We start from the raw sequence: 144,179 nt of genomic DNA, 5'->3' as shown, positions 1-144,179 counted from the left end.
CATAGACTCCATGATTAGAAGGGCTTCACTTTAGGTTTAATGCTCTGCTGTCTCTGTCTTGAAAAAAACAGGGGTTTTGATTTTGCTCTGGGCCTCTGTCTTAGTCTGTTTGGGCTGGTGTAACAAAATACCATAGACTGGGTGGCTTAGAAACAACAGAAACTTATTTTTCACAGTTCTGGAGGCTGGAAAGTCTGAGACTAGGGAGCCGGCACAGTCAAGTGAGAGACCTCTTATGGTTTGCAGACTTTTTGTTGTGTCCTCACAAGGAGGGGAAACGAATTTCTCTGAGACCTCTTTTATAAGGGTACCAATCCCAGTCATGAGGGCTCTGCCCTTATGACCCAATCATTTCCCAAAGCTTCCACCTTCCGGTGCCATCACATTGGGCATTAGGGTTTCCATGTATGAATATGGAGTGGGAGAGCACATTCAGAGAATAGCAGTCCTACAAATTATGTAGCCAGTCCTGCCCATGTGTAACATGTACAGGAGGATCAGACTTATTGGGGTTCAGAGTTGGGCTTAGCTCCCTGCTAGCTGTGAGTTCATGAGCAAATCTTAACTCACATCTTTGAGTTTTGGTGTCCTAATCAGTTAAACGGACATACTTCTCCATTAAGAGAAACATTTAAATGAGAAAACAGAGTTTGAAGAATGAGCTTGGTGCCAGGCACGCAGGAGAAATCTTGTTCTCCATGCATGAAGCCATCTACCCAATCACCCACCTATCCATCCATCTATTCAGATATCCAACAAACAGGTACCATTTTCCTATTTGTACAAGGCAGTATGCTAGGGTGCTGCTTTGGGGTGTAGAACTGAAGAAAATGTGTTCTCAAATATCTTACAGTGTAACAGTAGAGCTAAGATCCTTCCTTCCACAATGGTCTCTTCCAACAAAATTTGAATATAATATCTCTTTGGGGACTGGTTATTATTTGCCTGGAGAGAGGGAAGAGTAAGAGGGAAGTAAACTGTAAAACTTCAGGATGAGAAGCTGAAGTTTGTAACCCGGGATATCTGAGTCATTGAGAAAAGTTAGCAGAGAGCGTTGACAAGTATAATCTCATTTTAACAAGTAGCCCAGGGAGGGAGAGGGTGATAACATGGATGACAGAGACAGGGAAAGAAGGCTCAGGGTGGGGTGGGGGTGTGTGTGGAAGAGTTACAGTGCCAGGAGTAAGATAAGAACAGAACTGGAGCCAATAATTGGAGAGAATACAAAATGTAACACTTCCATTGTCAAACCAAGCAGTGGGTTTTAAACAATAACAGATTTCTGGTTTTAACCACAACAGTTTTTATCAGGTTAAGCATGAAAGCGGAATAGCAATGCACATACATGGAAAGATTTACCATCTTGGTTTAATAAACGAGTTTATGTGCTGTGTTGAAACAGTGCAACTTCCTTAATCCAATATCTGATGAAAGAGCAAGGATAGAAGAATTAATTTACCACACACTAATTAAAGAGGGGTATGCACTGTATATACGGTGAAAGTCTCCGAAATGAATATTTGATAAACAATATCTGGTAAATTAAAAACCTGAAATGTTAAATTAAATGCAAATTAAAAATCTGGAATGTTAAATTAATTAAATACAGAAAACTGCATCAAATAACATTACAGGGTCTCAGTGAAATCGGGAAGAAAAAAAAGCCAAGTTACTCAGCATTACATCTTGCCGGCATGCACTCTTGACTCACCTGTTGGGAATAAATGAGGGTGACAGGAGCTTCAGCTTCATCCATGAATTTAAATGTCACAGGCACAGACGCTTCTGGAGACTTTTTACTTGTGATGCTAAGTGGGGAATAGAATGGACTTTTTTCTTTATCAGGGAAGCGATGCTAGGAGATTTATTCAAATCACTGGATCTTCTTCTAGCTTGAGGTAAGGACAGCCACTCTGTTACATAAAGGGACCCTCTAAGGCTAGCGGTTCACACTGTGTGGTGGCTGAGTTTATGTTTGATGTGCAGCAGAAGAGTGAGCTTGGAGAATCAGGCTCAGAATGTTCCTGGAAACCTGCCTCTTTCTGTGGCTTTGCTGTGGATGAAAGACCAAAATGCCCTGGTTACCTTATAGGCATGAACTCCATTGCCCTGTAAAGAAATCTAATGGGTGGGGCAAGCCATATTTCCTTGTGTTTCCTGAAGATGGGAGAGGCTTCTAAACCAGCATCTGTTGTCATCTTACTCTTGATTTGAACACAGGATCAATCCCAGTGGGTCCTTTGGTTTGAAATTTCTGCTCCTGCCACCGACTATTGAGTTATTATGGACAAGACACTAATTGTTCCTTTTCCTGTTCCCTCACCTATTGGATGAGGCTCACAACGCTGACACCATAGAAGGCTCCTGGCAGGAATTGCCAATCAATCTGAGCGCTTCATAATTTGGTTTCTAATGTCTGCAACTTAACCAGCATTCCAAAGGTGTCATAAATTGCCAAAGTAGTTTTTTAGTCTATGTCTCTGGGTATCTATGTTATGAACACTTGAGATATAGTGTCCCATTTCTGGAAAAAAAAGGTATGGTGGATGGGAAACTTTACAGAAGAGATCATTTTTGCCTTTCTTTGGGTCATATAGTATCTTGCTCATATGTCTATTTTAGTGCTTACACTGTATTGTAATTTTTTAAAAAACTTATTAATGGTAAAAATCCATTGACAACAATACCAGTAATACAGGAAAGAATTCTCTTTAAAATATCCAAACAATGCAGATAATGATACAGGTTCCTGGACCACAACTTACTTACTTACTTTTTTTTTTTAATTTTTTTTAAAATGTTTATTTGTTTTTCCAGAGAGAGAGACTGTGAGTGGGGAAGGGGCAGAGAGAGAGGGAGACACAGAATCTGAAGCAGGCTCCAGGCTCTGAGCTGCCAGCACAGAGCCCAATGCAGGGCTGGAACTCACAGGCCATCACATCATGACCTGAGCCAAAGTGGGACGCTTAACCGACTGAGCCACCCGGGCGCCCCTGGACCACAACTTTCAAACCAGGTGTTCCCCTCTGTCATTGGTTTGGTATATGTCCTTTTAGACCTTCCCTATCATGTGCTTATAAATATATAAACCTATAGAAACATGTACTTTTTTATGGTTTTTAAAATTTTAATTTCAGTATAGTTAACATACAGTGTTATATTAGTTTCAGGTGTACAATACAGTGATTCAACAATTCCATACATGGCCCAGTGCTCATCATGACAAGTGCACTCCTTAATCCCATCACCTATTCAACCCATTCCCTCCCCTTTCCTCTGGTAGCCATTAGTTGGTTTTCAGTAGTTAAGAGTCTGTTTCTTGGCTTTTCTCTCTCTCTCTCTCTCTCTCTCTCTCTCTCTCTCTCTTTCTTTGCCATTTTGTTTTGTTTCCTAAATCCCACATGCAAGTGAAATCATATGGTATTTGTCTTTCTCTGACTGACTTATTTCACGTAGCATAATACTCTCTAGCTTCATCCATGTTGTTGCAAATGGCAAGATTTCATTCTTATGGATAAAAACATAAAATTTTTTAAAGTTTGTTTTTATTTATTTTGAGAGGGATAGAGAGCAAGCAGGGGAGGGACAGAGAGAGAGGGAGATAGAATCCCAAGCAGGCTCCACGCCATCAGCTCAAAGCCCAATGTGGAACTTGAACTCACAAACCGTGAGATCATGACCTACGTTGAAATCAAGAATTGGACAATTAGCTGACTGAGCTACCCAGGCAACCCAGAGAAACATAAGGATTTTTTTTTAATATATTTGAGAGAGAGAGACAGAGCATGAGCATGAGCATGAGCATGAGCAGGGGAGGAACAGAGTGACAGGGAGACACAGAATCTGAAGCAGGCTCCGGGCTCCAAGCTGTCAGCACAGAGCAGGACACGGGGCTCCAACTCATGAGCAGTGAGATCATGACCTGAGCTGAAGTCAGACACTTAACGTACTGAGCCACCCAGGTGCCCCAGAAACATAAGATTTTTAAGAAAAAAATTATTTATGTAGTTTTGTGCCATGTCTATTGGCAACTTGCTTTTTTTTTTTTAACCATATAATGTCTTGGAGAATCTTGTCTCATTGAATCATAAATGTAGTTCATTTTTTCTTTTTGCTGCACGGCAGTAATAACTTAATTGTAATAAGTAATATAATATAGAAATAATATATGTAATATAATTAATTATAATTAGTAATAAGTTAATTATAACTTATTTAATTATTTCTGTATTGGTGGCATTTACATTTTTTTCAATTTTTTGGCTAACAGAAACAAAGCTGCACTTCTTGGCCAAGTCCTTTTATCCAATGTTTCTTCAATACTCAGTTCTATTTATTTCTCTGTTTCTAGCACTTAATATAGTGCCTGGCATATATAAGTGTCTAACAAATATTTATGAATGAATGAGTTAATTAATAAGTAAATAAATTGATTCAGGAACAATTTCAATTTTTAAACATGTCTACCATAATATGATTTTGATTGATAGGAATAAAATTGAGCCAAATAATGGTATTGTGGGTATATTAAAAGATACTGAAATCAAAGAACGTTGTATTTCTGTTTCTATTTCTATTTCTAGTCTCTATTTCTGACCTTATTCTATTTGGGACTTATAAAAATAAATGACTTCTGTGAAATCATAGCAGGCGTGCTCGGGAAATTGGCAGAATATAAAATATAAACAGTTAGTGTAACTATGATTGATTCAAGATTCAAAATAGTTTTATTGGTTAAAATATTGGACAGGGGTGAAAAGTCTCCCAAGATAAAGATCTCTGGAGGGCCTACAATATCAGGTAGCTATCATGCCCCTTCAGTACACACTAAAAAGGGATCGAAAGATGTGTCCCTGCTGTCAAAAAGCTTGGAGGGAAGTTTCTGAATTTAGATACAAGTCTGAGGTAGAAGTCCATGTTAGGAAAAAAATACGTTGGGGTTTAAGTTGGTTGCTGCCTCAGTATACGCCAATAATGGAAGCAACTAAAGCCACCGTGGCCACAATAGCATTTGTAAAAACAATATGCACATAATGCAGAGTAGTAATCCCCCTGACTTCGGAGTGTGTCAAATGTGCTTTGTCCCTGGGCATCGTCTGCAACCAAGAGCTGGTACGAATGGGTGATATTCCAGGTGAAGGGCTCAGAGGAATCTCTTTGGAAAGGGAGGTCTTTTGAATTGAACCTTTTGGGAGAGAAAAGGTAGCCTATGGAAGAAAAAGCATACATAAGGCAATGGTTGGAGAAGGAAGAAGAGGGGGACCCAAGTGGGCTCCTGCTGACCCTCTCCTCAGTAGCACGAGGATGGATGAGGAAGGAATAGGGAAAAGATTGGACTGTCCTCACCATGGACTCCAGCTTCTTTCCAATCTCTTTACCAATAATACCCTGTGAGCAGCGAAGGCTGTAGTGGCAGCCAGAAATCGATAAATCCAGAAAGGGGGTGACTTGATGGCAGGGTGCAAGAATCAATTGCTGGAAGCTCATTCACTCACTCATCTAGTGGTTGATGCTGGCTGTCATCTGGGAACTCAGCTGGGTCACATCACCATGGGGCCACTCTGGATGCCTGGACTTCCATACAGCATGGTAGTGAGGTCGCAGGGGCAACTATTCTACAAGAAACAGAGGGAAGCTATATCACCACTTAAGATTAGTGTCAGAAGTTACATAGCATCACTTCCACAATAGATAAAAACCCAGATTTAAGGGAATGGAACATAAACCCCACCTCTTACTGGGAAGAGCATTAATACATGGTGATGAGCATGTGGGATGGGAGATAGTATTGCAGCCATCTTTGGAAAGCACAGTCTGCCAGAATATATCTCGCATAAGGAGACGCTGAAATTTCTATGAGAAACCTGTTTCTAAAAAGTAGAGTGACACTCTAGATCACTTTCCACAGAAAGCTCGATGTGTGAAATAGTTCATCAGAGAAGATAGTGTGGGCAATGGTTTGAGATTCAAGAGACTTGAGTTGTGTCCTGATTCTACCATTATGTTACCTTTTTGAAATTGGGCACATTCTGTGACATCTTCAGACCTCGGTTTTCTGACTTGTAAATAAGGAGATTGAATAAGATGCTTTCTAGCTATAAATCTGGAAAAAGACAAATCAAATTTAGCCCATAAGTTCCAGATTGCCATCTCTTTGCATTAACCTGAGACAGTTTGTGATGTCTGGTATCAACAACATAGAGATCAAATAATGTTTGATGACAAGAGATTGGGGGCGAGTTCAGCGTCACCATGTTGCATTTGTAGCTGAGACAAATTTACTCTGAATTCACTCTGAAATTTACTCTGAAAAAGTTCCCCAAGCTTAAGGCTCAGGTTTACTGAACTTTTTAAAAAAGTTGATGAAAAGTTCCTCTAATGATGCCGTGGAGATAATCTGGATATGAAAATATACTGTATTTAAATCGGTAATTTAATTTAGCTTCGGTATACAAATAACATCAGATCAGTTCTTAAACTAACTCAGTTTATGAAGTTAAATTTTAGGGATCAATCCTATATGATAAAAATTGGACCATTTGTGAGAAAAGAGGGGCAGCTGAGTTAGTATTAATTATATTTATAGGTTTTTGTTGTTGTTGTTTGTTTGTTTTTAGTACTAACTTATCCCAGGCAGTAAGCAGCATGTGCCTATGTTTTAACACAAATGCATCAGGGGTTCCTGGCTGCCTCAGTTGGAGGAGCATGTGACTCTTTGAGAGTTTGGCCCACAAGTTGCGTATAGAGATTGCTTAAACAAATAAATAAACTTAAAAAATTAACAGTCACATGAGATTAATATTTAAATTGAGATGAACCAGTTAATAACTACAGTTGGTTCACTCCTTCAGTTGAAGGTAAACTTAGTCACGCCTTTGGCTAAATACAAATATTTTATATGTGTATATAAGCATGTATTCATGGGTACACATCCACATCTTTGTGTACACATATATGTGTGTGATACACACAGAATTAATGACATTCTAGGGCACCTAGAATAGAAAAGTAAAGATGATGCAAAGAAGCAAAACCTCAAATGGATGCTGATATTCACTGAGGGTGCAAATTAAATGTGATTTAAACAGCAACTGCAAGAGAACCACCTGTTTGGTAAGCAATCTTGTTTAAGAAAGTAAAACATACAGGGTTGCCTGGGTGGCTCAGTCGCTTAAGCATCTGACTTCCGCTCAGGTTGTGATCTCTCAGTTTGTGAGTTTGAGCCCCGCATCAGGCTCTGTGCTGACAGCTCAGAGCCTGGAGCCTGCTTCGGATTCTGTGTCTCCCTCTCTCTCTGCTCCTCCCTGGCTTGTACTCTGTCTCTCTCTCTCTCTCAAAAATAAATAATAAAATTATAAAATAAAAAAGAAAAGAAAACATATAGAAAGATTTGTGGGATTAAAGACACAGTACCCTGCCAGAGTAAGTGCATACACATGCACATGCTCATATTCACAATTAAATGATTACCCACATTAATACTGATCCTTTGGTTTCGTTTCCTTTTCTCTTTAGTACTAACCCAACTCTATCTTGAGGTTTTTATTCATAAAGATAAAAGATCTCTGTGTTTATGGGCCACACTCCCCCCTCCGAAGCACAGCGTCAGAGTGGTCCAGAAATAAAGTCGCAGGTCTGTATTCTATAGTAATTAAAAAAGAAACTTCCTACGTACTAGTAGCATTTCCCTGTAGGTATAGTCAATTTCCCAGAGCAATAGAAGATATAATTATACTGATGTAAATCACAGTAAGATGCCTGGGAGGGATTGGCCTTTCACCTTCTTTAATTCATTGAAAGATCTTATCTTTTTGACAGGTACTGTCAGGCAGAGCAAGGGGCTGGGAGGCAGGATATTTTTCTGGTAACTAATTTGCTTGAAGGAAAAAAAAAAAGTATTTATTGAAAACACTCAAAAGCAGAGAGATAATCCAGGTTTAGAGGAGAATTCTCGAAGTCTTTTCCTACCCCCACCAAAGAATAATTGTCCTTTTGTGACCTGCCCTCTCGATCTCTCCGTCTCTAGGTCTTTCTTATTCTCTTTCTTCCCCATAAGACTCTAGCTATTCCTTTGGGCCTCATGTTTCCAAAATATTTGTAAAGAAATGAGTGTATATTCACACACACACACACACACACACACACATATTTTTCCCTCATCCTTAGAATGAATCCTTGCTGCCAGCTTTTGTGCTTTTACATTGTTTGTACAGAAAAATCAACACTGGCAGAAGCCAGCATTCTGGGAATGACTTTCTACCCGCACCGGGTCTGACTTCCTTTCACAGTTGCTTCCTGGTTTGCTGCTTTTGTTCAAGAGGCATTTCCTTCTGGACAAAACCATCTAGGGCATGACACTGGATGTCTAGGATTGCGTGAGAGTCAGAGCAGCTCCAGTGGCTGGTGGGAAATGGTGCTGAGAACCCCAGGAGCAAAAGGAGGTGTAGCACCAGCCACCCAATGGAAAATGAAAAGATGCCTGAGGTTTGGTGGTTTCTCTTACCCTCCCTTATGTCCCTTTTATTTTTGTGGCAAAACTTGAAACAAAGCTAGAGTAAAAGTGCTTTTCAGTCAGTGGGTGGGGGAGGTTCTGACTCAGGCTTTGCAAACAAGACATTGCTTGAACCCCTAGATCAACGCTGCCACAGGATTCTGGAGAAACAAAGCTTCCTGCTCCATTGCATGGCACCATTAACCTTGGGAATTCCGGTCGAGCTGGGGAGGTGGCGGCACAGGTGCAGTTCTCCTGAGGCACATGAATGGAATCGCCAGAGTTCAAAGAGGTTTTGAACTTTAGGTCTAGGCCTTTTAGCTGCATTTAGTCTATTTGGTAACAGGTTTAGGTCTGGAATTACTAAAACAGATTCCCCAAACTCTCACTAATTTTTTTTTTATTGTTAATTTTAAGGAATCAGATTATGTTAGTGAACAATTGGAAGCCTCCTAGTATCCGATATAGGGGATTGCCAAATAAATTATAATACTGCCATTGATGGAATAGTACGTAGCTAGTAAAAATGATGCAGAAGGTAATGGAAAAGTTTGAAGATATATTATACAAAAAAAACCTCCACAGATTATAAAACTGTGGTACAATAGTATCCCATTTGCGGGGGGCGGGAAAGGAAAAGTGTAGAAGAGAAAAAGATAGCTCCACAGAGAAAAATTGGAAGGTATATTTCAAGATGTTAAAATGCTAGCATTAGTTATCTGTGGGTGGCAAGATGGCAGGGAATTTAATTTTCTTCTTTCTGTGTACCTGAATTTTGAGATACAGAGAATGTGTGTTACTTTGGTAAAAATTATCACGATAATAATATAATTTAAGAAAAGAAACAAATTACATGGTGTTCTTTGAGCTTCCCACTTGTGCCTGTTGCCTGGCACCAATTTAACAAGAGCAAAATGTGTGGCCTAGTTGTGGAAGGATCAAATGATAGGAAACATGCAGAAATTCCCCTACAAAGCCATAGCCTCTAGGCCTGAGTATGTTGGAACTTGGCACACATGTTCATTTGCCACATTATGGTAAATGGGTATATTGGCAGGGTATTAGCATAAGCGTGCTGGTTTGAGATTTCATAAGTCAAGGGGAAACTGACTTCATCACAGAAAGGAAATGTTTTAGTCAAATATTTTTTGCCAATAAAATCTGAGGGTGCAAAACTTCGAGCCTAGATGTTTGAGGCTGTGCTGGTCCAATTTGGTGTGTACAGATGTTTTGGGTTTGCTCATGAGCTTTGCCAACTCTTTGCCCTATGGACGTGAGGAAGGTAAATGGACAATTGGGCTTCAGATCTCATGAATGAACAGCAATGTTTTAGATAAGCCACAGAACACAAATGCAGGACTCCTTAGTGTCCCTCAGCCAAGTGATCTCGAATCTGACATCTTCTGTCTTTCCATTATTTGCTTGAGTCAGCAGGGCTTTTGGCCTCCCTCCATGAAGAGGCAGGCTGTCATCTACTCATGGCCCACGTGGACCAGGCATTTCACATAGCTTGTCTCATCTCCACACAGACTAGGGTTATCCTTCCTTTAACAGAGGAGGAAACTGAAGCTCAGAGAACTTAAGTCATTAGGCTTGAAACTTGCTTGAGAGCCCACATCTGTCTGGTTGAAAACCTGATGCTTATATAATCAATACAGTAGACTCATTATAAACCCAATCCTATGGCTTTACTTGATTACTTTCAAGTGACCTATTCAGATCCAGCTGTTAGTCTATATTATTTTCTCCTTACCTGAGCCTTATACTCTCGTCCTTGTCTCCTCCTTCCGTTCATCTATGCCATTCTCTTTTTCGTATCTTTTAAGCAAAGAGACAGGACATGTAAATTTAAGAAGAAGCAAAGGTGATTTCATTCATTGATCTCTACTCTGCAGCCTACTAAAGCTCTCTTTTAAAATTATGCGTCTATAGCTTTTCCCTTAAAATCCAGGCTATCATATTAGACTTTTACTTTACTAATTAAAGAAGAGCGAACATTTATTGATACTATTTATTTAAAAGAACCCTCTTTAAGGAAGATTTTAGAACATATACAAACGAATAGTATCATGAACCCTCACATACCCATCACCACTCAGCTTCAACTCAGACCACTCTTACTTCATCTCAAACCCCCACTTCCCATATTATTTTGAAGCAAATTCCAGGCCTCATATCATTTACTCCACAAATGGTTAAGGATGTGTCTCTAAAAAATAAAGGCTCTTAACAAAAACACACAATACTATTATCAGATCTTACAAATTAACAATAATTCTTTATCATCATCAAATACCTCGTCAGTATTTTAATTTGCAATTGTCTCATCATCTCATTAATTTCTTATTGTTTTTATGGTTTATTTAAATCAGTGTCCAAATGAGGCCACACATTATGATTTGTTGATATGTTTTTTAAGTATCTTTTAATCTGTAGGTCTCTCTCTTTCTCTCTCTCTCCACGTGATGTGATTTATTTGTTGAAGAAAGGAGACCAGACCAAAACAGTCTGGATTTTGTGGATTGTATCTCTGTAGCATACTTCATATATTCCTGCATCTTCTGTCTATAGTTCTTATAAAGTAGTGTTTGGATTTAGAGGCTTGGTCGGATTCAGATTAGATTTTTTTTTTGACAAGTTTATTTCACAGGTGGTGTTGGTTCTTTCATTAGGAGTACATATTGACTGACTCTTTTGTGAAGTTAGCAGTTGTTGACAATCTTTAATTCATTTAATTCATTAATTCATTAGTGGCTATAAAATGGTGGTACTTGGATTCTATTATTCCTTCTTCATTTATTATACGATAACTGTGGGCAGCATATATATTTATTAGTCAGAATATTTCTATAAAAAGAAACTCACTCTCAGCTCCTATTTATCGAACTGCCACCATATGCTGAGTATTTTACAGATAATGTTTCCTAAGTCGAAGTGCTGATAATTCTCCCATAAAATTATTCCCGTTTTCCCATAAAATTAATTTTTAGGCATATTTCATTTGGTAGCACTGTATTTCTTCATCTTTCCATCCTTCTTTTCTCCCTTTCCCCATTCCCTTCTTCCAGTTCTCTTTGGAGAACTTTTTTCCAGGGGGGAACTCTCCCCCCACCCCCTTTTTAATGCTTATTTATTTCTGATGGAGAGAAAGCATGAGCGGGGGAGGGGCAGAGAGAGCGGGGGAGGGGCAGAGAGAGAGTGGGACAGAGGATCTGAAGTGGGTTCTGCTCTGGCAGCAGGGAGCCCAATGTTCAAGAAGAACCATGAGATCATGACCTGAGCTGAAGTCGAACACTCAACTGACTGAGTCCCACAGGCTCTCCTCTTTTTCCCCCTTGAAATTTGTTTCTGCAAGGACATAGTCACATCAGTGGTCACTACTGGATCATGAGGAGAGTTCAAGATTCTGAATGTGCAGAAATGAAAATTTAATGTTCAAGAAAATGTAACCTTTCCCAACAGCACTTGCCACATGCAGCTGGAGATGTAACTGCTCTGATTAGGTTTTACCAGAATCTCTGATATTTGGAGGGTAAAGCTCATTCTGGAATTTATGTGTTCAATTTTACCTTTTTTGGGGGTGACTCACTATTGCTTTCAGCCCATTTATGATATTTATGAGTAGATATAAGTAAGTTGGTTGTTTTTCAGAGTTTAAATCAATATTTGTAGTTATAGTTGTCTGATACAAGATGGTCTCCAAAACCAAATCAAAGATTGCTGGGATTTCCCACAAAATTGCTCTTGGTCCACAGAGTCTGGGGGACTTAAAAAAAAATCTGTGCAGATTGGGGGCTCAGTCCTTGTTGAATAGGTGGGGCCCAGATGTGAGGAGGAAGGGACCTTTTTAGGAAAACGAACTTTTAAAGAAAGCCAGGGCACCTCAAAGGCTGGGTTGAGTTAAAGCACTTCACCCAGAGTCCTGATCAGTCCAGGCTGGGGGAACCGGTCTCCTTGAGGTGAGCATAAAGCAGAAACTTGAGTGAAAGGACACAGAAGTAAGGGCATCATGCAGACTTGGTTCAAGCGCTGGGACAGATACTTCCTAAGAGGAACTATAGACCGGAAGACTCTCAGCCTCAGCTTCTTCATTTGTCAAGTGGTGATAAATATGCCCTCACCACCTCTCCAGGGTTGTTATGTAAATCAAATAAGATAATGCTACTGTTTTGAAAGTTTTATAGCCTTGTTTAAATGAAAATATTTCAATGAATATTTATTTCTTTTAATAGTGAAAAATAGCAAAATTAGGAAAAGATTAAAATATATATATATATCTGGTTTCCTTAACACCTTTTTATTGTTGTGTATTATTTCTGGTCATTATTCACATGCCAAAGTTTTACAGACTTGACGTCATGCTAGAATACCATTGGATATTTTGCATTTGTAGTTAACATTTTATTGTTAATATGACTCAGTTGCTGCATTATCCTTATAATTATTGTTTCTTTGTTATAACCACAGTTGAACATTTAAATGATTTCACTTTTACACAGGAAACCGCCACGAACATCTTTGTACATGAATTATTTCCTTAGAATAAATTCCCAGGGGTGTGATGACTGGGTGAAAATATATGGGCATTTTTATGGCTCTTAATAGATTTTGCCATATTGCTTTCCAAAGGCTAGTAACAATGAACCTGACACCAGCAATGAATGTGTGTCATTTACAGTGATTATTTCAAATCAATTATTCACCAGCCATATGTGAAGGCATGTCCCAGGATCCCTGTCTGCCAGGACCTTCCATTTCTGACTCATTCATTCATAAGAAATAAGTAGATGAAACAAGGAGACTGTGTATGCTGAATAAATGAAGAGTTCTTTTAGTTAAGATTCTAGAAAAGCCAGAGGGTTGTTCAATGTGATACTTGCTTGCCTGTTTGATTTTACAGATTTGGTGATATTTTCTGCAATTTTCCTGGAACCTACAGAGAACCAATACATGCCACTATCTAGAATCTTTTATACAAGCATATATAGAAGTAGGAGTTCTCATACTAGTTTTCAAGAATTTATCTTTTTTTTTTTTTTTTTTTTTTTTTGATCAGTCAAGATCTTTTTTTGTTTTGCTTTGTTTTGTTTGGGGGCTGTGGTTAGGTAGGTCATGATTCAAAAGCACAACTGAACCCAGAGTAGATATTAATATGCATAGTTTCAAACTATGGAATTATAATAACATCCACCATTTGTGAATACAGATCTTTTAACTTTCAAAGCTTTTTCCTGTGTGTGTGTGTGTTTGTGTGTGTGTGTGTGTGCGCGCGCGCGCGTGTGTATATTTTATTTGATCCTTGCAACCACTGCATGGGGTAGGCCGTGGTGGGGTTATCATCTCAGAGTGACTGAGATGGGGAGACTGAGGTATAGGAGCCTTGTCTAAGATCGCACCACATCTCAGCTGCCACAGCGCCTGACTCCCAGCTCCTGGCCCTTTTCACCCAAATGTACGCTTTACAATAGTCTTTCGTATCAGTACAGTGCTGCTCAATTAGCATTTTAAAAATATATGGTCATATAGAATTAGCTTGTGGCTTGTTCTCTACAGCATTTGTGGGGAGAAGGAAGTTTCTTAGTTAATGTTAGCAATAGTTAATATGATTAACCTACATTCTCAGTTAATGACAGCAATACTTGTCACATGCTGAGTGGCTAGTGTGTGTCAGGCCCTTCTTACCGTTTTAATCCCCGTCACAGCTCTGTGAAAGAGCAGGTGTTATCACTCACGGTGTTACAGGAGAGGACACTGCAGTTTGGAGAAGTAAAGGAATTCTCCACTTTCATAGAGCTAGGAGGTGACAGAGTTGGGACTTGAACCCAAATCCATCTCAATTCGAATCGAATGATTTTTCATCTGTACCGCACAGCTTTGCTCAAGGGCCACTTTTCAAATACTGAACATAATGTAAATTAATTTTTTATTACAAAAGAATTATATGTTCACCAAACAGCACTTGGAAATATAGAACTTATATTTAAACAATGTCAGGCTGTGGTTTTTCATGCAGAGCACCTGATGTAAGATGTTACAAAGACTGGTATTTAATTAGCTGTCATCTCAGAGACAGAAGCATGGAGTTTAAGTGTCCAGTGAGCCATTTTTTGGCCGCCTCAAAGTCTACGTTTCTGTGAAGCTTAAAGGTTTAACTCGTTGAATCCCACCTACCTAGTTTATGTACTCTCTAGTTTCCGGTCTTGCACTTACTTTATTTGCTCACTTGGGAAGAAGGCAAACACAACAAAAAGAAATCAAGCTCTGACTTGGTACAGTAGTTAATAGAGCATCTTAAATCAACACAGCCAGGGGAACTTGTACTGATTCAAGTAATTACTTTTGTCTCTAGCATTTCACATTGTCTCTGCTACCAAAACTTCCTGATACGTAGACATGGGACAATGGGAAGCCCAGCTGTTTATTGGCACGGCACTCATCTTCGGCTTATGAAAAGAAGATGCAATTCCCGGTCTTGTCTCCTAGACCTCCAGTGTCACACCCTTTCCTTTGACTACAGTAAAGTGGTAGCAGAAAGCATTCCTCGAGACACAATAGAGCACCTTAGCAGCCACTCCAGAGTTGGAATTGGTATTAGGTTACCATTCTGCATTTTTTTTTTCATACCATACCCGTTTACAGGAAAGTTGGAAGGAGGTCAGGGAAAGTGCGTAATTGTTATCAGCTTTGCTGAGGCCACACCTGAATGAAAAGTTTGGGGCTGAAACAAGATCGAACTTGAGTGTTATTTGGGACTTAAAACAGCAAACATCACTGTAGAAGTGAAACAGCCTCATGGAATTGTTTTAAAGGGGACCAAAGCCCCATTGGAGCAAATTAACTTCAATTTGGCAGATGTTTCTTGTGGGCCTGTTGCGTGCACCTATTTGTGCTGTACAGCCCAGGGTGTGCCTGTAGAGCCCAGACTGGCCAAGCTGGGCATCCCAGCAGTTAGCAGCTCAGGCCCTGGCTGCACGCACTCTCGCAGAATACTACTTGTTATCACGGTGATTCGGATCTAAAACAGATCTGCTCCTGTTCTCAGAAACAAATTCCATCCAGCAAAAGCTTGATAGAGCATAATTAACCTATATCCTGTTCTGTCCCCTGACCCTGGTGATATACAGATCTTTAACATTTTGCTCATATTCCAGCTGCTGGCATGCTGACTCCTTTAATGAAATTCATATCTGGTCTTTGGAGCTGTCATTAGATGAAAATTATTACTGAGCCTGCAAACAACTCTCAGATGATTTTGAGAACCTCCAGAATTAATTATGTTTAGAGACACTGCAAGCTACATTGGGTCAATCTGTTTCTTCTCATTTCAATTAAATTGAATTTACCAAACATTCATTGCATTCCTACTGTGTGCCAAGCACTGTGGTTACAAAAATGGATGGGATGCGGTTTGTGCCTGAAGGAGTTCTTCGTCATTGAGCAAGTTTTGGAGTCTTTCTCCCTTGCTGCCATTACAGCCGTATTCCATTCTCCCTGCCCCCGGTCTTTGGGTGTGTGTGTGGGTGCTGTTTCTGTTCTTTACACCACATGTGGGTGGTTTCCCCCCTTCTGCTGTGGATAAAACTCTCCCCAGTCCCATTCCTAACTCTGCGGTAGTCTTCCTAGTTCTAGGGAATAGCAGCATTGGGAGGGTGGGCCTGTGCCTCTGGATTTGAAAATGAGGCCAGTTGTCATTATCAGACAAGTGGAGCCAAATGCTTGGCGAAACATGGGTTTGTCAGGGGGGGAAATAGTTATGCTGTGTTTTTTGAGTTATGGGAAAAAAAAGTGGTTGTGATTTGAATTCCCCTAAAGCATTTGCAGGGAAGGAAGAAAATATGCAGAAGACTCCAGTCTTTTCATTTCTGTCTCCATTTAAAAGATTCCCCAAGTCATCACAGACCATTGGCTGGCCTGGCTAAGGATGGCTGTTTAGAAGTTTTAATTGAAAAGTTGGCTTGGATTTTTCAGTTTGTACCTACAGATGAGAATCTACATTTTGAGGCACAATTCAAAATGAGCAATTTGCCTTGAAAACAGGCATATTTTCCAGCTTCCTATGACTAATGGCACATGAAGGGAGTTTAGTAATCACATAATTAGTTTGCCATTACTAAGAAATCATTTTCAGAGACCAGGAGATGTGGTTTGCAATAACTTCAGTGGTTCTGCACCAACGACGTAGACTTTGGAGGCCTGCATTTGAAGAGAAAGGCCCAATTTTCAATGATAGAGCTCTGGGGAATTCTTCTAATTGGGGGATAAAGCTTGGTTTAACTCATTTTCTTTTTATTTTGTTTAGATTCCAACCCTTGCACCAGGTTTGGGGAAAAAACTTCTTAAAGTGTTTGTAAACTTTACAAATGTCAGGCCCTACTCAAGTTCATATATGTACATTGATTCCATGCTGAGTTTGAGAATTCGATGGATCATATATCTTTTGTAAAATTATTGCACCGTGTAATATTATAAACCATGCTTCCAAAAAGATGGAGCTCTTTTTTCAATTTTTATTTTTAAAACCGGCTAAAGGGAAGCAAAGTGTGAGCCGTATTTGTACGTTTGAAAATAATTCCTGGTATTTTTGAAATTTTATTCAGAGAAACTCAAGTGATCCTATATGACAAGTACATTGAAGAGGAATTTATTAAAATTTAGGGTTAACCTTTAGAAGATTAGCTACACATTAATAATTATTGGAGCTCAGTGATGGATATTTGGGGGTTTCTATTTTCTCTAAATTTTGTATGTTTGAAATCTTTTATAATAAAAAATGTAAAATTTCAAAGAAAGAAGAGTGATAAAGATATAAAAGGAAATGAGACAGAAAGAGAGAGGAAGATGAGGAAGAGGAGGAGAAAGGAGGAGGAAAAGAGGTGAGTTAACCTTTTGCAATCACGTGGGAAAAATACCACAACTCTGGAGCCACTGGTTGAATCAGCGAAAAACAATAATAGTTACTAATAACGGTCTCTGACAGCATACTTAACATGTACTGGGACCGAATGAACATTACCTCATTTAGCCTTCACAACACTCTTTGATGTAAGCAGCACATCAAGGTCTGCATTTTTAAACTTGTAAGCCCCGAGGTTCAGAGGGTTTACGTGAATTGCCCAGGGTCACACATCAATAAATGGCAGATTATCTGCAACCAGAGCCCAGGTCCCAAGCAAGGGGCTATTTTACAATGGCCTCCTGCAGGGTGAAGGAGCTTAGGTGAGAAGCACTCCTCATTTAGAGTCATGAAGGTACATTTCCGTAAAGATATCCACCAAAGTGCAGTGGAAACACTGTTGAACTGGACTTTCTTCACCTCGAATCCTACACCTGTAGCTTAAGGCTGCGTGACCTCAGGCAAAATGGAGCACTCCTGGGCCCTAGTTCCTTCATCTGTAAAACAGCACACAGTAGGTACAGAGGCACAGAGTAGGCACTCGGTGTAGAGCACACGTATCATTTTCTTTTCATGCCCTGGCTCCGTTCCAGTGGGTGTCCACAATGTAGCAGCTTTTCATGGTAGAAGAGACCATAATGAGTGAACTTTAGAATAGTTTTTGACCATGAGAAGAGGCTTAAAAATGGACCTTGCCTTATATTAATAGAATATGGAGTCTAGGTCTACGTGAAATGTACTTCATCAACCACACAGCGGTATTTTTAAATTTTTTTTTTTTTTAACGTTTATTTATTTTTGAGACAGAGAGAGACAGAGCATGAACGGGGGAGGGTCAGAGAAAGGGAGACACAGAATCTGAAACAGGCTCCAGGCTCTGAGCTGTCAGCACAGAGCCCGACGCAGGGCTCGAACCCACAAGCTGTGAGATCATGACCTGAGCCGAAGTCGGATGCTTAACCGACTGAGCCACCCAGGCGCCCCACAAAGGTATTTTTATAATTGCTTGTGAGACAATGGTGAATCATCTTATTGCTGCTGAATCATCTCTCCACTACTGGGAGAAAGATGAGCAAGGGCTCATCAGGGCTGACCTGAGCATTCCTCGGAAGTCTGGCAGTTCTTTGGATGGGTTTGATTATTTTCTTATTCTTCCTATGAGCCCCAGATAATTTGGGGGGACATAGTGAGTGGCATGGTCACAGTTACCTACTCAGTGGCTAAATGTGCTTATACTTACTGTTCCAATGAATAAAAACCACCCAAATTGGTTAATTCAGTAAAAAATTAGATTAGCCACAGAAGTTGTTTGAAATAACTAATTTAATCAAAACAATAACTCAATAACCCCTACAGACCAGGCTAAAGAAAGTAAAATTAACTTAGTATTCTTAAATGTGTCATGCCACATGCTGAATTGATAAGAACGTGAAAAAGAAGAACGTGTGAAAGACAGAGGATGAAAGTTTCTTAGTGTACCATGCTTATATCTACAACATCAGGAACCTCTCTTGACTTTTCTTCCTTCACCACGATCCCCAGCCAGGACTGTGTTACTTAGATATGAGCTCTTAACTATCGGCATTTAAAGGGTTTTCTTCGAATCTCCTTTGAGGACTAGAACAAACATTTTCAGACACTTTGTTGGACAGGCTTTCTTCCCATATAAAGAAAGCAATACATAATTATTTCCAAGTGCTGCAGTTCACTTCAACTCCAAAATTTGGCTTGCCATGATGTGGACATGGCTTGTGGTAATAGGTCAAGTACTTAATTAAATTTGGGACATCCTAGGTAAAGAAGCTGGTGAAAGAATTTTTTCCTGTTTAAAACAGACATTTTTTTTTTTTTCTTGTAGGAAGGCCTTTCATATTCTAAGTCCTTTATATTATAAAACAGCTTCTTATTTACAGCTTCACTATTAGACATTGACAGGGTAGGAAAGAAGACAGAATAAAACATTATCAAGTAAAAGCAAATGGTGCCTCTTAAATATTATTTGGTAATTTTGAAAGTTTAATCTCTCTGAGGAGGGAGGCTTTTAGCTACTTTGCAGAAACCACTCTTGTTTATAAATTAACTACCTAACTTACTTCGTCTTTGCAGCATGATTTAGTAGTTCCTTGCTTGATCGAATTCCCCTAAACATCACTGGAAGTTATGTCTCAGTAACTAGTTTAGAACTAGGCCCAAAGCAGATTTTTGAGTGGGAAAATTCTAGATAATGTGTGAAATTTTGGTGTCTGTGTGTCAGGTTGGGGAGGGGGACATGGAACCTCCTAGCTTCAGATAGTAATACACATTTTATTTCGGTCCTACATTTGGTGAGACTGCTACAGAATACAAGGGGGTTCCTTGTGGAGGCCACACGTGGTCATATGGAGAAGTGAGACTTTGACATGTGTGAAATCCCGAGAATTATCCTGAAAATCTGTTTTCAGAAAAAACAACCCTTATTCAACTGCCGTTCCCATACAGGTGGTCTCCCAGACAGCTTTTTCTGTGTGAACAAATGAACAAGTGGAGGAATCTGACTGTTCCATTAGTGAATAAGCTGCTTTTGCAGAAAAATGCAAACTGGATTAAGGCTGGATTTTCTAAGAAAGAGGATAGGATCTAAGATTTGGAGATTGGTATTTGGTTTTGACGTACACAATACCCTTTTAGCGATTGGTTCAGTAGTTGGCTGTAGATCTGGAAAGGAAGTGTAGGCAGCTCTCATCTACTTGAGAGGAAGACCCGAAACTAGCCCCTTGGGAGCCTGGATGCGCTTGAAGGTTAAGGGTTGGGCGGGGCTAGCCCAGGGCAAAATTGTGAAGAAGGGAAATCTTGATTTTTCAGGTGCATTCGCACTCCCAACCCAAGCATCCAGTAACTTCCAAAGCGGGTGCCAACACTGTCATTTCCTCCCTAAGCCTAGATCGCTTGGTTGGGATCCAGATTTCAAAAGAAGCAAGAAAATAATAAAACAAAAACAGAAGCCAACAATTTATGTATTTGCGATTACAAAATAGTGGATACTAATTGCATAAAACCTGGAATATTCAATAAAGAATAAAGACAATGATTACTCTCCACCCATTACTCAGAGATGATCACATTAGCTTTTCTGATTATTCTATTTCTATTATATGTCACGTACATTTTTAGTAGGAGTGAGGGTATCACAGTTGGCCCTTAAGATTATTTTTTACCCTCTTCCCAATAAGATTTATTTATTCTGAATCTCTCTTTTTAAAACAGTGTATTTACTTATTTTGAGAGAAAGAGAGAACACGTGATTGGGGGAGTGGAAGTGAGAGAAAAAGAGAGAGAGAATCCTAAGCAGGTTCTGTGCTGTCAGCACGGATCCTGATGCAGGACTCAGTCCCATGAATGAGATCATGACCTGAGCCGAAATTGAGTCTGAACTTAATTAACTGAGCCACCCAGGCGCCCGTGTATCTCCTTCTTTTAAGATCCTGTTGAGTGCTAGAGGTACAGTCAGTTCTGTTCTAATGTGATATATGCACTTCTGAGAATATACATGTTCAGCACAGCTGTACGATAAAAACCGTAGTCCTTATGAGAAAATGAGATTAAAGGGAAAACACTCAAAAACATTGTCAGTGACACATAAGAAGACAGAAACCCAATAAAGTGGTAGCACAGTTGTACCCATGTCAAACAGTGATGAAATGTATAAACACTACAATACATAGGGCACTATATCTGGAAAAAAGAGCTGATGTTTACTTGGAGAAGTATGCATTGGGAGGGTTGGCTCTTGTGAGTTATTATGAAATGCTACAAGAAAGGTTATCTAAAATATTTTTGGTAACTTAGCTGAGGGAAAACTTCATCCAGTTTAGGTTCATTTGTCAGCACCTGGTTTAAACTGACGTAAGGCTCTTTGTTTTGCACAGTGTGAATATTTATACACTTTGCTGCAAAAATATTTTTGTATTTGACAGTTAGATGGTATCTCAGACCCTCCTGGAGGTTTAAATAATATACGGCATAAGCAATCTTCTAATATCCCCCAAATTCTGAATTCTGAAACACATATAGCCCCAAGAGTTTTGAAGGGGCCAAAAATGTGTAACTCATTTTAGATAACAGCACATTTCCATTGTGACGGGGACCTTCAGGGCTGTAACATTTAGGGTCAGCAATCTTGGGAAGGCTGTTGTAGAGAACGGTGTGACTGACCATTCTTCCCTTGTTGAAGCTGTCTTATTTGTCTCCGGGAGCTATATTCTAGTCCTACTTTTTCTACTCCAGCTGCTCTTTCTTAGATTTTATTGTGTTTCTTTCCCTCCGCCCATCAGTAACATCAGTGTTTTTTTTTTTTTAAAGATTTTATTTTTAAGTAATCTCCACACACAAATGTGGGGCTCAACCTCACAACTTTAAGATCAAGAGTTGCATGTTCTGCCAACTGAGTCAGCCAGGTGCCCCCAAATTAGCATTTCTAAAGGTGTGGTCTGAGGCCTGTCTGCATCAGAGACATCCAGCACAATGCAAACTTTCAGGCCTCAGGGCAGACTTTCTAAATTTGAAACTCATAGAGTGGAGCCCCGTATTTTTAACAATTTGCCCCATGATTCAGAAACGTAAATAATCGTATACCTCAATATCCTTCCCTGTATTCACTTCTTAGTCTTACTTTGGTCTCACTCCATCAATGGCCACGTGTATGCCGACCACTTTATTGTTTATGGCACGTCAGCATACAGTATCTTTATCTTTACTCCTGGGCTTCAGATTCCTATGAGCAGCTGCTAATGTGGATGTCCCAGGGGCATTGCAAAGTTAGCTTATTCAAACTGGACTCCTCTTCTTTTTACATTTCAGTGAATGGAGCCACAACCATCCCATTTTCTCCAGCCAAAACTCTCAGCTCCTCTCAGCTCTCCACTTCCATACCCTTCTTCCACTTTCAAAACGTATCTCCAAGTTTTCCACTTTTCTCCTTCCCCTAACTTAGGCCACCACAATCTCTTGCCTCGACTACTGCAGCAGCACAAGCTTCCCCTTCCAGACTGTTCTTGTCCAATCCATTCTCCATAATGGAGCTGGACTGATCTTGTTAAAATGTAAGTTAGAGCATATTAGTCCCCAGCTTAAAAACATTTAAGAGAATAAAAGGTCCTACCTATTGTTACTTGGAAGAGCCCAAACTCCTTGTCAAGACCAGCAAGGCCCTGGTTAGTCCTCCAGCCTCAGCTCTATGGCCCCTGTCCCCTGTGACACCCTGCCACCACTCTCCTCCCCGGGCCCCCCACTGCATTTAGGTCTCCCTGCCATGTGCTCCTGTGGCACCTCATCCTTCCCTCTCAGAACACTCATTGAACTGTATGCAATTACTTGCTTAATTATCCGTTTCCTCCATCATCAGACTCTAAGCTCCATGATAGCAGGACCCTGTCTTTCTTATTACGGAGTATTCCAATGGAAAGCACTCAATTAATATCTGATGAACAAATGAATAAATGAATTATTTTGGCATGTGTGGATGTGAGGGCAGGGGTGGGGCCTTTTATGCTTCTTAAGCAATATAAGTGAGGATGGATGGCCAATTCAATTTAGTTCAAGACAACTCAATTTAACAAACAGTTATTATTGAGTATTTATTATGCTCTATTGGGCCTGTCACAAAGTTGGGGAAGACAAGGCCTCTGCCCTCAAAGACCACTGCCCTAACCTAACTTGTCACTTGCTGGCATCCTGCTGTTATGGACAGATGGCTCAGAATCACAATGCCACTGATGCCCTGACTTCAGGAACTGCCCACGCCTCTAACCCCCACTCGGTGTCCTGCCTGTTTCCACTTCAGGTGTTTGGCCAAACTAAGCCTGAATTTGCTACATTCATTAGCATGAGCAAAGAATTGTTTAATGACTAAATTTTCTTAAGGACATTCCGACTAACTCCCCACTGCTATGTGCCCTTGACCATTGGGCGACAAGCAATTTCCATACAAGATTACATTTATAGAGGAAGTTACAGCAGAAGCAGGAGTGAGGCAGAACTCTCAATTCCAGCTTTTAGTAGTTTGTTGACCGTGGGCCAGTCTTGATTTTCTCACGTATAAATAAAGAAAACAATAGCCAACTCATAGATTTTTGTGACTTTTAATGCTGTTAACCAAAAATAATAATGGCAAAGATTTCTAGAGTGCTTATTACATGCTGGGCCTTGCCCCCAGGTTAGCACCAGAGTCCATGTCTGCCGTCACTGTGCTATTTCCTTGGGGGTAAGCTTAATCGAAGATGTGGATAACCTTCTACTCTGGTATTGGGGAAAATCAGCAAAACCTTTCTTTCTTTTTTGTTTTTAAGTTTATTTATTTATTTTGAGAGAGACAGAGACAGCACAAGTAGGGGAAGGGCAGAGGGAGAAGGAGAGAGAGAGAGAGAGAGAGAGAGAGAGAGAGAGAGAGAGAGAATCCCAGGCAGGCTCCATGCTGCCAGCGCAGAGCCTGGCACAGTGCTCAAATTCACCAAACCAAGAGATCACGACCTGAGCCGAAACCCAGAGTCAGATGCTCAACCCACTGAGCCACCCAGGCCCCCCAACAAAACATTTCTGAAGGGATTTATTTTATTTTACGTGAATTCTCTTATTTTCCAGGGCCCAGAGAAAATGTGCTGTTAAGTTTTTTACAGAACAAACGGGTGCTATTAAAAATAACATGCCACCGTTCATGTTATCTTCAGGGGCGCCTGGGTGGCTCAGGTCATGATCTCACAGTCGGTGAGTTCGAGCCCCGCGTCAGGCTCTGTGCTGACAGCTTGGAGCCTGGAGTCTGCCTTGGATTCTGTGTCTCCCTCTCTCTCTGCCCCTCCCCTGCTCATGCTGTGTCTCTCTCTGTCTCAAAAATAAATAAAAACATTAAAAAAAAAGTAAATAACATGCCAGTGTTCATGTTATCTTTTACTTGGCTTTTCCTTCTTATGTTACTGATGTATTATCTGTTAGGTGTAGTTGGATTCCACGTGGCCTGGTCTTACATACGTTCAGCCCTTTGGAAGTTACTTTGGAGTAACTGAGCATACTGAGGAGGGGAGGGGGAGAGAAGGTACATCTTTTAGTCACTTGTTGAAGTAAGTTTAGCAGTCAAGTTAATTCTTGAGTCTAACAGCTGTCTTCAAGCCAGATTTTTGCTTTATTTGATATATTATTATCTTGATTATACGGTATAACTGAAGTAATTTTACATCACAGGAAGAGTTTTTGTTTAAGTGCTTGAAGGTATACAGTGACTTTAGAGCAACATTCCAGCTCACAGTACGGTCAAAAGGGAATTATACCAGTGTTTTAAAAAATATTTTATTTTTTGTTTTTAATTTTTTTTTTCCCAGAGGAATTCTATCAAACATTTATTTTTATTTTTTAAATATAATTTGTTGTCAAATTGGCTAACATACAGTGTATATACAGTGTGCTCTTGGTTTTGGGGGTAGATTGCCGTGATTCATCGTTTACATATAAGATACAGTGCTCATCCCAAGTGCCCTCCTCAATGCCCAGCACCATTTTTCCCCTCTCCCTCGCCCCCCCTTCAGCCCTCTGTTTGTTCTCTGTATTTAAGAGTCTCTTATGGTTTGCCACCCTCCCTCTCTGTTTGTAACTATATTTTTCCACTTCTCCTCCCCCATGGTCTTCTGTTCAGTTTCTCTTGGTCCACATACTCACAAGTATCTACTAGACACTAATGATTTCTAGATTATAAGAATTTGGGGACACAGAAGCCATATCAGTGACTGAATGTGGCTAACATCCATTATCCTAAAATATTCCTACAGTCTTACTTCTATAGGTTTTGAGCTTTTTTGGGGCATAATATAGGGCTCTACTGTGATGAGACACATCTAAAGGAGATAAATAGTTGGGTCGAAAGCCCAGTCCATGGCACGTAATTGACTTCACTGGAGTTCATGTAACCAAATTTCCTTGGTCACATGTAGCTCAGAATAACTGAGGGGCGCCTGGGTGGCGCAGTCGGTTAAGCGTCCGACTTCAGCCAGGTCACGATCTCGCGGTCCGTGAGTTCGAGCCCCGCGTCAGGCTCTGGGCTGATGGCTCGGAGCCTGGAGCCTGTTTCCGATTCTGTGTCTCCCTCTCTCTGCCCCTCCCCCGTTCATGCTCTGTCTCTCTCTGTCCAAAAATAAATTAAAAACGTTGAAAAAAAAAATTAAAAAAAAAAAAAAGAATAACTGAGGCCAGCTACCTCCATATTCATATCGTGTTTTCTCTAAGAAAGATTCAGGATAGTGGCAGGAATATAAATAAATATGCTGTAACTTCATAAATCTATGTATGTGTATATATTTGTGTTCATTCAAGTTTGGATTAAAGTAGAAATTATTGCAGTAAATAAGTCCATCAGCAAAGGGTACCTTTCATCAAGTAGCTGCAGCATTAAAAGAAGTTAAATATATTTAGGCTTCTATCCATTTGAAGGCAGATTCTGAAGTACTGACACGAGGCCCTAAAAATAAATGTGAAAAGACATATATACTAAGTAAATAAGGTTGCAAATTTAGTGAGATTTAACATAAGCATTTACAGAAACTGATGTGGAAGGAGCAGAGGCAATCTATAACTCAGAATATGGAGGGAAATGTCTCTTAAGTGGTGTTATGGGCTGAACTGTGTTTCTCCAAAATTCACATGTTGAAGCCCTAATTCCCAGAATGTGATCATATTTGAAGAGGTAAATTTCAAAAAGATAATTAAGTTAAAATGAGGTCATTAGGGGGGCCCTAATCCAACATGACTGATGTTCTTATAAAAACAGGAGATTATGATACATACATGTACAAAGAAAAGACCCAGGGGAAGACAAAGAGAGAAGACCATCTATGAGTCAAGGAGAAACAGTTCACAGGAAATCAACCCAACCAAGAGATGCTTTGGTCTCAGACTTCTAGCGTCTGGAATTGTGAGAAAATTCATTTCTGGTTTTTGGTTTTTGTTTTTAAAGCTACGCATTCTGGGGTACTTTGTTATGGCAGCCCTAGGAAACTATACAAGTGGTTTTTACCACTTCTCACCCCTTGACCCTCTTGCTTTGTTTTTGAAGACACAAGCATTGTTTCACTTCTACTTGATTTGGCTCTGAGTATGATGTGACTCTCAGAATTGCTGATGAGGCACAAGAATTTCATTGCTACACGGAAATGCCGTGTTAGCTAAGTTTGATGCTGAGAGACCCTGTAAATATCTTCAAGTTTATCCTTGAATGGGAACAGAGAAAGATGCTTATTATATTTGTAGCTAACAAGAAACCAGACGGTACGGGCCAACCCGAATCATCTTGGTTGGTTGAACAAGGAGCTGAACGGAAGTAGAGGAAAATTCAAAAAAGATAAGGATAAGCTCTTGAACTTGGATTTAAAAATGTCAATTGCATAAGCACAAGGTAGCAGAGAAATTGTTAAGCAGTAGTATGTATTGAAAGCTCATTATGAGTCATTTGAATCATGAGAATGCCCTCATACCCAGTATTCTTATAAGCTATCATTTATGGATTCCATGTTTTCAGGGGTGCCTAGTAAGAACATGAGCTGCCTTAGGAAGCAGGACTATGAATTTCACATGGCTGGAGGTGTCCAAGCAATAACTGGGCAGCCACAGGGATGTGGCAGAGGATACCTAGTTAACTTGACACACTGGTGGTTGAAGTTAGACTCACACTAATTGCTGCCCGAGGAATTCAAGACCACCTGCCCTCACATAATTCTGAGTTTTTGGCATTGCTACCTTTTAAATATTAGTGCTTAGGAAAGCTGGTGGAGAGAAATGGAGATAGCCCTGAAAGCCAATGACACCGATATTAATTGATTTTTAGCTCCGTTTACTTACATCTTCCTTTGAGATAAACCATTTATTTAAATGGGGATTTGGAAACAGTGGTCTTTGACTGTATCGAGGGTCTGTCCAGCTTGACAACTCCAGATATTGGTTGAATTTGATTTATTTGGAGGTTAGTATCTTAAATGATGGTATGTTGATCTTGGTTTCACCTCTATCCTCTGTTGCTTTTAAGATAAGCAGAAACAGATTGATCCATAAACCATGTGTTTACCTGTATACACTAGTGAAATCTTATGCTGGGAAAAGTCCCCATTTTAATAAGCTTTAAACAAAAAATTCTACCTTAGGTGCTAATTAGAATCTAAATTCAGGTGTTAACCTCTTTGACTGAAAGTGCATGTTGAGTAATTGCAGGAAAGGGGCCAATTTCAGGCACAGCAGTAATTACTGAATTAGTAGAAAAGTTCAAGTAGGGCTTCGGATTTCAGATCATTACTGAGCTTTCTGAGGAACAGCTAATCCTGGAGTGGTTGGGCTTCTCACACCTGTGCGTGCGCACTTGTTTGTGTGTGTGTGAGCATGAGTGAGTGTGAAGGGAGCTCCACTTAGATTTCAAAGAAATAACCTCACAAATGACCACAGAATTGGATATTTCCTATTATTTAAAAATATAATTTTAAAGACCTCTGAGTTGACCTTTACTGCTTTTTTACCCTTTACTTCAAAAGTAGGGGAAAAAACAGAATCTGTTTTATCTGATAAAATGGTTTTATTCTTAAATTTTAATCTGTTGCATTATTTACTTCCTTAATGTCCTGGGAATTATCCTTTAATATGCCAGGGAGTATGAACCTCTGATGTACACTCTTCATTGAATTTACTTGTTGCCAAGGGTTGATTAAGCCCTTAAACCTACTGTAGTGATACTCTCCAATGATGTAGAAGAGGAAAACATGAGAGACTACAGTTGCCTTTTTGGTACTTGGGGTGCTGTTCAATCACAATGTTATCTTCCACCTTCAAACAAAATCTAATGGTCCTAAGTAGAAACAAGATCCATAAAGACAAAATCAACCCAAATCTTCAGGGCACAAAATAGCTTATGCCCTCCTTCACTATGGTGACTGTTTCTTTACCTTGGGTGTAATTTCAAGTGTTAGCTCTGATTGATAAAGTGTTAAATGGTCTGTAGTCTTGTAAAGAGCTTCTCACTTACCCTAGGAACAATGGTGAATTATTAGCATCTATTCACTGACCTCAAAAGTCAAACTGTGGAAATTCGTGGTACCCAACTGTTTACGAGCATTTTTCAAGGAGACTCTGCCCACATTATTTTTTAGTGTTTACAGCGTGTGATGTAGAAAAATATGCCATAGGCTTCATGCCCTGATGAAGAATTCATAATCAAATAAGATATAAATATGGGTAGAGTTAAATAGTAATACCAAATAGAATAAAACTGAAATAAGGGTAGCTATTCATCAATATGGAAATTGATAAATAAATTATGGGACATCCATATACTGAATGGGATACTGTGTACCCATTAGAAAATTTAGGTAGGTCTGCATTAGTATATAAAGAGCCTCAAGATCTATCTTTGAGATTAGAAAAAAAAGCAGAATAAGGATATAGAATTAGCTTACCCATACGGTTTTTGTTTTTTTAAAGAAAAGGATGTCTATAAATAATGTGTATGTTTATTACTTTTTCTTAATTTTCTATAAGAAATATGATAGTAGTTATTTTTAGGTGATTGGGGATAATTATGGGAGGACAGGAATGTGTGAATAAGGAAAGAATTACTTTAATTTGTATCTTTTGGTATGTTTTGATTTTTTTTACCATATATATTGATCTATTTTAAAAATATAAGTAATTTCTAAAAGGCATGCAAAGTCAGACTATATTTAAAATAAAATAAGGTGGTATATTTTTCATTATCAAATGATGTTATACTCAGTGGGCATCACAGAAATTCAAGAGAGAGAGAGATCAGTAAATGAGCTCCTGCGTAATTACTCTAATAATTACTCCATTTATGGAATGGTGCTAACATCATATTTGATGTTTCTATCCATTACAGTTATTTATTTATTTATTTATTATTTTTTAATTGATTAATTAATTTTTTTAACGTTTATTCATTTTTGAGAGACAGAGAGAGACAGAGCATGAACGGGGAAGGAGCAGAGAGAGGGAGACACAGAGTCTGAAGCAGGCTCCAGGCTCTGAGCTGTCAGCACAGAGCCCAAAGCAGGGCTTGAACTCACGAGCCGCGAGAGCATGACCTGAGCCAAAGTTGGACGCTCAACCGACTGAGCCACCCAGGCACCCCCATTGCAGTTATTATGTTTATCGATTCTCAAATTATCTTTTCTTAAGCCAGTGGAAGCCTCTTCAAGTTGGGTCCCACATCCTTTTGATATAACCTTGGTAATCGTTGATAGTTTCTTGCAAGATATTCCAGGATCATCTTGCACATTTTCTACCCTACATCTGGAACTGGACTTCTCTCCAAAGAGCACTGGTCTGTTTTACTGAGAGATGGTGTTTAGAGAGGATGTCTGGACACTAGTGGTACTTACTGCTACAGGGTTGGTCGCTTTTTCCAAGCCTTTTCAGTGAACATACTTAGGAAATTGTGTGTGTGTGTGTGTGTGTGTGTGTGTGTGTATAATACATATTTATTTACATGGTAAAATACACATGAGTTCATACTGATATTTTCTATCAATAATTGCTTTAAACGTAAATGGTTTAAATGCTCTAACCAAAAGACATCGGGTGGCAGAAAAGATAAAAAAGCAAGACCCACTTATATGTTGCCTACAAGAGACTTATTTCTGACCTAAAGACATGGCAGAATGAAAATGAAACTATGGAAAAAGATACTGTATGCAAATGGAAAAAAAAAGTACCGATATTTTCAATTCAGATTCAGAGGTTTTTCTTAACCTCACTGATCTTACATATTTATCTCTTTTTATTCACACTGGAAATTCCAGTTCTCATAACATAATTACATAAGAGTCTCACAATAACAATACCAACACTGCTACTACTAATGTAATTATGGAAAACAGTTAGAATTAGTGAAAACAGTTGTCTTTAGAGTATGTCCTCCCAAGAACATATGGTCAAATAGCTGTTGTAAAAGTCATTTGAACTAGCTCCTCTCTGTGATGTTAGGCTGTCAGCTGGCCACACAGTGAGGTTCATTTGTTTTACCTTACTTTTGATTCTTCAAAGATGGCATTTTAAAATTTAGTTTTGTTTATTTATGCAAAATATTAACTTGGTGCCAAAGTCAAAGCTATAAAACAATATATATCCAAAAATGTTAAGCACTAATGTCCCCTGCCCTATAAGTAACCTTTAAATTTTTTTATTTGCTGATTTGCTTTTCCTTTGTTTTATTTTTTAATTTTTAAAGTTTTGTGCCCTACCACCCGCCTGCCCCCCCCTTGTTTTATTTTTAATATAATCAAATGGGTATTTTAGGGAAATGGAAGCACATAAAATATTATGGAGATCACACCATAGTAGGAGGTAAAGATATCCTTTATTTCTTTTTATAGCATCTTTCGTAGCTTTTTGTTTTCTTTGAAGTTTTTAGTTCTCAATATTCCATTTTACCTATTTATTTTTTTACTTTGCTTACTTTTTCTAGGTATTTAACACCAATTTATATATCACACTCCCTAATTGTCTAAATCTTTCCTCAGTGTATTTAAGCACATCCAGTATTTCATCAAGTTCATCTCTGAGTCTTTCTCCCAGAGGCATCAGACTCTGATGGTTATCTGGTTGGGTAACTCCTCCAGCCTACTGCACAATTGCCAGCCCATCCTTTCCCATCTCGCTTCACTACCATCTTGGGAATTTCCTCCTTTTTATTGAGTAAAATCACCTGCTTATTGATTCCCCTGTCGCCTTCCTTCTCGTTTTCCTCCCTCATTTTGATAAAGTGTTGTTAACTCCTTTGGCTTGATATTGTGATGAGGTTCATGAGTATTGTTCACTCTGTTTCATCTCCCATCACCCAAAACTGGGGCTATCACTGGAGATTATCCCAAGGAATCATCTTGACCCATCCTGTGTTTTCATATGGCACTTAAATCATGTAATGTGTAAATGTTTCACAACCTGATTTAGATTCTACCCTTGCTCCAGAAGGCCATGACTTAAGGCTGTGTCCATGACAATTAACTAGGGAGTCATTTGCTCTAAGTTCAGATAAGCTTCTTTGCCTACTGCTGAGCAGTTTCTGATATAATTGGCTGAAAGCTGTTTTATGTACATGGTAGAAGTATGTGACACAGCCTAAACAAAGCCTTGAATAAGTCCAAGGATCTCAGAGTGTGATTGTTTGCATCAGATTATCAGTGTCTTTGTGGGGATGATGAGAGTCAATGATAGGTGTGATATCTTCATGCCCACAGAGCATGATTCTCTCATACAGGTACAATGAAATTCCCAGGTTGAGTTTGAAATAACGAGAGGGCATAAGCTACTTGCATTTAAAGCAAGTAAGCAAACAAACAAATAACAGTAGCAAGATTATTGTAAAACGAGAGATGCATGCATGCATGGATGCTGCAGAAGAAAAGAGGAAAGACATTCATTGGTAGGCTTTTGGTTATGTATTTCAATAATGTACAGGGTTTGTGGCTTATAACATCATCAGAGTTATACAATAGCATTATATCCCTGAGAGTTGTGCAGTTATCTCTCCCTTTCTCTTTCTTTTCTTTGTATATAATGGGGGATCTAAGCCTGGATCCATGCCCTACCCAGGACATTTCCTCTTTGTGGCATGTGAGCCGTTACCAATGCTAAGATTTACTGCTTTGGGGATCGGTTCAGAACAAATGTTCCAAACAGCCGCCTGCCTCAGGCAAGGTAATTTTGGACAAATTCAACAAGACTTCAAAGGAAGCCACCTACTACAATGCCTAAGGAGGATAAAGACCTGATTTAAATGAATGTATTGCAATTAGTGGGTATTTACTTTATATGTTGCCAAGTTCTGATAGCTTTCTCTAACCCTCAGGGAAATAATATATATGTCTACTTCTGGTGAGCTGAAGAAACGGGATATGTGCTTTCCAGAGAGACAGGTGTTGTGAGCATACACAGATCTAAAGGAGAGAAAAGACAAAAAGTCCATGAAAGCTGGAGACAAAGAATAAATGCGATGTTTGTTTTGAGCAGAAGAGGAAAAAAAAGATGTGTGTAAATGGTGTGCTCCCAGCATCCCCTTCCCTGGAAAAGGGGTAGCCCGTCTTCTGCAAAATTCTGTTTTCTTTGAAAACAGCTTGTATTAACTAAAGAAGTAAGGAGGAGGAAACATTTATTATCGGCAAATGTGGAAAAGCCACGTATCAATTAAAGGAGTCTTGGACCACCACGCTGACTTAGGTCCATCCTGAAGGGCTGGAGTTTAATCCAATCATTCAGCACGAAGCATTCCAGTAGTGGAGGAAATTAAGGATTAAATAGTGGTGGAAGAATGAGAAAGTAAGACGTTGGATGTATAGCCAGAGTGGACTTTAATCAAATCAAGCCAGAAACAGACCGAAATGGAAATCTAATAGCCCCATGTTCTCAGATTCATGTTCCCAGTTTCATTCCAGATCTTATTCTTAAAAGGGAGGTTTAGTGTAAGAATTGTTACAGGAAGAGACTAGCATGTTCTCTCAGCATTTTTCGCAGAAGGAATGTTGAGAAGGTCAGTCCCAAGTTTTGTCAAGAAGTACAAATAATACTGTATGGAGACTTCTATTTGGGGGTGAGGGGAAAGTAGAAGGGGCTCCATGCCAAAGTCTCCCAATCTGACTTCTCTTTGCCCCCAAAAGATCCCAGGAGAAGAGAAGCAAAATATACTCCCTCTCCTCTGTGCTCTTGTGTTTGTGTCTTGTGTTTGTGTCTTGTGTTTGTGTCCTCTTGTGTTTATTTCAGGCAGTACACAACTGAGCAAAGAATCTCTCACTAAGAAATCTACTCCAAGACACAGATTTAAAAGCAGATCTAGAGTTATTAGAAGTCTGTTAACCAGTAAGACTACCTTACTCAGATTTCCAAACCCTATTTATCTAGACAATTGTCAGCCTTCTCTTCCACTGGAGACACAGCCATGTATTTCCATCATGTTTATCACTAAGCTCTTCCTGAATTTTGGACTCAAACTCATACTCCGATGTTTAGAACTTATCTGACAGATGAAGACGCTTTGTAAAACTAGCCTCTAGAAAAGACTGCTCAAATATCGTTTTGATAATGGTGCTGTCTCTTGCTATCCGGAACACATTTCCTGATCTTTATCATTCGATATTCTGTGAACCAGCTGAATGTTTTTCAGTCGGTGGCATATTTCCTCCTTGATGTCCTGCACCATTCCTAGTCTGGGAGCTTTGCTGTTGCGCCTGAACTTTGGAGTTCTCTGAAACTGTTGACTCTGATTACTGGTGTTTCTGAAGAAGTGGAAAAACAGAGGAACCGTTTAGGAATGGAGAGTGGAACTTCAGGCGGCATGAGACTAGGTATTTCAATCAGTCTTAAACCATCTGACATGCGCTAATGGTTGAAACGGAGGTGTCTTAGGTGTGTGGCCTGGCGTTGCTCTCGCCTCCTGTTTACGTTAGCGGCTTGTCTGTCTGAAAGTTATGATACCACAAAGCCTCTTTAGGGTCTCAGAGCATGATGCGGCACGCTGGCTCCGAGAAACAGCCCCCAGGGCCAGCTCTCTAAGCCGCTGCAGGTAAACGGCAGAGGTGTGGGCAGGTAAGCGTTCAAGGGAACAATGAGGAGGAGAGCAGGTGAACGCAGCCTGGCTTCAGCTGGACGTCCTGAAACAATTAGGCAACTTCTATCGGAAAAGGCTCTCCTTTGGAAAGATAAAGGCAAATCTGTTAAGTGACTACTGTCACCTCCTGAAATGCCATGCGATGCTGATTTCTCACTTCCTGGGCCGGCCATTCCACCCAAATCAGATCTTGCTCAGCACACTTGTTAGCAAAGTCAATCCTGTTGATTGGTGCCTTTTAAGTAAGGAAACTTTCTAATTTTTAAAAACACATTAGCAAAGGAATTTATTCTCAGATAAGGCAGCTTGAAGTGGCAGTGTAAACATAATGAGCTAAAGGAAAGCAACCTTTAAACCACGGGGCGGGGGGGGGGGGGGCGGGATAAGAGATTTGAAATGATCAATTTCTTTAATCTGGTGGCCAGACTTTGGCAAATATGTTTTTGACTGCATCATTTCTGAAACAATTACTTCTAACACAATTTAAATTGTTTATCCCCCCACCCCTTTGACAGTCTGTTCATTTTTTTTTAATTATACAGGTAATACACAAATACAGCATTATTGTAAAAGATTCAAGGAATACTTCTATCCTGACCTCTTCCAGCCCTGCCCAGTCAGACATAATCATGCACCCTGTCTTTCCCCTTAGAGGTACGTGACTACTGCTAGAAGTTTGCTCTGTGTCATTTGAATTTCCTTTCACTATTTTTACATATAAATATAAATTCTTCAGAGGTTTAAAAAATAAGCATAAATAGAAATGTATCTACTTTATTTGAAATTCTCTCTCTTTTTTTTTTACTTTAAAACATGTATTGGAGAGTTTTCTAAGTCAGTGCATATTTGATCCTTTGCATTTTTTTTAAATGTTTATTTTTGAGAGAGAGAGAGAGCATGTGAGAGCAGGGTAGGGGCAGAGAGAGAGAGAGAGAGAGAGAGAGACAGAGGATCCGAAGCAGGCTCTATACTGACAGCAGAGAGCCTGATGTAAGGCTCGAACTCACAAACTGTGAGATCTGGACTGAGCTGAAGTCAGACACTTAATCAACTGAGCCACCCAGGTGCCCTGAGCCTCTGCATTTCGTAATGGCTGCATTAGTGTGGAGTTACCATTAACTCATTTACACCTCCCTCTGTTGATGGATGGTGAGGCTGTCTCTCTTTTTTTCTATTATAGTGAAACACTTTCTCTTCTCCCCCCAACCCCTCCCACAGGTGTGAATGTATTTTTCGCTGAAATTTCTACAAGTAGAATCTTTGGGTCAACGATGTCAATTTTGCTTTTTCCAATAAAACTCATCTTTTAATTGATAAATCAATTACTAGCATATATTGTATACCTACTATGTGCATGGGGCTTTAGACAAGACATAAACATATATGTCTTAGTAGGGGATATGAATGACTCCATATGAGGCCAAGGCCTTTTCAGACAAAAACCACCTTTTAATTAATTTTGCTTTCTTTGGTCACAAGACTGTCCTCTAATGTAATTAAAGACTGTGGGCCTTTGTTGTAAAGCTGACGGAGGCTACTTTATTATAACATAACAGTTTTCAATTTAGGACCTTGCATCGCAAGTTTTAATTGATATTTCAGTACAAGATTTCAAAGGACTAGTGGCTGTTTTTGTCTGGGGACTCCCAGTCTCTGAATATCTAACTATCCCTCATATATCTGGGCAGTGCAATCCTTAAAATACCTTGTGACCCAAATCAGGGCTCAGGGACTAGACTGACAGCCCAGCCACGATGTGCAGCAGACTCAGATGGGGGTAGGAGGCGTGAGTCTGATGGTGTCTCTCCAGGACAGCCTGATATGATGGGACGTCAGCTCTGGGTGAAGTGATGTGCCTTTAGCCAGTGAAGAGTACAGCAGAGACTTGAATTCAGGTATTTTGACACCACAGCCTGAACATTTCACTACTAGGTTATCCTGCAACTCCTCCGTTCAAAATGGGATTTTTGTCTCAACAGTGTGGCTGTATCCTTGTGTGCTTGCTTAGGGGGCCTCGTGCTCCAGCAAAAAGAGTCTGAATTTGAAACCAGAAGGACCTGAATTCACATCTTGGCTCTGCCACTTTGTAGCTTGGAGCAAATTCCTGAATGAAGAGTCACTGGTCCCCAGGATCAAGCGGGGAGAGGCTGAGACCTGGTCACACTTGAATGCCTGGCTAATGAGCTTTGTAAGAATTTTTTGATTAACAAGTGAATGGAGTTTTCTGAGCCTTTATCTCTTCATCTGTAAAATGAGGATCATCAAGCTTATTGCATAAAGTCCTGCCTCCCATAAACCAAAAAATTGTGAATACTCTAGGCCCACACTAGAGACAGAGGCCTGTGCCACAGTATCTTGCTTTTCTAGGAGTTTGGTGATTAGGGGGGAATGATAATTCCTGGCTGGTTGTTATTTCAAAAGATCATTTTTTTTTTTTATTGGAGTAATACACATTCATTTTATACAGAATTTGGAAAAACTCAGGGAAGTTAAGAATAGAAGATAGAAAGTAAAAATATGTCATTGTAGGGCACCTTTTGGGATGAGCACTGGGTGTTGTATGGAAACCAATTTGACAATAAATTTCATATATTGAAAAAATAAAAATAAAAATGAATGATTGCAAAAAATAAAAAATAAAAAAATTAAAAATATGTCACTGTTAGATAATAGATATCAGCGTTACTGTTTTGGCCAATCTTCTTCCAAACTTTAATTATTGCTTTTCCTGTCTGAATATATTTTATGTAATGTAAATAAATGAATAAATGAATATAATAAATATAAAACTTTCTAACCTGTTTTTTTCCAAGTACTGTTTTATTATGAGAATTTCCCCAGACCTTAACTAGTCATTGAAAACAGGATTTTGAATGTCTGTCTAAAATTTCATTATGTAAAGTATCCTTACATCATTGAAACATTTTTTTATTATTGAACCATTTCTTGTTTTACAGTTTTTCAGGATTGTCAAGAAATGGCAAGAAACCACCTCACTAGTGGTGCTCTGAGGTTGATTCCGGGCTGACAACATTAGAAAGTTACCTGGGTAACTTTTGAACTGGACCTTTCTGTCTTCCACCCTGGGGATCCTGAGCAGTAGGCTTATGGGGAGGGAGGTGTTTTTTAAGGGGGTTAAATAAAAAGGTTAGTGTAGGGTACCTGAGTGGTTCAGTCGGTTGAGCATCTGACTTCAGCTCAGGTCATGATGTAGCGGTTCGTGAGTTCGAGTGCCACATCAGGCTTGCTGCTGTCAGCCTGTCTGCTCAGAGCCGGCTTTGGAACCTCTGTCCTCTGCCCCTCCCCCACTTGCACTACAAACAAACAAACAAACAAACAAACAAACAAAAAGGGGTTGGTCTCTCTAGGTGTTCCTGTTAGAGATGAAGGACCACTGACCTTGAGTTCCCTGAAGACTGGCTTGTGCACTGCTGGAGTCCCCATGTCCCAGGCAGTACGTGGCACATAGTGGGTACTTACTAAATCCACGTCAAACACATTGTTCAACACGTTTTGATATTGGTTACTATTTCTTTAACACAGAAACTTGAGAGAGAAATTAGCAGGTTAAAATTTTAATTAAAAATATCTTGAGAGTTTATAGTGCCTTCTTAAGAAATCAACACATATTTCTTTTTCTTTTAAAATAAATAATTTTCAAGAGCAATATAGGTTCATCATAGGAAAATTATAAACTGCAGATAGGTAAAAAGGAAAAAAAAACCTTTCTATAATTCTACATCTTGGGATGTAAACATTCTCCATCTAGTTCTTTCCCTCCATGGGTATATATATAGAATATTATATGAAAAATACATATTAGACACATATCTAAACATAGTGTTTTATAATCTGCTTTTTCCCCCCTCTTTATGGGTACCATAATCAGTGTTTTAAATCTTGGTTTCCAGTTTTTGTTACTAGCCTGTTCATAATTAATTCCTAGTCTATTAAATCTGCATTCAATAAGGATCTCCTTTGATGGCTGAATTTAAATATTTCCTAAACAATTAGCAAACACATTAAAAAATAATCAGTGAAACATTTTGTATGGCAAGGTGTAGATTGAAAGTTTTCATAATTTTTGTACTTAAAAAACTGGTAAATACCTTTTTGGGACCAGTGTGGAATTGACATGAGTAAAGGTATTTAAATAGCCTAACTGCCATCTACTACTGTATCACCAAAGGAGTGACATTTCAATGTAAAAAAAAAAAAAAAATTAAATACTGGGGCACATGGGTGTTCAGCAGGTTGAGTGTCCAGCTTGGGCTCAGGTCTAGATCTTATGGTTCTTGGTTTCGAGCCCCACATCAGGTTCTGTGCTGACAGCTCAGAGCCTGGAGCCTGCTTCGGGTTCTGTGTGTCTCTCTCTCTGCCCCTTCCCTGCTTATGCTCTCTCTTTCTCTCAAAAAAATAAATAAACATTAAAAAAATTGTTTTTTAAATATGGGGCACCTGGTTGGCTCAGTCAGTTAAACATCCAACTTTGGCTAAGGTCATGATCTCATATGTTCCTGAGTTCGAGCCCCACATTGGGCTCTGTGCCAACAGCTCAGAGCCTGGAGCCTGCTTTGGATTCTGTGTCTCCCTTCCTCTCTGCATCTCCCGTGCTCATGCTCTTTCTCTGTCTCTCAGGAATGAATAAATGTTAAAAAAAAATTTAAAAATAAAATACATTTACTTTTATGAAAATTAAGACATGCTCTCTGATGAGTGTCACCCTAGAATCACAGGCTTGTGCAGTGAGATGGTGTGTAGCCATTGCAAAAGATGAGTTGAGACTACGAAGGATAATATTGAGAAGTTTGCTCATTTTGCTTCAGACTGGCAAAAACATGGTCATTGAGCAGCTTTGGCCCCTCAGTGTCACCAAAGCAAACACATGTTTTGCTTTTCAGCCATTTTTTTTTTTTTTTTTTTTTTTTTTTTTTTTGCTCACTGATTTGTGGGCTCCTAGAAGGCAGAGACCATATCTACTTCATCTTTCTTTGTTTTAAACATTAAAAAAAAAAAAAAAAATCAGGCTCTGAGCTCTGAGTGGTCAGCACAGAGCCCAATGAGGGGCTCAAACTTGTGAACTGCGAGATCATGACCTGAGCTGAAGTTGGATGCTTAACCAGCTGAGCCACCCAGGCACCCCTCTAACTCATCTTTCTAACCTCAGTGTTTAGGAGCATGCAGTTAGAATAAATGAAACAGTGGCTGAGGGGACGTGCTAAATAGTGGATTCCAATGAGAAAGCATCACTTGTTTCGGGAACTGCTTTCTTTTCACCTTATCTTTCAAGTTTCCCAAAGTTGCTGTTTAAATTGATGTTAACAATTTGAGCAAAAGACGTAGGTGGTAGAGTTGGGTAATAGGAAGTTTTGATACAGTATAAACTTGATTTTCAAGCTCTGGCTGAATCAGGGAAAGGTGTTTAACATGTATTATCTTTGTAGCAACTTGAACCATTAAAGAAAGGGACGTCTTCAAGAAAGCATGAACACATTGCTATTGTGCATATAAGGTTGAAAGTGCTTTGTCAATTTGGTCTCTGTTGCTTACACACTTCAATGTCTCCTTGCTATTTTGTTGTGTTTCCTCTGCCAGAGGGTCCAGGCTTTACCTTCCAAACTTCCTCCTCCTCTTTGAAAGCCCAGCTCAAATGACACTTCCTCCATGGAGCCTTTATCTCCTTCCCCTTCGGTGTCTCCAAACTGGCCAGACGTAGTCATTCTCATCTTTGTTCTCCCATAATGCTTTGTTCATGTCTTTGTTTTAACACATCACTGTGCTTTTTGTGTTAAGTGTATGTTTTAGTCCGTTCATGCTGCTATAACAGAATACCACAGACTGGGTGGCTTATAAACAGCAAACATTTATTTCTCACAGTTCTGGGAGCTGGAATTTCAAGCTCAGGGTGCCAGCATGTCCAGGGAGGGTTACAGACTTCTCATTGCATTGTATCCTCACAAGGTTGAAGGGAACTCTCTGGACCTCTCTCTCTCTCTCACTCTCCCTCTCTCTTTTTTAAGTCTTTCTTTTGATTCTAGTTGGTTAACATACAGTGTTATATTAGTTCCAGTTGTACAATATAGTGATTCAACACTTCCATGCCTCACCGGGTGCTCATCATAAGTGCACTCCTTAATTCTCAGGCTTCTTTTATAAAGGCACGAATCCCATTCATAAGAGCCTGTCCTTATGACCTAATCACCTTCCAAATGCTCTACCTCCTAATACCGTCACACTAGGGACCAGAGTTTAATAGAGGAATTTTGGAGGACCCGAACATTCAGTCTCTAGCAGTGTATATGGGTCTATCTTGGCTGCCAGGTAGAATTCCCTGAGGGCCAGGAGGGTTATTATTTATCTTTGTGTCCTCAATATCTGGCACAACACATGATATAGAATAGGGACTCCTGAACTTTGACCTTTTCAGGGCTCTTCCATTCAGCATCACCAGCTGTAAATATACTCGCTTTTTTTTTTGTCCTCAGTGGTGGCTGAGCTGAACCTGCAATGATACACAGCAAAATCAGGATGTTCTTTGTGAATGGGCTCTGTTGGCTGGGTGGCTTCCCAGGCATCTTCCGCCCATTGTTAATCCCCATGAGAAGGCGCTGTGGGTGGGGTGGGATGGGACTCTTGAAGCAGATGCGGGGCTCAAAGTCTCTCTCCCCCTACACTGTTACCAAGCAGGGAGGCTTGCTTCTCACCCCATTGGTCTTCCAAACCCAAATGTGTTTAATCACCTACAAGTACCACTCATTAGCTGCCCCTAAAAACAATAATTAGGTACCACTTTTTAATGTGAAGTGATCCATGTTACTATTGTTTCCTCCACATAGTGACTCTCCCACTGCTGGTATTGTGACAGCTAAATAAAAAGGCCAGTAATATGTGGGTTTCTGTTGTGTGTGTGTGTGAGTGTGTGTGTGTGTGTGTGTGTGTGTGTTTTACCTTGAGGAAACAAAGACTACCCTGACGTAATGAGATACTAGGAATCTCAAAAGAGTCAAGCAGAACAATACAGATTCTTTTAAAAATGTTTTATAAAGCCACCAAGAAGGAATTATTCAGCAATAATATATTGGAGACTGGTTATTGTTAGAACTTACAGTCCATGGGGAAGGGTGGGGCTTGGGGAGAGAAACCAAGCTGTTCAAGGCAACCTGTGAAGGGCGGGTGACCACACACACATGCACATGTGTTGTTAGAGTTGACACTGTCTTCCAAGGACAGACATGAAACAAAAAGCAAGATTCCTAATAGGAATTGGCCAATGCACCTTTTCAAGAAAGCTCTCTAGTATTAAACCAACATTTTTACAAGAAGCAAACCTCTTTATTAAAAAAAGTGCTCTGGCGGCTCCTGGGTGGCTCAGTCAGTTAAGAGTGGGACTTTGGATTTTGGCACAGGTCATGATCTCACAGTTCGTGAGTTCGAGCCCTGCCTCTGGCTCTGCACTGACAGCGTGGAGCCTGCTTGGGATTCACTGTCTCCCTTTCTCTGCCCCTCCCCTGCTCGTGCTCAGACTTTCTCTCTTTTTCAAAATAAATAAATAAATAAACTTAAACAAAAAGTGTTCTGCCAAATGCCACTCTGTGTAACATGAGTTTCAGAGTCCTCACTGGAAACCTGCTTGCCCTAATCTCCCTGGAATTTCTCCATTTCCTGGTTGGAAAGTTTGGAATATGTCAGCACCAAGATTCTAACTCATTGGTCTGAGGAGTATGCCCCTCTCCCTCAAGGTTCCTGCCTGTGCTCTATGGGGAAGACCCTCCTAACTGTCATAGAATGCTCGGGTGACAAAACTGACATCTCACCATCTGATTGGCTTGGTGCCCAGAAGCACTCTGGGAAAGAATTTGAGTGTTCTAGGTGGTTGAGATTCAGACCCTGACAGTTGTAACTGATGGACTAGGCTGGGCACTGCTGATGAACCTCACATTCCTGAGAGAAAAATCATCCAAAGTAAGGCATTTTGCATGATAGACTAGACTCAGCATCAGAGCTTGTCACTGGAAAGATGTGGTATTTCCAAGGACTTGACCCCACCTAGACACCATACCTGAGAGGGCTCTGTGCCTTGTGAATGAGAGGATTATGAAATAAAACTGGAAAACAAAACAAAACAAATATCATTTGGGTTTCCAGTCATTTGAGAGAGTTGGGCACTAAAAGAGACAATGTTTCCATGTTGGATGGAGAGAGGTGTTAGGACTGGAGATTAGGTGGTGGGTGATGAAGAAATAAAGGCAGGGGGGAACAGATAAAGCAAGGTCACTGGAGGTCAGGAGTGGGTCAGTACTCCCTCATGGGCCTTTCGGTTGGTACCAATCTTCACATTACAAGCCACTGCTCTGAGGCTGTGGAAATTTTCTGGAATTAAGAGGATGTTCTTAATTTTAAAGTGAGAATAACCTATGTGAAAGGGTGGGACATAATGACCAACATAGGGCATTGACATTTTATATTAGTACCAATAGTAAGAGCACTAAGGATCCAAAGGAAGAAGGGATTTCTGGGAAGTCATTTAGAGGAGGATTAGAGAAGCCTTAATAAAAAACCAGAGACAACATTTAGGTAGTTGGAGGGAGAAACAAGGGGGGCAAGAAACTGTCCTAGGAGCTGAGATGTACCTTGATTCTATGAGTGATTTGGGGCACCTTCAATATCCCACCTATCTTAACCATTGTGCTTACTTTTTTTTTTTTTAAGAGTATTCTTCAACTTTCTAGAAGTCATTATGAGGGGCCCTGACTAACTGAGGAGACTCATACAGAAACCCTTGTCCCCATCACAGATACCTGGTTACCGTTTTCCTTCAAGATGGCCATCCCTTGGGAGGATTACCCTTGGGCCTCAGAGGAGAAAGAAAACCAAAAGACATAAACAATAAATTGAAAATTGAAGGTGAAAGTCAAGTCTAAAGATTTAGAGTAAGAGTTGTATGTATTATGAAGTTATATCCTCAAAGGGAATAAACTCTACCTGAGGTAGTAGGACATTAGTTAGTTAATGAATTTTGTCAGTGTGGTTATTTGTATAATTCATGTGAGTGCACATTTACAACCTGAGATGAATTCCTTTACCTTGGTCTGCTTTTGGCTCTATCTTGGTATACAAGGCTGTTATAAAATGGAAGATGCAAACTAATTACAAGATTAAGAGAATTTTCAGATAGGTGCTTATCCTTGACCTGGCCCTACTAGAAAATGAGGATCACTTCAACATGCATTGGAGAATTAATATTCCTGGAAGGCTAATTCTACTTCTTTGCACAATCCAGGAAAAAAGAGAATAAAATGAAAATAACAAAAATAATTTTCTCTCAAGGCCATCATTGCACTTTGTCCAAGTCTAGCAAGCACCATGTGACAAGTAAGGGGTCAGGTATATGGCTTGACACCTGTTCCCAGGCAGCCTGCTTAGGTGCTCACACTGTCCTGCACTGGAAGTTTTTCTCCCTGAATGATCCAGGCCGGCTTTCAGTGCAACATGAACTCACTGATTCTTTGCCAACCTCTCAGTTCCCTTGAAGTGGCAGGTGCTTAAAAGCCTGCCTCCTATTGCAAACCTCTGACTTCCAACAGCACCCTCTTCTTGGCTACACTTCTGAATCTGGAGTTTTAGCAACCAAATATCAGAGGCTGGCAGGTGGGTATTTTTGAGTTTTGACTTCATGTTTGGACCAAGATGTCATATTTGAAAGGAAAGGTGTTTCTTTGGTATTATTTTTTAAAAATAAAAATAGCATTACCAGCATCTCAACTCTGCCATTCCTGACTAAAGGTTAGCCCCAAACAGGCTTCTGGGGTTTCCATCAGGTTTATCAAAGATACTGGCAATATTAAGCTGTAATTTATGCTAATTTATTTCATATTCTGCCTTAAGATAGTTTAATCCATCCTTCCTCTCTCCCTCTCCCCTCCCTTCCTTCCTTCCATACTTTCCTTCAATTCTTTCTCCTTCCCTCCCTCCCTTTCCTCACCCTCTCTTTTTCTTTTTTTACAATCCGCAGAAATCTCAGATGACGTTCTCCTGGAATCACCTAGCCTGAGGAGTGCGTCCTTATGAGGTCAAGGCTTTCAGAGGTATGTGTGGCCTATGACTTGGACCACCAGGTGAATATTGTTGAATGGGCCCTGACTCATTTCAGGTGGCCACCACATGGACAGTAGGTATTAGGAGGATCTTTTCTGTTCCAGCTGCTCCATGGACATAATTCCCCCCAACCCACTTTATACCCATTCAGCCTTTTATACCCATTGCCTGAAGGTCAGATGTAGAACCCCAGGGGCAAAGGGGAATTTTCCCTTCTATGCTCCCTTTCCTCCCCCAAGGAGGTCATTAAGAGCTAAAGGAGAACCGTGTCCTGGGAATAACCTTGGACTCTGAAAATCCTGGGTCAAGTAGTTTAAGAAGGTGACGACTGATTTCTCTGGAAATCCTTTACCCTCAAGACTTAGGAGATGGGCTGAGTGAAATGCGTGTCTGCTAGTGAATGGAGCCTAGAGCTACAAGTTTCAAGCTTGGCCACTGGCGGGGGGATGGGTTGTTGCTAAAATGTTAAGAGAAACAGTTGAACATCAGTAAGGAGTTCACTTCCACACAGAGGAACATGTATAGACAAAAGATCTAAAGTAAACTGAGGCATTTATAGCTGCATGTGAGATTATAGTTGATAGCTTCCTTCTTTGTGTTTTGTACTTCCCAACCCACAAAGAGCATTGTGTAGGGAAACAATGTAGGGGTAGGAATTGTGCTTTTTCATTTTATTCTTGCGGTTAATGTCTTCTGCAGTGGACACCTGGCCTGGCACGTGGGTTGTGACTTACTATGGAGACAATCTGGGGTCTCCTCTAGTGCTCCTTGGGCAACAGAAACAGTGGTGTGTTGGAGACCTGGAAATGGTCCCAAGATAACTCCCCTAAATGAAGTCCTTAGCTAGGGAGTCCTATGGACTTGTCATGATAATGAAGTTATGCTGCCAGCTTGCTAATTGCAATGATAGAATCATAAAGTGTTAGACCTAGAAGGATCTTGAAGAATCATCTACTGTGTGTTCTCATTTTTGTGGCAAAACCAGGATGAGAGTTTGATAGTAATGTTATCTTTTAGTAAGCATCCACTATGTGCCAGGAATGGTACTGGGGACTTTATGCGGATTAATCTTTAATCATACTACTAAGGTAGGTATGTAATACCCCTATCTTGATCTTTATAGAGGAAGTTGAGGCATAGAGATTTAGAAGCTCTCTATGCCTCAACTTCCTCATCTATGAAGTAGCTTGTTTCAAATTATCCAACCAGAGTCCAAGGCGGGCTACCTGTTTGGCTCCAAAATAGGCTCTTGTACATAGTTCTGCCTTATTTTCAGCATGGGTTACCTGATTCCCAGTCTTAGAACTTTATCTCTCCTAGCCACTTAATTATTTTAAATTATAATTATTTTAAATAATACAAGTCTGTTTTTAACCTGTGTTAGCCGAACAGATCAACCCCCAAATTATAGTCCTCTTGTTGGGGTAGTCTGGTGCCATGAAGAAGCCCGCTTCCAAATTTATAGGCAAATGCAATATGAGAACAGGCCTTCAGCCTGAGCTCAGATACACTTTCACTTGCTCACCCACTGCCTTTCGTTTGTGAGTGTTCCCATGTATGGGCTGTGGGAATGCCCAGCCAGAGTGAGGGTGTGGTGACCAGGAGATTTTCACCAGAGCCGGAGCTGTAGGAGGGGAGCTGGGAAGAGAGCCTCAAGGCTGTCGCCCCCTAAGGCCTCTGTTGGCGGTAGTTCAGGCTGTCTCCTCCTGACCCTTCTGCCTTCCCACCGTTGGAAGGTTGGGCTGACATGGTCTTTGGTGAAGAGAGAACTGAGGGTTTTCTGAGGTAAAGTTGAGGGGAGGTAGGGCAGCGAGGTATTTTCTCTGTCAGAGGAAAGTAAAGACTTAAATCATGAAGTGAATCAATGTGGAGTAAGTCCTCCATGTTTCAGCCATGCCAGAGGCATTCTGGTTAATCACATATTCTGAACTAGGGTGATGGTGTGTGCTATGCGTGGCTGAATACTTTTCCAGGGATTATAACACAATAAAGTATGGGTAAAACCCAAACTACACTAAATATAATTAAATCTTTCTTTGATGATTCATAAGTCCTTTAGGATCCTGTAGTGCCTCAGGGTCACCATTATGTATATATCATCATCCTTGATGAGGCAGGCAGCTGAATAAAAATATAAGATTTTACGTTATAGGCCTCATTCTCACTCTGCCTATCTGGGTGGTCTTGGGCAGTTCTTGACCTCTTGAGCTTCAGAATCCTGTGCAAAATAGGGGTGGTAACATCACATCATAGGGCTGTCGTAGTACAAAACTTTGTATGTTGTAATTATTATTATGTAAATGTTGTAATTATTATCATTGCTGGTAAGCTACCAGGATATCAAAATGCTGGCTGATAGACAATTCTATTATATGTTTTTGTTTTTGTTTTCCAACACAATTCACAGTAATTTAGTCTCCTTTTAAGGAAAACATGGTTTTCCCAGAAGCAGGTATTTCTGAGAAATGATTATTTAGTCAAGGGCTAGCAGGTGCATTTAAACTGTGTTTTTAGATGGCAAAAGTGGTACATGTTTTTGTGAAAAAAATTAGAATATTACAGAAGAACATATTAAAAAATAAAAGTCCACTCTGTCTTCATTGTCTCAATCTTCCCTAGAAGGAAACTTAATGTAGTTTAGTATATATGTACTTGTGTGTGTATATTAGATGTAAATTATACTATTCGTTATTGTCCTTATGTCCCTATGACTATGCTTTTTTTCCCCCCACTTAACAGCATATCTTGGGGATCTTTTCATTGTTTTCATTACAGCTACATCTGCATGATCTTTCATAATCTGGATGCTTCATCTTGTTTAACCATTGCTCTGTTGATAAACGTTAGTTGTTTCTAGTTTCTTTTTCTTAAAAAAATTTTTTTAATGTTTATTCATTTTTGAGAGATGGAGAGAGACAGAACATGAGTGGGGGAGGGGCAGAGAGCTAGAGGGAGACACAGAATCCGAAGCAGCCTCCAGGCTCTGAGCTGTCAGCACAGAAGCTGACGTGGGGCTTGACTCAGGAGCCGTGAGATCATGACGTGGGCCGAAGTTGGACACTTAACCGACTGAGTCACCCAGGCGCCCCTATATTTTTTTTCTTAATCCATGGCTTATCTTTTCATTTCATTTCTTAAGTGCTGATTTTTGAAGAACACAAGTATTTAATTTTGATGAGTCTAAGTTTTTAAATTTTTTCTATTATGGATGATGCCTTGGGTATCATATCTAAGAAATCTTTGCTCACCTCAAACTCACAAAGATTTTCTCTTACATTTTCTTCTAGAAGTTTTATAAAAACAAGGTGATTTTATAAGTTATTTCAAAGACTAGATGAAACTAATGTTTTCTATCGGCTCTTTCTTGACTGAAATTAATGGGTCCATGGAGTTTAACCTACAGAGCAGGTCTTTGATACTTTTTCACAGTAGTTTTTACAATTTGGTTGCATTGTGTATCTACAGAATCAACTACTGTGGCCTTTATTACTGACTCCTTAAAATGTTTTCCCAAGAGAAAATATAAGATCATATTCATTTAGCAGGATCAGGATAGGTTTCCTTTGAGGAAATTGTATTTATTTCCTATACCATGAATAGAATATTCTCTCTGTTACATCATTTAACAAATGTAGGGCAATATCTTTCAGTACCAAAGCAGTAAAGTCATTTCCTATTACTAGCTGTTTTGATATGGCATATTTCCACTTGCTTCTCTTTATTCCTTGGAACTCATTTTATTTCTCTGGGTAATGAAGCTATTATCTGTTAGCTCCTAACAAGATTCTGTGTGTGTGTGTGTGTGTGTGTGTGTGCATGTGAGTGTTCAAGCACTATATTGCTCTTGATTATTAGGAAAACTTCAATCTCATTTCTTTCAAAGCTTCATTGATCAGAGCACATATAGTTCTTCATCCCTTATTGGAAACTCTTAATGCCAGATATATTTAAAAAATTTTTTTAAATTTTTTTTAACATTTATTTATTTTTGAGACAGAGAGACAGAGCATGAATGGGGGAGGGTCAGAGAGAGAGGAAGACACAGAATCTGAAACAGGCTCCAGGCTCTGAGTGGTCAGCACAGAGCCCGAAGCAGGGCTTGAACTCACAGACTGTGAGATCGTGACCTGAGCCGAAGTCAGCTGCTTAACCGACTGAGCCACCCAGGCGCCCCTTAAAAATTTTTTTAATGTTTATTTTTGAGAGACAGAGAGACAGAGCATGAGTGGGGGAGGGGCAGAGAGAGAGAGAGAGAGACACAGAATCCAAAGCAGGCTCCAGGCTCTGAGCTGTCAGCACAGAGCCCAACTTGGGGCTCGAACTCCCAAGCCGTGAGATCATGACTTGAGCCCAAGTGGATGCCCAACAGACTGAGCCACCCAGGTGCCCTGAGCCAGATATATTTTTGAGTGAATAGTTAAAAAAGTTTTTTTCTTAGAAGATAGTATACTGAATCTCCAGAATGAATATAATTTCTCTCGAGGGTCAAGATAACTACTATTAAATAACATGGATATATTAATATCCATGGATATTACTGGAGCCATGGATATATTAATATATGGATATACTATTAAATAACATGGATATATTAATATCCATGGATATTACTTGGAGCTACGGTAAGTGGGTTCACATTCCAGGACACACGGACAGACTTTGGCAAGCCTTGGTGAGGCTTTCAGCCTGAGTTTTCTGAATGAACATTTTAAGGAGAAAGAATTTCCACTGTGGACCACACTGTGGTTGAGATTATTTTCTAGGGGGAGGTATTTTGCCATTCAAAATCAATATGTGCTAGAAAAAAAAAAAATACCTTCTCATCTCCCACTAGTTCCAGTGCATTAATTCCATCTGCCTCACGGCACAGCCTCTCAGATCTGTTATCTAGGGGGTCTGGAGTCCTGGCTTGGGGTGAAATTATATCCTATAAAATGGAATTGAGTCAAGCTGTGATATATTTGAATCCTATTGAGAACTAGATTATATGGTCAATGGCAGCTCAGAAGCATGTTTTAATCACCAAGCGCTGTGGTGCTGACCTGACAGCACTTGTGGAAATCTCTGGCCCATGTCCCTGGGGAAAACGAGAGCTTCATTGTGCCCACAATTTCTTTCCTCATGAATAGGACGTGTCATAGTGACTCATCAAATGGCACTTTATGAAATAATTGTAGGAGTAGTACCTACCTGTCATGAAATATTTGTACAAGTAAATGATAGAAGCTTCCATAAGTATACGGAGGTAAAAAATAAAGGAAAAGCCCCTTAATGCCACTGTCCCATTCCATCCCTTCTATCCTCCTCAAGGAGGAGGGGTGATACCAATGATAGCAATTTGGTGTGTGTCACGCGAGACCTCTCCTTTGTCACCACGTGTACGCACACACAAATACACATGGTCGTACCTATAAACAAATGGGTCATACTCTTCAGATTGTTTTTAGTGATTCCTCAGAGACATCTCTTGGACACTACTATCCTTTTGATGTCCACAGAACATTCAGTACCCTAGTGAAAAACCTGTAGGCAATTTGGGGGGTGTTATAAACTATGCTTTAATAACCTTCCTTTATTCATTTATTTTTGGGCATATATGTGTATTTTTATGGACTAGATAGAAAAAGGTTCATGGTTTTTGGTTTATCTCTAAGGTCTTACTCTCAACAATTGCTTTTAGTCAGCCTAAATGTCAGCATTGTCCTCTGTCCTACTGTTTATCTAGAAAGCCATCTGGGGCACTGGTCATCTTTGCTGGACACATGGTGTCTCTTGCCGTGAGGATGGGGGGCATACAAAGAGGAGAGTTGTTTATGTTTACAGCCTTTGATACTTTTGATTTTGTCTGCTAGCTACTAACTGAGTGTTGTGTTCTTTTATTCCCATATATAGGACAGGTCAGATAAAGTAAGAACTTGCCTTCAGTTATGTACATTGTTACAAGCTTTTCGGAGAGCTCTTGACAATATCTACTGAAATTTAAAATGTTCATGCCTTTTGATCCTGCAATTCTGCTGCTACACGGTACTATAGAAATAACCTTATTTTGAGACCTGAAAGATTTTGTTCAGATATGAATCTCAGAAACTTACAGGAAACTTATTATTTAAATAGTTCCTTCAATGGAGTGAATGTTTGTGTCCCCCCCCCTAAATTTGTATGTTGAAATGCTACCCCCTAATGTGATGGTATTAGAAGCTTTAAATATCCTGTGATCTGACCTTATTTTCATAATTTTTACTAATACAAGTCAGTTGGTAGATATGCAGCCAAACTAAGAAACAGGTTGTCCTTCTGAACAGGAAAAAAATGACTATTAACTTTTAAATGTAAATATGCAGCATTTTCCCATAGAATTGATGCTACTAAATATTATTTAAGTCTAAGACAGTGTAGTACTTGTCGAACACAGGCGTTATAGTGGAAACTACGGGTCCGGAGAGAAATGAGATAGAGCGCTTGTCCTCAAGGAAATTACCAGTGAGTAGATCATAGTTTGGCTATTTTTTAAAAACCCAGTAATGCTGGGACAGAAACAGGGTCAAAGGATGAAATTCCATGGAGAAAGCTTTGGACACAATTTATTATATTATATTATATTATATTATATTATATTATTATTACTTTTTAAATATAACTTATTGTCAAGTTGGCTAACATACAGTATGTACAGTGTGCTCTTGGTTTTGGGGGTAGATTCCCGTGATTCATATACTTACCTACAACACCCAGGGCTCATCCCAACAAGTGGGCACCCACTTGGATCACCCAAATGGATCCAAACTCTGTCCACCTTTGAGTATAAATGAGACCTTACTAAGATTATGGACCAAATTGTGATGACCCTTGATGCCCCCTTCGATGACTGTAGAACCATACCTCCTCTTAATGTCTCTTCCAGTTTCCAGAGTAGGAACAAGTTCATGCATGTTTTCCTCGTCTGGTAACCTGTCACGTCACTTGTCTCTGGTCCAGCTGCAGGTACCTGTGATAACATGCTTCATTGGCAAAGGGTTCTTCTGCTGAGATTCTAGGGTTCCACAGAGGCACAGAGTCTGTGGCAGTGTCTGGGGAGGAACTGTGTTCTCCCAAACCCTCTAAGCACTTTGTTCCCTTGACCCCACAGGTGCTCTGCTTGTGCCTCAAGTGTTCCAATGAGTGACTTTCATGAGAAATGTTCTTCAAATTCCCACTCTAAAATCTCCCTCATCATGTGGATCTAAACCAGTGCCTGTGTGTGTGTGTGGGGGGGGGGGGGGGGGGGGGGGTTGGGGGGGGGGTTGGGAGGGAGGTGGGATGGGGTAATGGACTGAAATTGAACTGACTTTTCATGTCCCTGCCAGTATTTCCCCATTTTTCCTCTCCAGTCCCTGGTAGTTACTACTACTCTCTCCTTTAGAGAAACACACATTGTCCACACACATTCCTTAGGCAAACATGCACCCAAGGATGTAACAAGCCCACCAGCTCCCCCAAACTACCTGACCCTGACACGGACCATGTCTTGTTTGACTTTGTATCCCTAGTGTCAGCCTAGTGCTTGCCACAAAAGTGGACCTTTAATCCTTGTGGAATTAATGAATCCATGTTGTTAAAGGGGGTAGATTTAAGTATAATCTATGGATATCGAACAGAGATTTCCCCAACTTCATGGTCACGCCCATGGGAGATGCTAGCATATGTTTGTTAACTTAATGAACAAATTGGTGTCTTTCATGTTCCAGATTTAATGATCTCATGATTTGTGCTGCCCTGTTTTCTATATTCTTACCCTGTCACCTTTGTGACCAAAGAGATATATTTGTAAACCGTTTGGCCAGGATTAAAGGTATATATTTTCTGTATCTGTAAAATGATTTAAAAGGATTAATAGTAAGCATTTATTAAGAAACACATGTGCAGTTCAAATGCAGAACAACTGTTCTAGGCACTGGGGACTTACCCATATTATGGAAAGCAGCAGACACAAAGGAATGAAAGGAAACAGGGAACCTGGGTTGGGGGTGGGGGAGGAAAGGAGGGAAGAAATAGAGAGAGGGTGGGAGGCAAGGCAAATGATGACCACAGATTCATATCAGAACTCCTGGTTATCTAGATTCCAAGTTCTAATACTGGCACCGAGGTGAGCATGTTCACTTTTATTTTTAAAATGGAGTTTTTGAGGAATAAGTAATAGATTCACATGGTTTGACAATTAGGTCTCAAAGTAAGAAAAAAAAAATCCACTCATTTTTTTTCTAGTCACTTGGCTCTTGGATAGACATCTTATCTCTCCCAATGCAAACGTACCTCAGATTGAAGTCAAAGAGGAGATATAGAGAAACTTACAAAATTTTTTAGTCCCTTAGGCAACGTCAGAGCTGACAGACTTGTTTAGGAAGAATTTGTGATCTTGGTCTCATTAGTTTTATGTTCTAACATACGGAGCTTATTAGCCTGGACAGGAGCCCCTGATTGTTCACAAACCAGCAAAACCTCAGAAGTCTTGCCCTTTGTTTTAAAATATTTCAGGGGTGTCTGAGTGGCTCAGTCAGTTGAGTGTATGACTTTGGCTCAGGTCATGATCTCGCTGTTTGTGAGTTTGAGCCCTGCATCTGACTCTGCTGTCAGCTTCAGATCATCTGTCTCCCTCTCTCTCTGCCCCTCCCCATCTCGCTCTCTCTGTCTCCCTCTCTCTCTCTCAAAAAAAAAATTATATATATATATAAAATATATATTTATATAAAATAAATATTTGTATAAAATAAATATCATTTATATAAAATAAAAAATACATATACATCTATATAAACATTAAAAAAACCCAAAATATTTCAGCAACATTTGAATCTGGTGTTGGGTTGGGAGGAGGCTGTGACCATGCTAGGGACTTCCCCATGATAGTCCAGAAGCAGAGCAGAGCCAAAGGCTAAGAGGGAGAGGGGAGGCTCAAATGCCAGAAGACCAAACATAAGCAGTCTGTGCACAGGGCCCCAGGCAGGTAAGTGGACAAGTGTGCAGGGCCAGAATTAGCGTAAAGGGTCAGAGGTCAGTGAGGAAAATACACCTCCAACATTTAACTTAACCAGTGAAAGAGCTAAGAGAGCTTAAGTCACTACTAACCCAGCAGCAGAGCTGGGTGTTTTGGTGTGACCAAAAAAATCTTTCAAGCTTCAATAAACATTTTAGCGAACTTTATGTAGTAATGCAGAAAAATGATCAGTTTAAAGGATTGCCACTAATTAGAAGGATTGACAGAAAAGTGACAGTCATGATTTTCTTCTAGTGAATACTTTGTTTTCCTCTTTCTGTGTGACATAGTTTATTTTATTACTTAAGAAACAATTTTTTTAAGTTTATTTCTTTTGATGGAGAGAGCAAGCAGGGGAGGGGCAGAGAGAGAAGGAGACAGAGACTTCCAAGGAGGCTCCACACTGTCAGTGCAGAGCCGGACGTGGGGCCCAATCTTTTGAACGGGTGAGATCGTGACCTGAGCTGAAATCGAGTCGGATGCTCAACCGACTTGCCACCCAGGCACCCCCATGTGACATAATTTAGTAATTGTTGTTTGCCCTGCCTTATTTTCCGAAATACAAATTTATTTAGATATATAGCAATAGCCTGATTACATTTTAACTTTTCAGTTAAATGTTTAAAATTTTACAGTGCAATTCAATTTTAAAAATCCCTGTTTTTGCCGTCACGCAGCTTACAGGATGATCCTGTACCTTCTCTTCCTGGCACTTACTGCATCTGTGAGTAGCTAATGTTTGGTTTCATTTGTGCTTCCCTCACTTATCTTGTAAGCATCCTCAGGACAGAGCCATATCGGTGTTGCTCATTCAAAAAAAATTTCTAGCACCTTGCACGATGTCTGGCACACAATATGCATGTAGTGTTTGCCAAATGATGAAGAGAAAGAGATCAGCTGCGGTGAAGTGGTTAAACCAATGAGGAACCCCTCATTAGAGGAGGTCCTGGTGTTACTGGCATACAGAACAGAGGCTGTTGACCCTGGTGGGAAGGCGGTCAGGGGAAACTTCTGAGAGGGCTGATGTCTGACTGAACCTTCGCCAGGTGGGGAAAAGCATGCCAGCGTGCAAAGGGAAGAATGGGAATATTGGGAATGCCACTCCTTTGACACTGCTACAGGAGTGAGGCTCTGTGGTGAGAGGGGAGAGAGACAGTGGATGCAGTGAGCCACACTGTGGTGTAAAGGGACCCGTGTGTCAAGGAACGTGGCATTTGCTGAGAGATGGTGGGGAGCCTGGAGGGCGCGGTGGCCACAGGAATGTCAGACTGAGGAGAGGGAGAGACTTTAGGGAGGCTGCTTAGAAGACCAGAGCCATACCAGACACACTTTTTAACTTCTTCTAAGTCTCTTCCTGTCACCTCCTCACCTGTCACCAACGCTTCTCAGAGGAGCGGTCTGTCCCCACAATCTCTTTCCTCCGTCCATTCCCTCCTTCACCTGCTGCAAGGGGCTTCCCCTCCTCCGATTCCAGACCTGTAGCCCCTCTCTCCCCATGCCCCCTCCCCTTACACTGCTGTCACCACACTCACCAGTGACCTCCTTATCCAGCTGTAGTCTCCATCTTTGTTTTGTGGGACTTCTTGACCACCATATTCCCCTTAAAGTATCTTTTCTTTTTTAAAGCTTATTTATTTATTTTGAAAGAGAGAGAGAGACAGAGAGACAGAGAGAGACAGAGACAGAGAGGGCCAGCGGGAGGAGCAGAGAGAGGGAGAGAGAGAGAGAATCCCAGGCAGGCTCCACACTGCGAACACAGAGCTCGATGTGGGGCTTGATCTCACAAACCGTGAGATCATGACCTGGGCCGACATCAAGAGTTACATGCTTAACCGACTGAGCCCCCAGGTGCCCCCAAGTATCTTTTGAACCGTACTTCATTTATAATCCAAACCCAGAAAGCGTAAAAAGGAGTGAGTAGGGTCTTTCCCATCCTTGTCTCTCATTTCTCCACCGGCAGCCACTGCTCTTAGTTTCTTATGTATCTTTCCAGACATTCTTTATGCATATTTCAGCAATTCCAAATTTATTTGTATTTAGTGACAAATAGGAATGTGGGTTCTTATTTTTTCCCCTTCCTTACACAAAGAGTAGAATATTACATATCCTCTTCATCTCTGTGCTTTTTTCATTTAACAAACGAAAACAATACACATGCATAGATGCTGGGCATCTGATGCTTATCTTGTTCCAACTACTCATTACTTCCCAAACTTGCTTCTCCTACAGTCTTTCACACACTTGGTGTTGGTGGCAGTAGGGAGGGGTTAGGGCCATTTGCCGAGTCACTGAAGCCAGAAACCTGAGAGTCCTCTCTGACCACTCCTTCAGTGTCATCCAGAATATCCACAGGCCCATCATTTCCTTTTCTTCATTCCTACCACCACTGCCTGGATTGAAGAACTTTGTCCTTCAGGAACCCTTTGCCAAGATACTCGTTATGATTCACCCAGTTGTTCATTCCCATAGCATTCTGTATATACCCACAACACTGAACATGTCATGATGACTGATTTGTCTGTTCTCTCACTAGACTGTGGGCCCTTGAGGGCAGAGATGTATTTATCTCATGTTTTACCCATAGAGACATAACGGATGCTAAATGAAAATATGAAAGAATAGATGTCCAGAAAAAAGTTCACTTGGTAAACTGTTCAGTGACTCTTTGTATGTTTTGGAGCAGTGAGGGAGACGGATGTATCTCAGAGGATCCCCGGTTTTGGGGCTGGATGCAATGAACAGAGATCCAGGTTCCAGGTAGAAGAACAGGTTTTCATTCTTCAGGGCTGGTAATTTGTGGGTTATACATTCTGTAGTTACATATATGATTTGGTGGGTCATATACTTGTGTATGTATCAGTCACAGCTTAGAATAGTCTAGAGAAGTAAGTTCAGAGAGTTATAAACACAGAGTGGCTGAAGTCAGGGTGTGATGAGATCACCTAAAGGTAATCTATAGTAAGAAGATGGATAAAGAGAGAATTCCGGATGACACGATCATTACTTGGTGAGTGAGAAAGGGGAAAAGAACAAGCGGTAAGTGAAAGATAAAAGGTAGGAGTGTTGTCGTGGAATCCCAAGGAGGAAAGGGTTTCAAGCAGATGGCGTAGGGGCTGACAGTGTCACTTGCTGCCAAAATGTTCAGCCAGATGAAGACAGAGAAGTAACCATTGAATGTGACAACTCTGAGCTCTTTGGTGATGATAGCAAGGCCAATTTTAGTGCAGTGGGGTGACTCTCAGGGTGAGAAAAGGAAGGCCAGGGATTGGGAGGATGCTTCCTTGTAGGGAGAAGAGGTGCATGTATGTAGAGTAAATGTAGGGTTTTATTTTTAAGCTTTTTTTTTTTTAAATTATAGGCAGAATATATATTCATTACTGAATATTAGAGCAGTATGGGAGGGTAATAAAAAGCCAAAAAGATCTATAATCCTACCACTCTAAACACTGCTGCTCTTTAAAACAATTTTTTGGGAGGGCATGTGGGTGGCTCAGTAGGTGAAGCGTCCGACTTCGGCTCAGGTCATGATCTCACAGCTTGTGAGTTCCAGCCTTGTGTCGGGCTCTGTGCTGACAGCTCAGAGCCTGGAGCCTGCTTCGGATTCTGTGCCCTCCTCTCTCTCTGCCCTTCCCCTGCTCACACTCTCTCTTTCTCTCTTTCTCAAAAATAAATAAACATTAAAAAATTTTTTAGAAATATTTTTTAAGTTTATTTATCCATTTTGAGAGAGAGACAGAGGGTGGGGCAGAGAGAGAGAGGGGGAGAGAGAGAATCCCAAGCGGCTGTGCACTATCAGTGTGGACCCCGATGTGGGACTCCTTGGGGGGGCTCCGTGTGGGGTTCGAACCCACCCATGAACCATGGGCTCATGACCTGAGTCAAAATCAAGAGTTGGAGACTCAGCTGAGTGGGCCACCCAGGCACCCCAACACTGATGCTTTTTTTAACCATTTCCTTACAGTCTTTTCCATGCATTTTAACCAAGCTGGGAAGAGGCCAAATTAGTGATTACAGGTTCTGTTTTGCACATACAGAGGACTGGCTTTAGCATCTGTCCTTGCATTAATTACCAGGGTGGATTTGGCAAGTCTAATTGGCTAGACCGTTTTCCTCCCTCACTGCACCCTGGGTATTTCTCCATATGGAGTTATTTAATTAGACAGAGATAAAACTTCTCATTCATTCATTCAACAAATATTTGTTAGCTGTCTACCATGTGCACTGCGTTAGTTGCTGAGGGATGGAGCAGTGAAGCAGACAGACACTTATCTCATGATGCTTGAGTAGTGTCACTTGCAGAGGACCTCTACTTCACCCTGTGGCATACCCCTATTGCACTCACCTGCTAGATCTTACAGACAGGCTTTCGATTTCTTTTGTATAACTTTTCCACTTGATATTTCCTCTAACATTAAAAAGTCTTTAGAAAGTTTCCTCTTAATGTTAAATATTTAGCTTTTCTTTTCATATTTCTCCTTATAATGACACCTTCAGAAGTGTATTTGAAGTTAAGCTTGGTCCATATTTTGTACTATTTTTCAAGAATTAATTTTTGGAAGAGGAATTTGTCGAGTCAGAAGACCTGAACTTTTTATGGTATTTAGATACTTATTGTGAGATTGCTTTCCAGAGAGGTTTCCACTAATTTAAACTTTTTTTTAAATTATTTTTTTTATGTTTATTCATTTTTCAGAGACAAACAGAGAGAGACAGAGTGTGAGTGGGGGAGGCACAGAGAGAGGAGGAGACACAGAATCTGAAGCAGGCTCTAGGCTCTGAGCTCCCAGCACAGATCCTGTCGCCAGGCTCCAACTCATGAACCGCAAGAATCATGACCTGATTTGGGTGGGACGCTCAACCGACTGAATCACCCAGGCGCCCCTCCACTAATTTAAACTCTTAACAGTGGAAGACAAAGTTACCTTTTTCACCTGAGAGAGGGGTCATTTGTTTATATGCTAAGTTGACTCAGCCAGTATAAAGGGAAAGGTTGAAGATAAAGAAGATGGAACAAGTTTCCTGAGAAGTAGTGTTGATGAGATCTGGAGAAGGTGCTAGAAGGTACTCTTGAAGAAGAAAGCTCTCCTGTTGAGACAGGAGTTAAGAAGGTGTTCGTATATGTGTTGTACAAAGAGTGCTACAAAGACTGTTTGTATATGTGTTGAGAAATGGGGAGCTGAGGGAGTTTCTATTTGATGGACTCCGTTTTCTTTGTACGCTAGGAGGCAAGTGCATCTGTACAGAAAGGAGTAGGGATAAGAAGAATTAGGCTGATAGCTGTGGAGAATGAAGATGGCTTGGAAGGGCTATGTAGAAAATGGGACACCCCTAAAAGGTGCAGTTGCCCAGATTATGTTGCATTTTGTTTATAATTGTAAGTGAAGGCTTGATGCTAGGACTCTGTTTACAGGGTATAGTGAAATTGAGAATTGGTGATTATTTGATTAATTTGATGAATGTTCCAAATTAGGAATACCAGGTCAGGGTATGTTTCCGACCTAAATTATACAACGCAGTTGTCTGCGATGATCAAATTAACCAGCTGATTGCCAAATCTCTATTTCTCTCTGTCCCCTGTGGACATAGCCTAAAGGACTAATAAGTGAACTGGACTCTGCCCCAATCTATTTTGGGATAATTGATGTCTTTGTACTTGCATCCCAGCAGCTTGGTATTAAACACTGAAGCTTTGTGGAGATTGTCAGTAGGCGATTTACTACCTCAAAAAGCAGCCTTTCTCTTAAAAAGCTTATCAATCAGAACTTTGGAGGGAATTTTCCAAGCTCCCTAAGGAAAATCATATTTTACTGCTATGGAAAAATATTTGATTCCATGTGTTTTGCTTCATAAGATGAATTTGTTTCAGATTCTGAATGCTTATTTGTGATTTTTATTTCTGCCTTCGTGAATCACTTCAAGCCAATTTCAGTTTTACATTTAAGTGGTTTTTGTTCTTAAAAATATTTATATTCACCGAAAGTTGCATTTGTTTTTTTTCACTCACTGAAAAGTATCAGTGATTTTAACCTCTTGATAAGGAAAATCAATTGCGGTGAAGAAACATTTCATTTCTTACTGTTTAAATATTTCTTTCCTAAATTGGTGGTTGATGTAATGCAGGTTATGAAATGCATGGAGCCGGTTACTAAGCTAATTTGGGCTCTGAAATCCATTTTGTGAAATAGCAATGTAATCTGAATATTTTAGGGATTGACCTCAGTGTCCAAATTTCCTTTGTATGTCCTCAAACGATGCTGCGACGAGTCATTCACTTATGCATGAAAACAAAAGTAACTGTAGTTGCTCCAACTTGGACTCTTCCCTCAGAGGCTCAGCCCACCTCCCCTTCTCCCGTGTATTCATCACCCCACAGGGCTGTTGTGGTGCGAGGTGCTGGACGAATAGGCCTGGTGTAACATTTCCCTCCTCTCAAAGATCTCCCAACCTGTTGAGGTTTGCTAGCAGACCAAACTTGAACAAAGAATAATTCTGTTTCAGTGTGAATATTGGGCTGATTAAAATGTGGCCATTTATGCTGAGAACAGCTTTGGGCATTAGAGATTTGTCATGTGCTCTTACCAATTGTAAAATGGATAAGTAAGCAAAAGTTCAAGATGGTAGAATTGTATCCTTTTGTGTCTGGATTTTTCTCTGTTCCTGGTCTAGGTCTCAGGATTGACAAGAATGACAAGGTGGGCTTGGCCTACTTATTTGTACAGTAGCTTGAAGGAAATGTGTGTAACTGAAGATATGTGGGAACACCTAGGCTTCCTCAGTTTTGACCTCCCACCTAGAGTGGGGGAAGCCTCCAGGTCTGAGGAGCCCAGAACCCACTTTTTCATTTGTTTTGTTTTTTGAGAAACTAGTAGAAGTGTATAGTTTTTATAGAAAATCCATGATTTCCTTTTTTTTTAAAGTTTATTTATTTATTTTGAGAGAAAGAGAGCATGCAGGGGAGGGGCAGAGAGAGACAGAGAGAGTGAGAATTCCAAGCAAGTTCCGCACTGTCAGCACAGAGCCTGATGTGGGGCTCGAACTCATGAGTTGAGAGATCATGACCTGAGCCAAAACCAAGAGCTGGACGCTTAACCGACTGAGCCACCCAGGCTCTCTGGAAATCTATGATTTCTAAATATTGGTATCTCATATATACATGTTGGCCTGTTGTACCTGGGCCAGTTCAGCCTCAGGGTGTTGGTCTGTGACCTCTGAGTAAATGGTTTCCAAGCTCTCATTTTCTAGGTAAAAAGCCAGACTTCACTAGTCTCCTTAGAGGTCAATGCTTATGAAACACAAGGTGGAACATGCTCCTTATCATTACTTAATCTGCTCAGCCTTTTTATGTTTTGAAGAATAAGAAGGGACCCATACTTAAATAAAAAGGAAGGCATGACTAAAATGCATTACACTGTTTTATTTCAATTTTTTGGTTAAATTAAACTGAAAGAAAGCGTTTACTACGTAGTCTATGGCATTATTTTTCAATGAACATATATTGTGATTTTTTTAATTTATTTTTTATTTTTTTAATATAATTTATTGTCAAGTTAGCTAATATACAGTGTATACCGTGTGCTCTTGGTTTTGGGAATAGATTCTTATGATTCATTGCTTAACTGCAACACCCAGTGCTTACCCCAACAAGTGCCCTCCTCAATGTCCATCACCCATTTTCCCCTGCCCCCCATAAACCCTCAGTTTGTTCTCTGTATTTAAGAGTCTCTGATGGGTTTGCCTCCTTCTCTGTTTGAAACTATTTTTTTTCCCCTTCTCTTGCCCCATGGTCTCTTGTTTCTCAAGTTTCTCAAGTTCCACATATGAGTAAAAACATATGATATCTGTCTTTCCCTGACTGACTAATTTCACTTAACATAATACCCTTCAGTTCCATCCACATTGTTGCAAATGGCAGGATTTCATTCTTTCTTACTGCCAAGTAGTATTCCATTGCATATTTAAACCACATCTTCTTTATCCATTCATCAGTTGATGGACATTTGGGCTCTTTCCATGATTTGGCTATTGTTGAAAGCACTGCTATAAACATTGGGGTACAAGTGCCCCTATGAGTCAGCATTCCTGTGTCCTTTGGATAAATTCCTAGTAGTGCTATTGCTGGGTTGTAAGGTAGTTCTATTTTTAATTTTTTGAGGAACTTCCACACTGTTTTCCAGAGCAGCTGCACCAGTTTGCATTCTCACCAACAGTGAAAAAGGGTTCCCATTTCTCTACATCCTCACCAACATCTGTTGTTTCTTAAGTTGTTAATTTTAGCCACTCTGATTGGTGTGAGGTGATATCTCATTGTGGTTTTGATTTGTATTTCCCTGATGATGAGTGATGTGGAGCATCTTTTCATGTGTCTGTTGGCCATCTGGATGTCTTCTTTGGAAAAGTGCCCATTCATGTCTTCTGCCCATTTCTTCACTGGATTATTTGTTTTTTGGGTGTTGAGTTTGGTAAGTTCTTTATAGATTTTGGATTCTAACCCTTTATCTGATATGTCACTTGCAAATATCTTTTCCCATTCTGTTGGTTGCCTTTTAGTTTTGTTGATTGTTTCCTTTGCAGTGCAGAAGATTTTTATCTTAATGAGGTCCCAATGGTTCATTTTTGCTTTTATTCCCTTGCCTTCAGAGATATGCCGAGTAAGAAGTTGCTGCAGCTGAGGCCAAAGAGGTTGTTGCCTGTTTTCTCCTCTAGGGTTTTGATGGTTTCCTGTATCACATTTAGGTTTTTCATTCATTTTGAGTTTATTTTTTTGTATGGTGTAAGAAAGTGGTCTAGTTTCATACTTCTGTATGTTGCTGTCCAGTTTTCCTAGTACCATTGGCTAAAGAGACTGTCTTTTTTTCCACTGGATACTCTTTCCTGCTTGGTCAAACATTAGTTGGCCATACATTTGTGGGTCCAATTCTGGGTTCTCTGTTCTATTCCATTGGTCTATGTGTCTGATTTTGTGCCAATACTGTCTTGATGAGTATAGCTTTGTAGTAGAGGCTAACCTCCAAGATTGTGATGCTTCCCACTTTGGTTTTCTTTTTCAACATTACCTTGGCTATTTGGGGTCTTTTGTGGTTCCATATAAATTTTAAGATTGTTTGTTCTGGCTTTGAGAATAATGCCAGTGCAATTTTGATTGGGATTGCATTGACTGTGTAGATTGCTTTGGGTAGTATTGAAATTTTAACAATATTTTTTCTTCCAATCCATGAGCATGGGATATTTTTCCATTTCTTTGTACCTTCTTCAATTTCTTTCGTAAGTTTTCTTTACTTCTCAGCATACAGATCTTTTACATCTTTGCTTAGGTTTATTCCTAGGTGTTTTATGGATCTCGGTGCAATTGTAAATGGGATCGATTTCTTGATTTCTCTCTTTTTTTTTTTTTTTTTGCTTCATTATTGGTGTATAGAAATGCAACTGATTTCTGTACATTGATTTTGTATCCTGCGACTTTGCTGAATATCTGTATCAGTTCTAGCAGCTTTTTGGTGGAATCTTTTGGGTTTCCTATGTGGAGTATCATGTCATCTGAAAAAACTGAAAGTTTGACTTCTTCTTTGCCACTTTGGATGCCTTTGATTTCAATATATTGTGATTTTTATTTGCTACTTTGCCTATTGTTTTAGTTAAAAAGAAAGGAAATAACTTATTTTGGGTAGTATCTATTTAAGGAATAGTTAACTAAGTAATGGTGAAACTTACAAAGTGGGGCCTTCATTTATCCTGGGAGGTATAACACTTGCCATAGGAGGGAATGGCTCTTTGATTTAGGTGTTGAGTAAAACGACCCTAACAGTAGGATCAAATCATGCTGGAATGGACTTTAATGTCACTGTCCTCTCTGAACCATTCAGTTCCATAACTGATCCTGTTAAGATCATAGCCTGTATTTGCTTCAGGTGGTGAATACCTTAGAATGCTTGTTTCTCTCTTTATGTTTGTGAAGTCGTATAAAGCAGTTGAAGTTCATGCAACAAACTTCCACTTATATTAGAATGATGCAAGATTAGATGTGCTGGTGAATGAAATCTGCTTTACTGACTTTGATTTATTTATGAAATAAACATTTATTGAGAACCTACTATTGTATTGAGATTCAAGATCACCAAAATAACTGACAGTTGTGCAATTTATAGCACATATATGATAATTAAAATTATATTTTCTCTCCTCTGCCCTCTTGCTGATAGCAAACTATGTGTCTCAGGTGCATGATTTGGGAATAAGAGAGATAGGAAAAGCGCTTTGTGGGAAGCTCTTCTTTCCTTGTCTAAGCCTGCTGAAGTCTCTTAAATAGTCTTCCACTGCCAGTTGGAGACTCATTTATAGGCTTGCAAGGGTGTCCTGAGAAACTCTTCATGACAAGTTTGAGGAGCATCACTGCAAGGTGTCAGATGAGCTCATTCTGGGTGCAGAAATTTATATAACATTAATATCAGTGAAAAGAAAACCAGTGAATACATTCTTATCATTAAGGTTAAAAAATCTAAATGTTTTGTTAATTGAATTCAGAGTATTTGCCTAGAGTGCTATGTGCTTTTTGATTTTCCAGTTAGCACTTCAGTGGTGAATACAGAAGACAAAATTAGTACAGATCAAGTAACCTGGAAAAGAAAAAAGAGACAGCACTAGATACAGAAGTAGACAAGAGGAGGAGAAAACTCAGGCCTTGGCAAAAGCCACATTACCGAACGGTAAGTCTTGCCCATGACACTCTGTGTTACAATAGTGAACTCTTACATGGCACGTAGTAGATTCCAGGAAGTTATACAACTTTATATATGTTATGGGTGGATGCATAAAGAAAGGTACACAGGTAGATAGATAGATGAGAATTTAAGTTAGTTTTACAAGGGTTTTTTTTCATTGTTTTCCCAATAAAGTCCATTTAGAGATGAGTTAAAGACCTCACTCAGGTGTCATTGAGAAGAGAAATCTCAGTTCTCAAGCATCTGTGGACATTCAGTCACTAAGCATGTGCCTAGAAGGAGTTAACCAGTTAACCATCTTTCAGGATTGAACTGCCAAATTTCACCTGATTCAAAACCATTGGCCATTAAAACTGTTCAGAAATGATTAATCTTTTCTCTACCGTAAAACACATGAATGTCTTGCATTGTCAAGGGCTATCAATATGAATGGAAATCATCATAGTGCTGTACTATAACAAATAGTCATTTGAGTTTTTAGACATTTGATATCAAGGAAATGGTTTTTCAGCGTCCATTATTGGTTATGCAAGATGTGTGTGTATGCGTATGTGTGTCTCTGTATATGTACGTGTATACATTAACATGTATACTCATGCATATGCCCATGTGTGCACGTTTACATGTAGCTGATGACTTGACCAAAGAGATAAAGATGAGAAAACTGTTGTAGGGTCTTAAAATCAATCAAAACTTACTGTTGCCTTGTAGACAGAGCACTGACAAGAAAGCTGGAATTTCTTATGCCTAAGGTACCTAAAACAGGAAGAGGGAGGCAGCCTACATGTGGGGATCAAAAGGTTCTAGGTGGGGTGGAAGGAGAATGCAGAGACCCAAAGCTAAGCAAGGTGTGACACATTAGGTATAACAGTGAATGACGAGGGGAGAGCAGCAGGGCTTGCCAAAGGCTGTGAAAGGTGGGAGAATGACATTGGGCAAAGAGGGAAATAGAGGTGATTGACCAGCATGACCTTCTCGTACATGAGATTTGTTTTGTGTTCCTGGCTCTTTTCTCATTCTTTTCTTGGTCCTGTTAGGGCTTGACTTGGTAGATACTGGCCCAGGTGATTCTGAGAACTCTGATGTACATATTTTAAAACCAAACATTATGAGGGAGATAACTTTATTAAGTAGACATTAACTACACATTGAATTGGGTTTTTGGACCATATTTTGATGTGTAGTCCCCTTTTCCCTCTTTTCCTCTTTGTGCTCACACGAGATTACACAGTTACAGACTGTATTTTTTTAAAAAAAGAGCTTTAAATAAATTCTTCCAGATGCTAAAGCCTCAATGCTTCAAACAAAAAATACAAGTATACCAGGAAAATTCATACATTAATTCATTGGTTCAATAAATATTTTCTTAGACTTTGCGCTAAACCCAAGGGACATGGCTGTGAAGAAGTCAAGGGGCCTGTCCTCCTAGGGTTTACAATCCGGTGGGGGAGGGTGAACTTTCTATTTCTATTCTTTCCCAGGTCCTATCACACACATTATTTGAATCAGTCTTGCCTGTTTCACGCATCCAGTATGGGAAATTCAGAAATTCATTTGGGAGTAGCAGTATTAGAATTTGAATTTGTCTCTGCATCCAGTCAATCATAGAATTCCCAAATGTAGTGTCTCTTTTTGACAATGGGATAGGCTTTCAGGACCAGATGTCAGTGTTGATAAGCCTATAGGCAGTGACTCAAGACAGTGTCCTTCATATTTATGGGGGAACATAAATGTTACTTTATTCCCCCTTCTTTAGTGCACTCGACTGAATGAGGGGATACTTTAATAGCTAAAACAAAATTGTTTCCATACTTACCTCAGCTCTCATAAAAAGTTTGGGTCATTTTTATCAAACAACTATATTTCTTAATAATGTAAGTGAAGTATAGAAAATTTAGTTTTGAAGCAGGATAAGAAAGAAGTATAATGCAGTTTTTGAAATCAAAGGAGATTTTCTTGTTTCTGTCTCTCGACCACGGCTCTCAGCCCAAGTGTCTTGAAGGAACACATGATCAGCTTTGTGTGAATTAGTGAAGGAACATTTCCATCTCCACTTAGTTCAAAATCTACATGTAATTATTAATAATGATTTATAATTCTAAAGAAAAATTTTCTAATAGTTCAAGGTACTTTTAAAAGACAGGCAACTTTCCAAAACCTGGGGAACCCCGGAACCTCTTACTAGAAAGGATTATAGTTTAAGAGACCAACCTGCCTTACCCTAGTTGATCCATGTTTTCTCTTTATGTCCATGCCTGATTTTTAAGGCACAATAGATCTTCAAGGTCTCTAAACACAGCATACATTTATGATGATTCCTTCATCATAATTTGGGCCATATGACCCTTCTGCACCCATTGAGCTAATAGTTAACTGATCATTTGGCTTAAGAATTTCATTTAAAATAGTTCTGGGGTGCCTGAGTGGCTTTGGTTAAGTGTTAAGTGTTCGACTCTTGGTTTTGGCTCAGGTCATAAGCCCACAGTTTTGTGAGTTGTAACCCCACATTGGGCTGCACACTGACAGTGTGGAGCCTGCTTGACATTCTCTCTCTCTCTCTCTCTCTCTCTCTCTCTCTCTCCCTCTCTCTGCCCCTTCCCCACTCGCTCTGTCTCTGTCTCTCTCAAAATAAATAAATAAACTTAAAAAATTTTAAAATAGTTCTGAAGATAAAAGGAATAGAAGGAGATGTTACTTGGCCCTTTTTGTCAGATATCCTCCATTTATTTTAGAAGTGCTTTTTCAAGGAATGGCACCAGGAGTGTGGCCATGAAAATGTATACAAGCATTGGCTGGTGGAACACTGAGGGGTTGAGGGAGGCAGGCTCTGACTCTGTGTCCTGCTTCTGCTACAACCTGGTCAGGCAGCCTTGGGCATACTTAACATCCCTCTTTCCTAGCAACTCATTTTGTTTGTCTTGACAATGTAGGCTTATGAAATGGGGTCCATCTACGGCTGTTAGTGTTTCAAGGATTGGGTTTTGGGGGATGGGTGTCTGTAAATCCCCATAAATAGCATGCATAATTCTGTTTTTGGACATTATTTTTTTCCCCCTGGGTCCATAACTTTATTCAGAGTCTCCAAAGGCTCTGAGATCCTTAAAAGAACATTTAGAGGATCACTCAAATCTTTTCAGTAGGAACATTCTATGGCCATTGGCTGTCTGTGTTCATGTGTGTGCACATTTTCTTCTAGACTATAAAAATGTGTTTGGCCTATTTGAAGGAAAGATTCTGACGAGGATATGCTTAGAAATCCTTCTAGAAGGCCAAAAGCTCTGATGCTGAGACATGGCTGGAAATCCCAGTTCCATCATACATAGCATATATAGGTATATATATACACGTGTATAGGTATATAAATATATATACACGTGTATATACTCATATATGTAAAAGTACTACATATATTGCATTAAAGGCAGCTCTGATCAAGTTTTCCAAAGTGGTTGCTTAGAATGTCAGTGTCAGACCTGACAAAGCTTTAACAACTTCAGCCTCAGTATTAAGCCAGTATGTATTTAAAAATCTTTCCTAATAACAATTTGTTTTAGATATGTCTCTTATAAGTAGCATATAGCTGTTTTTCCCCCCAACTTGACAACCTCTGTGTTTTCACTGATTAATTACATTTATAACTTATTTAATTATATTTATTTATTTAATTACATTAATTGCATTCATTTAATTACATTTATTTAAATTTATTTTTATTACTTGTATATCCTATTTACTATGCTTTGTATGCTTTTTTCTAATTTCTTATTTCTTGCCCTCCTTTGAGTCGACTACATTTTTAAAATTCTTCTTACCTGGGTTAAAAGTTTTAGCATCTATTTCTAGAGTTTTAGTCACTACTCCTAAAATTTTAACACCCAATTTATATGCTTTTAGTTTACCTTTGGCATTCTACTTCTTCCATTTGTATTTCTTTTTATTTCAATAGTTCTTTCAGATTTCTTTAGCATTTTTTTCAGTGATGATTTTTGCATATTATGACCTCTCTAATCCTTATTTGTCTTTCACTTTTGAACAACAGTTTTGTTGGTTATAGAATTCTAGGTTGACAGAATTTTCTTTCAACACTTTGAAGATACTATTCAATGATTTTCTTTTGCTACTGATGAGCAGTCCAGATAGTGCTAAGTAGCTAAGATGTCTATTTTCCCTGATTGCTTTTGATATTTGATATTTTTCTTTGACACTCTACAGTTTCACTCTGAAATATTCTGGGTGCGAATTTGATTACATGTATATTGATATTGATATTTATTTATTTTTAACTAATTTACTTAGTTTTAAGTAGACTCCATGCCCAACATGGAGCTTGAACTCACGACCCCGATATTAAGAGTTGCATGCTCTACTGATTAAGCCAGTCAGATGCCCCTATGTATTTATATTTTCAGTAAAGTGCTATGCTGTGTTAACTGTCTTGACATCTCCCCCAAACAATAAGTATTGATACAGAACATCTTCCCATGTCTATAAATATTTGTCTACTCTGTCAATTTCAATTATTGCATTTCTGGGGCCCGTGGGTGACTTGGTCGGCTAAGCATCCGACTTTGACTCAGATCATGATCTCACAGTTCATGAGTTTGAGCCCCACATCAGGCTTTGCACTGTCAGTGCAGAACCTGTTTGGGATTCTCTTTCTTTCTCCTTCCCCACTTGTGCTCTCTCTCTCTCAGAATAAAGAAATAAACTTAGAAAAAAGTTAAATTATTGCATTTCTGTATAGTTTGAGATTAAAGTATTTAATCTCATTTTTTATTTGCATAAAATCATACATACACATATGCCAGAAAAAGAGGTCATAATGTCTATGTAAGTATTGGACACTCCTGACGTGCTGAGTAGCTTACCCATGCACTGAAGCCACTCAGGCTGTGTTAAGGACTGCAGACTGTATGCATCTCCTCCCAACTCTACATTTAGTAATATCACTTTGGTCACAGTGGGAATATTTACACTATGAAAATCGACTAATGCTGCAAATCAGGGATTTTTTTTTTCTGGAGAATTTTTTCTTTTTTTTAAGTTTACTTATTTTGAGAGCGAGAGAGAGAGAGTGCACATGCATGAGTGGGGGAGGGGTAGAGAGAGAGAGAAAGAGAGAGAGAGAGAGAGAGAGAGAGAGAGAATCCCAATCAGGCTCTGCGCTGTCAGTGCACAAGTCCCGACATGGGACTTGATCCCATGAACTGTAGGATCATGACCTGAGCCAAAACCAAGAGTCAGAGGCTTAACAGACTGAGCCACCCAGGTGCCCCCTGGCACATTAGTTCTTAAACTTTCACCAACACACCACCAGTGATCTTCCTTCTGGTAGAAACTTGTTACCTTTTGCCAGCATCCATCATACCCATCTTCTGTAAGCTCAGCCTTGCTGAGATCCAGAAACACTCATGACTTCTGCAAGAAGTCTGTTGGTAGTCTCAAAGTCTACTCACTAGTGGGCCATAAAATCATTCATTCATCTGTTAGTACATTTGTTTAATGAATATTTTCGAAGGCCTAATATGGACCAAGGAGCACGGTGGGCAGGAAGAACACAGATGACCAAGAACAGGACATCTAACAAGTCAAAAGTCAGTTTTAATCTCCAGTGTACCTTCTCTCTACCACTTGGCATGATCATTCGTTGGGCTGTATTCCTAAGGCCCAATGTGCCTCAGCCTAATCTTCCTGCATTATGACATCCATGTCAACTAAATGGGGGCGAAGATGTGGCCAGAAGTATGGCATGGGTTGGTTGCTTTTGTTTATAAGCATGAACTTCTCTTAGCAAATACTGCTCTAGCCTTCCAGAATAAAGAGTAGCAGAACCCACTGTTTATCTATAAGCTCTTATAACCTCATCAGGCGTCTCTAAGTAAACAATTTTAATTAAGTTTTCACCTATAGAATTATACATTTTGAAATAAATTTTAGAGGTTTGGGAATTGATTCCTACTTACCGTAATACCTAGAAGACTACTTAAAAATTTAAATTCTTGAGACATCAAGTACTCTTTCAAAGTTATATTTTGATGAGTTCAGGATAAATTAATAAAAAACAGATGAATGAAGTTATTCTGGAGTTCACATGGGCTTAAAAATTAAGCTAGATATATTGACAAAATATGTTGTGGCTTTTGCCAACTTTCCAGATTTTTTAAGAAGTTTGAAACATTTTGTTGAGCTGAAAATGTGACTGAAACTACTAATGGACTATTTAACCAGCATAGTGTCTGTTATTTAGCCAGCGTAGTGTCTGTTAAAACAATATTGAATTTTTAATTGAATTGATTATTCCACTTTTATGAAGATATGATAAAGTTAGTATCTTAGTTTACTAAATTAAAAACAAAAGGAATTATATGTTTCATAGATTAATTATAGGTGTCTCATAATTAATGTGTTAGTAACATGAAAACATCAAAACTAGGATCCAAGTTTAGTTATTTATGAGGCCTTGCAAGCTCTTCAAAATATTAAGCCGTTATGTAAATGATTGCATAAATTAAGAAAACATGAAAATTCCGAGATATATGTTACAATATTTCCTAAACATTCATAAACCTGTGAAGCAAATCTATCTTTCACATTCAAAGTGGTTTGAGACAAAAACACAAAAAATCTTGTTCAAAAATCTTGAAGAAGTCATTCAAAATATTAGGAGAGGTGTCAGAAGAGAAAAATGTGATTGCCCAGAGAGTTTTTCAGTGAGCTCAAATGGTAAGGAGCCATGGAAGAACGGCCAAATAAATGAGGATTAATGCAAAAGGGGCACAGTTTTGTTTAGAGGCTAAAAGAAGGGTTAGTTTTAAAATGCATTAAGCCTCATGAAACACCGAAGACCTCAAAAAGGACATTGAAAGCAAGAAGAAAAAGATGTCTAGCTTGGGAATGACAGACTACCGGTGACCCTTGAACAGCATGGGTTTGAACTGCATGGCCCACTTATACACAGATTGTTTTATAGTACAGTACTATAAATATATTTTATCTTCCTCATGGTTTTCTTACTAACATGTCTTCTCTAGCTTGTGTTATTGTAAGAATACAGTATATAATACGCATAACATACAAAATATGTGTTAATCGACTCTTTATGTTATTGGTAAGGTTTCTGGCTGACAGTAGCCTATTAGTAGTTAAGGGAGTCAAATATTATATGTGGATTTTTGACTGTGGGGGGGAGGGGTTGGGAGATGGTGTTGGCCTCCCTAACCCTTACATTGTTAAAAGTTCAACTGTAATATTAATAGAAGGTGGAAAGAAGACAGATAAAATAAACGCTTTTCTTCCTTATTAAAGAATATAGTATTCAGATTCAAAAATGTAGGGTAAATATTCTAGACAGAACACATGACTTAGGATAGGATAAAAAGTTTAAACAAGTCCATGCCTTTAAGTAGATTTGTGCCTCAATTTTTGAGTGATAATATGCAGGATGATCACTAGGTCTACAGATGTGACTACCAATCCATTCTGACAGAACTTAAGGAGATGTTGCCAGGAGTGGGGCCAGGAGACAAGAAATGGAGCACATGCTGTTGCTGTTAACGAAAGGAGAAACTGTTGAGCTACGAACTTATAATGCTGATCCTGGGCAAGAATTGAAAAAAATTAGAAATCTAATGATTTCTAAGCACCTAATGGAAAAGCTGAGTTATTAGTTGTCAGAACCAAATACAGAAGAACCAAATACATTGACAAGCTGTTACCTTATTCTCCTCAAGATGATACAGTCTGTCATTAAAAACCTGGATGGCAGAAAAGTTGGTTGGATCAACAGCATGTCTCTGTGATTATGGAAAGAGATTCTTTAGAAGACGAAAGGGTCTTAACCTTGATCCTGTTCTGTTCAGTGTCTATTAATGACTTAAATGAGGGCATATATAATACTCATCACATTTGCAGAGAAGTCCAGATTGGGAGGGAAACAGATGACAAGTGTAAAAAGATAACCAATTCCTGGAACTATGGGTTTAAATTAACATGATGAAAATTAACAAAGAGTACTATAAAGTTATGGGTTTATGTTAAAAAAAGAAAAAATCAAAGCCTAAAGGAGGGGTTGGGAGTTGGGCATGGCAACAGTTCGTGGGAAATGTGGATGGACCATCTCAGTTACTCTGTTTCCTTTTGAAAAGTCAAGTCACCCCGTGTTACAATGGTCAGAAAGAACATTTTGATTAGAGTGTTCACTTTGGAGGAGGAAAGTAGTAAGGATGGGGATGATTCTTGTAGTTAACTAAAACTGGTGGCTGGTTGAATGAATGGTCGGACCTACATCCAACAGGCCAACTTACCTGTGAAAGTGTGGAACAGGCAAAGGATTTTGAACAAGTAATGTTCTGGAACAATTCCTGAACTAGACTGTTGGGTGTCTCTGTGTTTTTGAAGAAGTCCCATAACTTTTATTAGCCTCAGTTTCCTTGGCTGAAAAGTGAAGATAAAAATACCTGCTTTGAAGAGTTGCCATGAGGATTATTGATGTGTAAGAGACCTCTCTCAGGGTCTGCCAGGTGTGTGCTTGGGAAATAGTAGCTATTAGTATAATAATGACCATTTCACTGGTTCTGGGCCATAGAATTATGTGTGGACTTCACAGATTAGGATGCCCTCATAGTTCACTGGTCCCCAGGAATAGGGTACATATAAACAAGATTAAGAGGAGTATGAGGACACCATCTTTATGAAGACTGTACTCAGGATCAGATTTTTAAATTTTGATGAAAGTGGTCTCTATTGGAAGCAAATGTTATTTGATACATATATCGTAAAGGAAGAGGACACCCAAACTCTGAGGTTTAAGGCTGCAGATGATGGAGACTGATTTGAGACTAGGTGCTAATGCTAATAGAGATTTAACTGCTAAGAATTTTTAAAGGACCATTAATGTTTTTATTAGTGCTCTGATACAAAGCTCTACAGTTTTTGAGGGGTCTGCCTAACCTTATTTCCCGCATAAAGTCTGTTATTTTTCTTTTTTTCTTTTTAAAAAAAAAATTAAATTTTTTTCTTTTTTTTGAGAGACAGAGAGACAGCACGAGCAGGGGAGGATCAGAGAGAGAGAGGGAGACACAGAATCTGAAACAGGCTCCAGGCTCTGAGCTGTCAGCACAGAGCCCGATGCGGTGCTCGAACTCACAAACGGTGAGATCATGACCTGAGCCAAAGTTGGACGCTTAACTGACTGAGCCACCCAGATGCCCCAAGTCTGTTATTTTTCACGTGCAATTTTGCAGAAAACAAGGTTTTCTTCAATTACACATACATTGTACTATAACAGAAATGCTGTAGATGGAACATAGGAATGTAAGTGAAACCTGATATTTACCTGATACCTTACACAGAAAGTAGTGAGAGAGAACATTGGTTTAAACCTTTGAGTAGCTGGGTTCTAATCTGAGCTCTTCTCCCGTTGGCTGTGTGTCATGGGCTGACTTGTGTATCCTGAAATTATAGTACTATCCCCAGTACCTCAGAATGTGACTGAATTTGGAGATAAGGTCTTTAAAGAGATATTTAAAGTTAAATTAGGTCGTTAGGGTGGTCCCCAATCCAATGTGACTGATGTCTTTAGAAGAAGAGATTAGCACACCTACAGGCTCAGAGGGAAGACCACGTGGAGACACAAGGGGAGGAAGGCAATCTAGAAGCCAAGGAGAGAGGCCTCAGAAGAAACCAGCCCCTCCAGCAACTTGATCTCAGACTTTAGCTTCCAGAGCTGTGAAAAAATACATTTGTGTTGTTTAGCCAACCAGCCCATGGTACTTTGTGATGGTGGCCCTAACAAACTAATGTACAGTGTAACTCTAAATTTAACCTCTTCGAATTTCATTTCCTCATCTTTAAAATGTAGATTATGACATAAAAATTGGTGGCATTTTATTTTATTTTTTTAGGTTTATTTATTTATTTTGAAAGGGAGAGAGAGCATGAGCAGGGAAGGGGCAGAGAGATAGGGAGAGAGGGAAAATCCCAAGCAGACTCCACACTGCCAGCGCAGAGCCCTACTCAGGGCTCAAACTCATAAAATCATGAGATCATGACCTGAGCTGAAATCAGGAGTCAGACGTTTAGCCGACTGAGTCACCCAGGCGCCCCTAAAATGGGTGGTACTTTAAAATAAACAAATAAAATAACCTATTTCATATGGGAGGAGGGAGGGGAGATGAGCAAAAAATAGTACTGAATCATGGTGGCTTTTATATTTTATTTCCCTAAATGTCTGAGAGGGAAAATATATGTATATCTTGACTTGAAAAGACCAAAAATGCTGTGTTAAAACTAAATAAGTGAATGGTAATCATTTATAGGAAAAATTCCCAGTAGTGTGATGCCATCAATTAGAGAGTACTCCAAGGGAATTTCAATTATAATTTGATCCCCTCGCCCCCCCAAATTTCAATTTGCATAAATCAGCTCTTCAGAAACACACCTATTGCATAAATCAGGACACACCCGCACTTGTTAAATACTCGAGGTTTGATTTATTCAAAGATTTCAAATGCTAAGAGCGGTCTAGGCCTGCCATTATTGTGATGCATGCATCGGCTGCAGTTGATAATCAGAGCTGTGTTGGGCATTCCACTTTGCACCTCCTAGGGCACCAATTTTCAGCGACTGTTAGAACCCAATAGAAAAATCTCACCTAAGATTCATCTGTGAGCTAAATTACAGGGAAGCCATTATCATTCATTTTACATGCACTATTGTTCTGGGGTGTCAGCCGAGCACCTCTAGATCAGAGGGAAGAATTTTGCTAGCTTTGAGAATCCTGAGAGTTGAAATGGTCAACCGAGGTATTTCTTTGTTCTTCTGATCAAAAAATCTTAATTGAACCAAAAGGGTAAATTGAATCCCCACTAGATGCCTCGCCCTGGATGCCTGAGTTCTGGAGTGGGGATGGAGGAGTAGATATTTAAAATCTGGTTGGAAGAGACCAAACAAATACCAAACAATTAGAAATCAATGAAATGTTAAGTTATATGGAATTAAGTGAAAAGGGATTTCAGAGAAGGGCAAGAACAGTGTAAACTTGAGGAAGTGGATGAGGCTGAGGGAGGAGGAAGAATTTGGATATGGAAATTTGAAGTAGAGGATACATTGGAGGTTATTTTGGGGTGGGTGCAATTTGAGGGGAAGGTTGTAAGCATGTGTTGCGTGTATGTGATCAGGCACTGCTTTCTGCAGGGAGTGGTGAGGGAGCATGAGCAAAGGCATGTAAGTGAGGAACCTAGATTCCGTGCATAATGAACAAAGAAAAATCTGGCTGTGAGAAAAAGATGTGCAGTTCCATCCCATTTATTGCCAGGATTAAGAATGTGTTCTTTCTAAATCCTGAGAATAACCTACAATATTAAGCATTACCAGCCTCATTTTGCAGATAAAGGAACTGAGTCTTAGAGAAATTAAGTGACTTGCCTTCAGTCACACGTATTAAATGCACAGCCTCCAAAGTCTCCCAGAGGTTGTCTAGGCGTAGTGGAGCGTATGTAGGTCCGAGTGGGAATCACAAATGAATGGATGCTGCTGGTCCCCACGGTAGCATCCACTTTGCCAGCTGCATCCCTCAGCTGAATTCATTCCCCGGGAGGATACAGCCCTCGAGACCTTGGCTAATGACCATTATGCATGGGGTACAAAAGGCCGGCCCCTTTGTTCAAGCTGGAAACCACTTTGTGATGTGCTTTGTGCTCCAGAGCTTTTTCATGGGCTCCGACTGAAGCTCATCTGAAGCTGAGATCACATTCTTGCGTTCTTCTCCTCCCTCCTCTCCATACACTCTGTATTTCATCCTTTACTCCCTTTCTGCCGAGAGCACTCCCCTGATATATCAAACCTTACTAAGACACAATCATTCAGCAGATAGGTCTCAAATCGTGTTTGGGATGCGCAGTGTTATCACTGCTGCAAGTGCTAACACTATGTTGTGCAACCATCACCTGTCCGGCAGCCTGTGCTGAGCAAGCAGTGGGAGTGGTGATGGTGACCTCCACCTTCAGCCAGCATGTATATGTTAAGCACTGTACCTGCATCTTTGCACCTAAAGCTTATGACTAACCCTCCAAGTTAGGTTCTGTGATAATGCCTGTATTCATATATATTCATAGATGAGGAAAATCTGGTCCACAGAGTATATGTATGTATGTATGTATGTTATCTGTTTGTGATCACACAGCTTGTAAGTTGCACAGTCAGGATTCTAACACACTTGTGTTTAAAGTCAAAGTTAGCTCCAAAAACTAGTTTGTGCATACTGGCACGTGTACCTTACTAAATGTGTAATTGACTGAAATGCTTAGGAACCATGTCTCAGCACAGACAGGGCAGCACGTAGTTCCACTCTGTGTTTTGAAGGGAGCACCAAGTTATAATGGTGGGTCCAATCTAATCCCTGAAATGTGTCACTATAAATACAAAATGATTTGAAGTCTACAGAGCATAACAGAAGATGGTAAAGTGGGCAGAGGAGTATGAAGTAGTCAGGAGATACAGTGACCACATAACTGATTGTTCAAATTGGAACACTATTGAGGATGGTAGGAGAGGCCATTAGTAATTACACGAGGATAACAAGTGTAAGCCAAGACTGTAGCAAATGAGGATGTATGATCACCGCAGTAATAAGAGGCAACAGGAAGCTATAGTAGGTTCTTGAGCAGGGGCGTGAAAGAATTCTTCTGTCACTGGTACGCAACATGATGAAGAAGAAGCCTTGGAGGTGAGAGAACAGCAGATAGTAGATTGTTCTAGCGCTACAGTGTGTGATGTGTCTGGGTTTCTGTCCTGGCTTCTCGTTTTTTCTCTAGTTCATTGTTATGAAAATAGTCATCCTTTCTGGACCGCAGCATGCTTGGCAGAAGCTCTCAGCCAATTGTCTCCAGGTGATCAGAACTCTGTCCAGGTACTTCTGACCATTGGATCTAACCAGTGGACTCTGCCTTAGAACCAAAATATCCTGGCTCTGTTCCCTGGAACATTGCATCCCCATGGGGTGTCCCAGGCCCTGCAGGGCCTTGTAATTGTCCCCACGGACACTTTTGCATGAACATGAAGGGGAGGATGTGTGAGGATGCACACCTGCCATGAGACACTCAGGGTTTCTGCCTGGACAGATTTGTCCTAAAGGTCATTTCCCTCTGGGCTAAAGCAAGAAAGTAAATGGAAAAGGTTTGTATGAAAGGTCTAGGGTTTTTGGCTTTATGTTCCTCAGAGTTTACAGCAATCCTGGGTTAAATGATGAGGCCTCCTACCCTCATGTAGGTCCTTATTGCTGTCTTTTTGCCTGGGGTTTTAAATCCATTGCGTTACCTTTACAGAGTTAAGATTAAGGTCAATAGTTCTAATCATGTGGGTTTCAGAGGGGGAAAATTAATAGAGGACCTGTTATTATCGATGGAGAACTCCTTTGTAAAAAGGTAGACTATGGACTTGCAGCATTAAAGAGAGAAAGAGAGAGAAAGAATGTATCTCCAGCAAATCTCCAGGGTCTGAAGAGATCCAAGGAAAAAAAAATTAAACATGTAGCCTGTGTCATTTGGAATTGAAACACATGGTTTTTCATGAAGCAGCATTCTGTGCCCTGGACCTTGGGAAAATACTGTCTCTTGGTCTGCTTTCAAGGAGAATAAAAGAAACAAGGAAACTGAGGAATAAATGAAGCAAATTTAGGGAAGAGCCCTTGAGGTGTGAACGTGGGAGTTTGCCTCTGAATGCAAGTTGATGGTCCAGGTATAAAGAACTTGAGCTTGCGAGATGGGCGTAGAGTGTATTCGTGTGATTTACAACGTAGTGAAATGCACCCAAAGCTTGGAATCCTACAGATGAGGGCTCAAATCCTAGAAATATCATTTAATGATCTTGGGACTTTGGATAAGATCCCTAACCTCTAAGCTCTATATTCTGTAGCTACAAACTGTCAGGGGAAAACAGCGCCCCCGAGGTCATCAGGCCATGTAAATGAAGTGCTGTTTGTCACGTCTGGAGTGTGGAGCCTGGTGCTCAGTGAAGGGCAGCTTTTGCTCAAACAAGGCACTCATGGGCTGATTTCTGCCTCCTCTATGCTCCTGTACTACTCTGTACAGCCCACTCTTTTTTGTTTTTTAATTTTTTAATGTTTATTTATTTTTGAGAGAGAGAGAGGGAATGGGAGAGGGGCAGAGAGAGATAGAGAGAGACACAGAATCCAAAGCAGGCTCCAGGCTCTGAGCTGTCAGCATAGAGGTGGGCATGGGGCTCGAACTCACAAACCTTGGGATGGTGACCTGGGCCAAAGTCAGGCATTTAACTGACTGAGCCACCCAGGTGCCCCTGCACAACCCACTGTTAAGGCACGTATCATACCATCTTATACTAGTTGTCTTGTGCCTCCTCCATCATATCACTCGTTTCTCCTTGTATTCCAGAGCCTGGCATACAGGTGCTCAGAACATATTACATATATATATATATATATATATATATATATATATATATTAATAATATATTATATATAATAATACATGTATATTAATATATACATATGTACATATATAATACTTATATATGCATCTGTATATACATATAAAATATATATACATATATGTTTTAATAATAGCTTCAAGGCAATATTCTCTTTAAATCTTGAATCAATAAAGTTTTCGTTCCTTTTTTAAAGAAGAGGCTATCTAAAAGTAGAATTGCATTTACACGTGTTTTTTTGTTCTTTTTTTTTTTTTAAGATGTACACTTCCAACGCCATTTCCCCATAAAAAACAGGAGAAACTCACAGAGCTTCTTTTTGTCTGGGGTCCCTGTGAGGAGTAAATGACTCAGGGTCTGTGAAGGGCTCGGCACAGGCCTAGTTCTGAGCAGGTGCTCAGTAAGCACTTGTGGTCATTTATGTTCAACTAGCTGTGTATTTGCTATTATAGAGAATAGCATTTGAGGTCGCTTGATTTATAATTTTTGTTTTTTAGAAGATACATTTATGTTAAGAAACCTAATAACATGCTCACTACTGATTATTTGGAAAATACAGGCAATACTGATTCCTCAGCTTACTGAAGGGCTTCTTTTTTGAGGCTCTCGTGGAGTTGGGTGAGCAACACTCATCTTAGAAGACATGAGAGAATCGGAGGCCAGAACTGGGATCCCCAGACAGACCTGTAGATGTAGAAGCCCTCTGGCCCAGGGCCTTGGTCTGGGCTTGGAGCACATTTTCTGCTGGGATTCCTGAATGGCTTTGGAGAACATTATCAGTGAGGGGCCCAGCTACATGATGTCTTTCAATCCAGTCTGTGTTTCCGAAGCTGTCTTAATGGAACCCGAGTGTTGCTCTGGAACCTCTGGCACGGGCCTGATTGTCTTGCCGCTGCTAGAGTCCGCATCTGCACTCAGACTGCCTGGGTTGCCATCCGGCCGTCTGCTGCCTGACCCCTGGTTCGGGCGAGGTTAGTCGAATGTTGATTTGTAAAAGTCTGTAGGGTCAATTAGGCTATGCCCACATTTATGACCACTGTGTTGTCTCATCAGCTGTTTTAAACACATTCTCTCATTTTAAACCACTCAACCAAATGGAGACCCTGCCCTCTCTCCCACTCATCAAACTGACCCTTTAGTAGCAGAACCAGTGACTGCATAGGAAATGGCCCATTTGGCTGTGTGGCTGCAACAAACCCTCACTGTCTTCTCATTCTTTCCACAAGTGAAGAGCATTACCAAGGATAGGACAACAATTACATTCTCTCAATTCAATCTCAGAAGGAGCTTCCAGGGGTGCCTGGGTGGCTCCGTCGGTTGAGCACCCAACTTTAGCTCAAGTCATGATCTCATGGTTCATGGGTTTGAACCCCACATCCGGCTCTGTGCTGACAGCTCAGAGCCTGGAGCCTGCTTTGGATTCTGTGTCTCCCTCTCTCTCTGCCCCTCCCCTGCTTTCACTCTCTCTCTCCCTCTCTCTCTCTAAAACAAACATTAAAAAAATTTTTTAGAAGGAGCTTCCAGATTGGCCCTTCCCATCCATCCTTATTGTCTAGCCTTCTTGAAGCCCTATAAATGTGCTCATGCCACCTTACAAAGTACTGGCCATCTTGTCCCAGCTCACACTTCCCATCTCACTTCCTGGAAGGAGATGTGGCCAGTATCCAGCTGCCCCAGGCATTTTGCTGCCCAGGAGTTTATCACAGTTGTCCGTAAGTCCATGTCTTTCAAATGTTGTTCTCTTTGCCTAGAATATTCTTCCATTTTGGAAAAATCTTGCTCATCCTTTGTTGCCAAACTTGAAAGTCATAGCCACGGCACTCTTTGTTGACTCTGGAAAAACAAAGAATTATCCCCTCCTTCTCAATGCTCTCAGAGTTCTCTGTTTTGTCTCTGTTAGGGCCCTTATGGTGTATTTACACGTGTGCCTCCTCTCACTGAACTGTGGGATTGAGAATGGCACAGATAGCTCAGATTCAGAAGGCCATCCCTAGAACCCAACACCTATTAGGTGCGGTGTTGGAGGAACAGCTACTGACTGGATAGAAGGTTCTTTTGCTCATATAAAATGGGCTTTACACTGCTGTACTTAGTGATTTAATGTAAAATGATAAACTTTAAAGAGGAAAAACTTTCCTGACCTGTTGCAACGTACAGCAAGAGATTTTATTGCTTATTTCTGTTCTCATCTGCCATATGGCTTTCCATTCACAAACTGCTCTAGTGAGAATTACTTTTGCAGGTAATTTTCTAATGATTGTCTTGGGATAAACAAATTTATCAGACTTGTTTGGCTAATGTATTCAAGGAGGTTCACAGGGGAAAAGATTAATCATCTAAGAAGCAAGCCGGTGTCTGTCATTAAGCGGAAGAGTCCAGAGATGATCAGAGCCGAGCGGGTGGTTGCTATGACTGCAGATACTTTTCTCTCCCTTTGTGAGGTCAACGGCAGCTCCCAAGCTGATTGGCTAAAATTAGATTATCCTGCTGACCAACCATGGGGAGTTAATTTCATCAGAAAGAGTGAAATGGTGGGAAATCCTGCCGTGATGCTACAAAGGAATTTTTTTTCGAAACCCACAGAGTCCAAGTTTGCTTCTATTATAATTAATATGTTCTTTGTAATAAAATAATTTAAGGAAAGCACACAACAGCATTTGCCTATTATTTTGTATATCCATATAAGCTTTAATCTGGTTTGTCCTCAAACCAACTCTAAAAGCTAAAGTAACCTATTTTTTCCTGTCTTACCTCCATAACCGAAGACAGTCATCATGTGTGTGTTTATATGATTGGAGATAAGCTAATTGCGGAAAACAAAAAAGGAGCTGGCACAGTTAAAGGTATTTGCTTACAGGGCTCTTGCCCTAGGGAAATAGCATCACAAAAACCTTTAAGCAGAAATACCTACCTTTGGATGGAGAGCATCATTCAAATCATTGAAGGGAATCCTACCCTCCAAAGGGTTCCCTCCTAGAAGTCCTATATGGCCTATCCTCCAGCTTTCCACTGGGTACATCTTTTTTTCTAGGAATTAATTACCGTTGGCCTAGATTATTTATTTCTGTGCAGGAAAGATATAGAATGAATCTTAGAAACAAGACTAACTTCAGGTTCTGCTGAGCTGTAAAACTAAGTGGATGTGAAATATAAATCAAGGAAAACCACGCCAGCATTTATTTGTTTCTTTAGCTCCTGTGTGACTATGGAAATAAAATATGATTAAGGAAGAAATGGAAAAAGAACTAATGTTGAAATTATGGGCAATATGCATGCTTCTATCTGTGTGATTGTCAAATCAACATATTTTAAAAATCAAATTAGCTTGTGGCACATTAGGTTCTGTGCCAAAGGGTCCATAAGGAGGTACCCAAAATGCCATATTCCTAAGAGCCACGTTGTGGGGAGTCAGGGATCATTATGTACATATAAAATGTAATGAAGAACTCCAGGCAGCATAAAAACACTGCCAAGCAATAGCTTCAAGCAGGAAGCTCTATAGGAATTTCTAGGAAGGAGAGGACAATAGCACCATGGCTGAAGTCATCCAGATCCAGGCATTTCTCCCAGGGAGAGAGGAGAAAGATAAATAGATCCCCATCCTGATGTGTGTACTATTAGCACGTCACTGAGGATTTAGAAAACAAAGACAGAGCACCACAGTTCCATCACCCTTATAGTAATCGTTATAGTAAGCTTATCTGTTCGCTGCTTATGTTGTCAGCCACAGCACTCATTTACCTCCCTACAGCACTCCTAAGGCATCAGCTATTTTGTTGTTGTTATTAAATTTATCATCACATTATAGTTAATATGAGGAAATCGGTCAACAGAGATGAACCCACGTAACTTTACACAATTTACAATCTGGGAAGCCAGGATTGGGAAGCCAAGTTTCTCTTGTTAGCATTTTTCTGCATGTGTCTCTGAATGTTTGACATAGGTATTCATCACAATGTGCGTGTTTTGTTACTTTTTCCACTCGTCATTATATAAATTTAGTAATCATTTTTGGTAACTGCATACGATTTCGTTGAGTGGCTGTACCACCATTACTGCACATTTCATGATCGCTGAACTTTTCATATTTTCAGATTTGAAAAACATTTTCTATATAAAACTTTTATCTGTCCAATATTTAGGCTATTAAGGTTAATTAATTCCTAGGAACGAAAGAGTAGGAAGGCTTTTCAAAAAACCGTGTTGTCAAATTCTCTTGTCAAGAATATAAGGATGCTCTCGGTTGACCACATCCCTGCCAGCACTGGGAAGAATCATTAATAAACAAAACCAAAGATGTAAATTGATAAGCAATAATGAACTTCCTGTTTTAATATGCTTTTCCTGACCACTGATTAATTCATTTATCTTGGAATATATCAGTGGGCAAAATAAGTAAGCGATCGTATGTCTGTTTACTAATTCCACTCAAGTATTTTTATTGGTCATACCACTCTGGCAGCATGTGGAAGGAAGACCAGTTAGAGGGGGGAAAGAGTTGAGGAAGGGAGGCTGGTTCCCATTCTATCTTAATAGGATGAATAAGCTAAACGTTCAACTGAGTAATTTAAAAGTGACAATTGGTGCATAGAAAATATAGTGTCACAAGTTCCATGAGTTATTTAGATATTTAGTTCTAGTGGAATTTCCTTATGAGGAAGATATTATCCAAGTCCCCAACCCAGGCAGTTACATTTGATAAAATCTTTGTAGGTAGAAGTGAGAGATTTTCAAAGCTCATCTTCACACTCATTTCTTTTCCAAACTCTTCAGACAGACTGAGGCTGTTGGGTTGTCATGTTGAGTAGCTTCAAACTGAGGTAGCATGTCAAGCAGGAGTGATGTGGTTCTGGTGAGAGATGTTGAAATCTGAGTTTTTGTAGCATAAGAATAAAATTGATGCAGCTCTGTCTCATGGCTCCCTCCCCGGGAGGGAGGGAGCTACATTTCTGGCTACAGTGCAAGCATCATACAGCCAGATGGTTTGTTCGAGTGTGGCTGTCACACAATGAGGGGCTACTTGAAAGCAGTCAGATGGTAACACAATCGATTATTGTCATCTTAGAGAGTAGACAGTATGAAACCAATCATATTCTGTTTCTAGACAAAAATAGCTCAGAAGATGTTTTTATTCTGAGATCATGCATGCTGGATACAAACACACACACACACACACACACACACACACATTTAGCTCAGTGCCTGGTACAAAGTAAATGCTCAGTAAATATTCACCACTTTTGCGATTTACATTATGATTGTTTTATTTTTAAATTGCTGAAGTGAGATTCCCCCCTCATACTCTAAAGGCACCTAGAAATGAAAGGAAAAAAGGAAGAGCACTGTGGAAGATCATGAAAGACCATGAATCAGCAGGCAGGATGAAGGGGGGGGAGCTATTTTTAGGATGGGGTTGCTGCTGGAAAGCTCAGAGGAAGGAGCAAGAAGAATAAAGAGGCTGATGAGGAGGGCAGAGGGGAGATCAACGGTTAACTGTGTGGAGTTTCAAGAGCAAGGAAAGGTCCTGGACAGGAAGAGCACTTCTGTGGAAAAAGGAAAGAAATGTGAGCAAGTCAGGGCTCTGAAATCCCTAAGGACTCCAGCTGCCTCAGGCTAAGCCCTGGTCTGTTTCTGAAGCCACAAGGTGCTGAACCGGGCTCATAGGCTGCCTGCCAGGGTGTGTGCGGATTTGCAAATGAGAGCAGATCACTCTACTGTTATCAAGACATTAAAGGCTGAAGCTTGGGGATGATGAGTTGATGGACCATTCTTTTGTTTCATTTAAAGCAAGATTTGCAACTTAATGCTGAGATTTCAGTTTGTTAACTGCACAGAGGATCATGTTCTGTTCTGCACAAAAACCGAACTACAGGTTCCAAGATTTGGGGGCTGGTCTAACGAGGTGGCCAGGACCAAGTGAGCTCAGATACTGAAGAACACTCCCCAGGAAAGGATGCCTTCTGTCTTCCTTGGACAAGTTTGCTGACCTTTGCCCCTGCTGAGGGGAGAGGAGGTGGCATCTCACTTCCTGGTGGGCACACAGTTTATTCAGGGTCCCCAAAGAGATTTGGCAAGTGGAATCTCCACAGACCAAATTGTGTTTCAGCCAACGTCGCTGGCTCTGTGCTTGTAGTGTCAGTGTCTGCCAATGGAAGGGACACCATGATGGGTTCACGTAGGACATTGCCAACCACCCACCTGGCTTGAAGCCAGCACCTTCACCCTGCTGTACTTCAGTTTCCACATCTGTAAGGTGAGGGGACTGGGGAAAAAGCTCCCTGGGTGTTCAGTCATGATTGAACTTACGCAGGTGTAAAGATACGCCTGCAAGATGTGGGCCTGGAGAACAGTTGAGAAATGTTCAACAGAAACGTTGGCTGAAATAGGAGGAATATGATCTTTTCCAATTGTATTTTTCTTGTCCCAGGACCAAGTATTTGTTTAACCCCTCTCTTACCTTCGTGTTATAGCCTATTAGATATTTTTAATGAGCTCTTGCCTGTTGTACGTGTGTTTATCAGTTTGGGCCGTGAGCTATTCAAGGACAGGGACGGTTTTGAATAGGTAATACATTTACATGATTCAAAAGGAACAAAAGAGGAATATAGTGAAGCCTCCTTCCCCTGGCTACCCACTTCCTACTGGCCACCAAATATTATTGTTTTCTTGTGTCTCCTTCCAGGGTTGTTTTATGCACGCACACAAAAATACATATGTATTTCCCTTCCACTTGCTCCCAGTACCTTTCAGGGAAAAATGATAGTGTAGTATATGCACTGTTCTGCATTTTCTGCTCAATACTTTATCTTGAAGCTCTTTTTACATAGTAAATAATGAGTTCCCTCAGCCTTTTTTATAGCTTCATGGTATTCCATTATATATATATATATGTATATGTGTGTATATATATATATACAATTAATATATATATTTACCATAATTTATTTAAACAGTCCCAAACTGATAAATATTTAGGTTTTCAATCTTGTGATAACTAATACTATAATGAATAATCTGATGTATAAGTGATATTGCATGTGTGTGCGTGTGTGTGTGTGTGTGTGTGTGTGAAATTTTGTGCTAATGAAAGAAATGGTAGATATCGTTTAGCGTGATTTGGGAAAGACCAATGGGGTCTCTCACATCTGGGCACTTAGCCCACCAACACCAATTTCATTTGATTTCTCCTAGTTCTACACTGGGACTCATTCTTTTGCTGAAGATTTTGTCTCTTATTGAAACACTAACCAGTTAAGCCTCAACAGTCATTTACAATCTATGATGAAATGACTAACCCCCTGAACAGCTTTGCTGTGGTTGTACCATGCTCCTGCTTAATACACTTATTTCTGTGGTTGTCCCCACCTTCGGTCAGACACTTTTGGCAAAGCATGCAAGGCCTTTCACAGCCGGCCCCTGCTCATGTTTACAAACTTAGCCCTTCTGGTTGCAGTCATACTTCACTTCTGTCGCCTCTCAAGTGAGTGATGGCTTTCTCATCTCCAGGCCTCTGCTCATGGTGCACCCCTACTTGGATTATTTTCCCTACTACCTCTAGACCTGCCAGTGCCTTAGCTCAGTCATCGCTTCCCCTGGTTATCCTTTGCCATCTTGCCTGGTTTCAGCTCTTGAGGGTCATCCCGTGGACTCTTACTTCCATCCAAACAGAAGTTCCCTAGCATTGCAATTGCTTTTAATAGTTTTTTTAATAGTTTAATTTTAATAGTTTTTTAATTTTTAATAGTTTAATTCCTGTAACTTAATAGACAATAAGTTCCTTATAATTAAGAACTTTTTTGTGTGATCCTTTTATTTTTAGTGCCTATAGCACAACAGGGACTCAGAATGTTTTGGGGATGATAAATGAATAGATTATCTTTCAGTCCAAGGGATGAATTAACAGTCAACCGATCAAAAGGAATATGGGTAGAGGAACTAAAAATTGGATTAGATTGCCATCTGGATTATTTGAGCTGGAGTGTCCAAAATCTGACTGTATAGTTAAACATATACACTGGCTGGAATCCCTTACAGAACTAGCGCAAGAGAGTCGTGTTTTACCAGTTCCTGCATAGACTCACTCAGTCAGGGGATTGACTGTGTCCTTTAGCCACAGCTGTCCGAGGTAGATGGCGTAGAAGTTGTCCTTTTGGGCTGCATTGATACTGTCAAGATGAAGATGCAACCGGATCATTGTTTCCCTTGTGGTCACATCGAGGGAATGAGGCAGAGGGGGGCAGAGCACAGACATGAGCTGGCCTCATCTGGCATGGCAGAGACATAGCCAAATGAGTCACTCTGGTGTCTCTCCCAGGATATTTGGCTTTGAGGTGTGGGTTTGAGTTGGGGAAGTTTGGTTTTATAGCCCTAGGCCTTGGAACTATAAGGTGGAAGTAGGCATCCCTAAGCAACTTATTGTAGGAAGATTTTTCATTTGCATGTGCTGAGGGTTGGGATGACCTTCTACCTTGGATATGAGAGTTGTGTAAGTTTCAGTAACACAGCATCACTTCCAAGTAGACCCATGGGACCAGCCCCTGTCATAATTCTTAAGCCATCTTTTCCTAGATATTATTTCCTTGATTCTTGGAAAGTTGGATACTTCCTTAGATTTTTGTACAACTTACGTGACTTTCGGTTAAAACTAGGCAAGCTAAGGCCCCAAACATCTTTAATTTGCTTATGTAAGCCCACAGGACCTCATATCATGTTGGTACTAGGATAAAGTGTTTGTTAATCTCATAAAATATTAGTGAGATTTCCCTGTATTACAGTGTGTGTATATGTGTGTACGTGCATGTGATATATGTAACCTGAGTGGTGGCCAGGATATCTGCTGAAGATTACAGCAATTTTCAGGGTTGGGTTAGGTTGATATATAGCTGACTTTCAGTCCTGGCTTCATATTGGCATTATATGACCCATGGCAAATTATTTAACATTTCTGTCACTTGTGTTGTCATCTGTAGAAGAGGTTGATGATAATAATACCTTCTTGAGACATTTTGAAGATGAAATGAGGAAATAGATGTAAAGTGTTTCAATTGGTGCTTGGCACACAGTAAACGTTCAATACGTGAGAGCGATTATTATTATCAAGGCACTTTACATGATCTCGGGCATGCTTAGTGGAGAAGACACAGTGGCCTGTAGAGATCCTGGTAGGGGTCTGGTGTTGAGAATATGCACCAGCTCTCACCGTTCTCTTACTTCCTCACCTCTTCAGAGGAGCTTGGAGATGCAATAGCCAGATCATGGTGACTTGGACATCCGTTGGACAAGAACAGGCCCTGGGGGATGAACCCAAGATGTGGATGGGAGCTTGGCAAGGCCACAAGTAGATTTCAGGAGAGTTCAGGTGCGGATGGGTCAACATGGGTCAGTATGGGGACAGTCAGGCTGCCAGTGTCATGCTGCCACTGTGGGGCTGGGTTTCTCAGTGGAAACTGACAGGAGAAGGCAGACTGGTGGGTGAGGGGAAACTGTGTGGCTCAAGTCTCCGACAAAGGGACGGTTTCTGTACTCTAAAAAGAACTCTGCAAGCCAATGAAAAAAAGCCCCAAACCCTATAAAAAGTAGGCAAAGGATATGGACAGTTTGCAGACACTAAAAGAGAAATGGCTTTTAAGGACATGGAAAAGCTACTCAGCCCCACCCATAGGAAGAAAAATGCAAATTACAACAACAGTGAAATTTCATTTTTCACCTGTCAGATTGGCAAACTGAAAAGAGTTTGATAATACTGAGAAATGGCTTTCTGCCAATTGGTACAACTTCCAGAGAAAGAAATTTGTTAATATCTGTCAAAATGTAAATGCAAATGCCTTTGACCTAGCAGCTCTACTTGTGGCAATGCATCCCACATACATATTCTCAAATGTGTGAAACGATCCATGTAAAGGATTATTAATTGAGGCATTGTTTGTAGTAGCAAAGTTTCAGAACATTCTGAGAGTCCACTAATAGGATTGGTTAAATAAATAATGAGGCATCAATTTAATGAAATACTAACAGCTGTCAACAAGAATGAGGGAGTTGTTTATAGATATGAACTCCAAGGTTTCCTGTTTAATGAAAAAGAGCAGTGTGCAGAAAAACATGTCTAGTGGGCTACTATTTGCTTAAAAAAGAAAAAAAAATTACTATATATATACTTGCTATCATATATATATATATATACATATATATATGATATATGTATATGCATATGCCTAAAATAGGTAATAATTTGCCTAGTGAGTAGGGAATTGGGAATTGGGGCTTGGGGATAAGGGAGGGAGAAACTTTCCACTTTGTACTATTTATAGTGTTTGAATTTGAATCATATTAATTCATTACCTATTCAATCTTTTTTAAAAATAGCAATATTGCATCTTGCTCCCTAATACAGCCATTGGATTTAATGTGAAAAATGCTATAAAATATTGATTAATGCAATTACTTAATCCCCCACCACCTTACTCCTCCTGTTCCATTTGACACTCACTAATATTTGAACGGGTTTGATGTCCCAGGAAAATGCTACAGGTTTATCCTATAGCTCCCCTCATCCCCAGCATCCATACTCAACTATCGCTGGACGTGCCCCCTCCCCAGGGAGAAGAAGTTGTGGCGGCATGAGCACGGCTTTGTGAACGACAGAGCTGGATTTGAATCCTGCCTGTATTATTCACTGGTTATGTTAACTTGGTTGAGTTGCTTTACTTCTCTAAACCTCAGTTTCTGACCTGTAAGTAAAGTAAAAAAAAATTAAGAAAAAAAAGGCGTGTTTACTGTTGCATCTGAAATCGATCGTGGCTATAGGATTTAAAGTATCTAAGGATCAAGTTCATTAAAAACAACAACTTTATTGTGGCCCGCCGCACCCATGTCCCAATTGACCTTTGCCAGAGTCATGGTGGAGCTGGCCAAACTCAGCGCTGCCCCTGGTTTCACTAACGCACTCAGTAATGACCTGGGACCACTGCTATCCTGCTGGAGTTGGTCTCTGTCCTTCCCAGCTCAGCCGGTTCCCCCTCTAAGGTACCATCGCCACCTCGGCCCTAAGAGTTCCTCTTTTGTGTCCAAAGTCTCTGGCTGCTTTTGGACAGACTTGGTTATTTTCTCTGGTTGAGAGAAAGTTCCTAAAGTTCCTTTAGTATTGGGGTATGGGGGCCAGTGTGTGATGTCCGCAGCACCAGGGACCTGGTGACAACCACACTTCTCTTGTGGGGATTTGTGCCTGGTGCATAGGCGTAGGCATTTCAGGGGGGTGAATTTCGGACCCCTGTGTGAACTTTTCATCCACGTACGTACCTGTGTCTTGCCAACTGTTTATTTAAGCAACTACTGGGCCCTGTTAGTAAGTGATATCAAAAACTCATAGGTGGTTGTTTTATAGTCAGTCTAAGCAATGGTAGAAGGTTCAGGTTTACATGTGCTCATATACTTGAATGGGGGGAAAAATTCATATAGGGTCAATAGCTTAGTTGCTATGGTGAGATAGAATGCTTTTTGAGAAAGTTTCTCTTTAAAGTCGAAGCTTAATCACGTTTAAGGCGGAGGAAAAACAGAAGGAGAAAAAAAAAACCAGACTGTGGTAGGCTAGATTTCCCCCAGATATTATTGCTGCTTCTGTCTCTACAGCCGAACATAACAGCTGGTGAGTAGAGAGAAACTGGAGAAAGATCTTTTTTGCCTTTAATCCAGTATGCTGTTTTCCTGTGCCCGTTTTACTGTAATTCTCAGCGGCTGCAGGACAAAAGCTGTTGACTGATACATGCAATTACCTCCTCTAATATTCCTCTCAACTGTCGGCCCTGACTGACAAAAGTGGATGAGGTTTAGTTAAGGTCTGGGAAAACACTCTTTTAATAAAAGCCATTCCCATCTCTATGATCACCTCCCTCCCTCAGACCTTTTCATCTGTTTTCTGGAAAGATAAGGCCTGGTGATGGAAAGTTAAAAAGTGGTGCTGAACTTGGACGATCACGACACCACCATTTACCTCATAAAAACTCTCACAGTGTGTGTCTCTGTGTGTGCCTGTGTGTGTGTGTGTGTGTGTGTGCAATTTGCATTTGAAATAAGGAAAATCAGTTTGGGTCTCTGGGCAAGTCTTTTCCCAAAAAGAATAGGAGGTGATTTTAGGAAGTTATACCACATCCTTTTTGGGCTCAGACCTCTTTTGGTTTTTGTAGGCAAAAGTAAGCCCCGAGGAGGTACTTTCCTCAGTGTCCTTCGGCAGATTGCTGGACTTGGATGCTCTACTTCCTAATGGAGGATGTGCACAGCAAAACTGTGTTTAATGAACTGTAGGTGGAAACCTTCTCCTTCCTGCTGATGCAATGCCGTACGTTGAATGCTCACAGAGCACCACGATCCGAAGGAGTCAAGGCCCTCCCAAGGAGCCCTGGGCAACCCCAAGGAGGAAGAGGGGCGAATCTAGCGAGAGGGTTCTCCCCCTCCCCCGCCCATTCTCGGCTTAGAAGAATTTACAGTTCACACAGGAGGAGGGTGAGACACAAAAGTGAGGACGGCACCCTATTTACAGGTGTGGTCTGGGAGACTGAAGTGGAAAGTACGGGAAGACGTCCTTATACAAAGCGAACACTGTGTGGATTGGGCTGTGTCCCTGTGTTTTGAAAGGCCTGCCGGTTGCTCTGAATGCAAACTGCTGGCCATGGTGCAGGCATAGGGGGTCCTTCAGGAGGCAGCACTTGGCACAAAGTCCTCACTGATCCCTTTGATTGGTGCGAGCAGAGCAGACGGAGGGGGTTGGGGCTGAGGAGGCTGCAGTTTGTTCCCATGCCCAAAAGGGACCTAACTTCGGTCCGAAGGAAGTCTGCTCCCTTATCAACAGAATGAGGTAGCTTTGTCCTATCAGTTTTCCCCTGTGTTGGCACTCAATTTTCATAATACAGTTTGTAATGTGATAAGGTCTACACATTATTAATAGTAGCAATAGTATGGCAAGATTATTCCTATGCAGTTTTGGTAAAGAACAAAGGGCCAGGCTGCTGATGAAGTATAATTACCTAGGATTTTAGAACCAGGGCACAACATGTTCCTCTTTTTCAAGTATCTGCAGACTGTTTACTAAAAAAATGCTTCTCGTGGAGAGAAACCCACCTTCTACCTCCACCCCACCCCACCCCACCCCACCCCACCCACATTGATATGGAGACTATACATCAAGTTAACACCTTGGTTGCTTTCTGTAGGGGTCACAGAGAGTGTCAGCTGGGGTCAGATGAGAACAGCAGTCTGACTCAACAGACATTTATTGCACTCCTGCTGTATGCCAAGAAATGGACTGAAATCTGGAAGTGTGTAACACAGGAGAAGAAAAGGCTTATCGCCAAGGAGCCCTCACCTGGAAAGAGAGATGGAATCTCAGCCTAAGGTGGTGAAATGTTGACATGCTACCAGGAGGTGAGTCCATGGACAGAGAGCAGGAGATAGTTAAACTCAGCTAGGTCAAGAATGGCTTTCTGGAAGAAAGGGATGCTGGAGCTTTGTAACTAAGTGGCTACTTCCTTGGCTGCTTTACAGGCACTCAAAGGCCACTGCTCTATGTCCAAGGGACAACAAAATATTAAAGGGGCAGCAGGGTCTCCCTTAGGGCAGTAACATCCCAGTAATGCAGACAGGCATGTGACCAAACAATGGCATTATGGTGTGATTCCACGGGGCCAGCAATAAGGCACCACAGGGGCACAGATGACGAAGGGGGTGACCCGCTTCAACTTTCATGATAACGAAGGGGCTCACCTGTCACCTGTTTGTGCTAATAGTGATTGCACCGTGCTTTTCCCATGCCAGGCCTGGCTCTAAGTACTCTGGATATAGCAACATGTGTCATGTTCACACAACACTAAATGAAGACACGAAGGCAGAGAGAAGTTCCTGGATGCACAGTTAGGGCCAGGACTTAAACATGGGTTGCCTGGCTCCTGAGTCCATGCTTGTCACCATTCACTACTCGCCCTCCAATAGGGAGCAAGCTTCATTCTGGCCTTTCCTAAGGGGGAAGCAATTGAGCCCACTGTCTCATCTGGCTTCTGGGGAGAAGGCTGAAGAAACTTCTAGGCAAGGAATATTGAAGGAATTTTTCAGTTGTGGAATCCTGCCCCCAACCCCCTCCCTGCCACACAGAATCACATGTGCATTCACACCTACACAACACATATACACCCTCTTTCTCTCCCTTGGGCCCCAATTCTGCCTTTGCATCAAAATCACCCAAATTTTAAATAAAATACCGATGCCGAGGCCCTTTCCTGGATATACTAAATAATCGTATCTGGGAACAGACCTTGAGGATCTGTTTTTTCCATTTTTAAGAAAATTAAATGACATGCATGCCCAAAGTAAAAATTCACAGTACAGAAAAGAAAGTGTCTGCCCCTTCCATCCAGCTTTCAGTCCTTCCTTCCACAGACAAACACTTCCAACAGTGACTTGTGATCTGTTTCCTTCTAGAAAGCAATGATCTCACATGCCCATCTGTTATTTTCCTCTCTCTCTCTCTCTCTCTCTCTCTCTCTTTTTGGCTGGGTATTTATTAATGGCACATGACAAGGCAGGTCTCCCCAAGCCCCTCCCCTTTATCAAGGGGTCTGGGATGGAAACCATATAGAGGTCAGGATATTCTCAGTGTGTGGGGGGAAGGGTTGGGGCAAGGACTCTCCAGCAGCTGAGGGCTTCTCTTTTCCTCTTACTCTTGCTGGGACTGGTGATCCAGGGGGCTCTTACTCTTTGGAGGCCATCTGGACCACAAAATCTACCACCCAGTCCCCTTAGCCAAATTCATTATTATACCAGGAAATGAACTTGACAAAGTGGCCATTGAGGGCAATGCAGCCCCGGCATCAAAGGTGGAAGAGTGGGTGTCACTGTTGAAGTTGCAAGAGACAACCTGGCCAGTGTAGCCCAGGACGCCCTTGAGGGAGCCCTCCGATGCCTGCTCCACCATCTCTTGACGTCATTGTATTTGGCATCTTTCTCCAGGTGGCAGGTCTGATCCACAACTGACATGTTGAGGGTGGAGGCATGGAAAGCCATGTCAGTGAGCTTCCCATTCAGCTCAAGGATGATCTTGCCCACAGCCATGGCGGTGCCAGTAGAAGCAGGGATGCCGTTCTGGGCCCCTCCTCAGTCATCACACCACAGCTTCCCAGAGGGGCCATTGACAGTCTGCTGGGTGGCACTGATGGCATGGACTGTGGTCATGAGTCCCTCCACGGTGCCAGAGTTGCCATGGATGACCTTGGCCTGAGGGTCCAAGCAGTTGGTGGTACAGGAGGCATTGCTGACAATCTTGAGAGAGTTGTCATACTTCTCATGGCTCACGCCCATCACAAGCATGAGGGCATCAGCAGGATGGGCAGAGATGATGACCCTCTTAGCTCTACCCTTCAAGTGAGCTCCAGCTTCCTCCATGGTAGTGAAGACACCAGCAGACTCCACAACATATGCGGCACGAGCATCACCCCATGATGTTGTTGGGAACTTTCTCTTAGAAGACAGAGATGGGCTTTCTGTTGATGACGGGTTCCACATTCTCAGCTTTGACTGTGCCATTGAATTTGTCATGGGTGAAATCATACTGGAACACATAGACCATGTAGTTGAGGTCAACAAAGAAGTCATTTGGGATGACAATATTTACTTTGCCAGATTTAAAAGCAGCCGTGGTAACAAGGTACCCAATAAGGTCAAATCCGTTCACTCTGACCTCCACCATCATGTCTGGAGGATGCAGCTGGCACTGCACACGAAGACGCTGCTGTCTATTGAATGGGGAGGCGCAGAGAGCCCCCGTCTGTTATTTTTTAACCTCTGTAGATGATTGTGATGAATAGTCAGGTGAGAATCTCTGACCTGTGCCCTGCTCTGTCCACCTCAAAGATGTTTCATCTGTGGGAAAGGAGGGCAGGAAGAAGGAGGCTTAAGAAGTGGGGACTTTTTGAGTAGATGAAGTAGAAGGAGAGCCAAAAGGGCAAAGCTCAGAGAGAGCCTACTCAATGTAGCACACTGCTTCAGAGTGAAAGAGGTGAGAATTCCTCTAACATGCATTGAGTGCTAACTGCTGAGAGAGGCACGGTGGCGAGACACAGTCAGAAGTGAGTGGGGATCAACAAGGAAGTGTCTTCCAGAGGAGACTTGAGAAGTCTCAAAAATGAAAGGAAAGGGTATCTGGGGTGGAAAGAATGGCATGGGATGTGAATGCTCATTCGCTCATGTATTCCGGGTATTTTTTCCTTCAGTCCTTTGGGATGCGGTAGGTGTAATTGCAAGAATATGCACTGTGGTTTCAGGCTGCCCTGGATCACAGGTGTTGAAAATATAGTAGGTATGGTGACAGTCATACAGGAGGCACTGGGAATGAAACATGAAGTAGACATATCCTTATGTTCAGTCTCTGGGGAGACAGACATCTAGAAACTTGCTAGTGTGATAAATGCTTTCCTAATGGTGGGTAAGTAAGTGCAAGGTATGTGAAGGGTGGAATAGGACTAGTAACACTTGGTAATTTTTTTTTTTTTTACTCTTGGGATTTTTTTTTTTTAAGAACTGAAACAGGACCTTCTTGGTCAGAGTCTTGAAATAGATCATCTTTTTGGTCCTCAGATTCTGGAAGGGGTCAAAACTGACCTGTCACAGACAAACTTGGGGACATATAAGGTTTGGTGGACTTGAGCAAGCACTTGGTTATAGTTTTGTGGTCTGTTTGCTTTCCAGAGTCTCCATGAGTCACGGGAAGACACAAGCGGTGTGCCTGCATACCTGTTGGATAGCCCTTCCTCTTCTAAATGCAGGCCAAGTCTGAGTTAGAAATCAAAGGCTTAACTGAGTTTTATTATTTCCAAGACTTTTACAATTGCTTTTCTAACTTCCTAATTATACATTTTCATTTTCTGAAGACAATCTGGAAAGGATCATTAAGGATGCAATTTTTTTTTTAATGGATCAGAAGGAAATTTTCATGTTGTACCCCAGACTAGCCCAGATTAGGTTCCAGGATTTTTTCTGAATAGGATAGGACTGTCATAGGAGGGACTGTGAATCTTTTTTTTTTTTTTCTTTTTAAGCTGGAAGGACTTTTAACAGTCAGATCTTTTCCTTTTTTAAGTTCCTATCTCATGCCAATATGGTTGTCTATGCTTTGTCTTTGCAGCAGCACCATAAGGAAAGTAGGGCCCTTGCCATCATTTTACAGATGAGGGAAATGAAGACATCAAAATATTCAAGACTTTACCTAAGATCTTTTTGTTCTGATAAGTGGCCAGGCTGGTATTTGAACTTGGGTAACTCCACAGGAAAGTCCAGCTTTTCATTTTGCCGATGAGCCAACTGAAGTCCCAAGATGGCTCACTTCATTGGTTGCAGATCTTGGAGCTCAGGGCTTCCGATTTTGTGTGTTTTGTATGACACGAGGGTCACCCCTGAGGGGCGACCTGTATCTTGGGTCTCTTTCTTCCCAATGCATCTCATATACAGTCACCCTTCAGCCTGCTCCCCCCTCCCCTACCCCCACAAATCCATGCTTGTGGTTTCCCCGAAACTGCAGATGATGGTCCCAGCCTCTGTCTATCTTGACGTCTAATATCTCTGGCATTGACCCCACCATCCAGCCAAACCAGAGACCCTACATTCCCCTACAAGAACTCTAGATACATACTTTCCTGTCTCTGTCTTTATTCACCATTTCCCACTTTCTGGTATGCCCTCTTCTTGTCAGATCCACAGATCCCAAGGCTACTTGTCTTTTAGACCCATCATCCAAGCCACCTCCTCTATGAAGCTTGTGAGGTCCTACAGTTATATAGGATCTGTCACTCTTGCTGAAGGATAAGGGACAGGTTGGAGAGGAGAGGGAGGGGAGAAAATTGTTGGAACTCAAAAGACAGTAGATATGAAGCTTGGAGGTGGATGCAATGATGGATGACCCCAAGGCTAATCAACAGCCACGGGAGTTGTGGATTGTTGAGTGCTTACCATGTCTTGGAGCAGTTAAATGCTGTCATCTCCTTCAATTCACAGCAAGTCATTGGGTTGCTGCAGCTGGGAGGCAAGTCTAGCTCTGGGTGAAGTCACAGCTTGTGCTCTTACTTGTTATCATGTTGTTTCTGGACAGCTGGTTGTGGGGCAGGAGAAGAACAGAGCAATCTCTGAAATGGAGGAGTAAAGGGATGAAACAAAATTGAGGTCATGGATTGAGACAATGCAGTGAGAGATACTGGAATCAAAAGGGTTGATTGAGGGCCATGGGCAGAGTGGAGCTCTCTTAAGGACATGGCCCTCGGTCCCTGCACCTTTGTCATAACAAGCCAGCTCAGCTTGTGGTGGTCATCTGGGCACTGGGGCCTGCACTTGTGGCTTGTGTCTTGCTCTGTGTTTCAGGGCTTTTGGTTCCCAAACTCCCTGAAGGCAGGGACTGTGTCTATGCCTTTTTAAAGTAGAAACATAGTCCATCCTACCAAGTGGCCAAAAGGAGGTGGGCAGAGGGACAGAGGGACAAGCACCTTGCTCTGCCCAAGGATGTGGGGAGGCTTCACACAGAGATGAAATGTCCAGGCAGAGAAGGGAACAGGGTGAGGGAAATTGGCGATGGACGGCAGGGCACGTGTTCAGGAGGGAAGGCCCAGAAAGGCCTGGGAGTGGTGTTTAGGGATGTGAGAGTGAGTCAGAAGCAGCCAGGGGGGGAAATAAGACAGGTTGGACCTGGGCCTAGATGTAAACGCGGCCCCTCACCCTGCCCTTCTGTGTGTATCTGACACACACACTCCAGACTACTCCCAGCAACTTGTCGTTTGACACATTACCTTGTTTGTGAGCCTTGTGTAGGCCCAGGAGAGACCCTTCTTACTCCTCTTTCAAGGCATTTTAAGCACGCGTCCTGTGAGGCCTGCGTCAGCACTCTCAGCTAGAATTCACTGTCTCCCAGCAAGTGTCTTTTCTCCCTCTCTGTTCTAGCGCTGGCCACGCTGTTTTGTCTATCTTCCCTACTATGGGGAGAGCTATTTCCGGGGGAGGAATTTTGTCTTCTCTTTGCACCCCCGATGCTAGCGCATAGTAGGTACTCAGCACGTTTTGATGATCGAATGACTCTGGACTAGCATTCATGTTTTTCCCATAGACCGTGTAAGCGGTCAGTGGGGCCCCACAACTCCGGGAACAGTAGAGGGGAATTTCCCTATTTGCTCCGTGAAGGCTAGTGGGCGGCCAGCATCCCGCTCACCCTGACTCCCTTCAGCCTCCGGTACCTGCTTACCCCGCCATGTCATTGCTCTGCATTTTCTCCTTTATCACTTTTTTTTTTTCTTTCCTTCGAGGAGTGTAGCAACCCCTCAGGAGTTCGATTATATTGCAACATGAATAAGATATTTGAATTACGCTGTTTAAACGAGTCATCGCACCCCTAGTGTAATTGTTTGCCCCCTGTCCCGCTAAAGGTGATCTGCATTCCCAAAAGAATGCTTTGGGCCTGAATAGGGAATTGCTGAAATTGTGTGTTCCAGTTCTCTGGCTTATCTTGTGCATTGCAGGGTGTGTCATTTGTTTTACCCCTGGGCAGATGTGAACTTTTAAATGGTTACTCAGTGGAGCTGCTGCTATTTACAGAAAGACGTTGAATGGTAGGTAGCGCCCAACGTTCGTATATGTGTGGTGTGTGTGGAGGGGACAGAGAACAGCAGAGCGCAGGCTGGTGTGGAAGATGGTGTCCGATCTCCGCGAGGCAGTTTCTCAACATAGAGGAAAGCTTAAGCTCAACCGATTTAGGTTTTGGATTTGTGGTCTGAAGTCTCCCTGTTCCACATTTCCTCCATACGAATTTTGGTCACTCTAAAATATTAGCCTGCCCTGATGTCCTCACGCTGGATGGATCACCGAGGTAGCTTGCTGTGCCTTAGCACTTCTTCATCTCAAAGCTGAGTTATAGGATAGGATTCGTCTACTCCCCAAATGGAGTGGGCACATTTCCCTCCATTGTTCATTTCTTTTAATGAAGAGAACATGATTGATTGTCAGACTGTCAAACATAGCTAACTCCAGAGCCACCACTCATAGTCTGTGAAGGTCTCAGGAACTGGTGGTTATGTTGTCTCAGACATTTCAATTACTCAGACCTCTGTGCATTTGAGTTGGGGCAAGGCCCACACTGAGATAGACAGGAATTAAACTTTCCAAATTAAGGGTGAGCTCTATTCCTAAAATGATAGGTAAAGTCAGGTGTTATATTCATTCAGCATGCCCATGAGACAGAAATACGCTCAGGGACTGGTAATATAAGAGAAACAGGCCCTGGAGGCCCCTGCCCTCAAGAAGTTCACAGTCTAGTGTGGTCGACTGGCATGCAAATGGTAACAATGTAATGGAGGCATGTACGATACACTGTTGGAAATCGGTACAGCAGGGCCTGCCCGAGGAAGTTAAGCAAAATTTTAAAAAGGAGGAGATACTTTTGTTGGAACTTGAAAGATGAGTAGTGGTGTTTATGAGGGTGCACAATTTGGAGGTGGGCATGCTAGGCAAAGGCTAGGGTGACTAGAGCCTCATGGATGGTGACTGAGATGAGGCAATTAGATCATGAAGGGCTTTGTGTACCAAAAACTGTATGCTAGTTTTGCACTGTAGATGTATTAGCATGTGTTCATCTGCACGAATGGAAACCTCCAACACTACTGACTTAAACACTGAAGAACATTGATTAGCATATATAATGTGCTCAAAGGCAGGGAGGTTCTAAGATGGCTGAATTCAGTGGCTCAACTCTGTCATTAAGGACCTAGGCTCTTTCCACTTTTTTGCTCTGCCATTCTTGGTATGGTCCTTTATCCTCAGACTGCTGCTTCTTTGGATCGCAAGATGACCAAAGAGGAAGAGAGGTTTGTTTGTTTGCTTTCTGACTTGATCTGTGTCTTTCTAATCAGGGAGGAAAATCTTTCTTAAGATGATCCCCTGACAGACTAATCCTCATGCCTCAGTGGCCAAAACTGCATTACATGCCCAACCCTAAACCATTCACTGGCAAGGGGAATGCAACCACCATGACTGGCTCAGACCAACCTGGACTCACCCCCTGGAGGGGACAGACCCACTTCTTCTGAAGTACATGGCCAGGTAGAGAATACTGGAACAAATTTGGGCCTCTGAGAAAAAGTAGGGGGAACAGGACAAATGGCTGCTGAGTTGGCAACTGACAGTGTTTGCTACAGTAGGTGATGAGCAGGGGGTGGCATGGTCAGCTTTTCATATTTAAAAAGATCACCCTGTCATTAGTGTAACCTTTGTTTTTATAGACAGAAAACTGAGAACAAGTGGAACAGTCTTATGAGATAGCACGTCATTGATCAATACTTGTGTTGAACTGGAGTTCAAATTTTCCTTGAGTCATGCTCTCCACCTTAAGGGTGGGAGGGGGTGGAGGGGTGGGTTCCGTGCAGAAAAGAAGCTTTCCATTCTGGATTTGCCAAGAAGTCCTTTATGGTATCATGGCAAGCATGCTATCTCTTTTAAATCCAGATAATGTGGTCCACTCAAAAGGGCCATTATAATCCTAGAATCCCAGCATGTTGGAGCTGGAAGTGACTTCGAAGTGATCTAGTTCAAGACCTTCACTTTACAAATGAGGAAACTGGGGCCTAGACAGTGAAGTGACTTGTTAAGTTCCAGTGTCTGGTGCATGGCTGAGCTGGAATCACGCCCACAGCTTTTCTTGACTCTAGCCCTGTGCTCTTCGTAATGGTTTCTCAGGGCCACCTTCTATGGAGGCTTATGTATGCACTCAGGAGTGCTAGAAAGGCTCTGCAGGACTTCTTCCTGTGTTTCTATTATGCTTGAAAACTACCCTATTGGATTTTTCTTTTTAAAAATAATGCTTTGGTTTTTATAAAATCGCAAACAATACTGGTATGTATGTTGAAGTTCTCTTATTATTCATTTATGATATGATATTAGTGTGAATGTGTCCCTCTGGTTTTTTCTTTGAAGCAGTTTTAATGGGGAATGAGGAGAGACCTTCTGGGCCCTGGCAACCTCAGAGAGGAAAGGAGACCCTAAGAAGAAGCTTTAAGATGTGAAGTGGGAGGGGCACCTGGGTGGCTTAGTCAGTTAAGGGACCAACTTTGGCTCAGGTCATGATTTCACGGTTCGTGGGTTTGAGCCCTGCATCGGACTCTGTGCTGACAGAGCCTGCTTCGGATTCTGTGTCCCCTGTCTGCACACTCCATCTTTATTTCTTTTATAAATGTTAACAAAAACAAGAAATGGTTTTTTAAAAAAGATATGAAGCAGGAGACTTGAGGGGCTCATTACTTTGCTGGGACTTTTCTTTTTTTAAAAAAAAAATTTTTTTTTTAACGTTTATTTATTTTTTTGAGACAGAGAGAGACAGAGCATGAACGGGGGAGGGTCAGAGAGAGAGGGAGACACAGAATCTGAAACAGGCTCCAGGCTCTGAGCTGTCAGCACAGAGCCTGACGCGGGGCTCGAACTCACGGACCACGAGATCATGACCTGAGCCGAAGTCAGACGCTTAACTGACTGAGCCACCCAGGCACCCCTTTTTGCTGGGACTTTTCTTATGACACTAAGCAAAATAAGGCACTAAATAAGATCTTTGACATCAACTGAGACATTAATACGTGGCAATTGGTTTGCAGGTGTTGGATGGAACCTCTAGCCCATTTTTCTTGGTAACTCAAACATCCATTCACGGTGGCCAATCGCACCCTGCCTCCACTCTTTCCTTTGACCTTCAGGGTGCTATGTGTCCACCCCCCCAAAACATACATATGTCTTGGCTAAAATTTTTACCCAGAAACCTCTGAAAATTCATCCTTGTAGACAGAGTGGTACCAAGAAGGGGGGGGGGGGGGGGGGGAACAAGTAAAAACTAGAAATAGTTCCAGAATCAAGATTTTACTGACAACGTGCTACGTGCAAAGCACCAAGCTTAACCAAAGACTGATAAGTCCATCTATCTCAACTTCGCTTTTGAAAATAGTTCTACGGTATATTGGTTTATCTTTCTAGTAGCATGTCGAACATCATACAACTTAGTTCTTGATGTAGAAGGTGGAGAAAGATTAGGCTGAAGCTGTAGAGACCAGGGCATCTTTGGATTTTGTGTAAGGTGGTCTCATTCATAGAAGGATAGATGGAGTTGCTAACCTAAGTTATTTTGTTGAGCAAAGTGGGCGGGAGACAAGGGCTGGCACAGGCCATAATGTAAGAGAAGAAAGGGACTGAAGACGCATGTGTATGGTGCCATTTATATCAATTTATCTTTATAGGCGGGTATGTATACAAAAAAGTAAATAAAATGCTTTTAAAAAGTGACCTGGGTAATCAGGAAACAAGTGACTGTAATCTTCACGTGCATCTAAAGTGATGACATGCTTCAGGCGATTGGCCGGACTGTGGGATTGTTAAGGGGGCCTCGCTCAAACTGGCAACGTTACAATTCTCTAAAATCGGAAGTGTGAGAATGTGCCTGGGGATGCTGCTCCACCTTGATTTACATTTTTGTTCTACTTTCACCTACTGATTATACAGTTTTTCATCTCATTTCATTTTTGCCATCTTTGTATCAGTAAAGGCTGAATTATAATAAAAATATGAATTGCAGATATAATTATATACATAGTTATATCTAAGTTTATTTCAAAATTGGGTATACTTTGTTCTACAGTGTGAATTTGTCCATCATAAAAATCCTCTAGTATTTTTATAATGTCCTGATTTAAAGGAACCCCTCAAAGTGTTATGGAGAGATCCCTGAACAAGCTGGTATCATCTGACATTTTTAATTGAGCTCTTGTGAACCCCTTTCACAAGGTGTGCCTAATGAACTGAAACTGCCTTTGGGATCACCCAGGACATTCATCTGGCACCGTGATTGGGCAGAGGCTAGAGGCAAACCTCCCTTTCCTCTCAGCCACAGCCTAAAGCACCTCCCAGAACACACAGGAAGGCCAACACCATTTATTAAGCACTTATGTGTCAGATACTTTCCTCAGGGTAAACCAGCAAGGACGTATATTTTATGCCCATTTAATAGATCAGGAACCCGAGGCCCGAGGGGTTTAAGTAATTTATTCAGGGACAAATGAACTGAGCCAGTGTTTAAATCCTTAGCTCTTTAATTGAATAGGACAGTTTTGTTGTTTTCTTTTTCTCTTCCCATACCAACTCAGCCAATCAGGAAAAAAAGCAAACTGGAAGGGTTTCCTTACTCTGAAGACTTCCCCTTTTTTTGAGGTTTTTTTCCCAGCCATGGCTTTCAAGATGTGGAAGAGGAGATGGGAAGTGAAAGAACAGGTGGGGACAGATGGGAACAATCTCTCTCCATTCAAAGGTTAGGTTTTGCTAGGAGAAATGCCAGTCTAGAAATGACTGTTCTAGAATAGCTCAAGCTTGGGGTAACTTCCCTCTGAGAACCACATCCATTCATTTCTGGAACCAATGCCTGGTATCAGTGACCTGGCTTCCAGAGCTTTCTGATCTTACTTAAGACCATTTCATTCTTAGTGTGTTGGACAGGGAGTAGAGCTTCTGAGTGTTCAAAGACAGAAAAATAAGAATAAAACAAGGGGAGGGGGTCTTGATGTGAGCAGACAAACCTTTCCCAAATCTTGGCTTCTTAGAGGTAAACTTCCTTTTGTTAAGTAGCAAGAGTTGAAAGAAACTTCCACTAAAAGGAACATTCACTATAATCTCCTATGGCCTACAATATATTTTTAAATTTATTTATTGTTTAATTTACATCCAGGTTAGTTAGCATGTGGTGCAACAGTGATTTCAGGAATAGATTCCTTAATGCCCGTTGCCCATTTAGCCCAACCCCCCTTCCCACAACCCCTCCAGCAACCCTCTGTTTATTCTCCATATTTAAGAGTCTCTTATGTTTTTGTCCCCTCCCTGTTTTTATATTATTTTTGCTTCCCTTCTCTTGTGTTTGTCTGTTCTGTGTCCTAAAGTCCTTATATGAGTGAAATCATATGATATTTGTCTTTCTCTGACTAATTTCACTTAGCATAATACCCTCTAAGTTCCATCCATGTAGTTGCAAATAGCAAGATTTCATTCTTTTTGGTTGCTGACTAATACTCCATTGCATATATATACCACATCTTCTTTATCCATTCATCCATCGATGGACATTTGGGCTCTTTCCATACTTTGGCTATTGTTGATAGCACTGCTATAAACATTGGGGTGCATTTGCCCCTTCGAAACAGCATACCCGTATCCCTTGGATAAATACCTAGTAGTGCAATTGCTGGGTCGTAGGGTAGTTTATTTTTAATTTTTTGAGGAATCTTATGGACTACAATAAAGTGGAAACAGGGAAATATGGATATTTTTTCTCTACCAGTTTGGACCCTGTATCAACCCTCAGATTCAACTGAGCACGTGTTTATTCCTCTCTGATACATGCACTTTAGGATTAAACTACTCTGAGTTTGTTAAGGGGAAAAAATCCATTTAACATTTTAAGTCATTACTTATTGTGTAGGTTTTATCAGTTGTTTTAGCAGAAGGCTTTTGGTTGCTTCCCACATATAGGATTTTTTTTTTTTTTTAACCTTTAAATAGGACAAAACAGCAGAGGACTAATTTTTACTTCCTGTTGGCTCAAGCAGGAAACGCAAGCCAGACTGATTCCTCCATGTTTGACTTATAACTTCGAGAGTGTCTAGCCAGGTATTCTGAGTGCCATCAAGCAAGTAACAGCTGGAGAACGTGCAGCGAAAGAAACCACACAACAAGGAGCCAAATCACACTTTTCACTTATTACCGAACAACTTTAGGATAAATTGACACTTAACACATTGCAGTCCGATGTTTGCCGCCGTGTCTGATACACGGTACTGTGTGTATATCATGCAATTATGTTCTTCACGTGATTGTTCACATAAACTTATTACATTTTGGAACAGATACAGCTAAAATAAATCTCTTTTGAATTTTCAGCAGAAAAATGCTATTGGTTAATACCAATTAATATACGATTAGACTATGTGTAGTTGTTTTGGGCATATGACACTAAGGGTTCTGCACCTAGTTCCAACGTGTGAATTTTTCCCCTCACACCAAGCAATGCTCCAACACCCGCTAGGCATCCTACAATTCAACTCAATAGGTTTCTCATGCTGTCTCTACAGAGATAGTCCCACAAGACTGCCCTCCACTTCGCATAGCTTTTGGCAAGTCTAGGCTTGCTACTACTTTTGCTTCTGACAGACTCAGAGGTTCCCATGACACCCTCATTTTTTCATTCTATTTTATTTTAATATTTATTTTTGAGAGAAAGAGAGAGAGAGTGCACAAGTGAGGGAGAGGCAGAGAGAGGGAGACAGAATCTGAAGCAGGCTCTGGGCTCTCAGCTGTCAGCACAGAGCCTGATGCAGGGCTTGATCTCACGAACCGGAAGATCCTGACCTGAGCCGAAGTGGGATGCTTCACCGACTGAGCCACCCAGGTGGCCCCCCTCCTTGGTTTTGATTAATTTGCTGGAGCTGCTCATAGAAGTCAGAAACATTTTACTTACTAGGTTACCGCTTTATCAAGAAAGGTACAACTCAGGAGCAGCCAGATGGAAAGACCTACAGGACGAGGTTCGGAAAAAAGGCTTAGAGCTTCCGTGTCCTTCCAGAGCAAGTCACCCACCCCAAACTGCCATGGGTTCACACACCCGGGAGCTCTTCGAACCCAGTCCTTTTGATTTTTATGGAGGCCTCCCTCATTACACAGGCATGATTGATTAAGTCATTGGCCTTTGGTGATTGAACTCGATCTCCAGCCCCTCCCCCCTCCTGGAGGTCGGGGGTGGGGGGATGGGACTCAAAGATGTAACCCTGGAATCACAGGGTTGATTCCACAGGCAACGAGCCCTAATTCACAGGGCAGTCCAAAAGTCCCTTCATTAGTATAACAAAAGGTACCTTTGTCACTGTCCTCACTTATGAAATGCCATGGGTTTTAGGAGCTCTGTGTCAAGAACCAAATATGTATGTCTAATTATAAAATTGCAATATCACAGATACCCATTCTCTGACCATTTCATACTGAAATAACTAAATTATGCAGTAATAAATTATTTGTTCAGACATTTTGAAGGACAAGAGAAAGGTAACCTAAGATATTTTAAAAGGTAGCATCAGAAAAAAAGGTAATTATAAAGTAGAAACATAGTTGGGCTGGTGGTGGTCCGACCTTCAACTGCCTTCTTTTGCTTTCTGATTGAGTAGTTAAGGGACCTTGTAAAGGCATCTCTACCATTTTTACCCAAGGAATTATCAGCTTTTATGTGAATAATATCAAGGTGCTGTGATCTGTTGCCCTCTGCTATGATATGCTCTCAGCAACTCCTAAGACACTGTTAAGCTTTAAACGGACCCAGGCTCATTGAAAATAGTGATCTTTATACTTTTTAATTCAAGGAAACGAGTAGCTAATTTGGGGTAGGAAAGCATAACAAGACATGTTTACAGTTTCTTCTTGATGATAGGGGCAATTGGTACCAAAATTTATTCAACCACTCTCCTAGTTTCTGAATTTGGGGCTGAGTCATATGCAAAAGTAAAATATTAGAGCCTTTGAATAAATTCCTTATTTAACCTTCCCTTAGAATTTGCTTAATTGGCATGGGTTCTAAATTATAAGCCACAGAAAAGAATATACTTCTAATTTTTTTCTTTAGATGTGATTCACATATAAAATTCACCCCTTTGAAATGCACAATTTAGTGATTTTATGTATATTTACTAAGTTGTACCACTATCACCACTATTTAAGTGTATAATATTTTCTTTACTCCCCAAAGAAATCCCATACCCATTAGCAGTTGCTTTTCGTCCCCCCTTCCCCCGTCTCTGGCAACAATTACTTCACAGTCTATTCCCTATGGATATGGCTATTCTGGACATTCCCACCTTTTTGATAAACCAAGTCATGTTGATTATTCTTGTCTCACTTCTATCAAGAGTCCTCTGCACTCTCCTAGAATGTACTCTTTCTATATGGAAAGCCTTCCCTGTGAAAATATCTGCATAAAGAACTTATGATTTTATTCTTATATCTTATTGTCATATCCAGGTTATTAGTTCCAGGAGATCAGGGAAAATATCTTAAGGTTTAGCGTTTACTGGGGACTTCTGTGTTACCAGGACTTCACCGAGCTTACATATTTATCGGGCACCTACTGCATGTTAGGCCCTATGCTGTGTGCTAAGGATACAGTCTCTGCCTCAGAGTTACCTAAGCCTCATCACAACCTTTGATGTTTTATACTGTTCATGCAATCTTATACACAATGGACTTGAAGTCCAGGTTTTCCCAACAGGCAAGTGAAGAAGAAAGATATGAACCCAGGTTTGGACAGCCTTTCCAACTCACACTCTCCCCATCATGGTCCCCATCACAATCTTCATATGAAGATTCACCACATGGACCTAATTCAGTACTTATCACTCACTGTGTTGATCCATGTTACTGTTGGTGTTGGTCCTCTTAACACAGCCCTGTGGTAGACAATTTAAGAGTTAATAAACTTGTTTTAAAAAGAAGTAGAAAAATGTTTAACCTCACAAATTATTAGAGAAATGCAAAGCTACAGAAGAAGGAGGCACTATTTTATATGTGCTAATAAACATTTTTAAAGTAACAATATGCAAGTGTTTGCGATATCTTTACATTTGATGAAAACGTGAATTCTTAAAGTCCTTTGGAAGACAATAGCTGTCCAAAACAAACAAACAAAAAAAGTTCAGTCCCCTGACTTAAAGGAATTTAATGTAAAGAAATAATCCAACAGATGAGAAGAGTTTTATGTATGAAGATATTCACTATAGCATTCTTTCCAATGGTAATGCATTATTTAAATGTCCAAGAATAGTTTAATAAGTGGCACTTAATAAGTGCCAATAGTATGGCAGATATTTTTAATGGAACATTATACAGCCACCAAAAGTGATAATTATGAAGACCTGAAAAATGTTTTAAAACAATGAAAAAAAAAAAACAATGGTGTTTTAAAAAACATATATATAAAACATATATACTTATATTTAAACCTTGAATACAATTATATAACAATTGCATGTACAAACAAGTTTTAAAAACTGAGGACAATATCTGGCACATGGTAAATAGTAAATATTGGTTGAATAAATGACTGCCTGAACAGAAATAGAGAAACACTCTGCATGGTATGTAATGTCCTTTTCACAAATTACAAAATTTGAATAGTGTATTCTGGTTGAAGAAAGACTTTTAATAAGACTAAAGGCTATGTAGTGACTCAGGAAATGTCAATTATAAAATATCATTGCAGGTCTAGAAAACATGTAATATTTTAAATGATGCATGCATACAAATGATTTATAACAAAACTTTAGAACATGTAGAGCATGTTAGTGAATATATCAATAATCATAATAGTTTTATTAATGTGGTATAATAGTGTTTTTGTATTTTTAAAATAATTTATCATCTAATTCCAAAAATAAGATAGATTGGCTAAGAGTAATAATTAAGAACATAAAGCCTTCTGCTAGTGGAGAAAGGAACCATATAGGAGAAAGGAACAGAGACAAGCTCTGTTCTGCAAGCTCTGTTCTGTAAGCTCTGAAGTTGAGCTTGTTGCTACAATAGAGAGTCAGAAGGGAGAGAGATCTGTGGTGGGTTTCATAACAATCCCTACCATTTATTCGATGATGACTCTGCCTGGTTTATGCTAGAAACATTCCATATGCTATCTTGTATCCTCATGGAAGAGTCTGGTAGATATGGAGGCCACCTCCCACTTACTGTATGACCTTGGATAACTTCGTCTGTAAAATGGGAATAATAACAGTATCCACCGCACAGAGTTGTTGTAAAGCCCAGTGCCTGGCAAAGTGTTCAACGGTAGCTATTCCCATCGTAACTCGGAAAGATATTATTATTCCTTTCTTACAGGAGAGTAAACTGAGGTTTATAAATATCAAAAAGAGAAGATTCAAACCCAAACACATCTGCCAAACACAGAACCCAAACATTTCCCACCATACCTTGTCAAGTATATTGCTGATGGGAGGGAATGTTCATTTTGAGGAGACCTCAAAGGGAAGCACATCCTCCACTCACAATTTTACACGTTTGACAATCGGAAAATTTCCCACAGGCCACGTTCTAGTTTCATAAATTTGAAACTGTGTTACTCCTCCGTTGCACAGGTAATGCTGGGGCCAGCTGCTGCAAGACACATTCATGTAACAATATCTGCCTTGTAACTTTGCTTTGTGATGCGGGGTGAGTCAGCACAGTAGTGGTAGGCATCAACTGGGAAGCCCCTCTTTATACTGTGATGGCCACCAAACCATATAAATACATCCTATTAAAATGAAACAAAATATTTCCCCAGATTAACTTCCCCTTAACTGGATCTCAAAAATACATGTACTCTAAGGCCAGCTGAATGAAACAAGGAGAAGCATGACAGAAAGGAGGTCAGAGTGGAAAGACACCAGGGTGTTAACTGATCAAGATTAGATATCTTTTTTCGAAATTGCCCAAAGCACATGACCACGTGAACACTACCAGGGCCGCTCCCAGAGCCTTCGAAGGGGCCTGTGCAAATGAGGGGTCCTGGAGCTCAAACCTCATTAGTGTCATGATACACCTGCCTTTGACTGTCACTTCCTCAATGAAAGGAAAGAAAGTTTTAGAGAGACAGAGACAAAGCCATGAGTGGGGGAGGGGCAGAGAGAGAGGGAGCCACAAAATCTGAAGCAGGCTCCAGGCTCTGAGCTGTCAGCACAGAGCCTGACATGGGGCTCGAACACAGGAAGGGCGAGATCGTGACCTGAACAGAAGTCAGATGCTTAACCGACCGAACCACCCAAGCGCCCCAATGCTTGTAATTTTGAATGGTATAATCTAAAAACATTTTATTGTATATAAAAAAAGACATGCATGTATAATGCACATTCCAAAAAAATGGCCTTATTTCCAGGGTACTGGAAAGGTTATATAGCACATTAACTAGCTCTGGCAGGAGGAGAAGCTTATTGGTCATCACAGCCTCTGGTTCTTCTTTTATCCTACATCTTGGAAGTCCACTCCTGGGCCTCTCCCCACTGTCACCACTGGGGAACATGTCTCCACATCTCTTCAGTTCTCTAGTTGCCATTGCTAGGATGCTCATAACCCAGGGGTGCCTCAGTCACTAGAAACAGCCAGAAAGGGACTCTGCCTTTCTTTGCTGTTGCACTTTTACCTACCCAGATCTATCTCAATCCATAGCTTTGCTCTAGCTTCTTTGCTTCTGACTTTTTGCAGAGTAGAAATTAACTCAAGTTGTTAGAGGGGGAAGAACTGTAAATTGTAGCACAAAAATAGTCTGTCAAATCAAAGGAAAAGGAAGCCGTTCTAATTTTGGCCACTGCAAATACATTAAACCACTTATTGAAGTTTTCTTGGTGCCTTAATATTACATGACCTCATGGCCTTCATTCCAGGCACCCGAGATTAATCAGCTCTGTAAGGAAGGTAGACAGTGTCAGAAACTAAACAGGAAATAGGGCACCCCAAATCTGGGGACAGTCACTGTGAGACTAGAACATAACAGCACATCTGAATTTTGTAAGGTCACAGAATAGACGATTCTATTCAGGAATCCTTTAGTAACAAAAGAAGGCTGTGTGCAGCAAGTGGAGGAGGAGGATAAAGTGGATAAGACCCTTCGCCTAAATTAATTGGGAAGATATGTGGACTCTGGGAGTAAGACATGTCTACAGTAGTTTTTTGAGGGGATTAGTTACCTCTCTAAAGTTACGACTTTGGGAAGAAATCAGTAGGAAGTTTTGGTGACCAAGTGGCAGTTAATTATGACATTTCTTACGTGGCAATAGTTGTTTTTAAGCTTGAATTTTATTTGTACTTAGTTATTTTAAAACGCAAAGTAACTTTCGTTGTTACTTGGAATGTTACAACAGGGACCTTAGTTAAGCAACTATAGGTATTTCACTTTTTAGATATTGTCCGATAACACACACACCATAAAACAAAAACCCTCTGGCTTCAGCTCTCACCTGGGTTAGCAGGGGAGATATTTTCAGTAACTTCTGGTATCTGGCCATACACCTTAGGGCCCCCCACCTCCTCCCCCTCACCCCAGAGGAAAGAATCACCTAGATTTTCCTCTCGGATTTGATATGTGGATATGGAACCGAGCAGGTCTCGGGGGCCTGTGGCTTGCTGGGTTTCTAGCAGAGCATGCCATCTTTTCAGTTTGGGGCTCAACATCAAGCTTCAGGATGATAAGCGTGTCTCCTCCATTGAAGGCAAGTACTTTGCTCTTCTGGCTTTCATTCCATAGCGTGTATACATTCCTGTTCATCTCACCCGGCTTCTGCCCACCGTATAAAACTAAGAACATTTAGTACCATATCCCAAACCAACGTGCGTTTGCAGCAGTTTCAGAATCACTAATGGTTGAATCAGAAATGATGCTAGCACTCCCTATCAGCTATATCCAGAGAGTAGGCTGGTGGTACTCACTGTGCCCTGCCATGGGATTTGATCTTGACGTCAGGTCCATTCCTGTTGATCCCAAGTCCAGAAGGAATGCCTAACCTGATGGTAGCTGGTCTAGGACACGCTGTGTATTGGGGCGGTTTCTTTGTAAGGGTCTTTCACCTAATGGATGGTTCTTTTTATCAGTTAAAATATTCCTGTCAGAGGATTAAACTTGGGCCCCAGAACGTGACCTGATCCAACAGAATTTGCTTTTTCTGAATGGGTGCGTTTTTCTACTGAGGCAGCAGAAGGAAGTCAGCCAGAAAAAAAATGTGAAGAAATTAGCCTTTCTCTGTGTGAAGGGGACTTGGCCGTGGGGCTTGGTATCTGAACCACACACTGGACCATGGGTTGTTATCTTTCAAAGACTTGGGACATCATTTGGTGGTTTCAAGGCAGATCGGATCTATGAGTTTAGGCAAAGGTAAAATGGTAAACTGGAAAGACAATGACTCATGAGGAAATGGAGGTGGTGATGGAAATTTCAACCAAAAGGTAAAGTGGGCTTGTTGTGCTCTTTATTTTCACGATGAAACTTTACACAACACTCTAGTTGTTCCTGTTCAAGGGATCTTATTCTTTCGTAAGCTTCATTGCTAAGCTATTCTCCAAAGTCCTCTGAACATTGGGATCAGGATCTAGTAAGGGAAGACAATTGCAACTGTTATGCACGAAAAGAGAGCATCCAGCTCCCACTGTAGGTCAAACCAACAAAGAGCAATCGTGTCCAGAAGATGAAGTGTGTGTTAGTGTGGCAATGTTTCATCATTTCCAACGAAAGCGAAGAGACAGAATGATGATTCAAGGAAGAGAATTTTTGTCCAGGTTATTGTTATCTCAGAAAGAATAGCACAAAGTTGCATCCAATGCTGTTTTTATTTACTAATACTTCTCTTCCTTCTTAAAATCATACTGTCTGATCTGATTCCTTCAGGATTGAGATGGCAGATGTGGATTGAGTCTACCTGCCCACAGTGCCTGGTGGTATTCTTGACTTCAGTGGGACCTTTGTCTCAACCTCCATACTTGCCATAGCAAAGTTGAGAGAGAGAGAGAGAGAGAGAGAGAACTAGACTAATTTGTAAATTTACAATCCTGTGCCCTTTTCAATTTGGGAGAGGGGGGAGGAAAAATTATATACAAATTACCTCATTTTTTGTGTAAATCAGATTTAAAATTTCTGGGTAAAAATGTCACCAATCAAGAATTTGAATTTTTCTGACCACAGTACAATGTTTTATCCTGGCTCTCACCACCCCCAGGATTTTACTACTCTATGAAAGCTCTGAATTTGGGGAAAGGAAACAGAAGGCTCTTGTAGCAGAGCTAAGACCGGGGCTGCTGCATTGACAAAGTAGAAACCACTTTTGTGAGTATGGAGAAAGGAGGACACTAATATGTGGTCAAGACATGGGGGCACAGCACACGATTCTTGTCTGGGACTGAATTTATAGCACGCCTAGTGGAAAGCATATAGGCCTTTAGATCAGACTAAACCTTGGTTTTATTGCTTAGATAAAAGCTGTATAGCTTTGGGCAAGTTGATTTATCCATTTGTTCTCAAATTTTAGCATGCATTAGAATCCCCTAGAGAGGGCTATATGCATACAGATTACAGGGACTTGTCCCAAAGTTTCTGATTTAGTGTTGGGTGGGGTCAGGAATTTCCACTTGTAGCAAGTTCCCAGAGGCCCGACTTTGAAAACCATCCGAGTAACCCAAGCTTAGTCTCAATCTTTTCATTTGTGAAATGGTGCTAAGGCTTAAAATAATATCTAACTTGTATTGAGTGCTTACCATATGCCAGCCAAACACTATGCTAACTATGTCACAAGTTTATATCATTTAGTTCTCAAAGAAACCTCACAAGAGTTGGTTTTCTCTCACAGAAGTGGTAACTGAGACATGGAGAGTTTGCTTAAGGTTAAACACCTAAGAAGCAGTTGAGGCAGAATTTAAACCCAGGAAGTCTTGGGACCAGAGCCTATGCTCTTAACCACACCTCTATGCCAACTTTTGAAATGAAATGAGATCATATGTAAGGTATCTATTATGGTGTTTGGCTCGCTTCATACACGTAGCGACTGATGGTAATTTCGAATTGTTCTTTCTTGAACTAACCCAGGGGTGGTAATAATAATAATAATCAACAGAGTACAAGAAGATGAAGTGCCTGTGTTCTCAGTGGCTTCTTCTATCATAAGGTGCCAGGCTGGTGGCTTGGCTCCCTGAGCCTCTTTTCTTCCTTTGCTTAATAGAAATAGGTATGTCAGAGAGAGACATGGGAGACTCAGCTTTCAGACGCTCCACCCTACCGTTTTGTCTGGTGTGATGTGCCACAGTTAAAAAGCCCTAGATTTTACTCTCTTGGGTTGAGACAAACCCACAACCCCAAAGCAGTTTCTACCATCATCCGGATTGGCTCAGGGCTTGGCCAGAAGGGAGTGTGTTACTAGAGCCAAGCTTTGGCATTCTTACTGGAACCTGAAACCACTCAAGTTCAAATATATCCCCATGAGCCAACTTTGACTATCTGGCTAAAGTAATGATAACATTTAACAAATATCACCAGATAGGGCATGTAACTGCTCTGAAGATAAAAACTGATGAAGAGCATGAGAAGATCCTGCTTATTTGTTGCATCATTTTATCTTTTTTTTTTTTTTTGAATGTTTATTTTTGAGAGAATGTGAGTAGGGGAGGGGCAGAGAGAGGGGGACCGAGGATTGGAAGAGGGCTCTGCAATGAGCCTGATGTGGGGCTCCACGCCTCAAACCATGAGATCATGACCTGAGCTACAGTTGGACGCTCAACTGACTGAGCCACCCCAGATGCCCCTGCATCATTTTGCCTTTAATGAAAGTCAGTGGAATGATTTTTGGGGGAGTGGAAGTCACTTCCAGGACTGGTGCCCCAAGTTGTCACTAACTTTTCCTAAGAAGAAATCATAACCTTGATGTTTCTAAGCTTATAGACCTCAACAAACACCAAACTAAACTTTGAATTAAGAAAAATTTCCCTGGTTCAATGCTTTGTTAATTATCAGCAGCAGCAGGAGAAATGGTGACTTATCATGGAGGATATTGTGATGTATATTTTCTATATTTGGCTCTATTTGGGAAAAAAAGCCTTTTTAAAAAACTGGGTTTTTAAAAATGTTTATTTCTGAGAGAGAGAGAGAGTGAGAGAGCAGGTGAGGGGTAGAGAGACGGGGGACAGAGGACCTGAGGCAGGCGCCACACCAACAGCTGAGACCTGGTGCGGGGTTCAAACCCATGAGCCATGAGATCGTGACCTGAGCTGAAGTCGAATGCTCAACCTACTGAGCCACCCAGGTGCCCCTGGAATAGAATGCCTTTAAAATCAAACCAGGCCTGCTGCTTTGCTTTTCTGATATTTCTTCATTTACATCTTAAAAAAGGTTAGTCATACAGTGCAAACAAATTTAGTGAAACTTATATTGCAAAAATCTGACACGTATAAAAAGAAGGAAATAAACCAAAATCCAATTATTTGTGGTTGTAATTGGAACTAGTCCAGTCACTCAGGATTGAACTACCATTCCCTTGAGAAGGCAATATGGATTACCAAAGATAAGAACGTGATAAATGGGGATGTGGCTTTTATTTCTGTGACTGCGACTATTAAAACAAACATACGTGTACATACATTCATACATACATATGTTTATGTATATCTACAGCACACATTTTTCTTTTGGTTATTACATCTTGAAAACAAAGAGGAGAAATTCAGAATGGAAAATGTAGTTGACAAAATTGGACCCTTTTCATCAAGAAGAACAATGCATCTTTCTGGCTCTGTTACGATGCTCTGAGCGAGTTGTCCTAGTCCTGCATGGACTGCATTTTCCCATCGACACCCCTGACCTCCAGAAGGGGACCTTATGAGGATTATCAGGACAATGTTAGCAAATGCACGCAGAGTTCCCTGGTTAGGAGGCAGCATTGAAAATCAAAGCACCATTATGTTTGGCACTTTTGATAATCTAAGGTCTATCTGACTTCTCTAAGGCTTCCTATACATAAAACCATAAATATCGGATCTTAGTGCCTGTAAAAATTCCATTGCCAGTTACTGCCCTGCATTCATGAGCTGGGGACCTTTGATGTTTTCAGTCTACAGAGTTTCTAATCTTTCTGCGAAGTAAACGGAGCACTCATTCTTTTACCGTTTACATTCGGTGCTTTAATTTTGTAATTCCACCTTCCCTTCCCCCTTCCTTCCTACTTTGCAGATCTCACAGGTGTCTGGTCAGACCTGTCAGGTGGGTCTCTGTTTGCCTGTCATTTGGGAAGCTGATGGTCTTACCTGGGCATGGCTGATTGCACAAAGCGGAACAGGGGTTAGTTTGAATTGCAGGTGTGAGCAATCAGTGTAGATCAGCACTAATCCTTCAGATATTAGAACTGCCAAGCTGTTGCAGACACTGCAGAAAGAGCCAAATGCTGAGTGTGACTGGAGGTGTCTGTGTGTGTAGCCAATGGTTTCCAGTGTTGAGGGATTTTGTGTTTTTAGAGCATGGTCTCCCTGACTCTTACGACGACATATCCTTAGTGGGGCCCCATTCTGTTCATGGCTGCATGAGAAATCATGGTGACCGGAGATAAATAAGAAACTGATTACATCTTTGGGTAGTTTGTAACCCAAGGGAGAGACAATGATGCACAGCCTAATGGTACAAGCTCAGGCTACAGAATTCTGAGTTCAAACACCCATTCTGTCATTTATTGTCTGCTTGCCCTTGTGCAAATTTCTTGTTCTCACTGGGCTTCATTTTGTCATGTACAAAATAGGGATAATACCTACTTGGAAGAGTTATTGTCTCTGGCACATAGTAAGTGCTAAATGCACGTTAATTGTTGTTATTGCTATTTTTTACTAGTATCATTAGAATGTGGTCAAAAACCTGAGTGGTACATATGGAGTGAGAACAGGAAGATACCACTCCCAGTCCGGGAGCACAAGGAAACTTACAGGAGGGTTGGGATGCCAGGAACCCGAGCCTTGAAGATCTAGACAGGATCACAAGGAATGGCCTTAACAATGCCTGGTGTGTGGGCTCTCGGACCAGCAACAAGTTCATTTGGATTGGTGTGATAGAGACAACTGTCCAAAGGGTCCAGTTTGTCAAGGACTGGCTCATAAGGGGTTTGTCCTTTCAAAACCAGTTCTGAGATATGAGACCTCCAGCAGTCATTTGTCAAAAGGTTTGGTTGTAAATGCTATTGCTATGATACACCTGTTGTCAAAAAGCCAGGGCACATCGGAGGCACACTTTCCTTCTTGCCAGTGACTTTGACTGACTACTTGCGCATTCCTCAGCCAAGGGATGTTAGAAGTAACTGCTCCATCTGGAAGCATTTGCCTTTGATAATTTTAAGACTGCAAACATGAGGGGGAGGTTGCCCTTGGGATCCTTTAGTGCCTTTAAGCTTCATATAAAAATATAGGGTCATAAACCCATGAGGTCCAGGAAGCCAAAGACAGCTTAAGACTGAGATACACATTATGAGATGATGGATGTTAACCAAACTTATTTTGCTAATCATTTCATAGTACACATAAGTCAAGTCATTGTGCTGCACAGAGTGCTGTATGCTAGTTACAGCTCAACAGAACCAGAAAGAAATGTTTTTAAATAAAAACTTGAGATATGTAGAAAGGTGAGTTGTGAACAGAATGATTGGTCACAGTATCAGGGGGAGAGTAACAGGTGAAGTCAGGAAGTTTCTGTCATTTATTAATGGGGAGACTCTGGGGCAAGTCACCTCACCTTCCAGGGCCTCAGTTGCCTACAGAAAATTAGAGTGTCATCCTGATCATTAGCGGAAATAAATTTTTGACTTTAAGTCTTTCTTAGGCAGCAGCAAAAGCCCTTTTAAAACTGATAAATCCCCTCCAGAAGAGCAAGGCATATGTGATATAAATGCAGAGCAGCTCCGGCTGGTGGGTTCAGGGCCCTGCCAAGGCCTCAGGATTCTCTCTTGCAGACTGGGGGCAGCAAAGGACACCTGGGTTTCTATGCCGATGGACTGTAGGATCACTGAGATTCCTCATACTTCCAGCGTGCTACAAACCTCCCATAGCTTAAATTTATGTGGCAGTGGGGGGGGGGGGGGGGGGTTGGGGGTTTTAACTGAAAAGTTTTGTAGAAAATAAACTCATAAAAAGCTTCTCTTGTAGCAGATTGCATATTTACGTATGCAATGGTTTTCATTCACAAGACATATTTTGTTTTATTAATGATGCCAGAGTTCCAACACCAAGTGCCCTGATAAGAAGGGCTTTGAAAAACTGCATCTTATTACAACTTAGAGATATGCTTATTCATATGGGAAGTAGTCTTTGTTAGGAATGATACCCAAGTGTATGCAGTGAAACTCTTGCCTGGCATTGAAATAGAGGTGAGGAAACTTAAAGGAAGAGATTTTTTCTTTGCAGCAGAAGAGGCTTCCCCTGGAGTTGGTTGATGCTTGTCTATTGATTATTTGCCAAGCAAGAGTAGCATGGTGGCACAGAAGGGTAAATGCTCTTATCCTGGAGAAGTCTGGGCACAAAGGAGAGTGGCTGAAAGACACGGTCATCTTAAGCATTCAAAAGTTTCCTAGTCCACTCCTGCCTCTGTTGGAACAGTCAACACTCAGCTGGAGAAAATGATGCCTTAAAGCTTGGACATTATGTAGCTCCTGGCACTGTTATCCCCCGGCAGCAAAGCATCCATGGAGAAATCAGATAGTGTACCTATAGTGTCTCTAATGCGACGAAAACTTGGACTGTACGATAAGCAGGATGATTATGTACACACCTGAGGATTAATGCATCATAGAGAGAAATCATATCCGATACTCAGTCACCAACTGCTGTCATAGAATACCCGTGGTCAGTTGGCATGCTCCATCTCAGAGGAGCAGCTGTATAGATCAGAGGATTCCTATGACCTTCCTGAGCCACTCAAACACCTTTGCAGCTGGGAAGCCTCTGTGGCTAGCAAAGGGGTGTCACGTTCTCCTCTGTGCCTCCCTGCCTCATTTCCATCATGTATTCAACGAGTAGGTTTCCTCCTAGAAGATTTTATCTTTAGAAAGTTCCAGGTTTATCAATAATTCCTCGAGAGTTATGCTTGAAATTCTATGCTAATTTCAAATTCTATACTAATATTGAATTACTATGCTAATTTTTTCATGCATCTAAATGCACATTATTATACACATTATAAAAGGAAAGCAAAGAAACAAGTCCTACCAAACAGAAAAGCCAATAATAGCGAGCTGAAGTCTGTGTGTTGGCTCTCCCACAAGGGATAGCTGTATAGCTGTATTATTCCTACTGTGTAAGGATATTTTAATTCGAACCTTAACACTATGGAAAGTCCCTCTCCAGTCTTCCTGTAGGAAGTAATAAACGGTATCTTTATTATTGTCATTTTTAGTCTCTATTTGTTAACTGATTGATCCCGTTGATGATTGTGTCTGAACCATGAACTCATTAAATACAAATTACTTATCTGAAATTCTCTAGAAGAGTTACCTTGTCTAGGACTGGGTATTAGTTGTCCATACCAAGAGCACACACAAGAAGTGGCCCACAGTCAACCAGCTAATGATACATTGACTTTCTGTAAATGAGAACCCATTATAAATGAATTCATTATAAATTTTAAACAAATAATAAATTATTATAATAAATAGCTTAAGATGCTCCTGAGGCATGATTAAGCCTTTTTGGAGGCAATTCCAATATAACTCGGTTCAGACCAATTCCTAAAACACATGGGATTAATATTAAATAAACACACTGGCAAAGTGATAGGAGTTAAGTCACTTTCTAGACTTGCTAGCTTAATGCTAATGTGGACAAAGCTTAAATGGCTAATTCTACCTAGAAAGGAAGGTTTGAAGAGCTATCGCCTCTCTATTCTTTTTGACCCCTTTGCTAGTTAGGGTGTTTTTCTTAGCTTGAGTGGAAAAAAAAATACCCCCAAAAGATTGCTAGGTATTTCTTTCCTTAGGTTTACTGTTTCAGCCAAAGTATAAGACCTTACTTAGATGACTAGCAATTAAGGAATTTTTGTGGTTTATTTCCTGATCTAACTGCTTACTTCTGAAGAAAGCAATTCTGACAAGTTTGTGTTAACCTGGATCTGACCAAAACTGTAGATCCAACAACATTTTTGAAAGATTTAGTAGAAGAGTTGGCCTGGAATTTTAACAGTAACATCCTTCTTAATGTTGCTCTTCCTTGATCACATGGACTTTATTTTCTCTCCTTAGATACTGATTTTGTAGAAAATGTATTTCCTGTGCATTAACTTAATATTTTAATAACATTGGAGACCTGCAGCTGAACTAGAAGTCAGGTGACTAGTAAATCAATGATGGTAATTCTACTTCAATAGTATTTTGAGCTAATAAAACCCTTCACTTATAAAGATCTCAATACTGTTTTTATAAATTTGATTCATTGTTTTGTTAGCACTAATTGAATATGGACTTAACTTTTAATTATTTTTCAAAGCATTATTATAAGGAAGAAAAAAAAAACGTTTTAAAATCCACTTTCCAGGGCCTCCTGGGTGGTTCAGTCAGTTGAGCATCAGATTGCTGATTTCGGCTCAGGTCGTGATCTCACAAACCATGAGATAGAGCCCTGTGTCAAGCTCTGTACTGACAGCACGGAGCCTGCTTGGGATTCTGAATCTCTCTCCCTCCCCTGTTCTCTCACTCTCAAAATACATAAATATTAAAATAAAATCCATTTTCGAGGAGGAGAAACCCAGAAGTTTCACATTCCGTGTCAAGATGCAGAACTACATCTTTCTGATTTTTGGTTATGATGGATAATTGTAGTGTCAACTACATGCATCAGCAGCTTGAGAATACCTCAAGGACCAGACACTTTCATGTCTCTGTTTGCTGATAGATGTATTGGCTTCATCCTAGGATGCTTCGCTAACAATTGCAAGATGGCTGCTGGTAACTCCTATAGTTGTTTGCTGCCTGGTTGACACAGCAGATGAGCATGGCCATGTTTGCTTCAGTATTCCCTGCAGAGATTCTGAGGTTGCCCTTACTAGACTGGCTTAATCACAGTTTAGGGAGCCTCACGCACCATGTCCACTGGTTATGAGAATGCAAGGTGCTCGTTGGCCTTGTTAGAGTCACAGGCTCTATGTCTGTGGTCCCAAGGCAGAGTTAGCAGCATCCAGAGCACATGGTCTAAGACTGGGGAAAGAAGTTCCCCTGGAGCAAATGACCATGAGATTGATTACCACTTTACACAGCCACACTTTGAGAAACACTGTGGAAGGTGAAGGGGGGTGGGTGTATGTGGAGAGGTGGTAAGAGAGTGAAGGTGCTGGGGGCTCTTGAGCAGGAATGTGGCAGAGTCAAAACGGCAATCTAGGCATTTGAGAATTATGATGATAATGATAATATATAACTAGTGCTTTGTATTTTCTAAAGTGCTTTCACTTACCTGATTCAGGTCTCAATTTTTGATATACTTTCTTTTTACTGTATTATCATTTACAATAGAAGTTATTGCTACATCACCTTCATCAAAGAAGACTACTCATTTCGAAGGTCCCTAATTCGCTCACAGAATATTTCTTGAGTGCCTGCTATGTTCCAGGCATCACATTAGATGTAACAAATTCTTTGAATTTATTAAGAGGTAATAACAAACAAGCCACCATGTTGAGTCATTAGTTACATGAAAGCACAGGGTGGCAAATCACTAATCTAGTCTAGAAAGAGAGGAGCTGTCAAGGAAGATTCTCAGAGTAGATGATATCTCAACGAAAATCTCCAAGACAAGTAGGAGTAAGCCAGATGGAAGGATGGAAGGCCAAGAGTGGAGAGAGAGTAAAACCTCCCAAAAGAGGGAACAACATGTGCAAAGTTCCTGGGGTGAGAGCATGGTGTGTAGAAAAACTGCATGCGGTAGAATATGGCTGGAACACCAAGAAGTGGGTGCTTCAGTTGCGGAGATGAAGGAGGCTGGAGAGGTTGGTTATGGACACAGTGTGGAGTGTCTTGAATGCTTTGAGATTTACCCAAGGGAATGCAGGGACATGGAAAGCTTTTAGAAAGGTCAGTCAGCATATAGAATGGAAAATGGATGGGAGCAGGAGGGTGGGGGGAAAGAAATGGGACAGGAAGACCACCATGCCTGTTTTAGTCACTGAGGAGTGAGGTGATGATGGTCTGACGTAAGCTGGTATTAGAGGAAGGAAAACAAGTATTTTGATTTGTGTGATATTAAAATGGCAAACGCACAAAACATTATTTTACCTCAAGAAATAATAAGTGGTCAGATTCAGAACTTTTCTCTCCTCATTCAAGTTTCTCTTAAAACAAATCCCATGGGACCTCCTTCATTCAGCATTAATTGAGCACCTGGTGTAAGCAGATTATAGCAAATATTCTACCACTGTTCAGATGTGAGCATTTTTGTCAGCTTAAGTTGTTTAAAATACGTACATTTGCAGCTTTTAGATATATCACAAAGTCAGTTTCTGTCCTGTTTTACTTCATTTCAGATTGTTCTGAATTCATATTATTTTGAGTGCAAGAGAAAAGGTTTTCAAAGGGAGCTGCGGGATAACTTGTTTTTTAGCAACTTTTCCTAAGCTAAAAAAATCTTGTTCATTTTTCTGATAGTATCTGGGAAAGAAAGATAAAGAAGTATATCCAGAAGTGTATCCAGAAGATCACTTTATCACTTTGTAAAACTGGGCAAAATCACTACAGAAATCACTCCCAATGCATTTTGTGGGGCTTGCTCGAATTTCAAAATTAGGACAATTCTGTATTCCAACAGATGCAAATGAGGAAAGGTATTTAGCTCCTTCAGGGAATAAAAGGATTTAGGCAAACATGCAGGATGTGTTTACCAATTAATTCAGCTAAATTTTGATGATGTCCGATGCTTAAAAACATTCTATTTACTTACAGAATTAAAAGTCTCTACACTTCTTCATTATCAGCAGTCTGGTATATTCCTCATCCACGTATCAAGCTCCCCTAGTAATCTCTAAGCTGTTGCAATGCTTTACAACTTGGGCTGATAAAGGCAATTCTAATTTAGTGCTCACGTTAATTATCAGTAATATTAAATGAATATATTGGAGCTATTTACATGTGTCATTCATAGTTGCTGTATTCTAAAGAAAATGATTATAATTGTTCTTATTAGTTATCATATTTCATGCTTCTACAGTGAAGTTCTTCTTTTTCTCTCTTTCTTTCTTTCTTTGTTTTTGTTTTGGGGGGGGGGGATATCTTAATGAGGAAAAAGGCTTACAATATTTTGAAATGTTCACAAAGCACCAAATAGCACTTTCTAATTCATTAGTCATAATTTATTGGACAATTCCTTTGTGTTATTTTATTTATTTCTGAGCTCATGTAAACCAGATTAAAAAAGAAAAATGGGGCAGTCAGTCAATCTTCTTTAACTGATAACTGGTAAAGAGATTAGAATACAGAACAAAAAACAGCATACCTCTGAGATTTGAAAAAGTTTACATTTCTCTGCATTTTGTTCTTAGTTTCATTAGAAATTAAAATATGAAACATGAAGCATAACTTTTGTTCCCTAAATATTACCCAATTAGAATCCTGACTCATAGTAAACCTGAGGATAACTTGTTTTGATAGTACCTTTCCCCTAAGCCAAAGCATTTCACTCTACCTATATTGAACAAAAACTTATAATTTCTAGTATGTAATTACCTGCCTGCTATAGATGGTTGATTAAATTTCAAAGTTGATTCAATATTCTGAACTTTGCTATGATAATAAAAGTTGCAGGATGTTCACTTGAATTGACTTACATAAAATAAAATCTGTTATTTAGTGCAATTGGGGGAACGAGGTGTTTTCAAAAAATGGATTGTTTCCAAATAGCTGAAGTTCAAATCTTTAAATTGTTTTTCACCCTGAGCACTCCTATTTATCATTCAAGGCTCAACTCAACATTGCCTTTTCTGGAAAGCTTTCCCTAATCTCTCTGCCAGCCACAGTCAGAGTTTATGCTCCCTTTTTTGTGACCGCACACCATTTTGTATTGTAAGCATCTGTTTTACTCATCTGTCCTTATCAGCCTCCTTTCTCCTCCCCCTCCATTAACTGTAAACTCTGTGTGAGTTGAGACTGTCCTGCTCATCTTTGTATTTCCAATGCCTTACACAATGTCTCATGTATAGCCAGTAGATTCTTACCATGAGATGGAAGCCATTTGTGAATAGACCATACATTTCCTTACCTTCGTAAACAGAGTTTATAGTGAATAATAATCATAACATTTTTAATTACTTAGACTTGTCACCACAGGCCAAAAATGTTTGTAAACCCTGCAAATATGTGTCTGTCAGACTCACAGTACACGGCCGAGCTGCCTTGGGTCTGTGTGCCCTCTACAAGCTCCTGGGATGAGATGGGCTCTTGGTGCCAGATCTCTAGAGTTATCGAAGAATCCTGTGGGGTCTGCTGAGGTAACTCCTAACAGCAGGGTGTCTGCTCCTCAATGCTTTAATTGACCTTCATCTCTGTGTTATGTCGGTCTCAGCCTTTTGATAGTGATGCTATGGCTAGAAATGTCCGAGGCACTTGCCAGACCTGTATTTCTGGTAGCCAGCCCCCACAGACATGTTCCTCACAGGCCCTTGTGGTTGCAGGATGCATTTCAGTAAAAACCATGAAGGAACTTTGAGGAATGAGATTTATTATTCACAAGTCCTGGAAGGTATAAGACACACCCAAGGATTGCACAGTGAAGTCTGGGGTAGAGAAAGAGAGAAAGCTTGGACCCAGGGCTCTGCCTTTAGCAGGGCCCCAAGGTAGCAGTCTCAGGTTTCACAGGTACACTCTATTGGCTAGTTTGTTTATCTATCTATCTATCCATCCGTCTATCCGTCTATCCATCTATCTATCTATCTATCTATCATCAATTTTTTATTTGAGAGAGAGCACATGCACACGCACGAGCAAGGGAGGGACATAGGGGGAGAGAGAGAGAGAGAAAGAGAGAGAGAGAATCTTAAGCAAGCTCCAGCCCTGCACTGAGCCGTGCTCAGTCTCACCATCCTGGGATCATGACTTGAGCCAAAATCAAGAGTCTGATGCTCAACTGACTGAGCCACCCAGGGGTTCTCTATTGGCTAGTTTAAAGCATAAGAGTGGGACTTAGGGCACAGGAAGGGGGAAGTGGGGTCACTTGGGTGGTCAGTTCTGTAGGTCACCCAGGGCTTTCTGAAGGAGGGAACTTCATGGGTGGGGGCAGGCCCATTCCTTAGATGGTTGTTTTGCTAGTAGCTTTATCATACAGCTAGCTATATGTTTATTCAAGATGGATGTCATTTGAGTTGGATGCAATTAAAAGTTTAATGCCAGGTACTTATACTACACTCTGCTACTTCCGATGGTCCCTTTGTTTCTCTTTTCTCTTCTTTTTAGTTTAAGCAATTGTTGGCTCTTGAGCCAAATGTCCTGGTTTTCAGAGCAATCACCATCCTTTCCTCACAATGTGGAAGCCAACAACTCCCATTCCATCTTATGGCATCTTTCTGGTTAGTTTCATTAATGTTTGTTTTTCAAATTTTCAATTACTCGTTTACCTTTTCTTCTCTCCTGATAGAGAAAGCCTAATTAAAAAACAAACAAACAGAAAACCAAAGAAACAATCAAAACTCCAGACTCATTTTCATTCTGAATGTTTAAGCTGAATGTTTAATGTTTACAGAAATCTGTTTTCTAGAAGACAGAGGTGTGACTACAACTGATTCCCATCTCAAATGATTCCTTACAATTTAATTTGTATCTAGCAGAAAAATAAATGTAATTCTGCTTGGCAAATGCAAGTAGAATATTCTAAAGGTATCAAATTCATTTCAAGTAATTCTATAAACTTTTTGCTTGGATGAGTTCTTTGTCCATTTCCTTTAAATTCTTTCAAGACTCTCAATGGTCTTTATTTTTGTAACTCATAACTCTTACATCAGAACATGTTTTAGATAGTTAACCCAAATATTTCTTAGAGTGATTTTGCCTTTTCTTTGCTGCATGATTCTCAGTGAAAACACAGATTCTTCATTTAGTACCAATCTAGTGCAGCCCTTTAAAAACTTAATGACTCCTCTAGCCTATAATTGTTAGAGCCAAAAAACTCATTAGTTTTTAGCATTTACTTTTAGGACTTACATACAAATCTGCTAATTTTTCCCCTTAATTGTCCCACCTTTCTTAAAATAAGATCCTTAGATCACTTGCATCAGAATCAGACTTACTCAATAGTATTTACTGTAAAGGAAAAGTACCTCAAAATCGCACTCCACATACTCATTTATACAGTATATCACTTTGTATAAAAATAGAAGTAACAACAACAAGGCGAGTATTCTACTGATAACTAAATCCAGATTGTAGTCTACTGTGAGCCCCTAACCACCACCTCCTTTATCTATTCAAAGCCAGCTTGTTTCATTTTAATTTGTGTTGAAAAGACCCCATAGAGGTCAAGTAATCTCTGTCAGTTCCTTTTGAGGAATTCTCCCCCTTTTCTAATCTCAGTTTTGATTCTCCTTTCTATCCATACTCTCTCTGGTTAGCTGCACCCAGTCTCATGGCTTTCAATAACATCTATAAGCTAATGGCTTCCAAATTTATAACTCTGGCCCAAACTTCCTCCTGGACTCAGGACCATATATTTAATTATCTACTTGTCATCTAATGGGCATCTCACATTTAACATGACTAATGTTTAATTTTCGATTCCCATCTCAATATCCAGAGCCCATATTTTTCAAGTCTTCCCCATTCCAATGAATGGCATTACATTCATTCATTTTCTCAGCCAAAAACCTAGGAGTCATTTCAGATTATTCTCTTTCTCTCGTCCCTTGCATCCAGTCTTTAGCAAACCCTGTTCGTACAATATCCAACATACATTCTGAATCTGACACTTCTTGCCCCCTTCATGAGTACCATGATGGTCTAAAGCCACTATTATCCTTTGGCTAGCTGTACAACAGCCTCACCACTGTTCTTGTGACTTTCACTCTTACTCTCTACCCAGTGGCAGAATCACTTTTTAGCTTTAGTCAGATTGCATTACTCCACTGCTCAAAACTCTCCTTGGGCTTCCCACTGTACTTAAAACGAAACCTAAAGTCCCTGCCATGGCCCGCAAGGCCTCTCTCCCATCTCATCTCCTGCTACTCTATCCTAACATGTTCCTATGTCAGGGTCTTTGCACTCGCTATTTCTTCTGTCTGGAATGCCCTTGCTCCACAGATCCACCCAAATTCCTCCATCACTTTTCAAGTCTCTGCCCATCTATCACCCTATTCAGGGTGGAGATGGGGGCTTTTCTGTCTAAACTGCCACCCTTCTATCACTCTTCATTGCCTTACCCTGCTTGACTTTCCTGCAAGACATGTATACTACGTGTCATTATATTACATACTTACTTTTTACGTGTCTGTTGTCTGTTTTATTTCTGTCTGTGTGACTCTACTGTATGTACTCCTTGCTCACAACTGTTCAGGGCCTACAGCAGGACCAGCACATAATATCTGTCGAATGTATGAATGTAATCCAGGTCCCTTCTTCCTATAATAAGTCAGATAAACTATGGCTGAGAGTTTGAAAGAAACCATTTTGAAAATGTTCTATGATCTAAAATAACAATGAGATGACTCAGCATTGGCCGATCGTTAAAATAGCATGTTAACCTTTCCTTTCCTTTCTTGTTTCAAAGTATTTCCTTAAGTCTGATCAGCTTTGTTCTCTTATTGAGATTCCTCTCTTTATATCAGCTGAGTCTCTTAGGCCCTCTGCCAATCTAACCCAAATCGAAATTATAGCACAGTCATAACTGTTTTTATTCTTTGATCTGGCATGTGAATCTGTGGATGTAAGTTATCCACAGCATTTCCTCTAACAAATTTCTTGATCTTGTTTCCTAATTTTATAAGTTACATGTATTTTGGACATGTATAGTCATATTTTTACTCCCGAAGTAGCAAAGACATATGTTAAATTGGTATTAGGGATATTAAAAGCTCTTTTTTCTTAGTTTGGCATTATTAGCCATGCTTATGTAGGTAGTTGGATAATTATGCCCAGAATTTAGTATATGCATTAACTATGATACAGTTCACCAGGAAATGTAAAAATAGAATAAAATACAACACTTTACTTGCAGATTGGAGGTGAGGTGATTGGTATGTTAATTAAAGGTGACCTCAGCACTCTTAATATTAACCTCCTGATTTTCTCCAGTGTTTCAGGTAGAAAAAAAAATTATTCTTCAATATTCCTAAGAATGAGATTGGATAAAGGACACAAATGAAGTCCAGACCAAGTACAAAAACATGAGCTCCTTCTTCTGGCTGCTCAACTAATGCAGACTTAGTCTGGGGATGAGATAACTATCTCAGCAGCCATTCCATCGCTCAGACTTCAAATTATAGTAATTATGACAATTTGTGCCAATAGCCATGAGGTGGGATTTTTGATGTGGTTAAAAATAACATCTGTAAAACCCAATAAAAATTACATTTTGCTAATTTTCTGATAAGATACTGTTTTAACTATACTGTGTCTTCTGCTGCTGCCAGTTTTCAATTAGAGCATTCCTTTAAAAAAAATTTTTTTAACCCATTTTGTCTCCTGGATCCAGTGCCATCCTCAGCAATGCATTTGTTTTAATGCTCTTAATTAATTGTTTTGTGTGCATTTTCCCTTTCAAACTGATACTAATCTTTGAGACTTTATTAACTGGCTGATTGCTAAATGTTGATACAAAAGGACCAAGCACAGGACCCAGTTTGTTCTTTCTGGCTTAGACAATGGAGTTCCCATAGAGGCCTGCTCAGCCAAGTCAGTGCCAATGATGCAGTGAATAATGGCCCTACTAAGACAGGTTGGGTCTGCGGTTCTGTCCACCTCAGAAATTGCTGGCCTACCCAAGAAACATAGTCATTGGTGATAGCTCACAAGCAGTTCCCCTCAAATGCATTGTAACAGTGCCTTGTGAGTCTTCCTGTGCTGGGTTTCCTTAAACCCTTTTCCTCTTGGTCAACTTCTGATGAACCAATTATATATTTTCTCATCTTCATACTGCATAGATATAAATCTGAGGTTCAGAGAGCTCAAGTGGCCTGTCCAAGCTCGCCCACTTGGAAATGAATACTAAAGGCAGGGCTAGCACAGGGTCCTTTAGATTCTTCTTCCACTGGTCTTTCAATCAAATTGTGTCTTTTCTAAGCTATATAAATGTGTGTGGGTAGGACCCACCACTGGTCTGGTTCCTCAGAAATCATTCCCCTTTACCTTTGCCCTTGTGTCTACTCCTTCTAAACAAGCCAGTGAAACTCTTCCTTGATCCAGCACCTCCTCCAGCCACCACCTCAGCTCTTCCCTTCCCTTTGCTTTCCTTTCTTTTCCTTCACATCTATACTTTTTAAAAAATTTTTTTTTTATTTTTATTTTTTACGTTTATTTATTTTTGAGACAGAGCATGAACGGGGGAGGGTCAGAGAGGGAGACACAGAATCTGAAACAGGCTCCAGGCTCTGAGCTGTCAGCACAGAGCCCAATGCGGGGCTCGAACTCACGGACTGCGAGATCATGACCTGAGCCGAAGTCAGTCGCCCAACCAACTGAGCCACCCAGGCGCCCCACATCTATACTTTTAAAAAGGATCAACTACTCTTGTTGACTCCATGTTCTCGCAATCACTGGACAGCATATTTGCTGTTACTACAATTACTAGTCTCAATTGAGACTAGCAGGTGACAACATTTCTCAATTCCAATCTTTCTTCTCTACTTGTACCTTAATTGCTCCATTTCTGGTTCTTATCATCTCTCTTCTGATCAAGTGGGAATTGGGTAAGATGGGAAATGGGAGTTTATTCATTCACCCATTTATCAACTGCTGAGGTCATTAAAGTTAGCAAGAGAAACACAGATCCTGTCCTCACTGAGCTTACAATTATCTTGGGTCTGTCCTGAGATGGATGACTAAGCTTCCTTCTCATTTTCTTTGATTTTCTATCTTTCTGCCTCAAGTTGTGTATATAATCCTCTCACTCAAAAAGAAAACTTCATTTTACTATAAAGACCATATAGGTCAATAATTATATTCTCTTATATCAACTTCTGAAATATATCAGCTAAAATAATAGCCTAGTTAGGTATCAAAACTTAAGTCATATTCTTTAGCAAAATTTTTGACCTCCAAGATTGGTGAACATGTATGTGTATATGTGCACACATGTGCATGGTCAGAGTTTACATGTACTATTTCATGTGATAACTTCTCTAGTTGCTATTTATATATGAAGACATTTTCTTTGTCATTACTGACTACTTTCAAACACTCAAGGGTGTCTTTTTAAATATCAATATTCAGGTTTTACCTTTTCATTCACTTTCTCCTACTTGCAATAGGTAATCTCTTGCTGACTGGGAAAAACCTAGATTTTAATACATTGCATTATCATCTAATTCTTCAGCAATCATTTTTGTTACTTTAAACTTTATCATTGGCAACAGATAAACACTTCCAGTTTATTTTAGTTTAAGTCCAAAATACAAATAGTATCTTTGGAGTGACTCAACATTTTGTTATTGTTTCATTTATGTTTTTGCTCACTCTACTTAGAGCTTGAAGATTCAGATATGCTGAGAAATTAGCCCTTCCTGAAGGTTTGAATGGCTTGTTAGGGAACCTGGCTCTGTCTGTGCCTGGCAGATAAATGAATATAGCTTGAACAGTCCTGACAATTTTAGGAACCACTAGAGACCTAAAGGATCCTTCCATATCAATCTTAAAGATATCGAGAAAGAAATAGCCATCTTCCGTTCTTATCTCACTGACCTGCCACACTGAGATTTGATTTCTGGAGGAAGAATGAACATGAGCCATTGTTTTTCAATCTCAGTCAATCCAGGGCTCACCTGAAATCTTTTGAGAGTAGAGTTTAGGGAACAAAAGGAGACAGTGAAGAACAGTGGGAAGAGAGTGCTTAGAGATTCATTCCCCAAAATTTGCCCAGGGTATCAAGACTTAAGGGCAAGTAGGCCACAGAAAAATGAGGACAGGGGCCAAGTGTGCTTTGTTTCCTGTCACATCATTTCACTTGATGAACATTTACCAGTGAGAGGGGTTTCAGTGCTTTGTGTTGCAAAGTCAATGGGAGATGAAAATGAGGACAATCGTGATCTGTTCTTTAATGATATTTGTTTGAGTAGGAATGAAATGATGGCTAGAGAGGCTGTGGAATCAGATGAGGTATTTGTTTTTGGTGTGTGTGTGTGTGGGGGGGGTTGAAAGCATCTTACACATGTTTTTGAGAGTAGCAAAGAAGTAGAGGAGAGGCTGAAGATAAGGAGAAAATGTTGATAGATCAAGACCCAAGAGGAGCAATGTAGGATATGCTCACACACTCTCTTCCACACACCTTAACAAACATATGCGTCTCTTTCCCGTATGGTATAAGAGAATTAGACTTTGGAATCTTTTGACTCTCATAGGAAAGTCTTTTCTCTTGCTTTTATTTCTTAAGACATCCTGGTGTAAAATTCCTAATTCTGGAAAAATGAAGGAAAAGGGAAAGAGAATTCCACCAAAGCACCAAACAGAAGAAATAAAGGTAGATGCGCATATATATTAATTATATATGAATACGTAATATATATATAAATTATACATATGAATTACATAGAAATTTATAAAATATATATCTATTAATATGAGTATCTCTAGGCAGAGATGTATACTGAAATATTATATTATGCCTGTATTTTGTTTAAAATGATCTAGGTTGGGAGAGACCAGAAGGGGCATAGATGAAACAAGATTGATCATAAGAACCCTCCACTATTGTATATATTTTAAATTTTATGTAATGAAACATTTTTTATAAAGCAAAAGTCAAATGTCCATTATTCACTCACTCCTTGAGATTTATTTTGAAGATACCATATTTTCCTGAAGAAAGTAAAGTGTATTCGCTTGTAAGACCTTGGCTAGTCTATAATGATAGTTCATTGGGTGTTTTGATATCTTTGGTAAAAACTGCACCAGGGGACTTAAAACATTCTCAATCCCTTTAATTTCATGATCTGATAGAAAACAGGTAAGTTAACTGTTTTTTTAAAAAAAATTTTTTTAACATTCATTCATTTTAACATTATTCATTTTAACAGAGAGAGACAGGGCCTGAGCAAGGGAGCAGCAAAGTGAGAGAGAGAGAGAGAAAGAGAGAGAGAGAGAAAGAGAGAGAGAGAGAGACAGACAGACAGAATCCAAAGCAGCCTCCAGGCTCTGAGCTGTCAGCACAGAGTTTGACGCAGGACTTGAACCCACGAACCATGAGATCATGACCTGAGCCAAAGTCAGACGCTCAACTGACTGAGCCACCCAGGCACCCCAATTAATTGCTTTAATTGTTTAATTATTAGTAACATTGAATATCTTTCATATGCTTATTGGCTATCTGTATTTCTTCTGCAGTTGGCTCTTTTCTATTTTTTGCCAATCATACTAGTTTCCTGTGGCTGCTCTACCAAATCACCACAACCTGGTGGCTTAAAACAACTCAGAAAGGTATTTTCTCACAGTTCTATAGGCCAGAAGTTAAAATCAGTATCACTGGACAGAAGTCAAGGTGTCAGCATGGTTCACTCCTTTCAGAGACTTTCAGGGCGAATGTGTTCCTTATCTCTTCCAGCTTCCAATGGCTGCAGTACTCCTTGGCTTGTGGCTGTTATCACTTTAGTCTTCAAGGTCGACATCTCCAAATCTCTCTCTGCTCTGTCTTCACACCATATTCTCCTGTCTATAAAATTCTTCTGCCTCTTTCTTATAAGAATATATCTGATCAAATTTAGGGTCTACCCAGATATCTATGATAATCTTCCTATTTCAAGATCCTTAATCATACTCTCTGAGAGCACGTCACCCCTCTCCACCAAATAAAGTAACACTCAGTTGTTGATATCTTTGGGTGGCTAGTTTTCAGACTACCACACAGTTTTACATTGTCTTTTTAAAAATTTTTTTTTTTTTTTAATTTTAGACTAATTTTAAGTTTAGAGAAACATTGCAATGATGGTACAGTGTTCCCATACATCTTTACCCCAGCTTCTCTAGGATGGTTTTTAAAATGTTTTCTTTCTTAAAAATTTGTTTTTGCATTAGGTGCTAATAAGACTGGGTACAGTGTTTGTTTTTAGAACAAAATATGTTTAAAAAAGCCTATGTGGTACTTTTTGTTTGTTTCAAATGAGATCCTCATTATCCATATCCTACGTTTCCAAAGAAGGAGGGAGAAGACCATGATTCTGGCTAACAAACGAATTGATTAATACAAGCATGGATCCACACAGTTCCACTTAGAGTAATAATTGGGAAGAGTCATGATTGTCAATTATGAGTAAGATTTATAGTAATTTTAGTAGGGTATACCCCAAATTTATTTTTTTACCTTAATAATAAATTTCCATGAATATTTTGTTTCATATATATCCAAGAACAGCTTCAGATATTTCAAGATTTCTTTTTATTAGAAGAGGAAATGAAAAATAAAAGTTCATTTTGTGAGTCAGTAAACAGTGAGAAAAAAGAACATCTTAAGTGTCCCATTCACCGGGCCGATGCTAGTCAATTAAATTGTACATTGAACTGTACATTGAACAGAGTGAATTAAGTATATACTGTTTATTGGGAATTATCCAGTGTGATCTGATCTAAACTCTAAACAATGTTAGTACATCTAGGGAGGTTAGCTAAGTCAGTACAAATTTCATTCAATGTAAGCCATTTGAAGGTGTGGGCAAATGACCCACTGCTTTCAGTTTCCTTTTCATTTGATTTCTGAGACCAGATGTTTGTCACGATACATATTGGCCATGGGGATCTGGGGATCAGATCTTTGATTGGATTTGATAGGATCACAGAAGCAGAAGGTAAAATTCTACCTGAAGACTGGGATTTGGTGATGATGATATTCTTAGCTTCTTTAAGACCATTTAGTTGATACTGTGCAGAATCAAGCTGATGCTCTTATTGTAGGTAGCAAAACACCCCATTTTCATTGGGACATCTGGAGAGAGCTATTGGCTACATTGCATTTTACCCGATATACAGAAGACTAATGAGAGAAGCAAACATTTTATTAAAGTTTGAGATCTCAGGGCTCCTCAGGCCACCACCGTCTTCAGATATTGTTTTCTTGATGGCTTTGGGCCAATTACTTAGCCTCTTTACCTCAGCTTCTCAATTGGTAAAATGGGAACTGTTATAGTGTGATTAATTTATCTCCTAAGGGGGTTGTTTATATTAATTAAGTGCTGTTAAGAGCTTTGAAGATGAAAAGTGCTAACTGCTTATGCCATGATTAGCCATGGAAGGGTGGAATATGATAACTGCTTCACTAGATAAATGACTAAACCTGATACACACAAACTGTGAAATCTGTGGGAGGAGTTAAGACCCAGGGCAACGAGACAGCTGATGAACCAACCTCATCAGGGAATATATTAGTTACACTTGAGCCTTGGTTTAAACGGTTTAAACCCGCTTCTGAAATATATGTTTAAAATGTCATAACAGAGGCACCACAGTTTGCTTTCTGAGTGCCTGTTACTGATATTTCTTTCCTGGATACATTTTCTCCACAAACCCAACTAAATCTACCCTCACTCATATTCTAAAGAGTATCGATTATTTTCAAATACCCTTTACTTTTGCACTTAGATACAACCCCAGACAACATGCAAATTCTATGGTTGACAAGGTAGAACATTCTGCCTTTTATTTGTATTGTTCAAACCAACGCAAACATGTTAGTGGATCATAAACTGCCATTCCTTTGAGCCAATGAATATTTAAGGATATTAATTTACTTCCTTTAATAGTCTTTAAGAAATTTTAAAAATAAACATATGGAACAAAGGAATAAGATGTCACTTTAAGCTTGAGCTCTGGCTGAGGACTGTGTGTTTTGCCATTGACCGTATCATTACCTACCTAGTTATGAGGTCATACCTCTGCAAGTTCATTAGAATTTATCTTTGATTTTATGGCAAACCATAAGTGCAAAGCCAAGATACTTTGGTCAACATTTATTGCATTGGTATATTTATCTCAAAGGTGTATGCTAAAAAAAAACAAACGAACAAACAAACCAACAACAACAACAAAAAACTAAAGGGACAGGGTCTCTCCAAAGTTCTTGGCATTAGGATTCTTGGTAATACTCTAAAATGATATTTCATTTGGGATAGCATTTTGGGAACCTCCTCTAGCATTCTCATGATTCACAGATAATATGTAATCCCATTTTGTTTTAAGACAACTTATAAACTTTCATTAATTAAAAAAAAATTATTTCCTTGATTATTTATGGATATGCCACATTATTTTAAAGGGGGATTTAAAAGAAGTCCCCTTTATTAGGGGAAACACCTTTTGTGTATTATAGTTTAATCTTTAAAGCTTGTATCTGGAGTAGGATATGGGAAAGTGCAAACTCAAGTAATTCTCATTTTAAAAACAACCACTAGAATACTTAATATTCATGTCCAAGGGGTGTCACAGTGTAGTGGAAAGAATACCAAATTTTGAGTCAGAAAACCAAATTTTACATCCTCGTCCCAACACTTTCTCAGCAGTGCAATTTTGACAAATCATTTACCTTCAGTATTTCTATCTATGAACTGGAAATAATAATGTCTTTGTCATAGATTTACTCTATGGTCGGAATGACCCATGTTTATGAGAGAGTACCTGGTATCTGGTAGGGACTAGGTAACATTTTACTTATCCTCTTTGGCCCGTTAGAATCCAGTAGAGAGTCTTGCCAAAGAGCCATTATAGACTTTTATCTAAAAGCTCACGTTTGCATCATTTCTATTTCTGAGAATAGTTTATTCTTGAAAAATTTCCACAACTATAATGTGGCTAGAGCTTTCTTATGCTGAGTCATAAGATTCATATTAAAAGCTAATTTGCTTTTAAAGAATTTAATCTTAAGAAAAAAAAAAAAAAACCCAGATGTATCCCAAATGATTCTTCAAGTGAGAAATCAAGGATGTGAAATCTCACAGGGTATTTTGTTATTATTAAAAGAAAACAGATACGTTTTCAGAATGGTCTGTTAAAGATTTGACTACGCAATTTGGATTTAACAATTTAAATTGTTACAACTTTATGTGTCCCCAAATTCACCATTTTCAGGCTCCAGCTACTATTTCAATAAATAAAACATCAGTCCCTTAGAACAAATGACAAGGAAATCCTCATATAACCTTAAACAGAAGTAGAAGGGAACGGGGAAGTGCTTAAACCTAACAGAGGAAGAAGTCTTTTCGGAATACAAGCCCAAATAAATATTTGAACAGGAATGGTATCTTCATGCGTGTGGTGAAAAATAGTCCTTTTCAGGCTGTACAGTTTGGCAGGCTGGCATGTTGACTTTATCACCTCGGGATCTCTGGGGTTTCAGACACCTACCCGCAGGCGTCATCACGAGCATGCGCACACCCCTGCCCAGGGTCCTGAGGTTGCAGGCTGGGGCCTGTGAGCCGCTCCCAGGAACATCCCCGGGGCCCAGCCCTCCAGTGCCAGGGCGAAGTTCTTTATCCCGCCTTGGACACCACCAACGCCATCGAATGCCATTTTAGTTGCGTCTACTTCGTATCCCTGGAATTCAGAACTCTGGTATAATAGGTAGAAGTGACAACCTTTCTATCCCGGGATGAGTTCTGCTTCTCTCATTTCACTTTTATGATAAAACTCCACACATTTGGATTGAGAGGGAAGGCAAGAAGCAGTTAAAATTTTTGAGAGTTTGGATGGCAGACTATACTAAAAGGAAGCATAGACCCTACCAGCCTGGTAAGTAAGGATCTTTAACAAGTTCGGTTTCTTTATGTAATGCAGGGGGCAGGTTCAAATGCCGTTTTGGAGGGAACTTAATATAAAGTGTGGAGACTGCCCAGGTTGTTCTTTTTATTGGTTGGCATTTAAGAAGAAGGTGGGTTCAAGAGATTATTTCTGAGGGTAGAAACTCTGCTTGACGGACAGTATTGAGATGCCCACCAGGAGTGGTCCCAACCCCATGACCTGATGTGACAAATGCCCAAAAGTTAGTTGGAAAATTTTATTATACTCTGCTAGGAAATAAAAATGCCAGAAATAGAGTACCGTCCAAATGAAAACCATCAGTTGTTTATAAGTATTTTTAGGTATTTGCTGTGTTTTCGGAAAATAGTTTTGTTTGCTTTTTGAAAGTCATTCCATGATGAAAATGGTTATGTCACATGTTCTTAGCTCAACATCCATTCACTATTAGAGCTTAATATTTCTAATTTTTATGATTATTATTTTTAAATAACATAACGAATCATTGTGTATCATTAGTACTTTGATCTCCTTGCCTTCCTTAATGGAATGTCTTTATTCACAGTATACTTTGTTCTTTCAGGTTGGCCTTGGGAGAGTTGGCAAGGCCTGGGTCTTCAAAGTCAAATGATTGTCAAAAAGTGAATATGATGTACCAGTACCTAGTTTATTACTTAGAGTAGAGGCTGGAATACATAACTGATTTTAAAATAAGAAGAGTGGTTTAAAAAAAAAAAAAAAAGACTCTTAAATACAGAAAACAAACTGATGGTTGCCAGAGGGGAGATTGGTGAGGAGATGGATGAAATAGATAAAGGGGATTAAGAGTTACAAACTTTCAGTTATAAAATAAATACGTCACAGGATGAAACGTACAGCGCAGAGAATACGGTCAATAATATTGTAATGACATTGGTGACAGATGGTGGCTACACTTATTGGGTGAGCACTGTGTAATATATGGAATTGTTGTATCAGTATGTTGTACACCTGAAACCAAGACAACACTGTGTGTTAATTACACTTCAACAAAAATAAAAATTTAAAAAAAAAAAAAGAAGAGTGGTTTAATTTTTACAAAGTATTCACCCAGATTTGCAAAGCTAAGCTCTAAAGAACCTTTTCTTGACTTCATGGACAAATTCTGAAATAGTTTCCAAAGGCTGATAGAAAGAATCAGATAATGTCCATAAAGTGCGGAGCACAGGGTCAGGCACACATGAAGCGGTAAATAAATAAAAGCAGTTATAATACTGTTAAGAAAAGCCTCCAGATATCATTCAAATCAGCGCGAGACAGAAGTAGAAGACCATGTCAACCATTGCTCATGTAGCTCTCTGCTGTGCTCCAGTGTGTAATACACAATGTAGTCTGGAACTTCTTGGGTCACTATGGAAAGATTTCCCTTCTTTATATGATTCCAGCACAGCACTTCTCAAAGGGCATTGGCTTGCCTTGTTCTGGCACCAACTATATGCCAGTAAGAATAGTGGAAGTTTAACTGACAGAAGGGTAAAGTTCAGGGGGCATGTTATCATTCATGTCCTTAAAAAGTCAACATCAGTCTCAGCTGACAGCTTCCCTCCAAGCTTAAGTATACAGTCTGGGTTTTCCAGGATATTGTCATGAGTTCACAGCTTACTTCGTTTCCCTGACCCTATCCTTGACCAACCTGCTATGTTAGAACTATGGCTTCCAGTGGTTGCTCAACACTTGGCAGATGGACTGAACTTTTAAATGGTGTTTTACATGAGGGCAGCCCTTGCTCTGGCTGGATCTGTATGAAGAAGCTTCACTGGGGAGGCAAATTATTTGAACATGTATATGTGTGTGTATAGAGGAGTGGAGGCAGGACTATGGCTGCCCAGCCTGAAACTAGCCCATATCCCAGACTTCCATTAACTTTTCCAAAAGTGGACTCCAATTCAGTGACCAACAACCTCAAGCTGACCTTTAAGACATGACAACAATATCAAAGCTCTAGTTCCCACCAGAACCTGAATCACCGCCAGAGGCATTTGGCCTGCAAAGTACCCATCCATTCCACTTTGGAGCCATTTTGATTTCAGGAGACCAGTATGCCAAGGTCTGAGGGAGGCAGATGGCTCCAACAGTCTTTTTTTTTTTTTTTTTTTTTTTCTTTTTCTTTCTTTTCCTCAGAGAATAACAGCATGAGAGCCATCTTTTATCACTTGTACCTTCTGGTTTTATGTCTTCATGGGTAGTGTAGGGCAGTAGTAGGTGAATGTGTGGAATGGGGTGGGAATAGGGAGTAGGGGAAAACAGAGATTAGATAGGGAGAAAATGGGCTTAAATGGAGAGTACAGATTTCATGAGCCTATACCAGGATAAGTGGGGAAATGAGGCTAACCTAGAAAACTGAAATTGCTGCCTTCCCAACATAGAATTATCATCTTAGTCATGCCTGAGGCCAGTTTGAGGGCAAGTTGTTGGGGAGGGGGGGGGGGTGACTCTCCCATCCTTTTCCCTAAACCTAAATCCTTTTCTTCCCGCCTGACTTCCTTCACTTCCACTATTCTCTATATATACATATTTTTGTGGTCTTTTAAAAAACTAAAAAGATATGCACCAGCCCGTTAATACTAACTAATGTTGGAGGCAAGAGGGATGATACTCACTTTATTTTTTTTTATTCTTTTTTTTGATATTCACTTTAAAAACTATATATTTTTGGATTATAGTACTTGTTGCTTTACACATTTAATATTTTTAAAATTAAAAAATAAAAACGTTGATAAACACATTTTCCTTCCTCTACTGCTCCCCTTCCCCAAATCTTCTAGTTCAAAAGTGAGTCTTCCTTCCATTCCAGCCCAATCAAAATTTCTTTTTATTTTATTTTATTTTGTTTTTATTTTTGGAGAGAGAGAGACAGGCTGAAACTCACAAACTGTGAGATCATGACCTGAGCCTAAGTTGGGTGCTCAACTGACTGAGCCACCCAGGGCCCCTCCCCTCAATCAAAATTTCTATTTCCCCAATGTTAGGTAGCTAGGCAGTGATCAAACTATTTGGTTAAAGTAATTCCACTAATGTGTGTTCAAGAAGTGCTGTTGGGAGCTATTGACATTGACGATCAGGCAATAAGTGGGTGAGGGTATCAGAAGAGTGGTCGACCTGGGTGATAATCCCATCACCGCGAGCTTTGTCTAAGACTTTGAGCATATCATTTCAAATGCCCATATCTTCGGCCTATTTTTTTTTTTTTTTAATCTTACATGCAGAACTAAGAAAGTAATACTACCATTCTTGTACTCTGAAAATTTTGAAGAGACATTTTGGGCTTAGTCTGTGAGTTTTCACTGCATTGTCTCCTAGGTCCGGTGGCAATGGTGGTGGTGGTGATGAGGTGCAGGGAGATGGAGAGAAGAAAATACCATTTCTCTTTACAAAGGAGAAAAGATATGCCCCCATTGACCTAGATGTCATGAGTCTTTTTTTTCTCAAAGAGAAATGCAGGTTCCAGAAGCACCTTGTAGTTGGGAACCACGAAAACTTAAAACACAAACTACTTTGCTTTGTACTCTTTATAGACGGATATGACCTAAAAATGGTTCTGTACTGTCATTGCACTTTCCATAGAACACCATGAGGAAGAACTGGCTTCCTCAAGGACATGCTTTCCTTTGCCACACTGAGTACCTACCTTGTGCTTAGATTGTTCTTATACTGGGCTCTGTGGACAAAAAAGAATTTCTTAACATGAGAAATGCTCAGTTAAATGCTCATTTAAGAAGTGAAATGAGAATGAAATTTCAGTCGCAAGCAAAGCCTATAGTATTTTTAAAAACAATGAATTAAATGAGGGAAATGAAATCATAACCTTTACCTGAACCAGTTCATCCTCTTTTTTTTTTTTTTTTTTAACTTTATTTCTCTAGTAGGAAAATAATTCATCTGGCCTGACTGTGTTTGTTACCACATAGCCGGCACGGTTATCTCATGCCAGCACCAAGACCATATGAAGCTAAATCAACAGACCCTGATTTGTTGGCTCAACCAAGTATAAACTAGCCACTGGAAAATCGAGTTGAAAACATAGGACAAATATATGAAAGAGACAAGCCACAGCTTGCAGGAGAGAAGATGTTTGCAGAAAACTCCAGCATTACAGGTTTATCTAAGGTGTGGTCTCAGGTAAGCTGCAGTAATTACCCAGGATACCACAGCTAGTGGCTGAAAAATGAAGTGCTTCACAAACTTAACCCTTTCATTTCTCCCCAGACAAGCTTTTAGAGGAATTCACTCGATAGCCAGCTTGTAGTAAACTAGAAGAATCGTTTTTATTGTGATTGAAATTGTTTTTAATCATTCCTATATCCAAAGATATTTCTTAACTGTGGCCTTTCATTTGTTCTTTCTACATTTAGCTTTACAAATGTATAGGACTTCATTTTTTGATGCAGCATAGTTGAAGATCTTACACCACTGGGGGCTTTGTGGTTTAAGGATGATGTGGTTAAAGAAGCACAAAGAGGGGCGCCTGGGTGGCTTGGTCGGTTAAGTGTCCGACTTCGGCTCAGGTCATGATCTCACAGTCCATGAGTTCGAGCCCCGCGTCGGGCTCTGTGCTGACAGCTCAGAGCCTGGAGCCTGTTTCAGATTCTGTGTCTCCCTCTGTCTGTGACCCTCCCCCGTTCATGCTCTGTCTCTCTCTGTCTCAAAAATAAATAAACGTTAAAAAAAAATTAAAAAAAAAAAAAAGAACAAAGAACGTTAAAAATTGCATTCTGGTAAAGGCAAGTCCCTTTACAACTAGGATCTCAGTTTCCTCATCCTATACAAGGCATGACATCACATGGTTTCTGAAGGCCCTTTTTAGCTCTGACCCTTCATTTTTCTATTTTGTAGAAAGTGTGGCATCAAGAAGCAGTTCTCCAATCAATCCACAAGACACATCTAAATTATTGATTAATTATAGCATCTGAATTTAGAAAAGCCATTATGTATTGAAATTGCTTTATTTTTGTTAAGTAATGAGAAAAATTTTAAAGTGCCTGGTTTAGTTTGAATTGTGTACAAGCTAAAGCTCTTCTACCTACTTAACTTCCCTTGAAAATGATCTGGTTATATTGTGTTTTACTATGTATTTTGGATTTTCACATAACATTAGCACTCTATGTCCCTTGAATATATTTTCATGCTTTTTTTCAGATGGTTTTATCTTTGCATCACATTTAGAATTTAAGAGAGAAGATGCCTATACCTATAGCTATATTCCTTATAGAATCTGTATTTCATTTTGCCTTCGCACAGTAAATAACCCATTCCCAACAGAAACTATGCAAATACCTACGGCTAGTGGTCCATCAAATCCTATAGTTGGAAGAAAAATTAGGCATAATCTTATCCAGCCTCTCACTATTTTTATGATAATAATAGTATTATAATAATGAATAGCTATCATTCTTTCAGTACTTCCTATAAAAATATAAAGCCAGATACTGTGCTGGGTTTGTTATGTTCATTATTCATTCAGTTCTTAAAACAGCATTGTGAAATAGGAGTTATTATTCCCATTTTGCATATTAGAAAGCCAGAGCAAACAGTTTAAGTAACTTGCTCCCAAGTCCATACACTATTGGTACTGAGACTTGAACTCAGGCCTGTCAGACATTAAAGTCCCTTGATTTTCAGCCGTAGAATAGAGGGAGGAAATCGAGGGCAGCCAGAGACATTAAGTATAGCTCAGGGTAAGAAAACTGCACATGCTGCTTCCTTTGTGTGGAGTACTTTTCTCTCCTGCTCTCCACCCCCTTCTTCAAACTTCAACACCCCTTTGGAGAGAATGGTCTTTTTTAAGATTGCTATCCCTTCCTAACAGATGGTGTCAGTCTCCCAGCCACCATTTTGTTGTCTCAGGACCGCTTTACTTTTCCTCCATGGCACTTGCCACAGTTTGCGGGGAAACATTTTTATGACTATTTTATTGGTGTCAAGTTCATAGCACTTCTCACCATCTAACATATTATACAGTTATGTGTTTCATTTATTGTCTATATCTCCACTAGAATGTGAGTTAGATATCTCTTGAAGATACTGGGTATCTATCATCTATCTCTCTATCTATCAATCTATCATCTATCTGTTATTTATCTTGAAGTCTCTAAAGATGGGTAGTTCTAAAGAGTCATACTTGATGTATGTTAGGACAACAATGATTATTGCAAAAGAGTCTGCCATTTATTCACTAATCCTTCTTGATAAGAATTTCGTTGAGACATGCAAATGCTGCAAAATATTTCTTATATCTGCTTCTGATTTAAAAAATTCTTCACGTACATAATCTTATTTAATCCTCCAAGACCCTGTCACATAGGCAGGATAAAATGCCCCTGGATGAGGAATTGAGGTTCAGAGAAATTAAATAATGTATCTCAGATCACATGGTTTAAGTGGTGGAAGTTGGGATTCTTCTCTTAGACACTGTATCTCCCTGGAGCGTGGACAAAAGGCATCTGGAGTTCATGGAAGCGGGGGTGAGATGGCAATTACTCCAGTGAAGTTAGACACGGCAACCAGGGCCCTGAGGCACCCTGCACCTCAACACACACACACACACACACACACACACACACCCCTGGGAGAATCCCTGCTACTGGACAGAATGAGTATGACTTTGTAAAGAATAAATTCATGTCTTTGATATAATTCACCCCACATCAGTGACAAGTATGGCTGTGATAAGGACAGAAACAAGAAAAAATTCCATGCCTGTTAGCCATCACCACTGGGGAATCACTCTAGAGCAATTGTCCATAAGCCCACACGGTTTGGCCTTCTTCTCTTTTAGGCAGATGAGAGAGTATAAGTGGGGTCCAGATACCACTGGAGGGCCCCTCATGAGCAAATTCATGCAAGGGGAGGGTATGGAGAGAAGCAAAGGGGGAAGATCAAGTGATGTTAAGGGGGCTTTACTTTTAAGGACTATTAGGTGAACTGTTCTGTGGGTGTTGGAGAGCAGGGTTAGGGAGTAAGTGGTAGGGTAATCTGACTGGCAGTGTGTATTCAAATATGCATAATGATAGATTATCTTGCCTGTTATAAGGAAAATTTAGATTCAACTTTATAAAACACATTAATTAATAAATATAACTTTGTTCAGACTTCCATTATGTAAATATTCAAATGATTCTTGAATCAGTTCCAATGAGATTATGAGTTGTCGTTAAAAGCCCAGAGTGCAAATTAAAATTGTATCTCCCCAACTTCCACAACACCTGCCACCCTCCTGCCACGAATGCCTTTAAATAAGTTTATAACTATTGTACTTGGAAACGTTTTGGAGGATTTTCAGGGACATTTTAGCTTGGCCCAGAAGTTGCTGTGGTCTTGACAAAGTTTAGACCACTGATTTTGACAGAACTAAGCTGCCTATTTTCTTAAGTAGCTTCCTATAATTTTGTTCTCTTCAAGATGATGTGAATGGAATGATTTGCCAGCCAGAAGAGGCTATAGTGAGAGAAACTGGGTTAATATTGAATACACATGGCACAATGTATTCCCATCTATATTTACTACACACATACCACAAGTTTCTTTGGTAGAAATAGGGGGGTTAGGGTAGATGATAAAGAAGGGGAAAAATGAGAAAGAAGATTAAGGATTGACATTTCTGAGTCTTGGAGTTTTAGTTATCTATTATTACAGAATGATTTGTCCCCAAACTTAGCAGCCTAAAACAATAAACATGTATTATCTCAGTGTTGGTAAATCAAGAATTCAGGAGCTTATCAGGGTAGTTGTGGCTCAGGCTTTCTTACAAGGTAGTAACCAAGGTGTTATCCAGGACTGGAGTCATCTGAAGGCTGGATTGGGGCTGAAGGATCTATTTCCAAGATTCTACTTACATGGTTGGTATGAGGCTGCTGACAGGCAGCCTCAGTTTTTCCCACAGGCTTCCCAGGGCTGATTGAGTGTCCTCATGGCATGGCAGTTTGTTATCCCCAGTGTGAGTGATCTAAGGTGAGACAGAAGCCTCAATGTCTTTAATGATCTCACCTTGGAAGACACATTTCATCATTTTGGCCTTATCTTATTAGTTGTATATGTCAGTACTATTTGATGTGGGAGGAGACTACACCCAGTGGGACTACCAGGACCTCAGTTACCCCACTTAGTTTCTGTGCTCAAAGATAATATTTGCCCAGCCTGCCTCATAGTGTGGTTGTGAGAATCACATGACATAGTCGATATAACACCTAGACACAAAAGAGCATAAAAGTATCATGTGTCATTATAAATGTTATTTTAAATGATGGAGAAAAGATTTACTGAGCACCTGCCATATTCCAGGCCTTTGGTAAATGGTAGTGAATAAGATGGACATGGCCCTGGCTTTAGAGCTTACCTTCTAGGAGGAAGAAAAGAGTGTAAGAAATAAAA

The 144,179-nt window shown here is 40.3% G+C and overlaps 3 long non-coding RNA genes and 1 pseudogene across 5 annotated transcripts; 2 read left to right on the top strand and 2 right to left on the bottom strand.

The window, feature by feature from the left end:
- Positions 1 to 41,870: 41,870 nt before the first annotated feature.
- LOC125921153 (uncharacterized) lies at positions 41,871 to 88,952 on the top strand. 2 transcript variants are annotated; one of them, XR_007457312.1, is made up of 6 exons: positions 41,881 to 41,958; positions 42,706 to 42,926; positions 44,009 to 44,081; positions 63,660 to 63,801; positions 87,506 to 87,637; positions 88,876 to 88,952. It is a non-coding gene; the product is annotated as an uncharacterized LOC125921153 (long non-coding RNA). The 2 variants fall into 2 exon arrangements; XR_007457313.1 differs by lacking the exon at positions 42,706 to 42,926 and having other exon boundaries at positions 41,871 to 41,958.
- LOC125921152 (uncharacterized) lies at positions 82,752 to 108,498 on the bottom strand. Of its 2 annotated transcripts, none has more exons than XR_007457311.1 (4): positions 108,324 to 108,498; positions 106,748 to 106,793; positions 96,262 to 96,434; positions 82,752 to 83,128 (listed from the first exon to the last, which is right to left on the bottom strand). It is a non-coding gene; the product is annotated as an uncharacterized LOC125921152 (long non-coding RNA). The 2 variants fall into 2 exon arrangements; XR_007457310.1 differs by lacking the exon at positions 82,752 to 83,128 and adding an exon at positions 88,927 to 89,006.
- Positions 92,743 to 94,360, bottom strand: LOC125921151 (glyceraldehyde-3-phosphate dehydrogenase-like; annotated as a pseudogene).
- Positions 108,499 to 135,206: 26,708 nt separating the features above from the next.
- Positions 135,207 to 140,733, top strand: LOC125922119 (uncharacterized). The gene is made up of 3 exons (XR_007457580.1): positions 135,207 to 135,767; positions 139,676 to 139,931; positions 140,646 to 140,733. It is a non-coding gene; the product is annotated as an uncharacterized LOC125922119 (long non-coding RNA).
- The last annotated feature ends 3,446 nt before the right edge of the window (positions 140,734 to 144,179 follow it).

The sequence above is a fragment of the Panthera uncia genome, chromosome C2 (assembly GCF_023721935.1).
Source record: "Panthera uncia isolate 11264 chromosome C2, Puncia_PCG_1.0, whole genome shotgun sequence".
Lineage (NCBI taxonomy): Eukaryota > Metazoa > Chordata > Mammalia > Carnivora > Felidae > Panthera > Panthera uncia.
Note: the sequence above shows the minus strand (reverse complement) of the source record. Positions and strands in the feature narration are given on the sequence as shown.